Source organism: Schistocerca piceifrons, chromosome 2, assembly GCF_021461385.2.
Source record: "Schistocerca piceifrons isolate TAMUIC-IGC-003096 chromosome 2, iqSchPice1.1, whole genome shotgun sequence".
NCBI lineage: Eukaryota > Metazoa > Arthropoda > Insecta > Orthoptera > Acrididae > Schistocerca > Schistocerca piceifrons.
This window is the reverse complement of record NC_060139.1, coordinates 465,922,255-466,066,433: the sequence shown is the minus strand read 5'-3', so window position 1 is coordinate 466,066,433 and position 144,179 is coordinate 465,922,255. Positions and strand designations below refer to the sequence as shown.

General features: G+C 39.6%; 1 protein-coding gene across 2 annotated transcripts; it reads left to right on the top strand.

Annotated features, from left to right (window-relative positions):
- Nucleotides 1–27,586: 27,586 nt before the first annotated feature.
- Nucleotides 27,587–130,598, top strand: LOC124776709 (telomerase Cajal body protein 1). 2 transcript variants are annotated; one of them, XM_047251821.1, is made up of 8 exons: nt 27,587–28,040; nt 34,824–35,033; nt 66,832–66,918; nt 74,918–75,054; nt 95,705–95,809; nt 122,201–122,443; nt 122,813–122,936; nt 130,085–130,598. In XM_047251821.1, exons 1-8 carry the CDS (start codon nt 27,745–27,747, stop codon nt 130,272–130,274), a joined length of 1,392 nt encoding a protein of 463 aa, XP_047107777.1. In that variant the 5' UTR covers nt 27,587–27,744; the 3' UTR covers nt 130,275–130,598. The 2 variants fall into 2 exon arrangements, with proteins under 2 accessions (XP_047107777.1, XP_047107778.1); XM_047251822.1 differs by having other exon boundaries at nt 27,903–28,156.
- The last annotated feature ends 13,581 nt before the right edge of the window (nt 130,599–144,179 follow it).

Genomic DNA, 144,179 nt, shown 5'->3' with positions numbered 1-144,179 from the left:
GTTGATGACTCGAAACATCTTGCCTGGTCGCACAGTTCTCGTTTCAAATTGTATAGAGCGGATCGAAGTGTATGAGTATGGCGACAACTTCATGAATCCGTGTACTCTGTGTGTCAGCAGGGGACTGTTTAAGATGGTGGAGGCTCTGTAATGGTGTGGAGTGTGTGCAAGTGGAGTGATATGGGACCCCTGATATGCGTAGATAAGCATCCTGTCTGATCACCTGCATCCATTCATGTCGATTGTGCATTCTGATGGACTTGGGAAATTCCAGCAGGACAATGCGACACCCCACATGCCCAGAATTGCCACAGAGTGGCTCCAGGAACACTCTTCTAAGTTTATACACTTCCGCTGCCCACCAAACTCCCCAGACATGAACATTATTAAGCATATCTGGGATACCTTGGAATTTGCTGTTCAGAAGAGATCTCCACCCCCTCGTACTCTTACGGATTTATGGATAGCCCTGGATGATTCATGGTGTCAGTTCCCTCCAGCATTACTTCAGACATTAGACGAGTCCATGCCATGTTGTGTTATGGCACTTCTGTGTGCTCGCCTACACCATATTGGGCAAGTTTGCCAGCTTCTTTGGCTTATCATTGTATAAGGTCCCAATCTTATCATATTCGCTGGGTATGTTCGGTGTTTTCATGTAAAGAAATCTACAGAAAATTTTGATTGTGACAAATTAACACCATTCCTCAGTAATCATTCAACAGTAGATCACTGGCATTATTCATCCACGAGCAAAGCAGTTCCAAATGGATGGATACTGTATACATGCAGATATCATCTGCATATAGTAGCACATGAATAGTGGGGCCAAATATGTTTTTCAAATCAGTTACAAATAAGGCATATAAAAGGGGACATAGAATAGAACAGTCCATATAAACCGTTGTATTGCTTTCTAATGTTAACATTTCTACAGTGTAAGTAATTTTGAAGAAAATGAAGCAAGTGTGTAGGACACCTAAGTGGTCTAACTTCTGCATCATTAAGACAACGTCGCCGGCCGGTGTGGGCGAGTGGTTCTAGGCGCTTCAGTCTGGAACCACGGGACCGCTACAGTCTCAGGTTCGAATCCAACCTCTGGCATGGATGTGTGTGATGTCCTTAGGTTAGTTAGGTTTAAGTAGTTCTAAGTTCTAGGGGACTGATGACCTCAGATGTTAAGACCCATTGTGCTCAGAGCCATTTGAACCATTTGAAGATATCAACAGAGTCTTATGCTCCCAATATGTCCCAGAATAAAGCTACATGATAGCCTTTCTTGTTGAATGCTTTTTCAATGTCCATCATGAGGATACATAAACAGTCCCTTTCTGAGCCTTATTGTGACACTTGCAAAATTCTATTTTGCTCTAAGCACTACTCAAAAAGTAATTTGAAAAAGCATTCAAAATTCTATCCTAAGCGTGATGACAGTGCAATTGAATGATATGAATCTGCTCTTGAAGGATCCTTACAGGATTTTAGTATGGATACAATAATTTGTGTGGTCAATTCGTGAGGGACATTGCTTTCTTCCCTTATTTTATTAAAAATCTGCAACAGTGTGTTTTTTGTTGCTGTTGATGAGTTGTATATCACAGTGTAATTTATTTGCCCATTTCCTGGTGCTGTGGATGTAGAATATTTAACTACCATTTCTGACTCTTGGATTGTAAAAGGTTTTGTAAATAATTCGCTAGATTCTGTGCTTCTTTGCGGACGCTCTTTTCAAACTGTAATGTTTTTCTTTATGCTGATGGGGGTGCAATAATGTCTTTGAAGACTTCAACCTAATTATTCATAGATTTTGGTATGAAAGGTTAATTGTTAATTCTTCTTATCAAATGGTTCAAATGGCTCTGATCACAATGAGACTTAACATCTGAGGTCATCAGTCCCCTAGAACTTAGAACTACTTAAACCTAACTAACTGTTGAGTGGTACTTAAGTAAATAAATTAGTGAAATCAAAGTGAACTAGAAATTAGAATATAAATGGAAAACTTGGTTTAGTTTGGAGAGTTACATACTGGCACACAGCGGGCACAACAGCAGAGCAGAAGAGACAATGACCGCGAAGTCAGCAAGTTCCACATAAGCGGGCACTGTCGATTCAGCCGTCAGGGCATCGCCCGACTGGCTCACGTGTTTCTCAGTTGTCGCATGTGAGCAAAGGCCCTCGCCTACATTCCAAGAGCCAATGACCGACGTTAAGAAGATTCTTCGAGAAGCTTTTCAACGTGACGGAAGAGGCAATGACCGGCTCACGTGTTTCTCAGTCGTCACATGCGATCAGAGGCCCCTGCCTACATTCCAAGAGCCAATGACCGACGGTAAGAAGATTCTTCGAGAAGCTTTTCAACGTGACAGAAGAGGCAATGGCCGTGAAGTCGTTCACCTCCAGAGTACTGACGTGAATAAATACGCGAGACGCGGTGGGCCCGACGGATGAAGACGGGGACGAAGACGAAGACGGAGACGGGGACGGAGACGAAGATGAGAGACGACGGAAGAAAAGAAGAGTAGCAGTAGTTTTCAGTCAGTTTCGGTGCTGAAGACCGTCATGCAAGAAGAGACTGCATCATGCACAGACGCACCAAGTCCGCCGCTGTAATGGAATAGCAAGCAGCAGCCGCGGCGCCAGAAGACAGAAGTTAAAAGGTATTTGAAGTCTGATTTTTACGTACCCGGGTGACTCGTGAGGACGGGAAGGAGACGGCCTCACCTCAGCAGTCACCTGTGAGCTGGGATGAAGACCTGACAGCCGAAGACTGCCAAGCGGGAGTCCGTGGTTCGAGTTCGGAACTGTGGCCTTGCCCCGCCGCGCCGCTCCGCTGGTCGACGCACAACACACGCGGCCACTTAGAGAAGAGAAACACTGGGACGCCACATCCAAGGTATCACCATCCGATGCACGACTTTGCTCGCAATAATTAAACGGGCCACCTCGCGCTGCGCGTCTCCAGTCAACTGGGCGAGACAGCGACACGAGATACACAGCGCTATGCGTAATCAGACGCCGCCTCCGCCGCCGCCGCCGCCGCCGCCGCTGCCGCAGCAGAAGACTTCACAAACGACACAGCTGCCGCTCTCCGAACCAGAACATCCCGTAAGATACAGTTGTACAAATCTTCAATAAAAGTTATCTTATGTAAAAATGATGTTTCATTCGACCTCATACCCGAGCCAAGGAAGAACCCACCCTGCCCACATGTTGTTAAGAGAGAAAAGTTAATTTATTTAATATTTTCACCCTGACAGAATGCTTTAGAATGCTCATCCTGACAATTGACAGCATCAAAAGAGAAAACCCAGTTACATTGAGTTACAGAAGTGTCACATTTAGTAACACAACTTTTACATTTGGTGTCAGAGAAAAAACCCTTGGCTCAATATGAGGTGTGAATGACAATCACTAAAGGTCCCCAGTTAGTATTTTTTAATGTGTGGAGGGATAGAGGTTTGCATAGCAGTCGTAATATTTTCTTCATTTAGAAGTGTATTTTCTCTCATGATTTTAAGAGTTTGTCAGAAATATTTAAACATCTTTTAAATTCAGTATAGGAAGATTGTGTAACTAACAGTTTGTAAAATGATGACACGAAATCGTACAAAGTCAGAGTCAGCACCACAAGCGGTTTCTACTGATGAAGCTATTCAGAGCTTAGTTAATCAAATAGCACAGCTTAAAAATGATAATAATGCATTATTTAAGCAGTTGTGTGAGGTTAGGCAAACCAGTTCAATCCCTCCCACCCTAGATTCCTCAGCAGCAGGCTTAGTAACTCCTTTTTCAGGTAAACCTGGCGAGGACATAACAGCCTTTTTTGATGATTTAGTAGCAGCTGCAAAGTTAGGATCATGGTCAGATGAACAGCTCTTACAAATGACAAAGTTAAGATTGACAGGAGAGGCTAAAGCACACGTCTTATACCATGAAGAATTACAGAATGCTCCAACATTTGAGGAATTGAAGAAAGGATTGCTTAAACGTTTTCAAAAACAGAACAGCTGTAGATTTTATAGGGAACAGCTAAACACTATCACTCAGAGGCAAAACGAGTCGTTAGAAAGCTCTGTAGATAGGATTAGAAAAGTTAATATTAACACCTATCAGTTGACAACTAGTGATGAAGCAAATAAAGTTATTTTACAAGAGGCAGAAAATAGAGCTCTGGATACATTTTTACGTGGGTTGCCTCCTGAAACGTCCCGTCGTGTCAGGGCAGAGTTTCCTAAAAATTTAGCAGAAGCTGTATCTGTGGCGACAGCTTTTGAAGAAATTGACATTGCCACCAGATACAAGGAGAAGCGAAATATATTTTCAGCAGGAGTACGATGTTTTAGGTGCGATCGACACAGACATATAGCAAAAAACTGCAGACAACCTCAATGCACTAATTGTTAAAGAATAGGTCACACATTCAAGGAATGCAGGTCTAAGAAAGTTTTTGGAAATAGAAATCAGTTAAACTCAAACGGGAATGTCGGAGCCGCCGCCAGGCGTTCCCAATAAAATTTCATGCCATTAAGGCGAATGTGAAGGCGGAATGCTGGTTATCTGCTACCATACAGGATAAAGAGGCAAGGATACTGGTGGATACAGGCGCAAACGTATCAATAGTAAGTAATGAATGTATTGGAGAAAAGAAATATGACCCTCCAAGGTATAGATTGAATGGAGTAGGAGGAGGTACAGTTAAGTCATTAGGATGTACATCATTGATTTTCTATATTCACGGTGTACACTTTCAAGAAGATGTAGAAGTGGTAACAAAGGTAACTGTCGGGTACGACGTGATCCTAGGGTTGGATTTCCTGAATAAACATCACGCTAAAATCGACCTCAGACAGCAAACTGTAGAACTTAGCCGAATAGTGTTTCAGCTAGGTGACACCGCTGCAAAGGGCCCTCTGCCGCAAGATTTCCATAACCGGAAGGCGAAATCAACTATACTGCGTGCAACGTCCTTGAAGGTTGATTCGCGGGATCAGATACCATCTGGCTCAGGAAAACTTTTCTGGATGACCGTTGACCCCGAAGTACCTACAGATACAGTGTGTCTAATAGAGCCTTTAGAGGAAAATGAGGAATTAGAGGTATCACATTGTTTTGTACGTAGGAGTGTTGTACAGGTTCAAGACGTTGAGCGAGAAAGAAAAGTACCGGTACATATCGACAATTTCGAAGTGGAGGACAAAGAGTTGCATAAGGGAATATTAGTAGCTTGTAACCTCCCCACCGTAATTTTAAAGAAAAAATGACATAAATGACAATACTTAATACAAATGGGAGCCGAGTGTAACCGTCCCACCGAAATTTTAAAGTAATGACAATATTATTTAAGAATGCTAATGCACATTGCGCTAAGCGTAACCTGCCCACAATGAAATGTACTGACAATGGCAACAAAATGTGAAATTCGCAATCTGACTCAAATATAAGTTTTTCATAAAAAAATTAAAGTCCGTTCAGTGACAAGAAAATACAATTAAACCGAAATATCGGTCTTTGGCCCTGTGCAAAACAATCAGAATTTAAGTCTTACCTCAGAATAAATGGATGTCACATTTCTGCTCTTGTTGTTGCGCACCGCTTGGAGGAACTGCATTGCTAATAATAATATTCTCTTTTTTTGTGATTCTAGTGAAATTTTTCTTCAAAAGAAGTGGAATGAAATGGGAAGTGCAACGAAATCTTTAGTTCAATAAAAAATTAAATTTTTGAAAAAATGCTTTTGAAATAAAAATTATTATTGGGGGACTTGTTGGAGAATAATTACAATAAATAAAATTTTTCATTATCTAATGATTATATTAATTAACAGTATACCTTATTCACCATCTTGACCAGTGTTGCCGACCGCCTACATCACACAACCGCACTGGGCTGCTACTACTGACCGACCGCTCTGCATGACGACTATTAGCGTACTGCACGCGACGACTACTGACAGAGTACTGCTCTCAACTAGACAGAGCTACAGACTCGCAACGACTACTGACCGACTGAGAACCGCTCGCAACACTCGCGCGGTCAAGCGCATACTCTCTGGCCACAGATGCTACAATGCCTCGCCATCGCTGCTGCGTTACATACGTGTTTCATAACCCTCCACTGGGGGGGCAAAAATTTGGCAGCGATGGTGAGTCATTTGGACTTGCCAATCGCGGCAAAATTTTTAATTAACTAATAAACTTCTACAATTTACAGAATAATTAGATGTAGTACATAAAGTAAATGTTGTGCACACGCACTAAGTACAAGATATATCAGACAAAGACAAAATGTGAGTACAAAACATAGTAGCAAAACAGAAAAATGTATATACAAATTATTTGACAGAAAACAAAGTGCAGAGGCACTGAAAAAATTCATTGGCATATTTAGAACAAATAAACAGACTGGCAAAAAATATTATGTTGACAAGTGACATGAGTGCACATGCACTGCAGTTGAGAACATATCAGTAATTGATGAAATGTATGTACAATTAGTAACAAATGGCATAAGTGCATTCGCATTAAAGTATTGAATATACAGAATAGTAGAAAACATATAAACATATTGAAAAATGAGATAAGTGTACAGGCACTGAAGTTCAGTAGAAAACATATTAACACCTAACAGAAGTGCACATGCACTGTAGTTCAGAACATATCATTACAATAAAAATGTATATACAATATAAAAGACAAGAGTGTACATATACTGTACTTCAGAACAAATCAAAAAAAAATGTCTTTAGTATTTTTGCAATAAATAAACATAATGGCAAAACATCATGTCCAAAGTGCACACGCACTGAAAAAATGTCTTTAGCATTTTCACAACAAATAAACATAATGGCAAAACATCATGTCGACCAGTGACATAAGTGTACTCGCACTGAAGTTCAGCGAATCGAAAAAAATGTATAACCTACGAACAGAAATGATTTTCATTATGTGACAAGAATTAGAATAGGAAAGGGAAGGATTGCATCATGGTTGTAGCACTTTAGATTGCACACAGCTGTTCTGAAAGTCCATATCTTTCCACAGTAGTACAACACCAAGTGACACAACTTGAAGTTCTTTTCCCATCAGAATTTATCAGCGTAGCCAACACACTGAACTGTCGTAGTAATGTTCCATGTTTTCATTTTGGCAGTACATTAGGTACACCAAACAGTGGGACCATAATAACGTCTTCATCGCTCACGGTGGTGGACAGCATGTCGTGTCAACACCACTCTCTTACAAGGCACACCCACGTAGAATTAGTGCAAAACCAAATATAGTGCTCCATGATCACTAGGATAAACAGGACAAATGGACATTGCAATAATTCAGGGTAGTCAGCTTATGAGGTGAAGGACATCAAGTCACATAATATTGACAATTAGAGACTTAATTAGTTTGTGGCATTCATAGCCCAGTTATTGAACATTTCTGTACCAAGTATGTAGTATTACAGAAAAATGTTCATTAATTGTTTTACATGGAATCAGTAGCCTTCTTTTCCTGGTTACAAAGCATTATTAAATAATCGCATTCTTTTCAGTTACAGAGTGTAATTAAGAATCATTAACCTTCTCCTAATTACAGTTAATTAATCATTTGTCGTTAATTAATCATTTGTCTAATTACAGTTAATTAATCATTTGTCGTTAATTAATCATTTGTCATTCCAATAGTAAGAATTATTAGTCTTCTTCTAATTACAAAGCATTATTAAACAGTACCATAGTTAATTAATTATGTGTCATTCCAATCTATTAAGAATCACTAGCTGGCATCATGGGTAATCGTATTACAATAAACAGTGGCGGTCCTTGGCCAGTTACAAAGTATATTTAGTATGACAGAATAATGTTCATCAGAAGTCTTAGTTGAAAAGGAGAGTCAATTATTGGCCTAGCATTAACATAATACATTGAGTGATACAAATTATTGGCACTCATTGGCCATTAACCAAAACATGAAAACTCAACATGGAAAAAAAAGGGCTAATTAATGGCATAATTAATAACAATTCTTCAAGTGACATTAATTATTGGCACTCAGTGGCCAGCAAGTATTGAATAGAATCATCATTCAGTATTATTCAGATTATTACGAAGTCATTATTAAAAATCAGTTAATTACAGTCATAGCATTAATAATCACAGGCATTATAAGTAGTCTCATTACAATAAACAGTGTTTCTCCTTCAGTAGTATTCAGATCATTACAAAGTCATTATTAAAATCAGTTAATTACAGTCAAAGCATTAATAATCACAGGCATTATAAGTAGTCTCATTACAATAAACAGTGGCAGTTATTAGCTAGTGACAAAGCATTATTTTATATATATATATATATATATATTTTTTTTGTCTCATTAGGAAGTCATTACTCAAGTGACATACGATTCAGAGCTAATCAGTATTATTCAGAATTTTCTCAAACTGGTATCACTACTTGGGACTGGTAATACATTTTTTTTTTTGTTAGCAATGCATTGCGTTGGGATCGTTAATTAATTGCTGAGGCATAACACTATTTGCTTTTGACCTATTGCTGCAAATGAGGATAGGTAATGTCATTCGTCATGAGTCAGCTGTAGCAAGGTTATGTAACAAGGCAGTATATGTGATCACATTTATAAATGATAAACACAAATGGGTAAAAAATGAAAATGCAAGTACTAGAACAGGTATAATAAGTAACAGGTTTAGTATGTATCATGAAAAATTTCTCCTGAAAAAAATACAAAATGGATTATTGGCCTGAAAGAAGAATCGCACACTATGCTGAAAAGTAGTGAACTTCGAATTAACAGGTAGTGAAATGTGTATAAATTGTGTTCCATAGCTGTCCTTTCCAAAACCTTCTGTCATCCTACTATGCAATGTAACACCTGCTGTCAAAGCAAACTGCAACAAATACTTAAATAACTACGTAGCATAAATACATAACTTCAACACTATCCTCATCTGTAAAGAAAAAACTTCATTATCCATCACTTCATTATCCATATTACCTTAACTTCATTATTATCATCACCTGTAAAGAAAAAACTTCATTATTCATAATACCATATCCTTCATCATTATTCATCAGTATTCATTATCATCTGCAAAAAATCACTTCATTACTCATTATACAACTATTCCTTATCTCTAGCATTTTTCATCACTAAAACTAAGATGTGTAGTTCAGTCTGACAGCCTGCATCAATCACCTTGTATTCTGAAAGAAAAATTAGTTAAGACTGCTATTCTACGATGAGTATAGTATATTCTTGTTAATGCTTGTTAATCCTGATCCATTTACTCTTCCTCATAAAGTTATTGCATCTCCTTTCGTTTATTCCGTAGGTGAAATTCCCATTTCTGTTGAATTTATCTCTTACACGCATCATTTCTTTCTGAAATTGATGAACAAAGATTAATGTCTTGCATTTAAATCCTATACCCACTAAATAATGACTGGTTTATGGTGACACAATTAACCATACAGCATAACATGACAGAAAACGTAATATGTCAAAGACATTGACAGTGTTCAGATGCAAAAATGTACACAGAATAATACGATGCAGCAGCAAAAAATGTAAAACAGTCACGATCTTGAGATGTCATAAAGCAAAAAAGTCAAAGTCAACTGGTGTGTGTTATATCCTAACTATTTCACAATGCATACAAATAAAACATGTAAACAATCGTACATAAAAAGACAAAAATGTGACGTTCGTTGTGTTCAGCTTGTATGTAGTGTAATTAATCAAGGCGAGAATTAAAGACTTTAATAAAAAAAATGTAATGAAATTAACATGTCATTAGCTAACATTGCATAATTAGTCATAAAATACGTAAGTGTGTCTGAAAAAATATGCACGGTCTGATGTGTAACGACAAGAAAAGCGATCTGCTAACCTTACCTTGCCGGGCACTTGCCAAGAAAAAATACAATAATCATCAGTAATTAGTCAGGTGAAATAATTGCATTAGTAAATGGCATCATAGTGTGTTGAATCATACAGTGGTTTCACTCAATAAACGGTTTAATGTTTGAGACATGGTGATTGCCTTTCGATTTTCTGGTTCTCAAAGTTTCGACGTGTACAACATTGGGGTGAGGGATGCTGCGAATCCGATATGGACCTGCGTATAGAAGTTCAAATTTACTGCACTTACCTTTTAATTTACTGGATAAATAGTGTGTACGTACTAGTATCTTCTGTCCAACGTGAAAGTCACGGCGTGTACAAACCTGTTTTTGCTGTCTTCTCCGGCGCTCTGCGGCACGTTTGATGTTGTTCAGCGCAATGTCAATTATTTCGTGGTGTCGTAATCGACGAGATGTAGGAAATGTTATTAATTCTTTAATTTTGTTCGGTGGTTCAGCATTTTTCAGTATAACAGACGGAGATAGCATAGTGGATTCATTTGGAATGGAATTAATTACATCTTGGAATGAGAGTATGTATGTATCCCAATCAATATGTCTTTTGTGGCAGTATATTCGGCACAGCTTACCAATTTCTTTCATTAATCGTTCACAGGGGTTCGAAGAAGCGTGGTACTTGGATATATAAATCGGAGAAATGTTTCTGGCTCGTAACATGCGTGTCCATACGCTACTACGAAATTGAGATCCATTGTCAGAAATTACTTTCATTACATGCCCTACATCAGATAGAAAATGTTTTACAAATGCTTTCGAAACAGTTTTAGCAGTAGCTTTGCGTAATGGAATGAAAGTAACAAATTTTGAAGTGAGCTCAACAGCGACAAATATGTAGCAAAAACCTCTGTTAGTTCTGGGAATCGGACCAAAAATGTCTACTGCGGCCATGTGTCTTAACTTAACAGGTATAATGGGATACAATGGAGGAATATGTGAAGTGGTGTCTGATTTAGCTTTCTGGCAAATTTTACAAGACGCTAAAACTCGTCGTATACGTTTCTCCATGTTGGTAAAATAACAGTTCTGTCTCAGTATAAGAAAACATTTTCGTGCTCCGTAATGTGCGTAACTTAAATGAGTGTACCAAATTAATTTGTTAACCAGTTCGTCAGGAATGCATAATAACCAATTGTTGCTGTCAGGATGAGAGCGGCGAAACAGAATGTCATTGCGTACAGTGTAGTGGTTTCTAATCGTAACATTATTCCTATCTTGCCAAAGGTGTTTAATTTCTTTCCACACGTTGTCTTTATTTTGCTCCTTTGCTATGTCCTGTAATGACGATGAAATAAAGTTTTCAAATGCAACTTGCTGAATGTACATGACACTGAAATTTGCTTTGCAGAAGTTGGTTGCTACGTCTTGCTGATTGTTGCCAAGAGAACGCGATAGTGCGTCTGCTATAACATTTTGTGTACCGGGAATGTGAACTATTGTAAAATTAAATTCTTGTAAATATAGTTTCCATCTACTTAACCTGTCGTGAGTAAACTTAGCCGAAAGTAAAAATTGTATAGCTCTATGATCTGTGTAAACAGTGGTATGTCTGCCATAAAGAAAATGCCGAAATCTCGTAAAAGCCCATACAACACATAATGTTTCATGTTCTGTAACGGAATAATTTCGTTCAGCGGGTGACAAAATGCGGCTTGCAAATGCAATGTTTTTAATTACTGTAGAACCATCTTCTTCGATTTCCTGGAAAATGTGTACGCCTAAAGCGGTGTTGGAACTGTCGGTAGCAATGGAAAAATTTCTAGTAAGATCTGGGTGCGATAAAAGTGGAGCATTCAACAGAGCATGTTTCAGGTTCATGAATTCAGAGTGTGCTTGTTTATCCCAAGACCAAATAGTGTTTTTACCTGTTAATTGGCACAATCTGGGTGTGTCTAAAGCAGAGTGATGAATAAATTTACGAAAAAAGTTAATTAAGCCCAAAAAACTGCGTAATTCCTTCTTTGTCGTAGGAACGGTAATGTCACGTAGAGCTTGAAGTTTTTCCGGATCAGGTGCAATGCCTTCTGCTGAAATTACGTGTCCAAGAAATTTTATAGAAGTTTTGCCAAAGTGCGATTTACTGAGATTAACTGTAAGTCCTTGTGCATGAAAAGTTTGTAACAGTTGTTCAAGAATCATATTGTGTTCGGACCAGTTAGCTTCTGCGATAAGAATGTTGTCTACATACGTCGTAATTCTGTCTTTAAGTTCTGTCGGAAGTATAGTGTTCAAACCGCGAATAAAAGCTGCAGAAGAAATAGTTAAGCCGAACGGTAGTTTGCAAAATTGATAACAGTCGCCGAAACAGAGAAAAGCTGTATATTTTCTGCAATTTGGATGAAGTTGAATTTGCCAAAATCCCGATTTCAAATCTAGTGTAGAATAAATAGCTGTACCGTGAAATTTCTGTAGAAGTTCCTCTAATGTCTGTGGTCGATCTGTTTCATTAATAATAATGTCATTAATGTGACGTGAATCAAGTACAAGGCGAAGTGAGCCATCTTTTTTCTTAACAATATGCAGCGGGTTTATGTACGGACTAACTGCTGGTTCAATAATTCCTTGATCGAGCATATGCTGCAATTCTTTTTTAACTTGTTCTCTATGAATATACGGAATAGGATAATGCTTAGCTTTAAATGTATCGTGCTGCTTGACTTGAAATTCATACATAAATCCGGACATAGTACCAGGAATGTTGTCACAAACTGGAGCTTGCTGTAAAAGAATCTTGTGTAACTGCGTTCGTTCGTCGTCTGTAGTTGCACTGCTTTGTCTAACTTTATCGGAAATCATTTGTATTACGTCGTAGTCCACTTCGTCTGGAGTATTATAGTTGTGTACGTACGTATCCGTGAACAATGTGGGATTACAGTCTATGTCACGTGTTGCGGAAATGACCTCTGTACGGTTAATTGTTTGTTCTTCCGCAGATAAAGAGTGCTGAAATTCTAAAGCCAATTGCACATTTTCATCCTTTAACATTAAATAAGAATTTTGAAAATCGATAACTGCGTCGTGTTGTACCAGAAAATTCGTGCCTAAAATAATGTCTGTTGTCAATAAAGGAACAATCCAAAAATTAGAGTGGAAAGTATGACCTCCAATACAAAATGATAAATGCGTCTGTAATTTAACGTCTACTCCTTTACTCGGTACTGCTCCTTTCACTTTTGTTTTGCCTAAAGGTAATGTCGGATAGGTATTCTCTTTGTTGCACTCATTAAAAGTCTCCTCATTTATTACTGATATAGGTGAGCCGGAATCAATTACTGCTGAGAATTTCGATGAACCAATTTTAATTTCGATAACAGGATGTGAAATGGTTTTCTGAATAACTGGTCTTTCCTGTAAAAGAGTGTCTCTGATGTCGTCAAAAGTAATTACATTTTCGTGAACAACATTTTGCGTGTCTAAGGTAGTGCTTGTATTATTGGAAGATGCGTCCTGTACATTATCTAGTCAGATTCTATCTGACGTGTTATTATTATTAGGAGGATTCTGTGGCATTTCGACTATTTGAACCGTTCTATTACTTCTTCCAGACGTATTACGTTCTGGATGGTATCTACTGTCGGGTTCATTCATGAGAATATGTTCTTGTGAATAATTTTGCTGTTGGTGAGACCGACTGTTATTATATGTACGCTGATAATTGTGCTCGTCGTTTTTACGTCTGTCGTAATAGTCATTCCTATACGGTGCATTACGATAGGAACTGAAATACTGTCTTCTTTGTACATAGTTGTTTCTCTGCTCCCGTGCGTTACTATTTGTTGGACCAGGGGCTATACGTCCACGCGGCGAAACATTAAAGCCTGGTTGACCTTGTGTATTCCATTGTTGGTTAGGTATGCTAACCGTCTGACTTTCATGCTGTTGCGGTGGAAAACTTCTATTATTACCAAAATGTGGTTCCTGTTGCTAATAATTTTACACATACGGATGATTACGATTTTATCCGTTATTAAAATTACGCTGGTTCTGAAGTGCCTACTGAAAATTGTCACATTCGGTAAAATATTTGTCATATCCGGTTTTCATTACATATGTTTCTTAATACTACAAAGAGCAATAGTTAAAGAGCAGTTTTGATAGATATAAAGGATAGTAGAAGAAAAGGCAGCAGTGCAGAAAACTAAAGATGAAACAGCACTACTACAGCTCGGGGCCCTATGCTCGCTACGGCACATATTCATTAAAGCATAATGAATCCCCTGAGGTCTATTACGCACTGCAAATCAATTTTAGCTTTTGCGTTACAGGCAATAGCGGTATAAATTCAAAAGCAAATAGTTGTATCCATGTTAATTCAAGTTTCTGCATTACAGGCAATACTGGTGAAAATGCAATAGCAAATTGTCGCATCTGGTTCAAAGCTAGTTTCTGCATTACACGCAATAGCGGTGAATGTACAAAGATAAATTGTCGTATACAGTGCAAAGCGTGTACCTGTACGCTGTCATTATTAAATTCCTTACATTTTCTTACAAATACAAATTGCTTATTATCAACGTTCTCGTCACTGAATTTGATAACATGCTCAGGCTTGTGTGTGAATCTGTTTGTCTGTGTCATTTCGGATTTCAAGTTGCGTACCTTTTCAGATTTTAAGTCGCGTGGCTTTTCGGATTTTACGTCTCGTAGTCTCTGTAAATTGTTCACATTATACACGCTGCGTGAGTCAGACAAATGCTCGTGACGTGGCGGATTCTGTGACGTATTGGTGACTGAAATAATTGTTAATTCTGTTACTTTAATACTTTCGTCAATCTGGTTGTTGTGTCGTGCAAATTTCTCGTCATCTTCCGTATTCGGAGTGTGTGAAACTTCCACTGACTCTAAATTAATTTCGTCGCGAATCTGTACTTCGTTTTTAGAACATTCTTCAGTGACTGCATTAATTTCATGTATCTGTGTTTCGTTCGCTGAACATTGTTCAGTGATTGCATTAGTCTTGTCTTTATGTGATTCTGTTGTACCTACACGTGTACTATTTAATTCTTGTGCAACAGTGCCAACCTTTTCATTACTGTTATTAGCACAAGTCTTAGTATTCACACGTAATTGTTCTTTAACGTCCTGGCATTGCACGGTAACAGCTGTATTCTGTTCACTAACTTGTCTGTTCCGTTCGTTAAGGTTGTCTTGTTTTTCGTTCGTCAGTTTGAAACTTTCATTAATTGTTTCGCTAAGTTGTTTGAACTGTTCATTAAGTTGTTTGAAATTTTGTACCAAAAATGCCATAAATTGACCCCTAGTAACATTACTTACTCCATTATCAGTGCTGTTTGATTGTGTACCTGCAATTGTCGCGTTAAATGAATCCGTCGAATTTTCAGTACACTGACCATTTTTGTTCGAAAAATTTGTCTGTACGTTACTTGAATCTTCCAAACCGGTTGTGTTCCGCTGGGCAGCGCTCATTACTATAGAGCGTCCCGCGTCATCAATTGTCGTCAAATTAACACAGGAGACAATTGAGTTCGCTTGTTCATTATTAAGATAAATATCATCATTAGTGGTTGGAATGCATTGATTGTCAGTGAACGCAGGATTGTCATCATTACACTGCGTGTCACAATTACTATCGGTCACGCTGTTTAAGTCGGTAATTTCATTCATAATACCTCGCGATACACTATTCTCTGTCTTTCGCGGCATTTTTACAATAGTCACAAATATTCACAAAATAAATAAGCACAATGCAAAAGTAACACACAAATACAATAGAGCAAACGAATTGTCGTTGATCTGTGGAAAGAAAGTCACAAGTTAATAAAAGCGTAGCGCCAAAACCTAATTATACTTAAGCAAATAAGAGCAGATATCTGACTGTTGTTCAAAAGACTCTCAACGAAATACGATCCTGGACTGGGTGTCGCCAAGTGTAACCTCCCCACCGTAATTTTAAAGAAAAAATGACATAAATGACAATACTTAATACAAATGGGAGCCGAGTGTAACCGTCCCACCGAAATTTTAAAGTAATGGCAATATTATTTAAGAATGCTAATGCACATTGCGCTAAGCGTAACCTGCCCACAATGAAATGTACTGACAATGGCAACAAAATGTGAAATTCGCAATCTGACTCAAATATAAGTTTTTCATAAAAAAATTAAAGTCCGTTCAGTGACAAGAAAATACAATTAAACCGAAATATCGGTCTTTGGCCCTGTGCTAAACAATCAGAATTAAAGTCTTACCTCAGAATAAATGGATGTCACATTTCTGCTCTTGTTGTTGCGCACCGCTTGGAGGAACTGCATTGCTAATAATAATATTCTCTTTTTTTGTGATTCTAGTGAAATTTTTCTTCAAAAGAAGTGGAATGAAATGGGAAGTGCAACGAAATCTTTAGTTCAATAAAAAATTAAATTTTTGAAAAAATGCTTTTGAAATAAAAATTATTATTGGGGGACTTGTTGGAGAATAATTACAATAAATAAAATTTTTCATTATCTAATGATTATATTAATTAACAGTATACCTTATTCACCATCTTGACCAGTGTTGCCGACCGCCTACATCACACAACCGCACTGGGCTGCTACTACTGACCGACCGCTCTGCATGACGACTATTAGCGTACTGCACGCGACGACTACTGACAGAGTACTGCTCTCAACTAGACAGAGCTACAGACTCGCAACGACTACTGACCGACTGAGAACCGCTCGCAACACTCGCGCGGTCAAGCGCATACTCTCTGGTCACAGATGCTACAATGCCTCGCCATCGCTGCTGCGTTACATACGTGTTTCAAGCTACAGTCAGTACTTTTGAAGAAGAAGATTTCATTTGGTCAGATATTAATGATGGTCAGAAACCAGACGCCTATAAAATCGCATTGCGCCAGAAGATTGAGCATTTGAAAGGAAAGGATAGAGACACGATAGAAGCAGTTTTAGTTGAGTTCCAAGATTTATTTAATGCAGAAGGTCCATTGCCAGCAACAGACATCACACAGCATAGGATCCCAACAGAAAATAGCCCCCCAGTTTATAGGAAGCCTTATAGAGTTCCGCATCAGTTACAGCCAGTACTGGATGAATTTTTGGAACAGCATCTAAAAGATGGAATTATAGAATATTCTGATTCGCCTTATAATTCAAATATTGTAATTATTCCAAAGAAGTCTCCCGACGGTACGAAACGATATAGATTTTGTTGTGACTACAGACACCTTAACAAACAAACTATCTCAAATGTTTATCCTCTTCCAAACATTACAGATATCATTGACAGTTTGGGTAACAGTAAATACTTTTCAACAATCGATTTACGTAGCGGATATCATCAATTGGAAGTTGCACCTGAAGATAGGCATAAAACAGCATTTTCCACCCCTGGAGGCCACTGGTAATTTAAAAGAATGCCTTTCGGTTTGAAAAATGCACCAGCAACTTTTCAAAGACTACTCGATGGAGTACTGCGAGGACTCAAAACTCAGCAATGTTGTGTATATCTAGACGATATTATTGTATTCTCCAGAGACATTAATGAACATGCTGTGCGTCTGCATAATGTTTTTCAGAGACTTAGAAAAGCTAAATTAACATTAAATATGGAAAAATGTACTTTTGCATTGACAGAGGTTACATACCTAGGGCATGTCATTAGTGAAAAAGGAATTAAAACAGATCCTCGATTAATTTCGGCAGTTAAGGACTTCCCAACAAAAAAATGGCTCTGAGCACTATGGGACTCAACTGCTGAGGTCATTAGTCCCCTAGAACTTAGAACTAGTTAAACCTAACTAACCTAAGGACATCACAAACATCCATGCCCGAGGCAGGATTCGAACCTGCGACCGTAGCGGTCTTGCGGTTCCAGACTGCAGCGCCTATAACCGCACGGCCACTTCGGCCGGCCTTCCCAACACCACAACGCATTAAGGAGGTACAAAGTTTCATTGGTCTCGCATCTTATTAGCGAAAATATGTTCAAAATTTTGCTGACATTGCCCGACCCTTAACCCGATTATTGAAAAAGGGTGCAAAATTTCATTGGTCTGAAGATTGTGAATCAGCATTTCAAACCCTTAAAGATAAGTTAACACACAGTCCAGTATTAGCCCACCCAGATTATAACAAAGAATTTATTTTATCCTGTGATGCAAGTGGTCATTCAGTAGGAGTTGTTTTGAGTCAGAATATTAATGGCGCGGAACACCCCATAGCCTATGCTTCGAGACAACTAACAACGGCAGAAAGAAATTATTCCACAATGGGGAAAGAATTGTTAAGTGTTATTTATGGTATCAAATACTTTAAATGCTACTTGTATGGTAGGAAATTCAAGGTCATTACAGACCACGCAGCTTTAAAATGGTTGCTTGGATTAAAGGATCCATCTAGTCGTCTTACCCGTTGGGCCCTATGTCTTTCCGAAATGGATTTCGAAGTTATCCATAAACCAGGCAAAAAACAGACGAATGCAGATTGCCTAAGTCGGAAAATAGCACTTTTGGAAGCAACAGGCCGAGATACTGAGGACTGGAGAAAGGCACAAGATGAGGATACAGAATGTAAAAAATACGCAACTCAAAAACAATTTTGCTTTGAAGATGGTGAATTATGCCGTAAAACAAAACTTGGACCGCGAATTGTTGTTCCCCAACACCTTAGACAAGAAATATTGGCAGAGGCCCACGATCATATCCTTGCAGGACACGGTGGACAGCGGACAACCGAAAGACGAGTAGCAGAGCGATTTTGGTGGCAAACCAGAAAGCAGGATGTTGCGCAGCACGTTCGTCATTGCATTGCGTGCGCACAAAGAGCTGAACTTTCTCGTTCAAAACTACCCTTACAGAGGCTCCCCGAGGCTTCATGTCCATTTCAAATCTGCGGAGTGGATCTCTACGGGCCATTTCATAAAACACCTGCTGGTAATAAGTATGTTCTTACAATTATCGATCACTTTTCACGCTATCTAGCTATGGTGAGTCTCCCAGATCAGCAAGCAAATACAGTTGCACAAGCTTTATTTAACAACTGGATACTTAAATTTGGAGTACCTGAAGCTATTACCACAGATCAGGGATCTAATTTTATGTCTGAATTAATGAAACAGCTATGCCACTTATTAAAAATACGCAAATTACGCACAACTCCGTTACACCCTCAGTGCAACGGGCGCACAGAAAGAGTTCATCGGACAATTGGCAAGATGCTTAGTTATTATATTAACGAACAACATTCTAATTGGGATACGTATTTACCAATAATCGTGTCGGTATACAACGCCAAAACGCATGAAGCAACTGGCATGTCACCTTATGAAGTGGTCTATGGGAAAAAAATGCCGTCCCTTTTTGATGTAATCAGGCAGAAAAACGGAAAAGTCGGAGAAACAGTAAGAGATTTCAGTCGAATGATGAAGGATGTATGGAAAAAGGTTCAAAAATCTAATACAAAGGCTTTGGAATGACAGGAAGGATTAGGTAATACCCAAGCTAAATATCCAAATTACAAAATCGGTCAGTGGGTTATGCTTTCAACTCCTTACATAGCGAAAGGAAAAACGAAGAAATTTGTAACAAACTACAGAGGTCCTTATCAAATTATTGAGATCACATCACCAGTCAACGTTAAATTGCAACTGCCCACCCGAACTACCATTGTCCATGCAAGTCGTTTAAAACCTTTTGAGGGCGCTCCAGATGTAATTCCTTCAACAATGGTGTCTGCTTTTCCGGAGGGTGGAGGAAGTTCCCGTAAAGGAAAAGAGTGGCCACGCCAGCACAACATACAGACATGGCAGCATACATTCTTCGTTCAAGGGTGCGAATGTCCTAGTTGAATCTTAGTAGACTGTGGACAGTATACAAATGTAAATAATTAATAAATTAAAAATGGTTTATTTTTTAAGAAAGCAAAGTTGAACGTAGAAACATGTAGATCTTGCAGTTAACAATGTATTCCTTCTTTTCATTGTTTTTGTTTTTACTAGGTTGGTAGGTTCATAACCATGTTGTTTGCTTTCTTCAGAAAACGCCATGCAAGCATTTCCTACACAAAACCTGTCCTACCTCAATGACTCCCTTGACAGTTCCCTTCTGAAGTCATTAGATATGTTCATAAACTCACAGCAAGGCAAAATTGATGCCAATGTTATGATGCAACATGTCTTAAAATTAAAAGGTGAACACAAAACTAAAATTATAATGCTAGGAACGGGTATATCTGGAACCTTTGTGTTGGTGTTTCTGCTTTGTACAGTTTTCTTTTATTTAAGACGAAAAAATAAGCCAAATAATAATATACCACTTCATCAAATCCCTGTTAACTGGATACCACACTCTTAACTGGTGTACTTCAGTAGTTACTTTTGAGCATTAGTGTATTAATTTTGTTTATTGTACTTCATTCTATATTAAACAGACTCTTGTTAAAATAAACAATACTGTATAATAGATATTCTTGCATTAGTATAGGGTAGATTAAACAGCTATTGCTATGTAATTTTCTAAGTGCAAAATCTATTTTTTGTTTATTCATTGTCATCAAGATTTGTTACACTTATTCCAACCATTTATGTAAGAACTATGTGATTCATGACCGTACAGTGCATTTGTAAAGTGATAAGGTATTTTCCACATACTTAATGTGAAGCGTGTGTAATCTTCTAGGTCGAGAGTTTTCATTGCTTGTGCTTTTTTCTGTGTGAAGAGTGGAGGAATGTTGAGTGGTAAATTCGAGCCCGAATTTCTCCGAAGGGTGGAGGAATGTTGAGTGGTACTTAAGTAAATAAATTAGTGAAATCAAAGTGAACTAGAAATTAGAATATAAATGGAAAACTTGGTTTAGTTTGGAGAGTTACATACTGGCACACAGCGGGCACAACAGCAGAGCAGAAGAGACAATGACCATGAAGTCAGCAAGTTCCACATAAGCGGGCGCTGTCGATTCAGCCGTCAGGGCATCGCCCGACCGGCTCACGTGTTTCTCAGTTGTCGCATGTGAGCAAAGGCCCTCGCCTACATTCCAAGAGCCAATGACCGACGTTAAGAAGATTCTTCGAGAAGCTTTTCAACGTGACAGAAGAGGCAATGGCCGTGAAGTCGTTCACCTCCAGAGAACTGAAGTGAATAAATACGCGAGACGCGGTGGGCCCGACGGATGAAGACGGGGACGAAGACGAAGATGGAGACGGGGATGGAGACGGAGAGACGAAGAAAGAAAAGAAGAGTAGCAGTAGTTTTCAGTCAGTTTCGCTGCTGAAGACCGTCATGCAAGAAGAGACTGCATCATGCACAGACGCACCAAGTCCGCCGCTGTAATGGAATAGCGAGCAGCAGCCGCGGCGCCAGAAGACAGAAGTTAAAAGGTATTTGAAGTCTGATTTTTACGTACCCGGGTGACTCGTGAGGACGGGAAGGAGACGGCCTCACCTCAGCAGTCACCTGTGAGCTGGGATGAAGACCTGACAACCGAAGACTGGCAAGCGGGAATCCGTGGTTCGAGTTCGGAACTCTGGCCTTGCCCCGCCGCGCCGCTCCGCTGGTCGACGCACAACACACGCGGCCGCTTAGAGAAGAGAAACACTGGGACGCCACATCCAAGGTATCACCATCCGATGCACGACTTTGCTCGCAATAATTAAACGGGCCACCTCGCGCTGCGCGTCTCCAGTCAACTGGGCGAGACGGCGACACGAGATACACAGCGCTACGCGTAATCAGACGCCGCCGCCGCCGCCGCCGCTGCCGCAGCAAAAGACTTCACAAACGACACAGCTGCCGCTCTCCGAACCAGAACATCCCGTAAGATACAGTTGTACAAATCTTCAATAAAGCCGCTGTGCACCACAGTTGGCTTTAGAAGTTGAAACCTTACTTCACAAAGCAAGAAAATACAGAGCGATGTAAGTACCAAATCCTACATACGTTGCTAAGTCGCAGATGGAAAGCGTCTGTTGATTGTTGTTTGATTTTTTGATTTCTATTAGACACCATTCAGTTACTGATGCGTAATAATACTATCTTTGTTCTCTCAGTATCCATTTCTTCTAGTGTAGCTTAACTTTTCCGTTCCTGATAGTTTACTACTAAACTTTATATCTTTATCTGACCAATGCATATAAATTCGATTATCTTCTTGTAAGTTTTAATGTTTGATTCAGATATCAAGGACCTGACTGACATTGGTTGTTGGATTTTATTCTTGATAACAAATGCTAAAAACTTGTTCCTCACTTCACTATATTTTCGGCACTGAAATAATGTATGGTTCACGCCTTCTTGTATAGTATCATCACAATCACAGGCTGATGTTTGGTTTACATGCAGTCATTATAAATGCTCTGGAAATATCCCATGATTGAGACTTATTCTACTTAATGTGGCTGTTTGCTTGTCAGTGTCCACAAACGTACTCAAACCAGTGTCTTTTCGGAATTTGCGGTTGTATTTTCACTTAGTCGCCTCCTTTGGGTCGTGAGCTCTTTGTCCATTCTTTCTGCCAGGATTGGAATGTCCTTTTTCAAATAAGTTGTCTCTATTCCGTATAGGAAAGCTTTATGTCTAGTAGTGTCTCATTGTTCGTGGCCTGCTCTGCCAACTGATCTGGTTTTTCATTGTCTGGGATTTCACAGGAAATTTTTTCTGCCTTCCGAGACATTCATAATACCAGTAATATAGTTGGAATAGGTACTCATTGGTGGTTTTTGAGATCTTTATATTTGATGTCGCCTAAAGGACACTTTTCGAGTCTGATAATGTTACATAGGATGAGTATTTCTCATTCGGACATCACTATATCGCCTTTAATATAACTGTTGTTTCAACCAGATAGGTCGAAGTATTTGCTGGTAATTTATATCTTTGGGCCATCTGCAGTTGTGGACTAAATGCAGCACATCCTGTGTTGTCCTCTCCCGCTATCTATCTACGTACATGTGGATTACCCATTGTCTTGTTTCCTCTATTTGTCTTTACAGTGCTGCAACTCTACCCAAGAAACCAGACTTTCCTTCTATCATTTGGAACGAGGTGCTGATTATGAAATTGTCATATTGGTAAATAGGCTACAGTGTACTTGTGGGAATATCTTTGCGCTCATCTGCCAAATCATTATATGCCAGAATGAAATCAAAGGCTTTCCTTCCCAATTTCCTGGAAACAGATGGTACAGTCGTAAAATCTGATGAATTTGATGCTATGAGCATGGTAATTTCTCTACTATGTATCGTTCCATGAGCATCTTCCTCGTTATATAGACGAGCTTCTCTTGCACTTCTACCAGGAGTGCATTTGTTGGGGTGGATTTCATTACTCCTAAGCAAGTGCATATACAGTGGTGCTGCAATCTATCCAACTCCTATAACAGCCATAACCCAATTTCTGTGTGATGAAGGAGCTATATAAGAGCAACAGCACTGAAGGATTTGGTCCCCATTACGTTGTAATAAGTGATCGAATATTATTAAACATTTGCTCAACGTTTCGATTAAGGTATTAATATGTGCCATCAAAAGTAAGCTTGCCATTCAGTGTTATTCCTAAGAACCGAATAAGATCTACATATATTAAGTAATTTCTTGGTATATTACTTTTCCCAGTGAATATGACTAATGAAGATTTCTCCTGTGTCATCATCAGGTCATTTCCCCAAAGCCACCAAGTCAGGTTCTTAATCGATGACATAAGAGTGTTCATCACGTCCTGTAATAATATGTGGGGAGCAAATACACATAGGTCATCTGCAAATTGTATTGTTCTAACTGGATGAGTTACTACCCTTTCCACATCATAGGTACATATTGTATATTGTAGTGGGCTGAGTACTGATCCTTGTGGTATGCCATTTTCCATCAACTTATCTAATAGTACATTTGTCTGAACATCATCACATGCTTTTGCAATATCCGAAAACAGGCTGCTGTATATTTGCTCTCACTAAAGCCAGCTAACACAGAGGAAACTAATACGGAAATGTCCATGCAGCGTCTACCTTTACGGAACCCGAATTGCAATCCAACTAGTAAGGATGAAGAGTCTACCCATCATTCCAATTGTCTTTTTATTGGTTTTTCCAATGTTTTAGCAGTAAATTACGACAATGCAATTGGTCTGTAAGAAATGGATAATAATGGATCTTTCCCTTTCTTATGTATGGAGACTGTGATCTAAATCTTCCATTTTCTGATCAGTTCTTCAGGCATCAAAATTCCATTATAGATTTGAAGAAGTAATTCTAAAGCATTGTTAGGCATGTTTTGTATCATGGAATATGTGATGCGATCCATACCTTGGGCTGTATTAGGGCTCTCTTTGGTGTCTGTTTTCTACTCATTAACACTGAACTATATAGTCAGCATATGTTGAGATGCTAGAGTTTCATTTTGTCTCCCAAGTAGCTTATTGCAAATACTTGGGGTGACAATAAGATCACAGAATTACTCTATCCACTCATATGATTGTGTATTATTGACTGCATAAGTGATATTCATAAATCTGTTGAACTTGTGCCATATCTCTGATGATTTGGTATTCTTGGTCAAACTATTGCAATATTTTATTCAACTACTCTTCTTGATGGTTTTTCGTATTTTCTTGGTTCTAGCTGCTGTTTGCTTATACAGTGAAAATCTGTTCATGTTAGATTGTTTAACATGTTCACATAATGCGGCCCTTTATTGCAGTGTTCATTCCACCATGGATCACACAGTCATCTTACTTCTGTTGATAAAGGTCGTTTCGGGATGGATTCTTTTGCTGCATGATATATTACATTCTACAGTTGCATACAGGGCCTCTGTGGAGGTTTTTTTTCTATTGATTTTACCTCTGGTTGAAGAGTTTCGCGATTTTTATACCAATCTCCTTTGTTCATGTTCCAAGTCAGTTTGTTAGCAATATGTGCTTGCTTACTTTTCTTGCACTGTATATTCATAGTTTTAGGGAAATGATCGGATCCCATGGTATCCTGCAGAACTGACCATGCTGTGATTTGGTTCAAACAGGGAGGACCTAATGTTATATCCACTGTAGCTGGTCTTATCCATGTTCCTTGGTTTAATGTTACAGATCCATCATTGTATGTGTTCATGCTATAACCATCAATGCAAGACATTATGTACTTCTCTGCCTTATCAATCACATGACGTCCACATGCTGTGTGGTGGGCTTTGAAGTGACCACAGATTAGGAAGGCCTTTGGTATGTGTTGCAACAGTATATGCATGTGTTGTTTGAAATTCCTTTATTTTGGGGGACAATATACAGATGCAATGGAGAATCGTCATTTATTTGTACTTACTTCTATTGCGATTGCTTGAAAACGAAATTTAGGTAGTAGCATGGTAACTGGTTTACAGTTGAGGTTTGTACTAATCAATATGGCTACTCCATCTTTCCCATCCTCTAGTTCTGATCTTATTACTTGATATCCTTGATATCTAATAGACATGTTCGGTTTAATCCAAGTTTCACTTATAACAGTGATAGAGTAGTCATTAGCATAAAGCTCGTGAACGAATGACTATCTATTAGAATATAAGGATCTGGCATTGTGTTGGAGAACTTTAATATCAGTTATTCTGATCACATGAATAAAGTGTAAATATGGCCTATTTATGTAACCATGTTTATTGTTTTACTGAGCAAGGTGGCACAGTAGTTAGCACACTGGACTCGCATTCGGGAGGACGACAATTCAAACCCATGTCTGGCCATCCTGATTTCAGTTATCCATGATTTCCCTAAATCACTTCAGGCAAATGCCAGGATTGTTCCTCTGGAAGGGCATGGCCCACTTCCTTCCCCATCCTTTCCTAATCCAATGGGACTGATGACATCACTGTTTGGTCCCTTCTTCCAAATCAATCAACCAACCATATTTATTGTTTTGATACTATCAAAGCAACCATAGTGTACATATTAGCTTCATCCAAACCATCTTTGTTTAATAAAGTAAACTGTGTTATTAAATTTGTTATTCCAGACACCAATTATTCGAGTATCACCATATTTTTATCCTCTCCTCCTGAAATAATTGCCAGTTGCAGTTTAGGAGTATGTGGCTGTGGTGCAAATGGATTCTCTTTAACAGGAGATATTGGTAAATCTATATTTGCAAACATGGGACTTATAGCTGGTATAGGCCTTATTTGTTTTGGCCTTGTGTGGTGAACAGCTGTCATGTATATGTGCTGAATACTTTTTATGGGGGGGGGGGGGGGCGGAATTCTTTCTCCCATTCCGATTTACTCCTATCAAGATTCCCTGTCACAGCAATATAAGGTCTTTGGTTTACATATTCTTCAGTTTCCTTAAAGGATAAATTGATGAAGCTGACACTTTCTTAATCCCTTGTTGTTTGAGATATACTGGCAAGACGTATCTCCGCATTTATGGATCCCTATACAGTGGATGCAGCACATTACTTCACTTGTGCACTGAGCTATCTCATGGCTCCCTCCACTCTGATTGCATCAAGTCTCTAACTGACATTGTCTACTAAGATGGTCATATCGAAGGCATTTAAAATACTGCCTCACTAGAGGTATGTATGGTCTAACATTACCTTTCATGCCATGTATTGTCACATGTTCTGGTAGAAACTGTGACCATGCACATTTGCTGGTTTATGTAGTTCGTCATTTCTAAATTACTTATTTTCTTCATCATTCTGGATATGTGAGTGACTAAAATTGTAAACTGAGTAGTGTCTTCAGTTCTAACTCTGTTAATTCAGGATCTACATTTCTGATAACTCCTTGCCTATGTGTTCTGTGGTTTCATATGTATGCTACCATCTGTTTATGATGTAATGGGTTGTCCTCCACAAACTTGTTTGCAGCATCCCTTGTTGATAAATCAATACGACTTCTGTTTCTCCTCAAAACCTTGAGATTTCTGATTTTATGCTTGTACTTAGAATCTGAGGTAATGGTATCTTCCCCCAACCCATGGGATGGTATTTACCTATATTACCGTGAAGGCCTTCAACAAATATATAAAATGGATCTATTGCATCACTATGATATCTGCTACCTTAGTTTTGATCATATATTAGCTGTACATTTATTTGCAAAGGATTTTCCCTTGGTGTGTTACCATTTTCTTATGTTAGTTGTGCACTAAATGATTTACCACCCAGTGACGTCCTCAAAGCCCCCTGTGGGTAAGAGAATTTGATCCGTCATTTAAATTAAAATTTTCAGACATATTTGTGTTGAGCATTGTCGAATTCTTTACCTCCTTTGTTACTTGTTGCTGGTGTTGCAGAATGGTGACTGCTTATCTCTTCTCTTTTAATTCTTCCTTCCGCTCCAGTGCGCATTTTACTGCAGAACTCGTCGTTTGTTAGAAATCCATACTCATGTTCAGGAGAGCTTCAGCTCCCTGTAATTCTCGACTGTTTAGTCCCATGTCAGGAAGGGAGGCCTCCTGTCTTCCCGAATGGGCCACCGTGCAAATTTATTGTACTATTATTTGTTCTGATTATGCAGAGTTATGGCCGTACTTTATTTATTTAATACACTGGACTTGTATGTGTCCTAATAACATTTCCGGCTTTTGTCCCAAAAAAATTGGGAAAATAACTATTGCAATCATATTGCTCGGTTGGTAACCAAAGAGCCAGACTACCCGTGAAAAGCATGTGAATGGACGAGACTGTTTCAGTCAGTAATCTTTGATTTAAGCGGATTGTTTACAAATGGTCTCAGAGTATTGTTGTGTGTGTTTCGTGTGTGATAATGTTGTGTGTATGTGGTTTCAGTCTGATTGTGCAGACATTCTTATGGTGAAAAACAATTGTTTTAGGCAGCTGGTGCATAGTCGTTAACAAATAAGAATGGCTGAGAACCGAGATGACTGTCACAATGATATCTGTCAGGATACGCAAATAGGCGGGGACAGGGGTACAGATCTGCTTAGCGGTACTGCCGATAGCGAGGATAAGAGAGGGGATGTTTCTAATGTTGACACTCCTAGTGATATGACAAAGGACGAGACACACAAGCCTGAAGAAACTCCAGTAACAGACAGTGTGTCAAGCATATCTTATTCTATTGAGGAGGTTGTGTGCATTACTGGAGCATGGAACGATTTCAGATCGCGCGAGGAGTGCTACACAAAAGGATGTAAATGGTAGCTACTATGTTCTGATTTGCTTAAACTGGACTGAAGTGTACAATTCGCCCTGGAAATCGTGATACAGCAATACTGTTAAATCTCTATTTTTGTAGTGGTTTTTAATGTCAGAGGTGTGTTTCTACCTAACGTATGTGCTTATTTCAGTGGCATGAACTCTTTTGTTCTGTCAAAAAATTGGTGCTTATGTTATCAGAAGAGCTGTTTCTTTTTTTTCAGTTTTAATATTTTACTTGCGATTACATACTAAGAGGTTACTTAGTAATTATTAATATTATAATATAATGAATATTATAGTAGTAGTAGTAGTAGTAGTAGTAGTAGTAGTAGTAGGTGTGGTTGGTCGTCTTTGGATTATTTTACAAAATGGCATTCAATTGTACACAAACGTATCACCAGCAGCATCGTGTATCCACTGCTGGATAAGGACTTCCTCATGCATTACTCTCTTCAGATAAATGTATTATGTTGTTCCTGTGTGTTTTCTAATACATCCATCTTTCACTAGGTTGTTTTCTCATCCTTTTCTATTCCTTGGTATGTGGGAAAGAACATGTTACATTCATCTACCATTCACACGCCATTCCCTGATTTGCCCACATCCAGTTCTTTGTTACTTTCGGAATTATGTCTGTCTCTCCAGTCTGTTCCAGGGGCCATTTGCTTGTTTTCCTGGCTCTCATTATAATTCCCAACATTAGTCTGTACACTGGTCAGAGAGCAATCCTGAGTTTTGAGTATTTTTCCTATCAAGGACCATTGTTGACTGACACTACTTGTCAAAAGTGATAATAGGCTACAAACTTTTTTTCGTATGGGAAGCTTTGTTTTGGCACTCGAGGCTGATTGATCACCTTCAGTAATACACTGCAGCAGGCAGTCATTTGTGTCTATAGCAATTTTGTTTCATGGGCATGAGGCCATGATCCAAGCAGTTCTACCTGCAAAAACTCATAAATTAGATCAGTGATTCTAATGTTGATGTGTACATTTCTTTTAGTGTGTTGATAATGTGTGGTTTTAGCCTAACTGTACGCAGATGACAAGGCCATCATATGTGAGAAAACTACATTGGCAAGCAGCAAAAGATGTTGCTTGTGGTAGAAAGGTAAAGTAAAAAGAAAATATCAAGTGGAACAAGACAACTTGGCAGGAAATGATATTAGAAGCATGATAAAATATGGGTAACGAAACAAAACTTGTCTTAAATGTCTTAGAAAGAATATGAGAAGTTTCAGTAAAAATTTCATTAAAGAGATAGTATTCATTATGTTTTGCTGTACCTGCGAACAAACATAATTTAAACAAATCTTTCATTAGAGATCATTCTTTCATGTGAGCAAATAAAATTCTTCTTTAAAAAACATTATGTTTTAATGATGAGTAACAAATCAACATTTTCTTTTCACATTGGTTCTTGTGAAAACATGTACTAAGGAGAATTTATTTTTGTTGATTCTAATTACTCCCTGTTAAAGACAAATGGGATTTATGCCCGATGGCTCTTATAGACATTGGGTTTTGTGTATCAGTTTGAAGATTTTGACCATATTAAACCAATAAATCTGTAGTATGTGATGTAAATGTGTTAGAGACATAATCACTATATAGCATAATTAAGACATTGTAACCTACACTCAAAAAACACAGAGAAATATTTTTATAGTACCTAACTTACCCATCGCATATTTCATTCCTCTGTCTGTGTTACTTGTAAGTCACTTAGACAAACTGAGAAATTTAGCAAAAAATTGCATCATTTATGCAGAGTACAGTTCATCCCAAAATGACCTTTATTTGATGATGATCTCCTTGGTGGAAGTTGTCACATGGACTTTCGTCTCAGTATCAGTAACACACTAAGTAAGAGGAATAGGCCTTGGCATAACAACTCAGAAGATTTTATCATTTGTAACAAGACTGGTTAGGTCAGACATGAAGTTGCATGTTGCTTAATTGGAGGCAGATGCAAGGAATGCAGCACCATCTGAGTAGTCTAGCTACTTTGCTTTCCATGGACTGCCATTCAAAGATATGCTGCTTGGTACTAGTATGCAGTTGTCAGTGTTATCACCCATGATCAACAGTTTATGTATGACTGTGGAAGCCATCAACTACAGGCACATATAGCACTGGACTGTAGGGCAATATATTGTTAAATCATACTGAACTGAAGCCCACATATGAAAGCAGGGTCATCAGTGAAACACAACACTTAGCACTGAAAACACATTTATTACAAGCACCAAAATGAAACCAGGACAGAACTGAACTCCTGCGTGGAGAGTGCTGCTATTTATACAGACATCAAATATTCTATAATATACAAGCATTACAAAAAAGATATTTTGGGAACCTTGCAGAAATGATAAATACTAGGCCTAAATAACAAATAAATACTGGTAGTCGGGTTTGAACTGGCAACCCACAGCACATGATTCAGCAACGCTAACAACTGTGCCAACTCACATGCACGACAGCTCGCAGGATTGCTTTTCCTCCTGGAGAAACAGCTATCCGCTGTTTCAGAAGTTCTTATTTGAACCAACTACAGCATTCTGGATCTAGATCTTGTCAGTGGTCCTCTGTGACAGTACTGGTAGACATCTCATTCTAGCCATATTGTCACATCCTCTTTTTCATCAGGAGCATCGAAAGTAGTGCCTCCCAACAAAGTGTAACAATCATTGTGCTTATCTACAGTTCCCTTGAACAAGAAGCCTCCATCCTTGATCTGCACCTTGAGACTGTAGTCGAACTTCATATGGAGGACATGAATGATGTCTCTGCCCTTTTGTTTTCTTGATCAAGGATTGTAGTCCTGGACTTTGTCTGTGATGAATGGCAAGCAATAGAGAATACAATATGCCCAAAATATTGATATTATAGCACTTTCGGTCTTCTCCTGGGCAATCAGGGTCCGTATGTGAGCCAACTATTTTGCTTATTCAGTCATGGTTATTAAGTGTTTCATGTATAGCCATCTTGAGTGTCATCCAGTTGAAATGGAAAAAGTTTTGTCCATTGTTGTTTTGGCCTCACAACCATGGAACAGAGATAGCAATGTAAAGGCTGTAACATCTTGCTTTGCTGTGTTCCACACAAATGTCACGATAGGTAGTATTGTGTCCCAATTTCTCTGATCAACATCAACATACATTGAGAGCATATCTTCAAGGTCTTATTAAAGTGTTTTGTGGGGCCATTCGTCTGTGAGTGGTTGGCAGTTGTCATCTTGTGAGTGATGTCGCAATATGAAATTATCTCTGATACTATTCTCAACTGTATCTTGACACTGGAAGCTCCATTCTCCAGAATGATGTCTTCTACAAGGTACATTGCAATTTTCGGAGCTTAAGCAGTCAGCACAACTTTGGTGACAGCATGGCATGTGAGATAGTCAGTACAAACTATTATCCATCAAGTCCTGTTTATGACTTTGCGAGCCTCCCCAAGAGGTCAAGTCAAATTCAGTGGAATGGTGGTCTTGCAGGACCAGATGCCCCAGAGTTAATCACAGCATATGCTTCTGTTATTGGCTTTCCTTACAGTGGCCCACATAGTGTCTTAATGGATTGGTAGAGACCTGGCCAATGATATGTGTATTTGATTCTGTCTACAGTCTTTACAAATTCCTGGTGACCAGATGTTGGAGTTTGTGCAAATACTTCAGGATCATTGTTCGTAGAATAGCTGGGATGCCCAGCAACCAGTACTGCTCCATGGATCATAGTTCCTCTTAGACAGTGTTCCGATTATTAATTGGAATTTTCATTTGATCATTTCCACGTCCTCCAAGACTTCTATGGTTTTCTGCATTGCTGGATCTTTCCTGTGTTCGGCAATAGTATCATTTAATGCAGTGATAACTGATATTTCATCTACGCTGCTGTGTTTTGTCAAAGGATTCCATGAAAGGCGGTTGGTGTCTTTGCAATTGCATCCACTTTTGTGTATCACTGTCACTTCATAGTCCTGAAGTCTCAGTGCCTATCTTACCAGTTGACCCTGTGGATCATTCAGACTAGCCAGCAGAGAGATCGGTGGTTCATCACAGTGGTGAATGATTTGTATGTTAGTGCCTCCTTAAGAACAAGGGAGACCTTTCCTGCACCTTGTTCCAGGAAAATTTGACTTATCTGCAGCAGTTCTTGCAAGGAATGAGTATTGGTACAGAAGTCCTTTATGAATCGCTGGTAGTATGAGGACATTTTGAGAAAACTTCTCCCATCACAGATGTTCTGAAGAGCTGAAAAATATTTGACTACTCATATTTTCTCATGATTGATGTGTACTCCATTGCCATGCCCCAAGATTTTTATTTCTTGGGCAGCAGTCACTTTTTCGACCTGCTGACTGAATACACTTCAGCAGATTTGTCTGGAGGCATAGATGATCTCCAGATGACTTATAAAAAATGAGTGTCACACTGTTAGCAAAGACAGTTCGTCGATTTACAGTGTTGGAGCAGGCGGTCCATCATATTTTTAAAGGTGTGTGGAGTTTTATACAGTCCAACTGGTAAAACTTTCAACTCGTAGAGGCTTTCAGCAGCTGTGAAAGCAGTGTTTCCCCAGTTGGTCTTGTCAGTGTCAATTTGCCTGTAATCTGTCTGCATGCATATGGTTGAGAAATATTTTGCTCTTGTTAAACAGCCTAGGGTATTATCAATGCATGGCAATGGGTAGATAGGCTCAGCGATGTCATCTTGCAGTATCTTCTCCCCTGCCTCCTAGATTATCTGTCACACCACCGGCAACAGCCTATATGAGCAATGGCTAATACGTGGATGATTCCCAGTGTTGGTATTCTATTTTACTATGGTCCACTTGGTCTTTGTTTTCTCTTTCTGGATTTGAAATCGCCTGAAATTGGGGTGGAACAGTTAATGCTTGCCGATGTTCCTCAGCAGGCAAGATTCTATTGGTAATTCAGTAGTAGCTTCCTCACCTGCTCTGTCTGTAGGACTGTTGTGATGGTTGACACCTTGTGACATAACAGTCATCTAACACTCGTCTTCTTTCTCTGGAGTAGCATACAGTGTGTCCAGGGCATCCACAGTGAGAACAGACCTGTGTGTTGACTTCCACCTTCCAGATGTCTTGTTACTCTGCAGAGGAGATGGTTGGATCTGCACCGGTCAGGTTTTGGGTTGTCATTTGATGGCGGCGCTTAAATCCAAGTTGGTCGAGTCCATTCTTCATGGTGTGTTCGGCTGGAAGTGGTTCAGATTGGTGCCAAAGATTGATACACTTCTTCTTCAACATTCTCTATTACCATGTGCTGTATAGGGCTGCTGTCTCTTGTGTACTTGATCTGGTAGTTTTAACTACCACAAAATGCTGTATCCCATAGTTCGTTTTCTTACAACCTGGAGTATGAGAGGTGATGAGGTCATGGCGGCCTTCCACAATTGCCATGAGACCTGCATTTGGGAGTCAGTCCTACCTCTATTACCCTACTCTTTTTTGTTGCATTTCCTCGATATACTGGCAGCACTTGATGAATTCTTCTGTTGTGACATTCTTTACTATAAGAGCTTGGTACATGTCTTTTGTAGCTCCATTCATTAAACATGAGATTTTGTTGGCTTCTGTCACATTTGGATTTACGTTTTATGACTATGTCATTTTGCCATAATGTTGGGCACTGTTCTTCAGTTGTTCTTCTGCTAAGCAGAATTGCTGTTGATTATTGCTGAATGTTTTCTTCGGCTTGCCCTAAAATTTAACCCAGCTATTGAGTTTTTCTTTGTTGTTATCAAACGATTGTTTGGCTGTGCTGTCCAAGTAAAAATATACATTTGAGAAACACACAGTGTCATCCCACCTGTTGTATTTGGTGACTCAGCCAAATTATTTCAAACATTTTGTAGGATCCTGAACAGCGTTTCTGGAAAATGCTGATGCATGCCTCATATGCAGCTGACTTATGGCTGGCTTGAGATATGTTGCTCTCCTGAATATACAAACCTTTGGATCAATATACTGTTTGTATTCCTGTGAAATGAACATTTAAATTTCAAATCTGTATATCAGCAGTTCCTGTCATCCCCATTCCCAACCATATGTTATTATTGGTGCTGCCTGTTATGAAACTATGATTCCAAAGTTTACGATGTGGTATTGGTGGGACTGAAAGGTCATGACTGTAACTTTTTTCTTAATCTCATGGTTTTATCGTGTCCTTTTGTCCTTGCCATGAGTGTATTGATACAAACACTTATTATTACAACATTGTTGTGGGTGTTTACAGCAAGCAATATTTTATGCCCGTACAAAACTTGGTACAAACACCTGGAATAAATTTAGCATCCAGGTCTTGGTAATAGGTTAGTTCATCACTGGCTAAAGCAGGCAGGTCATGAAAAGAAAACATAGCATATTCCAAGTCCAAGCACTAGTCTAGTGGCAGCAGATACAGGCCAAGTTCGGAGAGCAAAACAAACACAGTGCTAAAGATAGCAGAATCCAGTGTGAATGTCACACTGGTGTCAGTATTAGAAGCTGACACATGTAAATACAAAAGTAGCTTCAACAGGCTGTAGCTGGCCTTTTATTTGCCCAGGCAGCCAGCTAACAAGGTACACTGCCACAGGCCTCATGCACTAGTTGAGGTGATTGCCGAGATATTTTCCATATTGATGTCCTGTGGGGCTACTAACTCTAGGGTTTATGTTTCACGTGAAGATAATGCTCAGTGAAAATCTTAAACATAATTTTCTGTGAACATAAAAAGTGCAGCTGAAATTATTTGAAGGTGATGTTTTCTTCGTTTCAGGGCCCCTGATGGAACCTGTGTTGTTACAAACAGTGTAGACAACGTATTACGCGTATATGACTTGCCACCAGAACTTCATTGTCAAGAGACGTGGGATAAAGACCGCAATCTCTCAGAACTGAAGTCAGTCCTTGCAATTTCTGTGGGGCGCCAAGTGTATGATTACAGTTGGTATCCCTTAATGTCTTCAGGAAACCCTCTTTCATGCTGGTAAGATTTGTTTGAGTGCTCTCTCTCATTCTTTTTCTCCCTCCCCCTCCTCTCTCCTCTTCCCCCCCTCCCTCCCATCCCCCCTCCTCCTCCTCCTCTCCTCTCCTCTCCTCTCCTCTCCTCTCCTCTCCCCTCCCCTCCCCCCATCCCCTCTTCCTCTTCCCTTGCTTGTGGAAGCATTTTTTAAAACTGATTAAGTAATACTTGTTCTTGGCTATGGAGAGCTATTTCAAAGTGTCCCACCATATGAAAGTATGGATTACTTCTTCTCAAAATTTTATCAAAATTTGCTGTATGTACAGTAATAATAGAAATTCCTGGATGCAGCAATACATAAAATAAAGGAAAGGCAACCACTCACCTATAGCAGATTGATGCATGGAGCACAGTAACACGTAACAGAAAAGAGCATTCACACTAGCTTTAAGCACTAGCTCCTTTTCCAGAAATAGTACACACACGCACGCGCGTGTGAGAAGGCTATCCAGAGAAAAGCCTATTGATGCTTTATAAACTTTGTAGTGAGTTTTGGGTCTTCTTTAATAAAGACCGCGAAGTTTTATTTAATTTTTTAAAAATCCTATGTTGTTCTTGAAACTCACATATTGGCCCAACATTTTAACAAAGTGCAACGAAATTAACATGTCATTGCAAGGAAAAGAGTGAGCCATCAGCCTTCGTGGATGAAGCACTAGGAGACTAGTAAGTCACTTATTTAACTTTCTGTATTTGTTTTCAAAGTTTAACTCACAAGTTGCGAGTAGTAAAATGGATAGGGTGTGCGCGTGCTATATGCAGACACAGGAGGAACTGGCTGCAGTTCGTTTGTAGCCATGGTCAGCCATCTACAGGCTGCTGCCTCCGGCTGTGGCAGCAGCCAAGAAACTGGTGCATTGCATGGGACATGTCAGGTGTCACTAGTTTCTCTCATGGGCCCTGCTGTCTGGCCACCTTCCAGCGTACCCGATGTGGGGACTCCACCTTTACTGCAGCTTGAGTGGTGGCTTGTTATACAGTCGCTTCACTCAACACAAAGCGCCAAAATAGAGGCCTTGCTCATTCATCCTGTGACTGGACAAGTGGCCACTCCTTCAGCAGAGTGTGATCAGGCACACGAAAGGGAGAAGTGTACTAGTTATCAGGAACTCCAATGTTAGGCATGTTATGGAGCTCCTTAGGGAAGTAATGTCTAGGTCTGGAAAGAATGCTAATGTGCACTCGGTGTGTCTGCCAGGGGCCTCATCTGAGATGTGGAGGAGGTCCTGCCCATGGCCATTGAGGATACAGGGTGCAGTAATCTGCAAGTTGTTGCTCATGTCATTACTAACAAGGCCTGTTGCTTAGGTTCTGAGGGCATACTCAGTTCCTATGGGCAGCTGGCAGAAGTGCTAAAGACTACTGGCCTAGCACAAGGGGTGCAAGCAGAGCTCACAATTTTCAGCATTGCACCCTGAGTCATTGGGGTCTTTTGGTTTGGAGCTGAGTGGAGGGTCTCAACCAGAGGCTCCGTCAGTTCTGTGGTGGTCGTGGCTGCAGATTTCTGGACATGCATTACAGGGTGTGGAGTTGTAAGACTCCCCTTCATAGGTCAACAGTGCATTACAGAAAAGCCACTACTTGGGGTAGCGGAGTACTTTTTTTAGGCTAGGTGGTAGTTCGAGATTGTCTGATGTACACTTGTTTGTCTATACGCAGAGGCCATAATCATCGTGTACAAAGTAGACACATTTCGACTTTAAAAATTTTATCAGTAAATTTTCAGAGTATTCATAATGGAATTCCCGAATATACTGGTCTTCAGGAAATTTTTCACGCTCAAGTTACCTCACAACTGAGAGTTGGCTGAAACCTGAAGTAGAGAGCTCTAGGAGGGGGCATGTTTATTGCAGTTGACAAAAAGATTGTGTCTATTGAGGTGGAGTTTGAGTGTGACAGTATAATTATCTGGATGAATATAACAGTTCTAGGTGAAATCAAGTCAATTGTTGGATGTTTTTAGCAGCTACCTGGTTCTGCTTAGCCAGTTTTAGAAGGCATAATCCGTATCACTTCAGGTGGGGGGGGTTACCTTCATAGTCTTGGATTTTATTGAATTTAGCATATGTTAAAATCAGGGGTAAGTAAGAAACACGTATTTTTTGTTTCCTCCAAAAAAATTCGTGCCCCGAGATACAGGCCTCCAAAGGTGACATGGTGAACACCATTTTGAAGATAATTTCGGAAATTCTTTTTAAATGCTGTATTTCTGTAACAGTTCTAGATATTTTGTTAGAGGTTTTTGTATTTGAAAGATAATTACTTTATGATTACAATGGTGTCCTCCATTTGGACTTATATGTCAAAGTTCTTTTACTGTTGCCTTTTTAGTTTTTCTTTATAATTTACAGAATTTTTTTCTGTTGATTAGTACCATGTAGTACTATATTCTCTGTAAAGTAGAGCTCCCACTTTTAAGTTAGACAGGTTTTATTTTTAAAAAAATCATTTCTTTTTAACTTTTGAAGGGTAATGTATGTCTTTGCTGAAGTTGTTTCTAACTGATTTCTTTGTTACAATGTTTATTTCTATTGTCTTTGTTGCAGTTATTTCTTATCACTTTCTTTGTTGCACTTATTTCTTTTCACTTTCATTGTTGCTGATAATTCTTACACTTCGTTGTTGTTTCTTGTCAGTTTCTTTGTTGTGGTTGTTCATTGCAGGTTTCTGTATTGTAGTTGTTCAGTGCTAATTCGTGTACTGAAGAGGCTTCTAAGAAATCTGAGACCATCCAGTGTGTTCTGTGTTTTTGGAGGAATTTGCCTGTTGACACAGTTGCAGTGTGTTTTGTGAAAAGGACTGTTTTAAATGTCTTCTGACTGGGGCCACAGGAGAGTGAAGTGTGCTTACTATTTGCATGTCCATAAAATAGTGATATGTAAGAGGCCCCCCATGAAGATGTTTCCAATGGTGTCTTTTTGAGTTCTAAATGTTTTGACGGAATAACAACAATGACAGTATCTGAACAAGCCGAAGCCTCCTATGGTGCAGATGATGCAGATTTTGCATCAATAGAGGAAGAATTAAATACCCTGAATCAGTCAACTACAGAGGTAGGTGTTAGTCCTGTTAAGAAACCGTGGTCAGTGAAGTCGAGTTATAAGCTCTATGCATCAAGAAAGTGTAGAGAAATTACTAAAGCTATGGATGAATACACTGCAGCAAAACTGATCACACTCTTCAAAGTAGAAATTCAATCTTCACAAGGAAATGAACCTCTTGCTAGGAATTTTCTACAAATATCAATTCAGCTGTTGAATACAAAGGTCAACTGAAGGAGAAGATATTTACACCATTTTCAGATTGCTGCTGCCGACGTGTGCTTTGCAGTGCTTCTTTATAATGTCAGCTGTAATTGAAAATGCCTCCTCCACATGTGAAATCAGATTTGTGATTTCCATAGTAAATGCAAAGAAAATTAAACCAAAGGAAATTCATTGGCAAATCTGCGAAGTTTACGGACAAAATGCTATGAGTGATTCAGTGGGTAGAAGATGGGTCAGACCGTTCAATGAAGGACGTGATCAAGTGCACGATAAAGAATGAAGTGGACACCCGTCTGTGGTTACTGATGAACTGGTTCACACAATTGAAGAGAAGGTTAAGCACAACCGTAAGTTTACACTTAGTGCCCATGCTATGGAAGTTCTACAAATCTCACGATCACTAATTCATGAAATTGTTACTGATAAACTGAAATTTTGAAAACTTTGCCCGCATTGGGTACCCAAAATTCTTACTGAACAACACAAAAAACAACGGATGGGCAGTGCACTTCAGTTTTTGACATGCTACAATGAAGAAGGCGATGGTTTTCTTTGTCTGATAGTCAGGGGGGATGAAAATTGGGTATCATACGACACCCCTGAAACAAAATGGCAATCAATGGAATGGAGGCACACTTCATCCCCAATGAAAGTTAAGCCTAAGCAAATCTTGACACCTCGAAAAGTCATGTGCACCATTTTCTGGGACAGAAAAGGCATTTTGCTGATTGATTTCTTACCTCGAGGCCAAACAATCAATGTATATGATTACTGCGAGACCATTAAGAACTTGTGCTGTGCGGCGGCATTTTCGATTACGCCTGACATCATAAAGAAGCACTACAGAGCACACGTCAGCAGCAGTGATCTGAAAATGGCGTTTATGTCTTCCCTTTGCGTCAGAGTAACTGCTGCAAATGCTCAGAACTGCGATTGTAGCATTGCTGTAGATAGAAATAGAAGCGGAACTTACTTTGTGGATGACCCTCGTATTATTCATCCTACAGTGAAAAGGTGCGGGTTTTACCGATTATTCCAGAGACATTTCAAAGAAAACAGTTTTAAACCACATTCCGTCAACATCAGAGTAATGGTAGACAAATAAAAAAATGAGGGGTCTGTAAAATGAGTCTTTGGAAGGCCAGATCACTATTATGGTCATCCTGTAGAAGGAGCTCAAGTTCAAATAGTGCAGTCATTTTATCTGAAACATAAGTGGCAACAAAAAAGACACTATAACTGTGACATTTGAAGGTCAAAAAGTTGTGAAAGTGAAGAGGTACATGACTCGCAGTATTAAAGAAGCTTTTGCAATTTATAAGAGCAACTATACAACTTCACATATTGGAGGATCAAAATGTCTGTTTACATGTGTACTGTGTGAATTTTGATCTTTGTGTGGTAAATTTGAAGAACTTACTGGAGCACATTACATATGACACCCTGGTTGGGCCTGTGAAGTCATTAGAAGTCTTTGACGTAAAGCAAGAGATTTGTTTGTTTCAAGAATGTGGTGACTGTCCTGGAAAGGGAGGGCAGTCTTCACAGACACGTAACAGATAACTCTGCAGAACGTACATATGCGACATGGGAGGAAATAAACTAATTAAGAAAACTGTTGCCTTTAACAGTTTCATTGATGAATTTGGTAAATTATCAATGAAAGCAGTAACACACCAGCATCTGAATAAATTGCAACAACAACACATTGCAGAAGTGAAAGGGTGTGTACAGGCTGAAGAGCTATGTTTATGCTTCTCTGTGATTTTGCTGAGAACTGGTCTGTAATTCTCCCACAAGGTGTACAAGGATATCATTGGAGTGAATACCAGGTTTCAATTTTACAGGAGTGACATGTTGTCAGAAAAAGACTACAAGTGTTGCAGTTATAAATGATGACACAGGACATTGCAGTTATAAGTGATGACACAGGACATGACTCGACACATTCTTTGCTAACAATGTGCAACATTCTTCAACTGCAAACAGGGGCAGAGAAGATCATCATTATTTCTGATGGTGCTCCTAGTCATTTTAAAAATCGTTACCAGCTGTTTGAATTGAGTAAGTCGCTTGTGCCAGCTGACAGGTTTATACAGTGCTACTGGTCGTGGGAAGGGGCCTTTTGATGGCGGAGGAGGCCTGCTGAAGCACCATACTACAAAACATAATCTTTCCAGACCAAATACAGCTGTAATTCAGAATGCTGAGGATTTTACTAAAGTCATGAAATCTTACGCATCCACAGCCCTCATTCTTTTATCCAAAGAGGAAATCGAAGAATTCTGTGAGCAGAAAAAAGAAGAATGGTCCAAACAAACTACTCCTGTGAGAGGAATTCAGAAGACAAATTTTTGGATTCAAAGTGATGTGCAAACTCATATTGCACGCACTTTAAAGAGCAAGAAAGAAGAAATTTCATTCGTTCAATCAACACCTCAGAAACAGCAGGATAATATTCAGATTCACAACCTGAGAAGGGGAATGTTCGCTGCGCGCGTGTATGACTTTGACTAGTGGATTGTAGAGATTATGAGTTAAACAAAATTGTAGTGAACTTTGTGCTACCACATGGACCAGCTGCTGGATATAGGTTTCCAGCTTAAGGACAGCAACAATGCCATCAGTGCTCACTTCCTGTTTAGTGTTTTGAAGATTGTAAGTGCTCCAGTTCCTATTGGTTCAACAGGAAGGCATCACTCTATATGAAAGTAAGATACTGAAGCAGTGGAACACATTTTTAGTTCATTGACTGGCTGATTTCAGCACAAAACAATGTGTACAGAAGTTGTATAAATTAAAACCTTCAAGTCTTTCGACCTTTCACATACATTTTGGAACCATTTAAAATTCTTGAAAAATGAGTCTCTTACTCATCTTTCAAAACTAAAATTATGTTAAATAAGGCTAGGTTTTGATTTTTATGAGCCTGTTTTGTGATGATAAAACAGGTTTTATGTATGGCAAAAATTTCAGTTGTTTATAAAACGTGTCCAACCTAAAAGTGGAAGCTCTCCTTTTCAGGGAATTCAGAACTATATGGCACTAATCAAAAGAAAAAAAAATTGAATTGGTATGGATTAGCATTTCTGAAAAAAAAAAATTTTTCCGTAAATTATAAAAAAGTTCTGAATGCTATAGTGAAAGAACTTTGACAGATAAGTCCAAATGGAGGATTTATTTGAAATCAGAAAGCAATTACCTTTGAAATAAAAAAAAACCAACAAAATATCTAGAACTCTTCGAGAGATACAGCATTGTAAAATTTTTTCTAAAATTCGCATCTTCATAATGGTATGCACAGTGTCATCTTTGGAGGGCTATATCTCGGAGCAGAAATGTTTTTGGAGAAAACAAAAAGATGTGTGTTCCTTACTTAGTTATTCATTTTAACATGTGCTAAATTCAATAACATCCAAGACTATGAAGGTAAGATTTTTTCCTAGCCTGCCTGAATTGATATGGACTATGACAGAATCATTCAAGGATAAGCTATGATCAGTATCGTGTAAATACTCAAATCATGCAGTATTAATTGGAGGTGATTTTAACCTACTGGTTGTGAGTAGAGACTGGAACGTCTATTGACTCATTCCATGTGGTACAGGCGGGCAGCCATGTGAAGTAATTGTGAACACATTTTCCAAAAACTGCCATGAATGACTAGTTAGACAACCCACACATCATGGAGATACACTGTAAGTGTGTGTGTGTGTGTGTGTGTGTGTGGTGGGGGGGGGGGGGGGACACCATGAAGAAATTATCCAAATGGGATGGAAATTGGTAGATATGTTGTAAATGTACAGACAAACAGATGATTACAATTGCAGAAAAAATTGGATTCTTTATTCAAGAGAAAGAGCTTCACAAATTGTTCACGTCAGTAATGTGTTGGGCCACCTCTGACCCTTATGCAAGCAGCTTGGTGTTGATTGGTAGAGTTGTTGGATACTCCTGAGGGATATTGTGCCGTATTATGTTCGAGTGGCGTGTTATATTGTCAAAATCCCGAGCTGGGGCGGGGTCCTGCGCATAATGATCTCAATGTTATCAATAGGGGAGAGATCCAGTGACCTTGCTGGCCAAGCTAGGGTTTGACAAGCACTATGACAAGCAGTGGAAACTTTCACCATGTGTAGGCCGGTATTACCTTGATGAAATGCTAGCCCACAATGGTTTGTCATGAAAGGCAATGAAATGGGGCATAGAATATCACTGACGTGCTGTAAGGGTGTTGCGGATAATAACCAAAGGAGTCCTGCTATTAAATGAAATGACATCCCAGATCTTCACTCCCGGATGTTGGCTCATACAGCAACTGACAGTCAGGTTGGAATCCCATTACTGTCCAGGGCATCTCCAAAAACATCTTCACTAGTCATCGGGGCTCAGTTTTAAGCAGGACTTATCGCTGAAGACAGTTTTACTCCCCTTATTTATCGTGCATTTATTGCAAAACTCTCACCCAGTGAAAAACACCAAGCAAATGGAATAAAGCACAGGTGGCTTATGTGTATGAGAAAGATAAAACTGACCCGCATAATTACAGACCAATATCCTTAACATCGGTTTGCTACAGAATTCTTGAACATATTCTGAGTTGAATATAATAAATTTCACTGAGAGAGAAAAGCTTCTGTCCGCAAATCAACGTAGATTGAGAAAGCATCACTCGTGCAAAACTCAGATTGTCCTTCTCTCACATGATATCATAGAAACTTGGATAGAGGGCAACACGCAGATTCCTTATTCCTAGATTTCCGGAAAGCATTTGACATGGTGCCCCAGTGCAGATAGCTGACAAAGATCTGAGCATCTGTTTAGTTCCCAGACACAAGTAGCTTGAAGACTTTTTAAGTAATAGAACCCAGTAAGCGATCCTCTGCGGTGAGTCTGATAGGACTGCTTTTATTTTCTGTATATATAAATGACCTGACAGAAAGGATGAGCACCAGTTTGTTTGTTTGCTGCCGGGGCTGTGGTTATGGAATGGTGTCATTTTTGAGTGACTGTGGGACTGTTCAGGATGACTTAGACAAAACTTTTAGTTGGTGTGATGGATTGGCAGCTTGCTCTAATTGCAGTGTGGACAAGCAGGATAAACAGTCTTGTAACATTGGAATACAGCACTAGTAGGGTCCATCTTAATGCAATAACTTCAATTAAGTATGTAGCTGTAATATTGCAAAGAGATATGAAGTGGAATAAGCATGTCAAGTTTGTAGTAGGGAAGGCAAATGCTCGACTGTGTTTTATTGGGAGAATTTTGGGACTGTGTAGCTCATCCATAAAGGAGATGGCTCATAGAACGTGATTGTGGACCCATTCTTGAGTACTGTTTGAGTGTTTGGGATTCCCAGCAGTTCATATTAAAGGAGGACATTGAAGCAGTTGAGAGGTGGGCTGCTAGATTTATTATTGATAGGTTCGATCGGTACACAAGTATTATGGAGATGCATCGTGAACACAGTGGAAATCCCTAGAAGGAAGACGATGCTCATCGTGCAAGGCACTATTGTGCAAATTTGAAAACCAGCATTTGAGGCTAACCGCAGAGCATGTTTACATAAGGACAATGAAGATAAGACATGAGAAATTTTTCCCTTGTTATTTGTGAGTGGAACAGGAGAGGAAGCAACTAGTAATGGTACAAGATACCTTCCGTCATGCACCAAACTGTGGTTTGTGGAGTATGTATGTACATGTGGATGTAGAAAAAATGTCACAGTTTTTAATAGAAGAGACAAAATTGCATATTTTGAGATAAAATTAGAGTTTTGGACTCCTTCAGGTCAAGAAAACACTTTTAATTGCTTTCACACTTTTTATGATGTTTAACTGAAAACAATTTTAAAATAGATGAAGTTTCTTAGCTATTAAAGAGCAATTCCACGAATTGGAAAAAACTCTCCTGCAATAGCTAGTGAGGATAATTCCTGCATTCAAAATCCATTGTTCATAACAGCTAAGCCAGCAGGCTTAAGTGCAAGAGAGTATGAAAAACGAATTGACTTAATAAGTGACTCTGTTTTAAAATAAAAGCAAAAAAGAATAATCATTATGTAACTTCTAGGTGAATTTGTCAGAAGAATATTCAAGTTTATCAAAACAAGCTATTATTATTTTACTTCCATTTACCACTGTATTTATGTCGAGCAGGATTTTTTAATTACACTGCAATGAAGACAGTGTTTAGGAGCAGGCTTGACGCCATACCAGATATTAGAATTCAACTTTCTACTGTTGCATCTGATATCAAGATCTGTAATTTAAGGACCTAAAATCACCCAAGCCATTGAAAACTTTATTCCTCATTGTTGTTATCTATTAAGGGACAAAATAAAATTATTATTAAATACATTTGAAATAAATAATTAGATTCTTTTCTTATTTATTAAAATTTTTATCGTGATTTTGGTGTTTTAGTTGTGATTTAAAATTATCAAAGAAAACATATTTTTCTCTTTTTTTAAAATTTTATTGAATTTCATTAAGCTTCAAAATAAACAAGCTGTTCTATCAAAATACCAGGCTTCTCAAAATGGTCCATAAGAAGAAAAGTTCGGGAAACCTTGGTTTATGGAACAAGTCTTGCACCTGGGCCAGATACAAGGGAACAAACCATGGAGTGCAGGATTGGGGGTAGGACTGGAATAGGGATGGGCAAGGATATTCTGTTGCTGAATGGGTGGTATAACACTATTTTGGGGGGTGTTGGTAGTTCTTGCATCTCTGGACATGACGAGAGATAGTAGAGAATGTGATTGAGCTTTTCAAGGCCACGGTGATACTGGGTGATCAGAGGAGTGCTAGTAAGTGGCTTGTTTTCTAGTGTCAGATGAGCATATGGCGCGGGAGACTTGTTATGGATGAGCTAAGGCTCTGGTGAGGTTATCAGTATATTTTACCAAGTCCAACTTTCCACTGCAGATGCGGCATTCATGCATGCTGAGGCTGTAAGGAAGAGACCATCTGGAGAAATTGATCCTAACCAGTCATCATGTAAAACCTCTTGTCTGTTTCAGATTCATTGATGACATTTTCGTTATCTGGACTCATCGCAAGTGCAACCTATTCCCTTTCTTCCATAATCTCAACACCTATCCCGAAATCTGCTTCACCTGGTCCTTCTCAGTGCATCGAGCCACCTTCCTAGATGTCTGTCACCCCTGTGGTGACTCCATAAATTGGTCTGACCATATGAACCGCTCCAACCACCAACAGTATCTAAAAAAGTCTCTTCCATACAGCCGACCCAACCTTATCGAGCCTTTACTAACAGACAATATCCTATCCTGCTCATCCATAAACAAGTCCCCCTGAGCCATCTGCTCGTCTGATACCAATAAACCTGTTAACTAGCCACCGACCAGCACTCCTCTATCACCCAGTATCACCATGGCCTCGAAAGGCTTAATCACATCCTTCACTAGGGCCTCTATTACCTTGCATTGTGCTCTGAGATGAGGGATATCCTATCCAAAATCCTACCCACATCTCCAAAAGCATTGTTCCGCTGCCAGTCCAACCTAAAGAAGATCCTGTCCATCCGTATTCCATTCCTACTCCCAATCCTGCACCCCTTGGGTCGTTCCTTTGGAGTCAGCCCAGGTGCAAGACCTGTCCCATACACCAACCCTCTATCTCCTACCATAGTCCAGTCACAGGCATTTCCCACCCAATAAAAAGTAGGACAGGTGTGGAAGCAGCCATGTCATGTTTCAGCTGTGCTGTTATTGCCGTATAGCAATCTTTCTGGGCAGGACAAGTACCGTCTGACTGCTCGCATGAATGAACACCACTGAACTATGGCAAACTGTAAACTTGACTATCCAGTTGCCGAACACTTGTCCTCCACAACACAAATGACTTAAACTGCTGCTTTGCTACAAGGGCTGTTTGGATACTCCCTTACAGCACAAGTTTCTTCTGAACTATGCAGATGGGAATTCTATCTACAACATATCTTGTGCTCTCACAATACCCTGGGCCTAAATTTCCACTAACATGTTCCCATTGCCTTACCTCCCCCCCCCCACCCCCCCACCCCCATTTGTCCATACCACTCCTCTTCCATCCAGATCAAGAACTGCCTCCTCCAACAACTCTTCCTCCATGTGGGTTTTCTCCCTCTCATCTCCCCCCTTTTCAATCCTCTCCCCTCTCTCTCCCTCACCTCTCCCCCTCTTCTTTACCTTCACATCTCTCTCCTTTCCCACCCACCTCCCGTCCGAACCCCACCCCCCACTCCCCCTCCCCACCACTCCCCCCTCCCCCCTCCCTGTACCCCATCCTCGTCTCCTTTGTCCTACATCTCTTTGTATTGTACACACTGTGCTTTTTTTGTCTTGTCATGCGGCTGCGAAGTCATCTCTCCAGAGAGCTGCCACATTCCCACAACCCTTCCCCCTTGCATCCTTGCGTACCCCCTTCCCGCCTCAGTCAGCTGCTTTCAATAATGGAGTATCAATAATTAGTCTTGCTTATGCCACAGGAGTGTGTATTTGGGTGCCAGGACATCTATATCTATGGGTAAGGGGGGACCATGCCCCTCCCCGCCCCCTCCTAGCTCTCAAGGAAAAGAAAAAAAAATAGGTATATTTAGGTGTTTACCCTTCAAGAAAAGATTTGTTGTTGTTGTTGTTGTTGTGGTGGTCTTCAGTCCTGAGACTGGTTTGATGCAGCTCTCCATGCTACTCTATCCGGTGCAAGCTTCTTCATTTCCCAGTACCTACTGCAACCTACATCCTTCTGTATCTGTTTAGTGTATTGATCTCTTCGTCTCCCTCTACGATTTTTACCCTCCACGCTTCCCTCCAATGCTAAATTTGTGCTCCCTTGATGCCTCAGGACATGTCCTACCAACCGATCCCTTCTTCTAGTCAAGTTGTGCCACAAACTTCTCTTCTCCCCAATCCTATTCAATACCTCCTCATTAGTTACGTGATCTACCCACCTTATCTTCAGCATTCTTCTGTAGCACCACATTTCGAAAGCTTCTATTCTCTTCTTGTCCAAACTGGTTATCGTCCATGTTTCACTTCCATACATGGCTACACTCCATACAAATACTTTCAGAAACGACTTCCTGACACTTAAATCTATACTCGATGTTAACAAATTTCTCTTCTTCAGAAATGATTTCCTTGCCATTGCCAGTCTACATTTTATATCCTCTCTACTTCAACCATCATCAGTTATTTTACTCCCTAAATAGCAAAACTCCTTTACTACTTTAAGTGTCTCATTTCCTAATCGAATCCCCTCAGCATCACCCGATTTAATTTGACTACATTCCATTATCCTCGTTTTGCTTTTGTTGATGTTCATCTTATATCCTCCTTTCAAGACACTGTCCATTCTGTTCAACTGCTCTTCCAAGTCCTTTGCTGTCTCTGACAGAATTACAATGTCATCGGCGAACCTCAAAGTTTTTACTTCTTCTCCATGAAGTTTAATACCTACTCCGAATTTTTCTTTTGTTTCCTTTACTGCTTGCTCAATATACAGATTGAATAACATCGGGGAAAGGCTACAACCCTGTCTCACTCCTTTCCCAACCACTGCTTCCCTTTCATGCCCCTCGACTCTTATAACTGCCATCTGGTTTCTGTACAAATTGTAAATAGCCTTTCGCTCCCTGTATTTTACCCCTGCCACCTTCAGAATTTGAAAGAGAGTATTCCAGTTAATGTTGTCAAAAGCTTTCTCTAAGTCTACAAATGCTAGAAACGTAGGTTTGCCTTTTCTTAATCTTTCTTCTAAGATTAGTCGTAAGGTTAGTATTGCCTCACGTGTTCCAACATTTCTACGGAATCGAAACTGATCTTCCCCGAGGTCCACTTCTACCAGTTTTTCCATTCGTCTGTAAAGAATTCGCATTAGTATTTTACAGCTGTGACTTATTAAACTAATAGTTTGGTAATTTTCACGTCTGTCAACACCTGCTTTCTTTGGGATTGGAATTATTATATTCTTCTTGAAGTCTGTGGGTATTTCGCCTGTCTCATAAATCTTGCTCACCAGATGGTAGAGTTTTGTCATGACTGGCTCTCCCCATGCCATCAGTAGTTCTAATGGAATGTTGTCTACTCCCGGGGCCTTGTTTCGACTCAGGTCTTTCAGTGCTCTGTCAAACTCTTCACGCAGTATCTTATCTCCCATTTCATCTTCATCTACATCCTCTTCCATTTCCATAATATTGTCCTCAAGTACATCGCCCTTGTATAAACCCTCTATATACTCCTTCCACCTTTCTGCCTTCCCTTCTTTGCTTAGAACTGGGTTGCCATCTGAGCTCTTGATATTCATACAAAAAGATTTAAAAGTCATTATTACACATTTTCAATGTGGTCAGATCCAAAAAAAATTTATGGCCCCTTACAAGTCACTGTTCTTCCAAAATATTAAAATTATGCCATACCAGCAGGTGTAACCCCCCCCCCCCCCCCCCCCCCTCCCGCCACTCCCTCCAGCAAATTATCCTACGGGAACTCTTAATTGGGTGTCTATGTGCCTGTGAGGTTGTATGTGTGAATGTGTGCATTGTTTCTGGAAAATGAGTTAGTGCTTGGAAGCTAGTGAGAATGCTGTTTTCTGTTATTCCTTACCCTGCTCCATGTGTTGATCTACTACAGGCGAGTGGTTGCCTTTCCCTTATTTTACCTATTTAACCTTTTTGTACTACCTTCAAAATTATTAGTGTCGTGCCCAAAGACAGTTTTTCACCTGGTAACTCTCCAAGCACTCCTGTCTTTTGCAATCCTCCTCAGGTCTGCATAATTTCCACTTTCCTTTATGTCATCTATGATCTTGCATCTCCTCCTTTCTTTCAACTCCTCCCCCAGACTAGTTGTTCCAAAGCACCTGTTAACAAGCACTCATTTATAACTTGGAGCAGTCTTCTCCTTTTACCAACCCTTTCCAACACTCTTTTGTTACTCGCTCCAGCTTATTCTCTCCTTCTACTCCACATATATGCCTCAAATACTTGTAACCTTTTTCATCCTCTCATCTCACTGTCCTTGTTCCTGTCCCATGTCCAAACTCCAAACAAAACAATTGCCAAGCCTTTCCTGGAGACTTGTATCCAGTTTGCCACATATTAATCTCCTCTTTCTCTTGAATGCCTTCTTTGCTATAGCAATGAGAGTTTTCACTTCCTGATGATATTTCAAGTTTTAGTGATCAAGATATTTAAATGCTCATACTAATAATAAGTTTTGCTATCTTAATATTTGCCAGTCTCCTTTCTTTGCTGATCACCATACTCTTTGTTTTTGCTGTATTGATTCTCATCCAATACCCCAAACAAGCTTTATTAAGATATTTCAGCATTTTATTTACAGTTCATTCACTTCCTGCCTCTAATACCATGTCGTCAGCAAACCTTATACATTCTATTTTGCTTCCACAAATAAGTTCTCTTTTTCCATCTAAGCACTTCATAATAATTTCTCCCAGGTATAAGATGAACAACAAAGGGGAGAGGCAACAACCTTGTCTAATGTCCTTGCTGGTGCTGCTTCCTTCTAGCATTTAATTTCCAATCATTATTCTTACTTTTTGTTGTAAATATAGATTCTGTACCAGTCATTTCACCTTTCTGTTTACACCTTTCCTTTTCAAAATATCCACCAGCTTGTTCCACTGAGCTCTGTAGGAAGATTTCCAAAATAATAATAATTTAAAAAAAAGCTTAAATTTCTCTATATCTTTCTAAATATATTTCTTCCCTATGTTTCTTCCTCTAAATGCAAACTGTTTCTCCCCAATCCATGTGCCTAACTTGCCAAACAGCCTTCTATTCAGCCCTATCAACAATACTTTAGCTGTATGAGAAACTGGGCTGATAGTACAATGATCTTCACATATTTTGGTATTTCTCTTTTCTCTGTTGGTATCATTACCACTGTAAGAAAGTTGTCAGGTCATTCCCCTTTGTCCTATTCCTCTCCTGTTTCCCAAACTCTTCAACACTTCTTCTGATAAGTTTTCAGTTCCACATGCCTTACAATTCTTCATCTCCTTCAGTGCCTTTTGTACCTCTGCTTCCAAGGTGCTGTACTCTTTCTGTCTTCTGGCACATATTCCTCCTTGTCAACCTGGATTTCATTTGATATACAGACATGCTATATATTCCTGCCATCTGCCCAAAACCTCCTTTGGTTCTTTGGCTTTGCCATCCGCTCTCTCTATTACCATATTAGTCTTCCTTCTTTTAACTTCAAAAAATATCACACTAGCCAATCTGTACATGATTTCGTACTCCCCCCCCCCCCTCTTCTCTCTCTTCTCTCTCTCTCTCTCTCTCTCTCTCTCTCTCTCTCTCTCTCTCTCTCTCTCTCTCCCCCCCTCTCTCTCACATTCACACTCTCTCTCACTCTCTCCCTCCCCCGTCCCCCTCCCCCTCCCCCTCCCTCCCTCCTTCCATTTTATGTATTTCCTCACATTTTTCTTTCTTCCATCTTTCTCTTTCTTCATCATGTTCTCTTTTTACTTCATTATTCAGTTTCCCATAGCCCTTTTTACCATCTTCATTTTTGACATTTTTCCACTTTCTGCTTTCTTCTATTTTTTTCAACATGTTTTCCATTATCCATTCTTTCCTGATACTCTTGGACACACTAATTCCTAATACTTCTTTGACAAAGTTCATGAGTCCTTACCTCATTTTTATCAATTTGTCAGTTACATATTCTTCCACTCTACCACTTTCCCATTTTTCCAATAATCTTTCCTCTGACTGTGGAGCCATACCTACCTCCTTGAGTGTCTCCAAGTTTAATCTTTCTTAACTTTACCTCTCCATACTTTCTTCAACTTCACTTGTATCTCTCACTATGAGGTTGTAATTGGTAAGCTTTGGTATTTTCAGATAGTTCTTAAAACTTCTGTGTGTCAAGTCTCTATATGCCCATCTTTTCACAAATGGTTGCAGGGCTTTGGGTGTTCAATACAGAATGTCAAATCAAACACATTTCAGCTGTCTAAATTTCCAAATTGTTGTTTTATTGGGCTACCAGTTTCAGAAATATGTTATACCATCTTCAGGCCCACTGACTGATGTGTTGAAAGATTCCCACCTTTGGTTCAATTAAAATAGGGGCCAGCATTGAAACACTGGATTCGTAGATTTCTAATTGAGACAACAATCACTTCAAACATCACTTCGCAAGAGTCGGCAGGCGATGTTTGAAGTAGTCGTTGTCTAAAGTAGAAATGTGCAGATAACATTCTTTGAATGCTGGCCCCTATTTTGACTGGACCAAAGGTGGGAATCTTACTACACGTTGGTCAGGGGGCCTGAAGATGTCAGGATATATGGCTGAAATTGATATCCCAATAAAATAATAATTTGGAAATGTAGACAGCTGAAAGGTATTTGACTTGACATTCTTCTCTGTGTCAGGATGTAGTCTAACTAACATCTTTCTCTATTCAAATTTGAGATCCATGAATGACAAAAGTCTTCTTTTGTGATTTTCAAATAAGAAGTTACCCACCTCTAGTGAGGTTTCTGTGCAAAATACACTGTAGTTAGCCATTCACCTCTCTCATTTCTTATCCCTACTCCAAATTTCCCTACTGTATCTTCATCTCTTCCTTCATCCACAATTACATACCAGTTCCCCATAGTGATAATTCAGGCATTAATATTTTCCTTCGTGATAACTTCTTGAATCTTGTCTTAATATTCTTCCACATTCTCTGTGCTGTCTCGTTGGCATGTATAAGTGTATTAATACCATGTTTTTCAAACTACCCTGCAGTCGTATCGTCATTAATCTTCCATCAGTATATCATGCCTTCATCACCTTGTTTTTCAATTTCCGTCCCATCTGCAGTATCTGAATACACTTTAATATGGTGATGAAAGGTCAGTTTTGATGGAAAAAGATAGGAAGTTCTTGCCAGTGTGAACGTTCGTAGTCAAATGTACGTGGTGTTATTATTTACGTAAGTGAGAGATTATTTTAATAAGACATGTCCTTGGGAAACCAAACTGTCATAAAATATTCGAGAAAGTTATACTCACCATAATTCTAGACAAGACTGCACAAACTAATGTTAACGGCCTCCCCCCCCCCCCCCATATTAATCTTGTGATGAATAGTTTGACAGGGGCCTCCAAAACTCCCATATTCATGTGTCTGATGTGCTTGTATATCGAGATCTGCAACTTCTGATGGTTCTGCTATTGCCACTCCCACTTACTTCACACACCCGGTATTTCTCTGCATTGAGACATCCCACTCTACATCTGTCCTACATGTATTGTGTTAGGTTATGCATTCTTTAATGCATTTGCTCAAACCTTGCAGCTCCAAGAGGTAATAATATTTGATGATAGTATAAGTAATTGTAAAATGATGGGTTCCACATTATACTGTGACGCCATAGCTATGATACACAATACATCTAAATAATTAACTATGTACACTGAAGTGCCAAAGAAACTGGTATAGGTGCGTGTATTCAAATACAGAGATGTGTAAACAGGCAGAATACGGCGCTGTGGTCAGCAATGCCTATATAAGATAACAAGATTCTGGCACAGTTGTTAGATCAGTTACTGCTGCTACAATGGCATGTTATCAAGATTTAAGTGAGTTTGAATGTGGTGTTATAGTTGGTGCACAAATGATGGCACATAACATCTCCGAGGTAGCAATGAAGTGGGGATTTTCCCCGTACGACCATTTCATGGGTTTATCGTGAATATCAGGAATCAGGTAAACCTTGAAATCTATGACATCACTGCGGCTGGAAAACGACCATGCAAGAATGGGAGCAACCACGACTGAAGAGAATTGTTCATCATGACATAAGTGCACTCTCCTGCACATTGCTAAATATTCCGGAATTCGAATCGAGAACAGCTGCCAACATAAGTAGCGTAGAAGTAAATATCCTTGGAGTAGTGAAACAACTCAAATCACTTAATAAAAGCAAGTCTTCTGGCCCAGACTGTATACCAATTAGGTTCCTTTCCGAGTACGCTGATACATTAACTCCATACTTAACAATCATATACAATTGTTCGCTCGATGAAAGATCCGTATTCAAAGACTGGAAAGTTACACAGGTCACACCAATATTCAAGAAAGGTAGTAGGGGTAATCCACTAAATTACAGGCCCATATCATTAACATGCAGCAGGATTTTATAACATACATTGTGTTCGAACATTATGAATTACCTCGAAGGAAGTGGTCTATTGGCACACAGTCAACATGGGTGTAGAAAACATCGTTCCTGTGAAACACAGCTAGCTCTTTATTCACATGAAGTGCTATTGACAAGGGATTTCAGATCGATTCCATGTTCCTGGATTTTCAGAAGGCTTTTGACATTGTACCTTACAAGCGGCTCATAGTGAAATTGCGTGCTTATGGAATATCATCTCAGTATGTGTCTGGATTTGCGATTTCCTGTCAGAGAGGTCACAGTTAATAATAACTGATGGAAAGTCATCGAGTAAAACAGAAGTGATTTCATGCGTTCCCCAAGGTAGTGTTATAGGCACTTTGCTGTTCCTTATCTACACAAATGATTTGGGAGACAATCTGAGCAGCCGTCTTCAGTTGTTTGCAGATAACGCTGTCGTTTATCGACTAATAAAGTCATCAGAAGGTCAAAACAAACTGCAAAACGATTTTTAAAAAAATATCTGAATGGTGCGAAAAGTGTCATTTGACCTTAAATACCGAAAAGTGTGACGTCATCCACATGAGTGCTAAAAGGAACTCGTTAAACTTTGGTTACACGACAAATCAGTCTAATCTAAAAGCCGTAAATTCAACTAAATACCTAGGTATTACAATTACGAACAACTTAAATTGGATAGATCACACAGAAAATGTTGTGGGGAAGGCTAACCAAAGGCTGTGTTTAATTGGCAGGACACTTAGAAAATGTAACAGACCTACTAAGGAGACTGCCTACACTATGCTTGTCCGTCCTCTTTTAGAATACTGCTGCGCAGTGTGGGATCCTTACCAGATAGGACTGATGGACTACATCGAAAAAGTTCAGAGAAAGGCAGCACGTTATGTATTAACGCGAAATGTGGGAGAGAGTGTCACAGAAATGATGCAGGATTTGGGCTGGAAATCATGAAAAGAAAGGCTTTTTTCATTGTGATGGAATCTTCTCACGAAATTTCAATCACCAACTTTCTCCTCCAAATGCGAAAATATTTTGTTGACACCGATCTACATAGGGAGGAATGATCACCACGACAAAATAAGGGAAATCAGAGCTCGTACGGAAAGATATAGATGTTCATTCTTTCCCCGCACTATACCAGATTGGAATAATAGAGAATTGTGAAGGTGGTTCAATGAACCCTCTGCCAGGCACTTAAATGTGATTTGCAGAGTATCGATGTAGATGTAGATTGCTGCAGATTTCATTGCTGAGCCATCAGCAAGTGTCACTGTGCGAACCATTCAATGAAACATCATCGATTTGGGCTTTTGGAGCCAAAGGCCCACTCGTGTACCCACGATGACTGCACAACACAAAGCCTTAGGCCTCGCCTGCGTCTGTCAACCCCGACATTGGACTGTTGATGACTGGAAACATGTTGCCTGGTCAGATGAGTCTCGTTTCAAATTATATTGAGTGGATAGATGTGTACAGGTACGGAGACAATCTCATGAATCTGTGGACCCTGCATATCAGCAGGGGACTGTTCAAGCTGGTGGAGGCTCTGTAATGGTGTGGGGCCGTGCAGTTGGAGTGATGTGGGACCCCTGATCCGTCTAGATACGATTCTGATAGGTGATTACCTATCTGGTTACCTGCATCCATTCATGTCCATTGTGCTTTCCAGCAGACTTTGGCAATTCCAGCAGGACAATGCGACACCCAACATGTCCAGAATTGCTACAGAGTGGTTCCAGGAACACTCTTCTGAGTTTAAAGACTTCTGCTGACCACCAAACTCCCTGGACATGAACATTATTGATCATATCTGGGATGCCTTGCAACATGCTGTTCAGAAGAGATCTCCATCCCCTCTTACTCTTACAGATTTATGGACAGCCCTGAAGGATTAAAGGAGTCAGTTCCCTCCAGCATTACTTCAGACATAAGTAGAGTCCATGCCACGTACCAGTTTCTTTGGCTCTTCGGTGTATTGAGGAAAGTTAGTGCAGTGTCTTGGCCATGTGGTGTACTGGAACCTGTGGTTTGGTAAGTCGTTGATGAGATAGAAAACATTTCAGTTCAACATGGCGTAACAGTTTGTGGACTTGCTTCCAAACAATTAGACATTTTTAAAGATGATTAGGGTATAAATTGTGAGTAATTACAACCAGAAACCATTATTAACATTGCTCGCAGCCCATGACAGAATGACTCAGCTACAGGGAAACTTGCAAATAACAACAGAATGAAGAATATTAACCAAAGTGTGTCTGCAGTGTTTTCATGCATATGGCATGCATCCCACTTAGAACACAACACTATAGTACTCATTGTCTGTATATGGAGGATCTTTGCAATGGAATAAACTGAAAGAACCAGTTTTGTTCCCAAATGTGTCAAGCTTGACATGCAAAACCTGGCATCTGGAGAGAATTTTAAATGCAAAATAACTGAATATATCCATGTGAAACATTCCATTATCATGGTTTTAGATGCAAGGTATGAGCAGGAGCCAGCATAGGTGGGAGTGCAGACGTCTATGTCACCTGAAAGTGTTCTTTGTCAGCTTGGAAACATATGAGTACAGCATCTATCTATAGGATTCATAATTGTTTATGGAGAACAATAATTGTTCCTGTTGAGTTCAGTTATTGACAGACTGATTGTATAACTTGATTTGTATGTGCAGCATGCTCCTTCAATACATGTCTTATTGAATGTGTTTGGAGATGGAAGCAAAAAACAGAATTTAGTTCTCCATCTACATCTAAGCCATTAGTGGTGGAGCACAAGCTTGCATTGCTCAAGGATGGGGATTGAAATTGGCTGTGTCCACTTGATAAGAACCATTTTGACATTTACCTTGAGTGATTTAGTGAAACCACAAGGAATCTAAGTCTGGATTAACTTGATCCTAACAAATGAGAGTTAGGGCCATTATCACTGTGCCATCTTGCTCAGTGAACATGTTTGTGATTCATTTTGAAGAAATACTGTAGCAAGTATAGCTCTTTCCCAAATGTTTCTGCAGGGAGGTTGCTCATTGAGAAGTGATAATATATGCTTCAGAAATTGTTGAGATGTCTCACTGAGTCTGTTTCATGATAGTGCTAAACACTTTTAACTTTTCACAGTAACCACTCATCTCTTAGGGACGCAAATTTTTTGTGTTTCACTTTTTCTAACATACTACAACGTTGGTAAAATGGTTATGCTCTCTTGTCTTAAGGACATAAAACACAAATTAAGAAAGGAGTTACATGAGTTTTTCTAGTATCTGACACTGTGAAAATGTGTTTTTTCTCTGCATAAAAACGTAAGCCAAAAGCTTAACTTCACACAATTGGTAACTTCTTTTATGCACTAAGGTACATCCTAGATCAAGATGTTTTCACTTACGCTCTTCTTACTGTTGAGTCTAACTTCCTTGGAGGTAACAGTTCCTTAAAATATTTCTGGCAGAGTAAAATTGTGTCTTAAATCTGTGGTTTTCACTAGAGCAATCCCTGTGCGTGCGGTGTACCAGTCCAAAGTTCTCTGTCTCCCACTTGCAGTGTAACAATTCCTTTCTGTACCTTCATCTGATATTTGTCATTCATTATTAGTCACCTTGTACTGTGTAAAAATGTTTTACAAAAACAATGATAGTTTGAGAGTGTGCAGAGAGGGTTCTCAGCCTTTGGGCTCATGGTAGAGTCCCCTTGAAACACATGATGAAAACTTGGGATAAAATTTTTTGAAGAGTGTAGATCTGCTCTAAAAAACAAAATGATGGGACATCCAAGAAGTGCTCTTGCTTCACAGAATGTTGAAGCTGTATGTGTTTCAGTCTTTTGGAGCCCACAGAATTCAGTTTATGAGCAAGTTGCTGCAGGCAGAGTGTCCTGAGAGTGTGTTCACCATGTTCTCCATTATGATTTAAAATTTCATATGTGAAAACTACAGATCATGCAACAGCTGGAGGAGAATGATTGTCAGTTGTAGATAGAATTCTGTCATCAAATTATGACAAGCGTGAATAAGGCCAATTGATTTCTGAACAAGCTGTGGATGACAGATGAGGATCATTTTCATCTCACAGGTTATGTAAGTCATTTGAGTAAGCAGAACTACTGTTGCTGGGCAGATGGCAACCCTACTGAAGTTTATGAATACCCTCTCCTTGTCAGCAGGATGACAGTATGATGTGTAGTTTCATCACAAGGGGTCATCGGACATTACTTTTTCAAAACTGAAAAGTAGATCACAGTGACTGTAACTTTGGATCAGTATGTTGAGATATTGAAATCTTTTGTTGCACCTGCATTGAACGATATTCCTCAATTTCGCAAAACCTGGTTTCAGCAGGATGGTTCACCATTGCACAATGCAAGGCAATCAGTGGCAGCTGTCCGAAAATTGTTCGGTAACCATGTCATCTCAAGATTCGGTGACATTTCCTGACCCCCAAGATCATCGGATTTGTCTGTTAGTGATTTGTTGTTGCGGGGCTACGAGACTCAGCCAGGGACACTGGATGAGTTGAAACAAAGAATTCAAGATCAAATTTGTGTTATCTGAGCTGAGATGTTGCACTGGTCAGTGAGGATCATCAAGAGCGGATGGGAAGAAAGCATGTGCAAAGGAGGATGCCAAGTATGAGATGTAATTTTCAAACACTGATTATTTGGATTACTGTCTCTTAAAAGGCAGTTTGTTGTGGTTCAGTTGCTGCCAGCACAAATTTTTTTGATGGATTTTTTCTATTTTTATTGGGTGTTTCAAAAGGTACCTTCTTTCTGTGTCATCTTGCATATCTTTACCTTTCACACACTTCTGAATGTTTGTTCACGCTGCTCAAAAAAGATTAAGTAGATTATGAGACAGACTGGCTGGCCAGTATGTCACTTCACAAAGTAAAATATGTACTATTACTGACAGATACATATAAAATTACAGGTCAAACACTTCCAAGCTTTTGGAACAGATAGTTCCTTTCTTGGGGAGAGGAGAGGAATTGCTCAAGGAAAGCCTAAATGCTAGGCCAGACTCGAAGATTAGAGGGACCTACCTGTAGTAAGGACAAGAGTAGATGAAGAGTGGAGGCCGTGAGAGCCCGTCATTGTGTATCGGTGTTGTTTTTGTGGAATATTCCACCATGTTGCCTTTATCTCTACATGGATCATAACAAAATAAAAGGTGCATGGTGCAGTTGTATATTTGCTACTGTCCACACTGAACATGGTACAGTTTACATCAGTTGCTTACCTTTTGGTTGTACATAGGCTACAATCACCCACAGTCCACGCTGCAAAATCCGTACCTGAAAGGTGTGAATGACGTAGGTTGAGAGATGAGTTTCAGATAACATCCCACAAACTCAGAAGTACACTTGCATAATTTCTGAGAAGTCCTTTACATACTGGGCCAGCTGAGCACTTTAACACACCTCTTTCAGGATTCAGGGAGGTGAACCTGCCCCAGATCAAATCCACTTTCCAAATTTATGATGAAGGCAGGTGACCTGATGAGCCTGGATGTGGTTTTTGGGCAGTTTCCCACATCCAATTAGGTGAATAGTCGGCTGGTATCCATGTTCGGCTTCATATACACACTGAGGGGGGTGGGGTTACAACAACAACAACTTAAGTCAAATTACTTGTAACATTAGCAGAAACATTATGGTGTTCCATGTAACGTGATTTAGATTACAATACCATACCATCTTGCTACAGGCATGGACCCTGGCACATGTTGCACAACTCCAGCCCGTGCTGGCAGCAAAGCTCAACTCTGACAACAGTGCCTCAGTTCAGATTACTAGTGCAAGTACACCACTTAAATATTCAATTACTGAATAAGGTGAAAAGATTGTGCACTTACAAGACATCCTGAGAAGTAGGTCAGGAATGGTACTTTGGTAAGCACTGTGCCAACTGCAGTGCAGAGATAAGGGCAGAGTGAGAAGTAAAGATACACTTATGTAAACACCCCCCCCCCCCCCACCCCCCCCACCCACCCACACACACACACACACACACACACTCAAAAAAATCTTAATTCCTCATTAAATTCTTCATTTATCTTCTCCCTAAGCTCTCTTTATTTCTCAGTGTTGTGACTTACGTAATTTGTGTTTTTGTGATTGGAAACTTCATTCTTAATGTTATTTTGACCACAGAAAATCCCTCTATGTGCAGCCTATTTGTGTAGTGGCGATAAAGGTAAACCTACACTCTGTGTCACTGAGTAGAATGCACTATTGTCAAGTCATGAATGGGACACTGTGGCTTGTATAAAGTGTTCAGGCTGTGGGCATGCCTTGCAGTATCACTTCAGCTGAGATCATGTGCGCATTGTTACTTTGCAGAAATGGAGGGTTTCAGCATGAGAAGCTGCCATTGAATTGGTGTACACAACAAAAATGCCATTAGAACATTCAGCCACTAGTGAGAAGTACAAAATATTGAAAATATGCCTCATAGTGGCTGTCCGTGATCAGCAACAATAGCTGATGGTCTGTAGCTACAAATTTGGCTTGCGGGTAACCCAAGAAAAATGCAGCAGAACTGTGCGTTTCCTTTTGGCGGCAACAGGGAGAGCAATGTTAACTCAGACACTTGCAATCATCTCCATAGAATCAACTTGACTAGTAGATGTCCATTTCAAACAAAATACAAATGTCGCAGCACCATAGTGCATAAAGACGATGGGCAGGGGAACAAACTATATGAATGGTATCGATTTCTCTTCATTGACAAGAGCAGTAGTTGTCTGACATCTGATGACCATCACAGACTGGTATGGAGACAGCCAGGTATCAATGAACATCTAGGGGATAAAAACCCATCAGTTCATCAGGGAGACAGTTTAATCACGTATGTAGTGGCATAATTTATTGATGATGTCAGACACCTGTAATTATTACTAAGAGTAATTCTGAGGGCTGTACAGTATTGGGACAGGATTCTCCAACCTTCTGGTTAATACTACACTCAACTTTTTTGGCAGTGGGTTTGTATTTCAGGATGATACAGCAAGAGCATACTGAGCCCAGCTTATGGCAACCTTCCTCCAGGAGGCAGGAGATACCAAATTGAATGGTCATTGCTATCAATTGACGTTAACCTGATTGAGCATATTTGGGACCAGTTGAGTCTTACATTGTATAATCAAAGGAAACTTCCTCACATGTTAATGACCACAGGAGGTTTACCATCAAAAGGTGGGACGTCATTGTGCAGTAACATCCCGACCACCTTGTTGAGAGCATGTCAAGGACTATCTGACTATGTTAAAATGCATGAGGTGTAGCAAAGTGGCATTGAACGCTACCCAGAAGAAAATTTTAATTTCACAGAAGATCACTTTCAAACTCAGTTTTAATTTTTTGATTTCATTGTAAGTCTTTCATTATTTATGTTAAAGTTTCATAAGGTTTATTGAATCAGTCCCTGACTCCTTTCAGTTTAATCTGACACACATTCATAGATATGCTGATGGTGCAATACTCATTTTGAACAATTTATATTCCCATTTTTGTTGATGTTTTCTCTGATATATCTGCTTTTTCTCTAACACCCCTACTCACCTCTACTTTTCTGTTCTTATGCCTTTGCCCCTGATGTATATGTGCCTGTTTAGTTTACCCTTTGCTGCCTCTTCTGTTATCTTTTCAACACTAAACTTTTTTCCTCCAGTGACCTGTCAAATTAGGCTGTTCCATTTTGTTGAAGTGCTTGTTTTCCTTTTGCCTTTACCTCCTGCGTTTTTCTTGCATATTGTCCTTGTTCCAACTTTAATTTTTTTTATTATAAGTTGTTTACCTTTCCATTTCTCATCTTACTTTTTTGAAAGCTTTACCATCTTTACACCACAGCTTTCAGAGAATAGGTATGTAAGGTTCCCCTACACTGACAAATATCACAAATGAAAAAGTACAGAATATTTTACTTGTGTTTTGTGTACCTGTCTTTAATTCAAACTGTTCTTTTGAAGGTCTTATAGGTGTTATTTGCTGCAAATATAAAATTGTAGTTATTCCTGTCACCAAATTTACAGATTTGCTTTTTCTTTTGTTTGTATATCATTTCTTCTGGACAACTTATATTCTGCAGTTGCATACTTATTTAAACATTATATATTTAATACCAGATGTTTACTTTATTGTTAAAGTTGTGTTTCATTTGCAACATGAGTAATGAAACTGTGCTATTTAGTAATCTACTTGTGTTTGGTCAAACTGCTGGAGAATGATTACCAACTTATGTAATGGATGAACTAAGAACATTTCGTTCAGATCTGGCAAACAAAGAACAGTTGTGCTTAAAGCTGAAAAATGTTATAAACTGTGTACTGGGTAAATATGTTCTAGGTAAAATAATAAGACTGCAATGGCCTGCCTTGTTTTAATGGCACTATTCATAGAATATTGCAAAAACAGACTACTGCACTCTTGATACAATAGAGACTGCAGGGATGCTGATAGCAAACTTGTGCATCTGTAAGAAGCGTTGTGCATGAAGCGTACAATAATTTGCACACGGTTGGGTCCTGGAGAACGTTTATTAGAAAATCGTAGAACATTCAGGTCATATGTAATGTCAATCAGCAAATCTAAACCTTCCAATCTTTTTCGTGTATCCATCTGGTGGTGACACTGAATGTAGACATACAGCAGAAATTTAAAATTCCACATTTAAAAATGTAGTTATAAATGAGGATACTTCTGTGTCAATGTTTGGATGCTGCACAAAATCACAAATAAGAGATATCGATATTAGCACCACTGGTGCTGAAAATCAATTAACACTGCTTAAAGCAAAAATGGCACCGGCACCTGATAGACTTATGGTTGGAAAGTAACATTGGATGTGCCCAACGAAACATAATATGTGCTCTAATGTATTCAGTATACATAAATAATTTATGAGATAGGTTCGACAGCACTATAAGATTGGTTGATGATGATGCTGTTGTGTACAGGAAAATATAATTGTTGGATGATCGTGAAGAATTGCAGAAAGACTTGGACAAAATTTGCACTTGGTGCAGTGAAAGACAGCTCTCTTTAAATGTTGATAAATGCAAGGTAATGCATACAAAAAAAGAGAAAGAATCACATAATATCTCATTATAAGATTATTGATGAACACCTTGGACATGTCACATTGTATAAGCATTGTGGATGCTTTCATATCACTTCTTAGTGATATGAAATGGAACTATCATACAAAATCAGTATTAGGGAAGTGGAATGAAAGACTTAGATTGTCAGAAGTGTTCTGGTAAAAAGCAGTGTATGACAAAACAAATTTTGGAGTCCTTATCAAATAGGTATGACAACAGACACCTAAAAAATTCGGAGACACACTGTTAAGATTGTAACAGGGCTGTGTAGCCCATATAAAAGTGTTAACAGAAGTGGTCAGGGAGCTTAGATGGGAATTCTTGGAAGAAAGATGATATATTTCTTGCAAAACCTGTTGGGTAAATTTAGAGAATGTTTATTCGAAGAAGACTGTGTCAGTTATGCTGCCACCAATGTAAATGTCATGTAAGGGTCATGAGAATAAGTTAAGAGACATTAAAGTATTTACAGTCATTTTTTCCTTACTCAGAATGCAAATCAAATAGGAAAGAAAATTGATAATATCAGTTCAGTATATCCTCCACCACGCACTGTACAATGGCTTGTGGTATATATGTACCTTTATACAGGGTTAATAAAAATGATGTAGACAGTTTAAACTGACTGACAAAAATAGTTGTATTGAGGTAAGGTATTAAATGATTATATATGTCTGCTTGTGTCTGTATGTGTGGATGGATATGTGCGTGTGTGCGAGTGTATACCTGTCCTTTTTTCCCCCTAAGGTAAGTCTTTCCGCTCCCGGGATTGGAATGACTCCTTACCCTCTCCTTTAAAACCCACTTCCTTTCGTCTTCCCTTCTCCTTCCCTCTTTCCTGATGAGGCAACAATTTGTTGCGAAAGCTTGAATTTTGTGTGTATGTTTGTGTTTGTTTGTGTGTCTATCGACCTGCCAGCGTTTTTGTTCGGTAAGTCACCTCATCTTTGTATTTATATATAATTTTTCCCACGTGGAATGTTTCCTTCCATTATATGTATGGAAACAGCAACTCAAGAAGTTCTTTTTGTGAGAGTGATCGCCAGCAACATGGCTGCCATAACAGTGGAGAAGGTTTTTTGCATGATGCATGAGTGGGTCTGCAAGCACAGTTTGTTGGAAATTCAGGGCCACATTTAACATTGTTCCACCTGCCAGAAAATCCCCTTATGGTTAGGTACAGAAGTTCAAGGAAACAAGATGTGTGTGAAGCCAAAGCAGTGGGCTGCCATTGACTTCTGAGGAACAGATGAATGGATCAGGGAAGTAATTTTTCACAATTCCACAAAAAATCAGCTTCTTGTGGCAGCTGAGAGCTAGGAATTCCACAACCACCTATTTGGAGAGTGCTGAGAAACCACCTTCAAAGGAAACAGTATTGGATTCCGTTGCTAAAAGCCATTATGTATGGCGACAAATGTTTGCGGAAACAGTTTTACATTGATCTGCAGCACTTAATGGATGGCAATATCACTCGCAGGTTGATCTTCAGCTAAGACTGCCCTTCAGCTGAAAGGTGCTGTAAACTGGCACGATATACGAATCTGGGGAGCAAAGAATTACAATAGTGTTGTAGAACATGTCTGTAGATCCCCAAAACTTAATGTGTTCTGTACTTTGTCAGGGCAAAAAGTGTATCAACACTTCATCTTTGTTACACAGGTGACAATCAATGGACACACTCAGTGGGGCATGCTTTAGCTGTGTCTTATGCTGCAGTTGTGAGAGGACAGTGATAATTTCATTTGCCAACATGACCGTTGCACATTGTAGTTTCCCAACAATGTTTTTGAGTCCTCAGATACTGAGCTACTGCACTTGTGGGCTTATGTGAAAGACACTATTTAAAAAAGAAAAAAAAAGTCCCCACACCCCCGATAACATTGCTGACTTACAAGGAACTATCAGTGCTGTTTTGATTGCCATTGTCGTGTGCAATTCGTGGTGAATGTGGGCTGAATTGGACTATAGACTGGACGTGTGCCATATAATTAATGATTCGCACATTGAGCAGTTTTAAACATAACCAAACTTTTTAAGTTGATGTTTCTATAAATATAAGCATATAATATCTTAGCTCAATACAGACATTTTTTACGATCACTTGAAACTGTCTAGATCTTTTGGAATAATCCTGGACACACAAAAATGCACAATGTCTGTGAGATGATTGACTACATATCATTTCAATAAAAATTTTGCACGGTTCAAGAAACATGTAATTAGCCATCTGACTTGCATGTTCAGTGCTAAAAATGCGAAATGTTTTCTACAAAAATTGTCATAGTATTTTCCACATAATATGAATAGGCAGCATATATCACATTCAGAGGCATAATTATATTTATTTCACATCTAATAAGAAATAAATGAAGAAAAGCAACAGTGCACAATTTGGAAGCTGAGAAAACAAAGTAATATCATAATATTGGATATCTTTTGAACACATCTGTAGACTTAAGGGCTGCTTATCCACAGTTGAAGTCTACATTTTTACAGAAATTTATACTGTTGTTACCAGTTCTCCATATTTTGCCATCTCATCTTTACTTATTTCATATATACAGTGGCGGTCAAAATAATAGAGCCACCTGGCAAAGGTTTGGAATAAAGTGCACATTTATTACTAGACATGTTTGAACTATGATGGAAACCATTACAACCGAGTCACATTGTACTATAGTCAGTTATATCGATAACACAACACAAACTAATCAGTAATAATCAATAATATTCAAAAGAATACCAGACCACAGGGTCAAAAAAATAGAGCCAATTGAAACAAATATATTGTACTTGATCTCAGTCTTATGAAACGTACAGGAACAGTCTTTTTTGCATAGGACTGCATTAGTACTTAGTGGGGTAACCCTTATTTTTGAGGATTGCCCTGCACCTCTTACCCATAGAGTCTACTAAACGCCTGCATTCGTCACTACTGATCGCATACCAGGCTCTCTGGATTTCTTCCCACAGTTTTTCTGAAGATGTAGCTTTTGAGCGGTCAATTCTCTTGTCTAAGATCTCCCATAAGTTCTCAATGGGTGATGCGTCAGGGGACTGAGGTGGCCACTCTAATACTTCGATATTGTGCTCTTGAACAAACTGCCTTATGATCCTTGCAGTATGCTTTGGATCGTTATCGTGCTGAAATTTCCATTTCAGCGGCATTTCCTCTTCAGCATAAGGCAGCATCACATTTGCCAAGATGTCTTTGTACATTTCTGCGTTCATTATGCCGTTGATACGGTGTATTGGACCAATGCCGTACCACGAAAAACATCCCCATACCATAACACTTCCGCCACCGTATTTCACAGTTTTTAAAGTGTACTTGGGATTAAATTCCTGGTTTGGTGGGCGGCGCACATAGACTTTTCCGTCTGAGGCAAACCTATTAAACTTGGATTCATCGGACCAAAGGATGTTCCTCCACCAAGTATTAGGTTTTTGTTCATTTCTCCGGGCAAAGGCTAACCTTTTCCGAACATTAGCTTGTGAAACATGTGGCTTCTTTCTTGCAATGCGCCCATTCAATTTTGCAGATCTCAGTCGTCTTTGAATCGTTGAGGTTGATGGTTGAACATCATGTTCGTCGCTAAACAAAATGGCTTTCAGTCGTGGTGTTGACAAAAATGGGTCTTTCTTCACTTTCCTAGTGATGAGTCTGTCTACGCGAGGAGTAGTTACACGAGGTCGCCCCCTGTTCTCCACCTGCGGCTTTGTTTGTTTTGACCGTCTCATGGCGTTCTGGACTCGTTTTCGCGAAATGTGCAAGACATTGGCTATTTTATTCATGGACATCCCACTTTTGAACATCCGGAACATTACTATACGCTCATCTTCACTGGTATGCTTTGCTCTGCCCATCTAGACGAATGTAAACAAAACCACACGTCAATTTACATACAAAACAACTGCATAAAAACCAATTTAAAGGCACATGTGTAAAGCGGCTCTATTATTTTGACCCATAAGATTCTTACCTTTATGCCTCTTTTCACACGTCTAGCTCAAACGCTTCCTTTCGGACGACTAAAGATAGCAGCAACGTCTTCCCTGATGTTGTCTACAAGGGACTGACAACACGGCACTCGTGGCGATTTCGCGAACTAATAGATATCCTAGTTCTTAATCTCGTCAATAGAGGTGGCTCTATTATTTCGACCGCCACTGTATATTCCAGTGTATGCTTGTATTTTAAGTGTTTGCATGACATACTCTGATTCCAGCCTGGTGAGCACAAGTAAAGACAATCCAGTTCATATGTGGGATGCCTTCACTGGTAAATTAAGGTGCTCGTATCGATGTTTTAATCAGTAAGTATTATTTTTCTTTTCTTTTCTTTTTTTTTCAATTGAAACATTCTTTGTACCAAATTGCAGTAGGGAGTTGGTAGATTTCAGAACCAGGGGTTCCTTGATTTGGCAAAAGAGGCAAAGGCAGTGATCACCAAAACTTCAGTTGTAAGCAGGGACATTTTCACTAGATCACAGTGATGTTCAGATTGGCTAATGTGGACTGCTCCACTGAGCTCATGTCCCACTCATGACAACAACTCGTTCTTTCACTCCTGCAACTGCCATTGTTACTCAAGAATACTACATCGTCAGCCTCATAGTTAATTGTATACAATTGAAGTTGTGCATGTTATGTTTTTTGTGTGTATGAGACATTTGCTAACATGGATAGTTTGATTTATGCATTGATGCTAAGCTAGGTTTGTTGAAATGATGATGTGTTCAAGCAATAAAGCAAGAAAACTTATGAAGAGAGTGAATTAATTGAAACTGAATTTTTAGAAGCTACAGATCTACACTCCTGGAAATGGAAAATAGAACACATTGACACCGGTGTGTCAGACCCACCATACTTGATCCGGACACTGCAAGAGGTCTGTACAAGCAATGATCACACGCACGGCACAGCGGACACACCAGGAACCGCGGTGTTGGCCGTCGAATGGCGCTAGCTGCGCAGCATTTGTGCACCGCCGCCGTCAGTGTCAGCCAGTTTGCCGTGGCATACGGAGCTCCATCGCAGTCTTTAACACTGGTAGCATGCCGCGACAGCGTGGACGTGAACCATATGTGCAGTTGACGGACTTTGAGCGAGGGCGTATAGTGGGCATGCGGGAGGCCGGGTGGACGTACCGCCGAATTGCTCAACACGTGGGGCGTGAAGTCTCCACAGTACATCGATGTTGTCGCCAGTGGTCGGCGGAAGGTGCACGTGCCCGTCGACCTGGGACCGGACCGCAGCGTTGCACGGATGCACGCCAAGACCGTAGCATCCTACGCAGTGCCGTAGGGGACCGCACCACCACTTCCCAGCAAATTAGGGGCACTGTTGCTCCTGGGGTATCGGCGAGGACCATTCGCAACCATCTCCATGAAGCTGGGCTACGGTCCCGCACACCGTTAGGCCGTCTTCCGCTCACGCCCCAACATCGTGCAGCCCGCCTACAGTGGTGTCGCGACAGGCGTGAATGGAGGGACGAATGGAGACATGTCGTCTTCAGCGATGAGAGTCGCTTCTGCCTTGGTGCCAATGATGGTCGTATGCGTGTTTGGCGCCGTGCAGGTGAGCGCCACAATCAGGACTGCATACGACCGAGGCACACAGGGCCAACACCCGGCATCATGGTGTGGGGAGCGATCTCCTACACTGGCCGTACACCACTGGTGATCGTCGAGGGGACACTGAATAGTGCACGGTACATCCAAACCGTCATCGAACCCATCGTTCTACCATTCCTAGACCGGCAAGGGAACTTGCTGTTCCAACAGGACAATGCACGTCCGCATGTATCCCGTGCCACCCAACGTGCTCTAGAAGGTGTAAGTCAACTACCCTGGCCAGCAAGATCTCCGGATCTGTCCCCCATTGAGCATGTTTGGGACTAGATGAAGCGTCGTCTCACGCGGTCTGCACGTCCAGCACGAACGCTGGTCCAACAGAGGCGCCAGGTGGAAATGGCATGGCAAGCCGTTCCACAGGACTACATCCAGCATCTCTACGATCGTCTCCATGGGAGAATAGCAGCCTGCATTGCTGCGAAAGGTGGATATACACTGTACTAGTGCTGACATTGTGCATGCTCTGTTGCCTGTGTCTACGTGCCTGTGGTTCTGTCAGTGTGATCATGTGATGTATCTGACCCCAGGAATGTGTCAATAAAGTTTCCCCTTCCTGGGACAATGAATTCACGGTGTTCTTATTTCAATTTCCAGGAGTGTATTAAGTGATAATTTCAAAAATAAAAGTGAGATAATGTCTGTTATTAACTCTGTACAGCTTCCTGTAAGTACAATAATGAGGATGTTTGAGGTTATGAGTTCTCATCTTACTTCACAATTTAAAAAGGACTTTGATCATGGCAGCTATTTTCCTCTACAGCTTGACAAACTGACTGATACAGTTCATACAATGCAGTTGGCTGTTTTTGCAAAAATTGCTTTTGTTGGTTTTGAAATAAGAGCGGAACTGGTCAACATTATACCAGTAACAGGACAGGAAATGTTTTAGCATTTAATGATCTTATCAGCTCTGGAAATATTCCTCTAAAGAAGTTGGTTGGGAAAACAGCTGATAGAGCTCTTGCAATGGTAGGCAGTAAGAAGGGATTCAAAGCCTTGTGTCATAAAGACCACAGCTTTCTTAAATTTCTGTCTTACCATTGTGTAAAACACCAGCAGTCACTGTGTAGAAAATATTGAAGTGCAATGCAGTGCAATGAAAACAGTCATAAAAGTAGTGAACAAAGTTGAGAGTATAAGCAATTCAGAGATTTATGTTCAGAGCACCGACTGATAAACTGGTTTGCCAGTACAGTGATTTTTTGCTTCATACGGAAGTTCAGCGTTTTAATAGAGGAAGAGTTTATATTTTTTAAAGAGGTCCTGCTTGCCTCAGTAAAATTTTTGAAAGAGTGAGGCGAATCATTCCATGAACTAGAGGACCTGGTTTGATAGCAGGATTTTGATTTTCTCACAGACATCCCTGAAAAGTCATATATCCTTAACCTATAGCTTGAAGGTAGAGGTAAAGAAATTGGTGGGAAAGTTTCAGATGTTGCTTTATTCTCAAAAAAGGTGGAACTGTGGGGAAAAAATCTCATCCAAGATGAATACCAACACATTGAGTGTTTGGAAGAAACCCGTGAAAAATAGTTCTCTTCAACACCTCCTTCCTACAGCAAATTCTTTCAGATTTAAGAAGTGAATTCAACAAATGCTTCCAAATGATCAAAAGCATCAATTTGCCTTTATAGAGACAGATGCTGAAGAGTTCTCTGCTAGCCATGGAACATTTTGATTTTCAAGAAGACAGTGCTGCAGTGGAGTTGGAACTGATTGATTTTCAAAATAGTTTATCTTTAAATTCACTTTTTTAAAGCTCTGAAAATATTAGACCTCTTGTTCCTAAAGAAAAATTCCACTTTTAGTCCAGGTTGTTCTTTAAGTGAAGGAAATGTTCAGCTCAGTATATCTGTGAGCTTTCTTTTTCTAGTTTGAAATTTAAAAACAAGTACAGAAATAGATTAACCGAGGTACACTTGGACAACTATATTCGAATGGCAGTCAGTATCTATAACCTCCCAACGTTAAAAGTTGTTGATGTAAAAAAGAATGCCATCCTTCTCATTAAAGAAAATAACCCAGATAAAAAATCTGTTCTTGTATTTGTAATTTAGTACTACTACACAAGGGCGTACCCAGAATCTGAACTGGGAGGGGGGGGGGGGGGGGGGGGGCGGCAGGTCATACTAGTCTCAGGAAACGAGGACTCGAGACAACATACAGCACTTCTTATTAAATAAAACAGTAAACCCGTGAAAAACTGCTTTTAATAAACATTTTAAATACAAGAACGCACTTGTACAATCCGAGAAAACATGCAGCATTTCTTATTAAATAAAACTGTAAACTACCGCCCATTTCAATAAAAATCATTCAAATAATGTGTTGAAAGTATGTGAGATGTTTGTCCATAGTTGAGAACGACATTCCTCAGAAATTTATAATGTTGTTGCCAATTCTCCATCTTTTGCTGTCACAACTTCTTGGTGTACTAATTTAATGGCTAGCAGTGCACATTCAATGATTTGTACTTAACTGTGCCCAGCCTCTCTCTCTCTCTCTCCCACTTCTCCTCCCACCCCCCTTCCCACTCCCCTCCCTCCCTCCCTCCCTTCCCATTTCTATCCCTACCAAGTATGTGCACCCACCCATGTGTGTGTGTGCGCGCGCGCGCGCGCGCACACACACACACACACACACACACACACACACACACACACACACCCTGTATTACATCATATTATATTATTACACGTACAGAAATGTTTGTGTGGAGTAGTGAAAGTTATCAAGAATGCATGGTTCCTGTTTCTGTTTGAAGTTAATTTTATTATCTATTAAATTCTTTACATCACTGAATAGGTGGTCAAAGATTTTTATGGTGGAATATCTAATTGCTATTTGTGCCACACAGTGGCTGCATGAAGGAGAGTGTAAGTCATTTCTCCTTCTAATGTTTATGACCTTCACTGTTTTCAAATTGTGTGTTGGCAGCAATCCTCATGAGGGAGTGAATGTGCTATTAGGCTGTTGTCAGTATGCCCCGTTATCTGCAGAGTTCACTACAGACATTTTCTGCCTTGAGAAAAACTTTCTTCGTAGTGCTTTAGTGAATGAACATGAGCGAAGTAAGAGTATTTTGTTTCATTTTTGTCTCCAAAATCTGATATTATCCAGTTGTTTAAGAAGTTATGTAACATGTGACTCTGAGTTCAGATTTTTATCAGTATAAACACTGAAGAATTTAGAATACTCTATTTAGTGCTATTAGAGAAAGTTGTGGTTTGAGCAAATTAATGTCTCATTCACTGTAACAAATCGGAGCACAAAATCTGTTAGATTTTTTAATTTGTCCAGGCATGCATGAGAATTTCATTTTCATGGAGACTGTTGGTCAGTGTTTGATAAATGTGGCACCCATTATGGACAAAGCTTTTTCACAGTTAGGCAACAGCCTTGCCGCAGTGGAGACACTGGGTCCCGTGAGATCACCGAAGTTAAGTGCTGTCAGGCGTGGCCGGCACTTGGATGGGTGACCATCCGGGCCACCATACGCTGTTGCCCTTTTTCGGGGTCCACTCAGCCTCATGATGCCAATTGAGGAGCTACTCGACCGAATAGTAGCGGCTCCGGTCAAAGAAAACCATCATAACGACCGGGAGAGAGGTGTGCTGACCACACGCCCCTCCTATCCGCATTCTCAACTGAGGATGACATGGGGTTCGGATGGTCCCAATGGGCCACTTGTGGCCTGACGATGGAGTGCTGCTGCTTTTTTTCACAGTTACTTCCTTATACAAAATTTAGTGTACTCTTTCTCTCTGAAAACATCGATTATGTGAAATCAACTCTCACTTTTTTCACTTGACATACTGAAAGCCCTGGATCAAGGCAGTCAGGTAGAAGCAGTACTTTATATCTGCCAATTTTCCAACTAGCAAATTGCTTTTGTGAGCATCTGCATTGTTATATATTTTAATTTTGCATTCCAGGCCTCTTATCACGCATTACCTCATCCAGTTAGTGCAGAAGACTTCGTACAATCTGCCAGTTATTGTAACTGGTACAAAGAAACCTTTTTGCAGTCCAGAAAATGACGACGGACTTCACCTCTTTAGGTATAGGTCCGCTGGACTCCACTCACTACTTTCATTGAAGTTTTCTTTCAGGCATAAAGCAGCTGACCCGCATTTCATCCACAGTACGAAATCAGATGAGAGAATAAATTGGCATCTCTTTAAAATGATGCAAATATTGGCGTTAAATTTGTTTTTGCATGTACTCTTTGTCAGTATTCATCAAATGTGGCACCTATCCTTCACAAAAGTCCCTCATAGTTAATTTGTTGTGCAAAATTTAATGTACTGTTTCTTCTCATGTGCCTTTGGCATAAGATATTTTGTAAATCTTTAATCATTGACTGTTCTATACATATTGTGGACTTTTCAGGGTTTTCATTTTTTTTGTTGCAGTTTTGTGATATCTTTCACGTGACCATCTTCAAGAAAAATATAAACCCATCTGTTAACTGTTGAAAATAAGGAAGCAGATTCCTATTAAAAAAACTTTGACCATCTATGAAGCAATTTCAATTGGTGACATTTCCAGAACAAAGAATTTTGTAATTGCAGAGTATTCCATTTGATCAGTATTTAACAAAACATGTACAATACTATTAATACTGTTGACCATTGCATTTTATCAGTATTTAATGAGAAAAACACAATACTTCTACTGTTGATCAAGTTGATATTTGACTTGATTATTTTGCAACATGTGCCAGAAAAAGAAAAACAAAATTTCATTGATATTGTTACCATCTCTATGCTAGGCTGACAGTGTTCCACTTTGCGCTTGTAGCATTCAGAAGTACATTGTAAGCATTCTGTACGATCCAGTGATACGTACTTAGGTCATCCTTCATGGTCAGTGTCAGAATACTTCAGTTCAGGTGTGTAATAATCAAGAAATGTATATTCCCACACCATATCTGACCTAATTGTTTGGAAAATGAGAGTTCTTTGCATTCTGTTTACAAATAAGGGCTGGTGTAACCTTTTGTTCCAATGTTTCTTTAACAAGTTTACATTATGCTGATATTAAACAAGTTAAATGTTATTAAAAATGGTCTGTGCTTTCCACCATTGGTAAATTTTATGTTATCCTTCTGAGGTGAACTATCAGTGTGGCAACTCTATTTTAATTTTTTACTTAATGGGTATTATTTATTTTTGGCTTAATTATCTTCACTTTCACAAAAAGTCTGGCCACAATGGTCAAAGACAGTGATTTTGTGTGTGTGTGTGTGTGTGTGTGTGTGTGTACTAATTTAAAAAAAACATTTTTTGGCCAAAAGTTAAAATGTTGTAGCAGGCTTTTCACTGAGCCTGCCTGTGACAGTGTCACTTCTACTGGGTGAGCAGCAGTCTGTCCTGTTCACAATATTCTTTTTAACTTTACTTTTAAATGTTTTTAAGATTTAACACCAACACCTTAACATTTCATATGGGCGTGATCATTAGCCAGCTGGCTACCTGTTTGAATAGCCTCTGTCAGACTGTTATAAAGAGCAATTTGACAATACAATTGCAGACAGTTCCTTTCAGCACAGCTCATTCAACTTCAGTGGCTTTTTCTGAACTCAAGCCATATGGATTCCTCCATTCCCCCTCCCCCTCCCCAACTTTCCTCATCCTTCAGTCCCTCCCCACTCACAACTATTGAAACAGTAATTCCTTTATTTTAAAAAATTGGGTGAAGGTAACAACTTACTGTATAGGAGATGTATTGAATCACCATCAAGCACTTATACTTGACTGTAAATTTCACTGGCTTTCGGAAAAATCCTTATTTGAGCTGAGGTACATGTACATGTGCACTCACACATGCGTATCTCCCTACATTATGCTTGCTGAATGACCTGCAGTGTGCATTCATCCGGCACAGCGCAGGTGGGAGATGTGTGGGAGTGCACATGTATGTGGGTGCACGTGTACTCTTAACTCAGAAAAGGCCTTGTGTGAAAGTTAGCAAAGTTTTCAGTCTTGTCCATGCGGCTGCCAATGACTCAATGCTTCTACTATTTGGTGAGTTGCTATCTTTACTCCAGTTTTTTCCCCACTTTCTACCTAGACTTTACGTTACCACACTAGCTTATCATAATTACTGGTATATAAGTAGGGCAGATCCTCCAACATGGTGTTTGGTTATGTAGTCCTTCTGCCCTCAGTCTCTATTTACTTGTTCCTGGCTTATTTGTATTTATGCCAATGTTAATAATCTTATTTTCTCCACCTGCACACCCAATTTCCTATTTCTCTTTCTGTGGGTATCATCTTCTCATGTTACTGGCCTCTGTATCTTCTTACAGCCAGCTTTACTTTCTCCATCCATCTAGTTCCTCCCACTCTAGATACCAACTTCCCTGTGTTCCAGTGTACAGCATATAACTATCACTGGTACCCCTTGGACAAGTTGTCTGTTGCACTCGTATTCCTGTCCTACACACTCTCTCTCTCTCTCTCTCTCTCTCTCTCTCTATGGTTGCCATTTTTCATATAACTGTCTGTTCTCCGCCCATGTTTTTTTTCTCTTATTGTGCAAGGAACATATTCTTGAGACAACATTTAACTAGGTGATATTGATCTGAATTGAAATAATTGTTTGTATGATGTTTTGACAATCACATTGTGAAAACTCAACAGTCATTTGATATTGGTTCTGTCACTTCTTTCAGAATGGATGAAATTGTGACTCCACATTGTGTTTCCTTTGACACTACTGGTGAAAAGTTATACTGTGGTCTCAAGAATATGATAAAAATATTCAACACTGCCTACCCTGGACGTGATTGTGACACTAGGAATTTGAAATGTAAGTACAGATACAGTTAATGATGCTCCTTATTTTTATACTTTTATACAATATTTGTAGTATAATAGTAGTAACTGCATGATGAATATTATACATTTTTTCCTTATATTGTGGTGTGCAAACTTCCATTATGGGTGCTGTATATGTAATCTCAAGTAAGGTGTACATTTGAGCAAGTCTTCATAATTATAAAGAAATGTTATATTGGGTGAAAGGCATTCCACTTAATGATATATGTGTGTCATTTTTGCTACTTATTTATGCAGGAATTTTCTCATTTGGTCTCATGAGGCTGAATGGATGCCTCTCTGAATCTTCCCACCACGGAGAAATCTGAATAGGTAACTGGGACTGGAGCCAGGACTCCCTTGTTGATAGCCAAAGGTGCTAACCACTTCACCATGAGGCATGTTTATAACAAATGATATTATATTTTCTAATGGTGTGCCATATTCTGAAGTCTGTTAAGGATAGCCAGGCATAAATTATTGTAGAGGTATGTGCATGTGGTAGTGATGGTGCTAGCAGTGTCTCGAGTGCTATCACTATATACAAATGGCTCATATATGCCAATACTAAGAAAACTGTTGTGACTCGCCAATCTTTCAAATTGCCGCCACGCAGTTACGCGCGTCCTCTACATGCGGCGCTGTCTGCCAGCCATGCAGCAGCAGCGCCACCCAAGCGGCCGGCCAGCCAGCGGCCGCTAGACTCGGACTCAGTTATGATTTGACTGTTAAAGTGTACACACGTCTTACTCTGTTTACTTGATCTGTGACTTTCATGTATTGCGTCTTCCTTGAAATATATTTGTTCAACTTGAAGTTATAACAATTGGCGACGAGATAGTGATTTTTCTTTTCCATCGTTGACCCACATGTTTCCATGGCCACTTTAGAGCAACTATTGCAAGGTCTCATAGAACAGCAAACGCTTCTCACAAATGCGATTTGTGATTTCGTCGCGGCATCAAATGCGGGGCGTCTCTTGTCGTTGTCTCTACCTCCTTTACCTCCTTACGACGAGATGGCGGAAGACTGGTCTGATTACGAAAAACATCTTCGACAGCACTTCTTCGCATTTCATGTCGCAGGCGAACAAACATGTAAGTCTCTGTTCCTTTCTTGGATTTCACCTCAAATGTATCGGTTGTTGTCTCAATTGGCTCCTTTGAAAGATCTTGCGTCTTTGTCCTTTGCTGAAATGTGCTCACTTCTGTCCGTCTATTTTCAAAAGCAAACGCATGTGGTAGCCTCTCGTGTTGCCTTTTATTGTTGTCAAAAACAACCGAATCAGTATCGTGCTTTGGCTGCTGAACTTCACGGCCTCAGTAGAAAGTGTCAATTTGTTACTGAAGTTCACAAAGAATCCTACAATGATTTCATGGTACGGGATGCTGTTATCCGATTGGCGCCCGACAAAGAAGTTAGGCAATGTGCCCTTCAGTTGGCAAATTCGACTCTAGGTGAAATCCTATCCATCGCTCAGTCTTTTGAAATTTCTCGCGCCGCTGGAACGCAAATAGAGGCATGGGGCAATGTCAGGGAAATACAACCTCTGTGCGATGTTGACGAAGCGTGTGGGGTGTCCCCGCCGGCCGACATGGCCGCAGTACACTCCCAAGCGCAGCCTCGGCCTAACCGTAAACAAACCTCTAAGAAACTCCAACTTCCTTCATGTCCATGGTGTTTTACGAAACATTCACGAGAAGATTGTCCACAACGTTGGGCCGTGTGTCACAAATGCAAAAAAAAAAGGGTCACGTGTCATCCGTTTGCAAATCCGACCGCATACATGATGTTCATGAACGTGACACTGATTCTGATTCTGTGTTGTCTGTCAATTGTACTTCTTCCCTTTCAGGGAAGTTATTCCTCACTGTCCAAATACTTGGTTTAGATGTTCGCATGCTGGTGGATACTGGTTCTGCTGCCACTATCATCAATTCTCAGATTTATCTTCAGTTGGGTTCTCCAATCCTGTCACCTGTCACTAGACAATTACGGACTTACAATAAACAGAAGATTTCTCTCTTGGAACAATTTGATGCTGAGGTATCTTACAAATCTGTCATTCGCACTGTTCCCATATTTGTGGTCGACCATAGTAACGTAGAGAATCTTTTTGGTTTCGATGCCTTTCGCGTTTTTGGGTTCTCCATAGATGACTCTGTCAATATCATCTCTGATGCTATGCCTTATGCTGAATTGGATTCCTTGTTGACGATATTTTCGTCCCTTTTTTCTCCTGGGTTAGGCCGCGCAAACGACTTTGAAGCTCATATCACGCTCAAACCCACTGCTCGGCCTAAGTTTTTTCGGGCTCGGCCCATTCCTATGGCCCTTCGTGATGAGGTCAAACGGGAGCTGGATCGTCTCACTGCTTCAGGGGTCTTGCTTCCTGTCACTTCCAGTGAGTGGTCCTCTCCTGTTGTTGTCGTTGCTAAGCCAAATGGTGATATTTGTCTCTGTGGCGATTTCAAAGCTACTGTAAATGCTCTATGCCTTATCGACACTTACCCTATGCCTCGGCCTGAAGAATTGTTCACTAAATTTGCTGGAGGCCAGTATTTTTCTAAACTTGACCTGTCAGAAGCTTATCATCAACTTCCTCTCGATGCTGCTTCCCAGAAGTTTCTGGTTCTTAACACGCCTTTCGGCCTCTATCAATACCAACGATTGCCATTTGGGGCTGCCAGCGCCCCTGCTCTCTTTCAACCATTCTTGGAACAATTATTGCTCACTGTCCCTGGGTGTATAAATTACCTGGACGACATTGTTGTCACTGGCTCCATCACTGACGAACATCTTCAAAGTTTCCGCACTCTTTTTCATGTCTTACAGACTGCCGGTCTTAAGTGTAACCTTCAGAAATCAAAATTTTTTCAGGCATCTACCATGTACTTGGGGTTTCAACTCTCTCGGGATGGTATTCGTCCGCTTCAGCAAACTGTCGCTGCGATCGATGCCCTTCCTCGCCCTACATCTGTTAAGGAACTGCAGGCCTTCTTGGGGAAAATAGCATACTACCAGAAGTTTTTACCGTCTGCTGCTTCGGTGGCTCAGCCGTTGCATCACCTGTTGCATAAAAACGTGCCTTTTCACTGGACCGCGTCATGCGATGCGGCTTTCCAGAATTTGAAGACTATGCTGAAACAGGCCCCGTGCCTGGCTACTTATCGACCTGGCCATCTTGTTCTTGCCACGGACGCCTCTCAATATGGGGTCAGTGCAGTCCTTGTGCACCATTTGTCTGACGGTTCTGAACAACCCATTGCTTATGCCTCCAAAATTGCCAAAATTGAAAAAGAAGCTTTGGCCATTATTTATGCTCTTCATAAGTTTGGTGTTTTTCTCTACAGATCCAAATTTCATCTTGTTACGGATCACAAACCACTTGTTTCCTTGTTTCATCCATCAACGTCACTTCCCGACAAGGCTGCACACCACCTCCAGCGTTGGGCTCTCCACTTGTCTTGTTTCAATTATGAGATTCATTTCTGGCCGACGGCTCAACATGCAAATGCTGATGCACTGTCTCGCCTTCCCATGGGTCCTGATCTATCATTCGATAGGGACGAACTTTTGTGTTTCCACCTGGATGTTGCCGAGCAGCGGGTTGTGGATGGGTTCCCCATCACCGGGGACCAGCTGGCGGCTGCTACGGGTTCTGACCCTACCCTCTCCCGGGCTTTACGCTGTATTCAGAAGGGTTGGCTAGATCGTCTGTCCACTCTAACTTCTGATCCGTTGCGGAACTACTACGCTTTGCGTTACCGCCTCATGGCTAGGGATGGTGTTATCCTCCTTTCCACCGAAAATGCTTCGCCGTATGTTGTGGTACCTGCGTCTTGTGTGCTTTGGTCTTGCGCCTCCTTCACCAAGGGCACTGGGGTGTCTCTTGCGCAAAATCTCTGGCGCGCCGTCATGTGTACTGGCCCAGTAACGACTCTGAAATCACACACATGGTCGCTGCCTGCGGCCCTTGTGCGTCACAGGTCACTGCCCCAAAGTCATCTTTGTCACGGTGGCCTTCGCCTGAGAAGCCCTGGGAGAGTATTCATGCTGACTTCGCGAGACCTTTTTTAGGTACTTATTGGCTTCTCGTTATTGACGCCTTCTCTAACTTTCCTTTCATTGTCCGTTGCACGTGTCTACCACCGCGGCAAGCACCAACTCTCTAGCTCGAATTTTCTCTTTGGAAGGCCTTCCCTCTACTCTTGTTACTGATAATGGTCCGCAATTTGCCTCTTCCGATTATGCGGATTTTTGTGCCCGTCACGGCGTCATGCATGTCACGGCCCCTCCGTTCCATCCACAGTCAAATGGTGACGCTGAACGACTGGTCCGCACATTTAAAGCTCAGATGAGGAAACTCCTGACTTCTTTTGCTGCTGATGATGCGCTTCTCCAATTTCTGGCTTGTTCCTGTTTCACCCCTACGGGCGACCACAGCTCGGCTGAGCTCTTAGATGGCCGACAGCCCCACACGCTACTTCATCTTGTGCGGCCTTCCACCTCACGGTCACGGGTGCCTTCGCTTGGCCGGTTCACCGCCGACGACCTTGTATGGGTACGGGGATATGGCAGGCGGCCAAAATGGAGTCCTGGCCGTATCTTATGACACCGTGGCCAACACCTGTATGAAATCCAGACGGACACGGGTGTTGCAGTGCGTCATTCGGACCAGCTTCGGCCTCGTGTGCCAGCAATGCCTGTTCCAGATACCGCTACACCACCTTCGGCTCTACCTGGCGCTCGGGATACTGGAATCACTCATTACTCACAACACAGTCCTCTCACCATCATATCGGTGCCAGCACAAGAACTGACGGCACCAGATGTGCCCATGCAGGAAACAGATGACCATCATCTGTCGGAGCAACTCTACTCACCTCCTTCTCCTACGGACGCAGACACATCGCCCATGTCTCCTGTTATAACAACCGGACTTGCCGCAACAGGCAGATTGGTGCATGGGGCCCCAGCAGATTCGACCCCCACGTCTCCTGTCATCTCGGCCTGTTATCATCGGGGATACTTCCGTCCGTACGGGAAGCCTCCTCCTCGAGACTTTACGGCCAGTCAACAACACCTATGGACGTTAGCAATCTACAGGCCACCTCCATCAAGACCTGTGCAAAAAACTGCAAAGGGGGGAAAAGTGTTGTGACTCGCCAATTTTTCAAAGTGCCGCCACGCAGTTACGTGCTTCCTCTACATGCAGTCCTGTCTGCCAGCCATGCAGCAGCAGTGCCACCTAAGCAGCCAGCCAGCCAGCGGCCGCTAGACTCGGACTCAGTTATGATTTGACTGTTAAAGTGACACACGTCTTACTCTGTTTACTTGATCTGTGGCTTTCATGTATTGCGTCTTCCTTGAAATATATTTGTTCAACTTGAAGTTATAACAAAAACGATGTCTGACTCAGTTTACATACTTGTTATATGGAACTTTTGGTTGAAACAATCACAGTTTTGCACTTGGTGAAACTGCTTTTGTGGGTAGGGCAGGCAGGATGAACAGAAATCTGCAGCCTTTTGCTGATGATGCTGTGGTGGATGGGAAGTTGTCATTATTAGTGAGTGTAGAAGGATGCAACATGACTTACATGGAGACGGCACAACCGTGGGCTCGTGGATTTGTATGAAATTTTGTGTGGTGAAAGAGGACCCCTAACACCTCATGTGGTTAAAATATTATGACACACTACTCGGAAAATCCTGAGAAAAATCGATCCAAAGTTTCTTAGGTACCTTATGAGTGTAAAATGTTTGTCCACTGCCGAGCCGCCGTCTGGCCTAGATGGTTGGGGCTTGGACTCTTACGCCAGAGGTCTCGGGTTCGATTCCTCCTCTGGCACTTTTCTTTTCTTCTTCTGTTTCATTTTCTTTTGTTGTTCCAACAATTATTTAGAAAGTTTCCGAAACGTACATTGTCTTTAACAAATTAGTTACATTATTGAATAAAAATTATTTTCTTTTTGTCCAACAACACAGTTCATGGCAGTGGGTTTTCCATTTTTCATTGTAAAGTATATGAGGAGAAATATCAGAATAACAAAGTTGATTGGGGAACATTCAATTTATATACATATAATAATTGTAAACAAGAACCGCAGTGGTAATTATCATAAAAACAAACAAAGCAATAATTTTTGCGACATCTTGCACAGCATGTAAAAGTGGATTTTTTACAATCACATGGCGTTTGCAATAAATCTGTACAAAAACATGCCCCATTAACATTTACGAAAGTGTTTTGAGTTTCTGATAATTTTGAGCCAAACTAGGCATATTGAATCATGTCTCGAAATATTGGAGACAGTAATTGATGGTGAATTATAGAATGAACTTTTATACGATCTTCCCGGGAATTAATTTCACAATTCTCCTGTAACAATGCAGTGCAATTTTGCGAGCACTTTATGAAATTTTTAACTTGCCTGTAAATGTAAACATCACAAGGTTGCATCAAAGTAGTGCATTTTGGAAGTATGACTTTTACAGACTAAGTTGGCATATTTTCGTCAGCTTGAAAAATTTCATCATATATCTCCGGATTCGTTTGACCTCCCCAAGAGTTAATGAAAAGTAAATATTTGTTCTCCCTGACGTAAGATTTTAAACATTTCCGGAGAAAATCAATGTATAAAATGATTGTTAATTTTCCGGACTTTGATGATGTTATGATGACGTTCGTATAAGTATTGGCATAGCCATAAATTAATTTGTGAATACGATGTCCGAAATGACTGGTCGCTTCTTGTAAGCATATGAAGACATGTGGGAGCAGTTTTCCGAATAATGTTATTGAATACTGTGCAGTGTATAATTCGTCACTTTACTCAAATCCGACTTTTTCATGAAAACTGTTTTACTCCCTTTTTTAGTGAGAGTCCTGTTGAAAACAGATTGATATTGGCATCCTGAAACAATATTATTTTTAATATTAAACAATATTCAAATGTGTATGCAAATATATTTTTCTGTAATTAAATTTAAATTGATATATTTTACATCGGTAAACATTTTGTATGCAGAAAACATGTATTTACCTGTTTGGTCAGTATTTATCACATAATCCTCATGGTATTGAGGGATTAAACAGCACATCTGCCAACAAAAGGTCTCCACAAACTCCTGGATGTCCTCCATTGATGCCGCTTCTTTTTTTGAAACCAGTTTTGTGATCTTGTGTTGTGAAATTGTGTGCTTCTGTTTAAATGCTGTGACCCATCGATCAGACGCCTTGAATTTGAAATCGATGAATTGTGCAGCTGCAGCCAATGCCCATTGCTGTAAATTTCTTGTCGTGACTTGCTGATATTGCTGTCTTGCTTCCACAAAACGGTCGTAGGTCCACGAACCTATCGCCTCAAATTTATCCATTTGCGTATCACCACTTTTAATATCTTTCTCCCATTGTGAAAGATATTCTTTTCTCTTCAATTGGCGGCATCCTTTTTTTTGCAATGTCACCAAGGACCATGTGACGTGCGCTTTAGCAATATTCATGACTTTGACTTTTGAGGCAATGGGAATCATGTCACTTTTAAATCTTTTCGGTGACGGTTTATATTCGTCCGGAGACGAATCACTTTGTGGCACTTCGAACTGTTTGTCGTTCTCCTCACATTCTTTACAATCCTCATGAGCGTGAATTAATTCCTCGTCAGTTATGAATGTTGTTTCACCCAAAAGTTCCAGTGTATTATTATAAAGTTCTCCAGCCAATAACATAGCATCGTGAGAGATTTCTTCTGAAATTATTTTCTGTCAACAGCTTTTCATAATACACCACTGCGTCCTTCAATCATAATTTTGATAGATCAGTATGAATGGATTCTTCAGGAATTTCTCCTCCTATTCCAGATGAACCAGCAACTTCTTCAGTCAACATGTTTAACCTCGGATCAGAATAACACGTTGAAATTTGAAACAGGCACGTCTGTTCACAATGAAATAAAAAAACTGCCATTTGCTTCTCACAGCTCGTGCAGTCCTATGCACAGATGACCGTTATAATCCCAAGGGGACCCTTACAAAGCCCCTTTAAATCTTGAAATCCCATAAAACAAAATAGAACAATGAGCATGAATATTTTTCAGTGAATGAAAAACTTTACATTCTTGAGCTAAAATAATGTTTTAAAAATAATGTAGGTTTGAGAAACTTTTTGAATAATTGGTGGAATAACAAAAGAAAACGAAACAGAAGAAAAAAAAAGTGCCGGAGGAGGAATTGAACCCGAGACCTGTGGCATAAGAGTCCGAGCCCTGACCATCTATGCCAGACAGCGGCTCGGCAATGGACTAACATTTTATACTCGTAAGGCACCTAAGAAATTTGGATCAATTTTTCTCAGGATTTTCTGAGTAGTGCGTCCTAATATTTTAACCACGTGAGGTGTTAGGGGTCCTCTTTCACCACACAATATTTCGGACAAATCCCCGACCCCACGGTTGTGCCGTCTCCTTGTTAGACAAAATTACGATGAATGGCAACCTGCACTAAATGTAAAAAAATGTAAGCTAATGCAAATGAGTAGGGAAAAAAATCCCATAATATTTGAATACAGCATTAGTAAAGTACTGTTTGACACAGTCGTGTTGATTAAATATCTGGCCATAACATTGCAAAGTGATATGAAATGGAACAAGCACTTTAAGGATGATAGCAGGAAAGATGAATGCTAGACTTCAGTTTATTCAGAGAATTTTAGAAAAGTGTGATTCATTTGTAAGTATAGAACACTAGTATGACCTATTCTTGAGTACTGCTCGAATGTTTGGGATCCGCACTAGGTCAGATTGAAGAAAGATGTGGAAGCAATTCAGAGGCAGGCTGCTAGATTTGTTACTGTTAGGGTTTACAACATGCGGATATTACAGAGGTGCTTCGTGAACTCAAGTGGGAATCTGTGGAGGTAAGATGATGATTCTTTTGTAGACACCTATTGAGAAAATTTAGAGAACCATCATTTGAAGCTGTCTGCCAATGTACATTTTGTGTAAGGATAACAAAGATAAGATAAGAGAAAGTGGGACAGAGATGTATGGGCAGTGGTTTTTCCCTTGCTCTGTTTGTGAGTGGGAAAAGAAAGGAAACGACTATTGGTGGTACAAAATACCCACTACCACACACCATATTGTGGCTTGTGGAGTGTCTATGTAGATGTAATTGTAGAGGGAATGCTACCTGAAGCCAGGATGGCATACCCCCCTTCCAAATTTTTTATGGCAACAATGACTAATGTCTGGAAAGTGTGCTTTATTCCCAGAGTGATGACAACAGAATGATGTATAAAGAATCTGTGCAAACAGCTGCAGTTTTCTTCATTCTGCCTGGATGTTAGTGCAAATACCAGATTTTATTATGAAAAGGATAGATTGCTAATCACCATATACTGGAAATGCAGAGTCACAGACATGCACAATTAAAAGACTGCTAAAAAAGTAGGCTTTTGGCCAAAAGACTTTCTTCTAAATTAGATAACACACACACTCACACACACACACACACACACACACACACACACACACACACACACACAAAATTCTCACACACGTAACCACTGTCTTTGGCTGGATACAGGTGGGGGACGGTAAAGTGCTGCTTCTGTGAGTGTATGGGGATGTACTGGGGAGAGGGGAGAGCATTTATGTACAGCTGGGAGGTTAGACAGCAATTGGGGGTTGGGGGGGGGGGGGGGGAGTAGGAAAGGAGAGAAGTTAGAAGACTGCGGGTGTGTTGGTGAGATAGAAAGCTGTGCAGTGCTGGACTGGGAACAGGTAAGGGGATAAAAGGGTGAAGGACAGCGATTAATCTCAGGAAGAACCCGGGAACATAGGATACATTTGAGGGAGAGTTCCCCCACCTGTGCACCAGAAAAGTTGATGTTGGTAGGAAAGATCAAGATGGCACAGGCTGTGAAGAAATCATTGAAATGAAGAACATTGTATTGGACATTGCACTCAGCAGCTGGGTGCTCCAGCTGTTTCTTGGCCACAGTTTGTTAGTGGTCATTCATGCCGACAGATAGCTTGTTGGTTGTCTTGCCAATGTAGGATGCAGCACAGTAGTTGCAGCTTAGCTCGTAGATCATATGACCGGTTTCACAAGTAGTACGTTTTATGGGATAGGTGATGCCTGTGACCAGACTGGGCTAGGTGGTGGTGAGAGGATGTGTGGGATCTGTCTGTGATTTAGACTCTCCACAATATGGTGAGTAGCAATCTATTCTTTTCATAATATTGTCATCAATACATTATGAATTTTCCATTGTTTTATCAGATTTTGTTTGTTACTCTGGTGCCAGTTAGTCTGGCTAAGTTGTGATTATTGACAGCTGAGGTTCAGATAATACAGCTTTCAAAATAATTTTATTTGTAATGAACAGTCTGCATTGATTAGGTATGTTCCCTAGAAGTGTCGTCGTAACTGCCGTCTGCATCACGTCTGCTGTGCAGCGAGCTACATTAATTAAAGTATTAACTGTATTTTTCTTACTTGTAACTTCTTCTTCCGTGTGTTTTTGCTTTTAAGAAGCTTTAATTGCCGAGTGCTAGTAATAGTGTTCCATAGATTTCGTGTTTGTTTTGAATACAGTCAGAGAGAGTCCCTTTAGTCAGCCATAGTGCCAGTAGTGCTAGTGTTTGTTTTGAATACAGTCCAGAGACAGGTAGTGCTGTTTTCATTGTTTTCCACAAGAAGTGTCTAGTAACCACAGTTTAGTCAACGAACGATTTGAAGTGGAATGATCATATAAAATTAATTGTTGGTAAGGCGGGTACCAGGTTGAGATTCATTGGGAGAGTGCTTAGAAAATGTAGTCCATCAACAAAGGAGGTGGCTTACAAAACACTCGTTCGACCTATACTTGAGTATTGCTCATCAGTGTGGGATCCGTACCAGATCGGTCTGACGAAGGAGATAGAGAAGATCCAAAGAAGAGCGGCGCGTTTCGTCACAGGGTTATTTGGTAATCGTGATAGCGTTACGGAGATGTTTAATAAACTCAAGTGGCAGACTCTGCAAGAGAGGCGCTCTGCATCGCGGTGTAGCTTGCTCGCCAGGTTTCGAGAGGGTGCGTTTCTGGATGAGGTATCGAATATATTGCTTCCCCCTACTTATACCTCCCGAGGAGATCACGAATGTAAAATTAGAGAGATTAGAGCGCGCACGGAGGCTTTCAGACAGTCGTTCTTCCCGCGAACCATACGCGACTGGAACAGGAAAGGGAGGTAATGACAGTGGCACGTAAAGTGCCCTCCGCCACACACCGTTGGGTGGCTTGCGGAGTATCAATGTAGATGTAGATGTAGATGTAGAACAGCCACCTTTAGTGAATTAGCAGTCTAGTTAAAAGTTGATTAACTCTGTACAGTAAATTGGTTTCTTAGGATGGATAGGATGTGTGACTGCTGTGTACGGACGCAGGAGGAGCTGGCCACTGTTTGCGAATAGCTGAACGTGTTGATGGCTGCGGTCAGCCGTCTTCAGGCTGCTGCCTCGGAGTGTAGCGGTAGTGGGGAGGCTGGTGCGTCGCATGGTACACCCCAGGTGTTACATGCTTCACCCACTGTCCCTGCTGTCGAGACATCTACGCGGGTACCGGGTGCGGTTGGGCCACCCTCCCCCCAAGGGGAGTGGCGGGTTCAGAGGCGTTCACGGTGCATGAGGCATAGGGTCAATGTGGAGGCTGGCTGTGTGGCATCGCCCGCTCTGCCTGTGAGTGGACATGTGGCCGCTCCTTCAGCAAGGTCCGAGCAGGCACACGGGGGGAGGGGTTTATTAGTGATTGGGAGCCCTAACATTAGGCGGGTGATGGAGCCCCTTAGGGAAATAGCAGAAAGGTTGGGGAAGAAGGCCAGTGTTCACTCTGTCTGCTTGCCAGGGGGTCTCATCCGAGATGTGGAGGAGGCCCTGCCGGCGGCGATAGAAAGCACTGGGTGCACCTGACTGCAAATTTTTGCTCATGTCAGCACCAATGACTCCTGCCGTCTGGGTTCAGAGGTCATCCTCAGTTCATACAGGCGTTTGGCGGAGTTGGTGAAGGCGGAAAGCCTCGCTTGTGGGGTGGAATCTGAGCTAACTATTTGTAGTATCGTTCCCAGAACCAATTGCGGTCCTCTGGTTTGGAGCTGAGTGGAAGGCTTAAACCAGAGGCTCAGACGATTCTGCGGAGATCTGGGGTGCAAATTTCTCGACCTCTCTTTATCGGGTGGAGAAATGTAGGGTCCCCCTGAATAGGTCAGGTGTGCACTACACGCAGGAAGTGGCTACAAGGGTAGCGGAGTACGTGTGGAGTGCACATGTGGGTTTTTTAGGTTAGAGAATTCCCTCCCTAGGCTTGAAAAGACGCCTCCTGAGACATGGCAAGGTAGGAGCAGGCAAAATGCAGCAGGGAATAATAATATTAATGTGCTAATAGTAAACTGCAAGAGTGTCTATAGAAAGGTCCCAGAACTGCTCTCATTAATAAACGGTCACAATGCCCACATAGTACTAGGGACAGAAAGTTAGCTGAAACCAGATGTAAACAGTAATGAAATTCTAAACTCAGGTTGGAATGTATACCGCAGAGACAGGCTGGACAGTGAAGCGGGAGGCATGTTTATACCGATAAGAAGTACAATAGTATGGAAGGAAATTGACCGAGATCCGAAATGTGAAATAATTTGGGTGAAGGTCACGGTTAAAGCAGGCTCAGACATGGCAATTGAATGTCTCTATAGGCCCCCTGGCTCAGCAGCTGTTGTGGCTGAGCACCTGAAGGATAATTTGGAAAATATTTCGAGTAGATTTCCCCACCATGTTATAGTTCTGGGTGGAGATTTTAATTTGCCGGATATAGATGGGAGACTCAAACGTTCATAACGAGTGGCAGGGACAAAGAATCCAGTGAAACTTTCTGAGTGCTTTATCTGAAAACTACCTTGAGCAGTTAAACAGTGAACCGACTCGTGGCGATAACGTATTAGACCTTCTGGTGACAAATAAACCCAAACTATTTGAAACAGTTAACGCAGAACAGGGAATCAGCGATCATAAAGCGGTTACTGCATCGATGATTTCAGCCGTAAATAGAAATATTAAAAAAGGTAGGAAGATTTTTCTGTTTAGCAAAAGTGACAAAAAGCAGATTTCAGAGTACCTGACGTCTCAACACAAAAGTTTTGTCTCAAGTACAGATAGTGTTGAGGATCAGTGGACAAAGTTCAAAACCATCGTACAATATGGGTTAGATGAGTATGTGCCAAGCAAGATCATAAGATATGGAAAAGAGCCAGCGTGGTGCAACAACCGAGTTAAAAAACTGCTGCGGAAGCAAAGGAAACTTCACAGCAAACATAAACATAGCCAACGCCTTGCAGACAAACAAAAATTACGTGAAGCGAAATGTAGTGTGAGGAGGGCTATGCGAGAGGTGTTCAATGAATTCGAAAGTAAAGTTCTATGTACTGACTTGGCAGGAAATCCTAAGAAATGTTGGTCTTATGTCAAAGTGGTAGGCGGATCAAAACAAAATGTCCAGACACTCTTGACCAAAATGGTACTGAAACAGAGGATGACAGACTAAAGGCCGAAATACTAAGTGTCTTTTTCCAAAGCTGTTTCACAGAGGAATACTGCACTGTAGTTCCTTCTCTAGGTTGTCGCACAGATGACAAAATGGTAGATATCGAAATAAACGACAGAGGGATAGAGAAACAATTAAAATCACTCAAAAGAGGAAGGGCCACTGTACCTGATGGGATACCAGTTCGGTTTTACACAGAGTATGTGAAGGAACTTGCCCCCTTCTTGCAGCGGTGTACCGTAGGTCTCTAGAAGAGCGTAGCGTTCCAAAGGATTGGAAAAGGGCACAGGTCATCCCCGTTTTCAAGGAGGGACGTCGAACAGATGTGCAGAACTATAGACCTATATCTCTAACGTCGATCAGTTGTAGAATTTTGGAACATGTATTATGTTCAAGTATAATGACTTTTTCTGGAGATTAGAAATCTACTCTGTAGGAATCAGCATGGGTTTCGAAAAAGACGATTGTGTGAAACCCAGCTCGCGCTATTTGTCCACGAGACTCTGAGGGCCATAGACACGGGTTCCCAGGTAGATGCTGTGTTTCTTGACTTCTGCAAGGCGTTCAATACAGTTCCCCACAGTCATTCAATGAACAAAGTAAGAGCATATGGACTATCAGAACAATTGTGTGATTGGATTGAAGAGTTCCTAGATAACAGAACACAGCATGTCATTCTCAGTGGAGAGAAGTCTTCTGAAGTAAGAGTGATTTCAGGTGTGCCGCAGGGGAGTGTCGTAGGACCGTTGCTATTCACAATATACATAAATGACCTTGTGGATGAGACCGGAAGTTCACTGAGGCTTTTTGTGGATGATGCTGTAGTATATTGAGAGGTAGTAACAATGGAAAATTGTACTGAAATGCAGGAGGATCTGCAGCGAATTGACGCATGGTGCATGGTGCAGGGAATGGCAATTGAATCTCAATGTAGACAAGTGTAATATGCTGCAAATACATAGAAAGAAAGATCCCTTATCATTTAGCTACAAAATAGCAGGTCAGCAACTGGAAGCAGTTCATTCCATAAATTATCAGGGAGTACGCATTAGGAGTGAATTAAAATGGAATGATCATATAAAGTTGATCGTTGGTAAAGCAGATGCCAGACTGAGATTCATTGGAAGAATCCTAAGGAAATGCAATCCAAAAACAAAGGAAGTAGGTTACAGTACGCTTGTTCTCCCACTGCTTGAATACTGCTCAGTAGTGTGGGATCTGTACCAGATAGGGTTGATAGAAGGGATAGAGAAGATCCAACAGAGAACAGCGCGCTTCGTTACGGAATCGTGTAGTAATTGTGAAAGCATTACGGAGATGATAGATAAAGTGGAAGACTCTGCAGGAGAGACGCTCAGTAGCTCGGTACGGGCTTTTGTTGAAGTTTCGAGAACATACCTTCACCGAGGAGTCAAGCAGTATATTGCTCCCTCCTACGTATATCTTGCGAAGAGACCATGAGGATAAAATCAGAGAGATTAGAGCCCACACAGAGGCATACCGACAATCCTTCTTTCCACGAACAATACGAGACTGGAATAGAAGGGAGAACCGATAGAGGTACTCAAGGTACCCTCCGCCACACACCGTCAGGTGGCTTGCGAAGTATGGATGTAGATGTAGCTGTAGATGTAGATATTAATTGCTATGCATAACTGCTGCTGGAGCTCAGTACTAATATCCCAGGAAAAAACCCAAAGAAAAGTGTCATGAGGATTAGATACTAGATTTGTATTTTGAAGGAGCCTGTCCCCCCAAATAACTTCAGGTGAATGATGGGGTAACTTCTTCAAATATTCTGCCTGAGAAAACTGCCAGTGTGTAATTTGACTGTATTCAGTCTGGGAACTGAAGGTAGCACTTGTTACTTCTGGAATAAGGCATGTGATAAAAGAGGATGAATAGAAATGGTTGCCTTCACTTTAAGTCTATGTTTCTAGGAGATGTCCGAAAGACGAGCCTGTAGGAACTAACACCATTTTGATCCTGCGGCTGCTATGAATCAAGATACAAAGGAATTAATGACATTAGCTGCCAGTGGACATTGATTTAAATCAATGGGGAAAGTTGAAAATTTATGCCAGGTCAGGATATGAACACGAAGCTCTTGCTTACTAGGCAGATGCACTGACCACTGTGCCATGCAGACACAGCAATCATTGCGATTGCACGAATTACCCTAGTACGCCTCCCGTCAGTGCCAACTGGCAGCAAATATCATTAATTCCTTTGTGCTTTGATTCATGGTGGCTGCAGGATCCAAATGGTGTCTGTTCCTTTGGACATGTCCGAAAGAATATGTCCAAAGGAACAGACGCCATTTGAATGCCTGAAAGAACAGACCATTCTTTTTTGACAAAATGTTTTCACAAACATATCTTGCACATTTCTTTCCACTAGTGGTGTTACATGCAATTGTTTAAATTATTTAATACTGTTTTTATATAATATAAAATTTTAAAAATAAAAAAAATGTTAAATTTTCTTACGTCAAGGCTACTATAAGTTTTTCCTCTGGTGGTACAATTGAATGGAACTTTATGCAGGGTACTCTCAAGCACTGATCTTTTTCAAAATGTAATAAAATGTAGCACAGACATTCTCTGCATTCATGAAATTTATCAGGCTCTAATCATAATCTCTTATACAATGTATTAAACTCTCCAAATAACACTCTCTGTTTATCCACCATGCTGCAATCTGGCCATAGTCTACGGGTTTATTTTAGAAAGCAATTTATCTGAGCTAGAACATAAAATGTGCTCAGGTCAGGGTGAATTCAGGAATCTGCGTTGCATAAATGTTACTCTCATAATATTTCACTGGTAATTAGGATCAACTTTGATTAGCAAAGTAACACAGGCCAAATCAGTTCCAGTTGTGGTCATCACCTTATGATGTAGTGTTACTACAAAAGAACATATTTTGTTTTGTTCAGATAAAAATTGAAAAGAAGTAAATAATAACAAAGTTAACACTCCCATACTGCTGAAGTTTGAAATGTTTTTTTCAATAATAAGTTTAGATTAAGGACAATATTGGCCATTTGAGAAATGAGTGTAGGTAGTAATTACTCTAATAAGAAGTCTATCCGATGAGTCATAATTAATGTGAAAAAGTTTAAAGGTATTTCATAAATTCTGCCAGCAGAATGAGAAGGTAAATTTGAAATACAAGGACATGGTGAAATATAATACCTCCAGATTTTTTCTGTGAAAACTCTTAAAGCTTTTTAAGTAAAACAAATGCTGTTAACATTCTACAGTTTTATTCTCTATCACAAGAGGGCTCCAAATTGTAGCATTTAACATAGTTGTGTGTATTGTAACTCTGTCATTGGGTGAAAAATACTGTGCTTTGATCGTGTTTTGAGTTGAAAGAGTTCATCCACACATGGAGCACTCTCTCCTTCAGTATGACAATGCCAGATTATGCAGGAGCACAGTGATGGTGCCATCTTATTTCCATGTATTTCCAAAACTTAAAGAACACCTTTGAGGACTGCACTTTGATAGTGATGAAGTGGTGGAAGCAGAGGTGAGCTTGTGGCTCTGCCAACAAAATGAAATGTTCTACAGTGACAGTGTCAACAAACTCTTCTCTTGTTGGGAGAAATGTGTTCGTAACCACGGTGTTGACTATTAAATACGGAGACATGAAGAATAAAAATATAGAATGTTAATAACATTTGTTTTATTTAATTCTTTAGGAGTTTTCTTTTAAAAAATTTGGAGGCATTACTTTTCAGCACACTCTCGTATTTGCATTGAATGGTTAAGTATATGGAGTTTGACAGCAGCCAGTAATGATTGAACATCACTCACAAAAATGCTCCTTTACTCCTTGAACAGCAGTAATTATACAGTCTGTACTAAATTTTGGGGTGCTGAACATGTGCTTAAATATTGTATCTACTAATGTATCTCTTACGCTTGTGACACACTTCCTAAAAGACTTGCAATGTTTTCTGTAATAAGCTATTACAGATGGCTCTTGATTATTGTCTAAGTACTGATGCTATTCCTGATTTCTTTGATGTGAGGTTCCTCGTAATATCCACACTGGCTATGTGCTGCTATTGTTATTGTGTTACAGTACAGTATTTGTAATCAAGGCTAACTAAGTTCCCAACTTTATTGTGTCTCCTTATTGCATATCAGTTTTGCAAGCCTCCACTGCTAGGTCATGTGTCTGTAATTTATTATCTAGTAGTCACATTTTTGTCCTGCATAAACACTTACATTTCCTCCATTCACTCTCCCACGATATGACAACTGTTGACTTCATTCTATCTGCCTCTTCCCGTATCATTTCTCTTTATATTTGATTAAGGAAAAAATAAACTTTTTCATGTTTATTTTTACATAATTATCACTTGCATCATTTCTTGTGTGTGCCTCACATTGCCTAGGTCTTATGCAGAAGAGGCATGCGATGTCAGATATTACCAGGAAGTATTCGACTGTATCGGGTCCATTAGTATCCTTTAGATATTGACATTAACACTTATTTAAAGTCACAGTTAGTAATAAGCAACTTGTTATCTAATTTATTTAACCTCATCAGATTGGGGTCATCTCATTCATTGGATCAGGATCTTACACATTCACTATTTTTGTATTTTACATCACAGTTACTTTAGTAATAACAACAATTTTAATATGACAACTTGTAATAAAATAGTATTAATAGAATTAAAAATGATTCGAATGTATGTAGAGACAGTGTGAATAAATAGTACTGTCTAAAAACCAATAAGGTTAATACTAGCAGTGGTACTGCTAATGGTGCTGCTGCTGCTAAATAGTAAGAGCATTGGGAAATGAGGAGAATCTGGTTGGAACGAAGGATGTAATGAGGTAACCAGTATGTACAGGGCAAAAGTAGACATTATTGCTTCAGTAAATGCATCGTTAACCACCCTTTTGAAGATGGAGATGTTGTTCAGTTCTCTCATATGATTATGAAGGCTACTTCAAACTCAGGCTCCTATTACTGGAAAAAGACTTTGAGAAAGTATCTGAGTGATGGAGTGGGACAGAAAGGATTGTGTTCTGATAGGAACGAGTGTTTCTGTTATGTTGTTCAGGCAAGACAGTTAAGGTCAAGGATAGATATGAAAAGCAGTCAATGTGAATAAGCAATAGAGGAGACAGTGTGTGGAAATCTCTGCACTTGTAAGCATAATAAGCATTACGAAAGGATAAAGATACATAGACGCACTTATGTACGCAAACAGAAAAAACCTAGTTTTACCCACATTTTGCAGATGTGGATATAACTGTATGGAACACAGTTAATTAAGGATGGTAACACATTCAGCCACTATTTTTCCATGGTTTATTGAATTATACAATGCATTTAGACCCTGTGTACCCATCATCAGATGAAAATAATTTTAATATATAATTTACTTCCATTCTTGAGTGATGCAAAATATATGTTCTTTTTGTGGAGAGGTTAGATATTAAGTTGCAAAACGCACAGATCAAACAATGAAGTTGTGAGACACTGTGAAAAATTTACCAAAGCATCCAAGAAGAATATTTCTAACACTGAAATGTCAGCTGATGTATGCTGCATTAAAATGTTAAAAATGTTCTTCCTATATTTTTCGGTAAGTTTTTCACTTTTTCTTACCATATTTTCACTTTTTCTTGCCATATTTTCACTTTTTATTAACAGAATTGTCTATTATTTGCTACATGAGTTTCAAAACCTAACACCTGATCTCTTTATAACAGCAACATACATTTTGCATCACCTCACTCAAGAGCAGAAATGAATAATGCATGAAAACAATTTGTGCCTTATGATGACTTACGAGGTCTGTAATGTATTGTGTGATTAAGTAAAACACAAAAAAATCGTGACTGAAGGTGTTGTAGTTCACACTTGCTGCATAGAAGAAAAGCTGATTTCAATTTTAGAGCAGCACGAACTATAGCTCTAACCAATACTCAAATGAAAAAAGGCAAGGATGCTACTCTCCCATATCCCTTTTCAATTACCTCACTAACACGTTGAATCACAGACAAGAACAACAAAAAGACTGCTGTACATCTGAGCTGTCGGCCAAAAGACCTTGTTCTAAAGTAGAAAACACACATTGACACAAACACAATTCACACACACATGACCACTGTCTGTGGCCATTGAGGCCTCAGTGGCCGCATGGCCAAAAGCTGAAATGTACAGCAGTCTTTTTGTTGCACCTGTCTGCGACTCAGTGTCTGCTCTGAGTGATGAGTTGCAATCTATCCTTTTCATAGTGTTGTTGTGATTCCATCCTGGATTTTCTATTTTTTAATATTTGGAGATGGTTCTTACCTGCAGCATACCATTTCTGAATATGGATATAACTTCCCTGTCAGCAAACACCAGAGCAATTGGTGAACAGAAGTTGTCAGATAGGTAAAATCAGCTTTGTAAGTATATAGAAGTCTACAAATCAAAACTGTGGGGTATGGTAAGGATGGTGTCAGAGATCCAACAGAAAGATCAGTTTTCAGTTCATTGAAACTGGAGAATAAAACAGTTAGTGGTATTACTGTGGGGAGGTGGGGGGAGGGGGGGGGGGGGTGGCTCAAATGGCTCTGAGCACTATGGGACTTAACATCTGAGGTCATCAGTCCGGGGGGGGGGGGGGGGGGGGAGGAATCTTCAGTGATAATTTTATGTGGATAAATTGAATCAAAATAACTTGCACAGTGCCAGATATGTAGATTTTTTTTACAGAACAGTTTTGTAAGGAAACAATGGAAGATGGGGGCTTCAAGTAAATTGGGGCAATAATTAAATCTGTGAAGTGTGAGGACTGATGGGGTTATGACTAGATATCTCCTAGAATGGTGAAGATTTGTGGAGTGTGCATATTAGGAGTATAATTTATTGTTTCAATAAAGGTAGTTTTTCAGACAGAATATTCATGGGGATGCCTCTTAACATTTGCATTAATTATTGATGGTGTGAAAGTATGCAGTTTGTTGCTTTGAGCTTCTACTTTCATTGATTTAATTCCAAAATTTTGCGGAAAGTGCATTATTCTGTGTGTCCATCTGTTTCAGTGCCAATGTACCAGAATGAAACTAAAATTGGAATTGTGTCATGTGTAGCTGTGAACCCAAATCTTAGTAGTGTCTATGCTGTTGGCACTTACCTTAAGACTGTTGGTAAGTAAATGACATTCTAATGACACAAAACAAATTACCTTCTAGAGCTACAATAATAACAGTAGAAAACTGTACTGCAATTTATATGTTTGGAGGGAAAGATCACCAGCTGTTTTTGAAGAGGATTGGAAAGCTGTAACCATAATACAATCTCTGACATTAAAGTTTGGTTAATATCCCTGCAACATTAACGTAGATGAACTATGAACTACAGTTAGCTTACTGTCCTTCGAAATATGGTGGATGTTCAAGTTGAACCACCTCCTTTTTTGCCAGGAACTGTTTAACCGATATTGGCTGTGTGTGGGCGAGTGTTGTCGTGAACAAAAAACCAGGACCTTGTGCATATTGGGGTCATACCCTGTGTAGACGTTGCATGAAACAGGTCAAAATTTCAGCGTACCGTGCAGTGTTCAGCATCATTCCATCAGGTAGAAAGTCCTTGTGGATAATGCCTTGACTGTCAAAAAAGGTGATGAGCATTATTTTGATGCATGATTTTTCAGCTCTGACCTTTTTCTGATGAGGTGATGTCAGAGAACGCCATTCCATGCTTTGCCATTTCGTTTCAGGGTTGTAACGGAGGTACCAGGTTTCATCCTCAGTGACAATACAGTTCAAGAAATTGGGTCTCGCACCCAACGTTTCAACAAATTCCTGTGAAGCCTCTAAACGTGTGTGCTTCTGATTGTCAGTCAAGCAGTGTGGCACAAGACGAAAACACATTTTCCTCTTCCCTAACTCCTGGATAAGGATTTGTTGTATGGATTCACGGTTCATCTGCAGTTCATCCGCTATCATGCGCACAGTTAATCAGCAGTCGTTCGTGATTAATGTCTTCACTTTCTCAATGTTTTCATCACTCGTGGCAGTCACCAGTTGTCCGCTACGGGGATTGTCAGAAACACTTTCCCGGCCACCTAAAAAACTGGCGAATCATTCGTACACACACTTCATGGACTGTGCTTGATCCCCATAAACCTGTAACAGCATTGCATGCGTTTCATTTGGTGTCTTGCCAAGCTTAAAGCAAAACTTTAAATAGGTCCTTTGCATGTTCATTGTCTTGTTCTCAGTTCAGAACCAACACACTAAACAAGCCCTTTGTCCAACAGGTCTAACACAGAACACACACGATGCTCAACTGAACTATGTTGGGGGCAGGTTGTCAACACTGGCCGCTAAGCAGGTGCAGCATTGTGAGTCGCCAGTGTTGCCTGATCGACGGTTCTGACTTCATTCACTGCACTTTATTGTCAGAGGTTGTAATAGTTGAGGTACTAAGCCTCTGTTGAATTCTAAGTGACTGATATGATTGAGATGGAAAACACACTTTCCTTGCTATGTAAATGCACACAACTCATTATTATTTGTCTCCTGTGGGGATAAAAGTCAAAATATCTTTGATATAAATCACTATAACTGTTTTTGTTGTTCAGTAATAAGTATTTTAATGACAGTATAATAGTAAATGAAAAGCACTAGTTTGCTTTTGTTTTACAGTATTAATTTTACTGTTTTAATTGATTTTTGGCTTACAAGGCCATCTTCAAACATTTACTGACCACAGTCAGTAAATGGCCATCTTCAGATATTTACTGAATATTGTCAGTAATTTCCGAAGGTGGCATTGTAAGCCAAAAACCCATTATCACAATAAAATTAATACTGTAGGCAATAGCAAACTAATGCTTTTCGTTTATTATAATGTTTTACTAAGAACCAATGGAGACTCAGTTAACCATATTACTGTATTCTCTGAAAGGTGTCACATTCCAGTTTGAACTTCAGTTTTATCTCAAAGGGCCATAGATCATTATTGGTGCAGCAGCTGTTGTGAAAGATGACATTATTCAGTGTGAAATGTTTTCTTTGGTCAGATAACACTGTTATTGCTGTAACTACCAATCTTGTGTGTGCGCTGCTTCATATTTTGTGCTTGATTTGGCCACTAGAGGCCACCCAGGCTGCTAATACGACAGCAGTTGCGTGCACAGCCTTGTGGCTGTGTCCCCTGTTGGAACTTAAGTCTATGTAGACCAGAGTGCAAGGCTCCGCCAGCCACTTGTGTGTTACTACAGTAATTGTATTCTACCTTGGCTTCCATATGTGTGTGTGTGTGTGTGTGTGTGTGTGTGTGTATGTAGTAGTGTTTGAGCAATGAATTACAATGTTCTTGGGATAGAACATTCATTTGGTGACAAGTACGGTATTCAACTCCACATGTTCATCTTCAGTCATTGGTCCTTTGAGTTTGATTTCCATGGACAGAATGCTGAAATCGTTTCTCGAGCAACAGCAGGCACTGACAGTTGCTATTTCCAGTTTAATGACTACATTGAGACAACATGCGGCCCCAACAACAACATGTCTGCCACTGTTACCTGCATTATGACGATGCAGCAGAAGACTGGGACACTTATGAAAATATATGTGGCAACATTTCCAGGCGTTTGGGGTAATAGAAGTAAATTTGTGAAAGACCCCTTTTTTGTTGTGGATTTCACCTTGCCTGTATCAGTTATTGCCCTGGCTTATTTCCTTACAAGAACCTTCAAGTCCATATTTCGATTAGATGTGTGAATTACTTTCTACCTATCACTGTAAATGTTCTCTTGGTATTGCTGCTCGTGTGGAATTTTACCGCTGCCAGAAGTGGCCAAAGCAGTCATTTAGAGCATGGGCAGCAGAACTGTATGGACTTAGTTGTCGTAATTTTGTGACAAATGTTCAAAACGAATCCTATGCAGATCAATGACTTGTGATGCAATCACACGTTTTGTTCCTTATGGGGAAGTTCAAGAGTGAGCTCTACAGTGTGAAAATCCTAAACTTACAGAAGTATTGAACATAGTGCAGGCATTTGAAGTTTCACGGGCTGCATGTAGTCAGGTTGAAGCCTGGTTTCAAGTTCCAGAAAGATGTAATTGCAGCAGTCCAACAGACGTCTCAGCATTGTATGGGTAATCATTGTTTGTGACACCACCACCTTGTGTCTCAGTAGCGACAGCCTCGTGCTCTGGTGCCTTCATGCCCATACTGCTTCATTCAACACAAATGAACCGCATGTCCCAAGTGCTGGGTGACATTTAATATGTGCTATTAGTAAGGACAAATTGCTTCTTTATTTAACTCCTTTCCAAACTTGAGTGAGGATGAAACAAACATGAATGTGAATAGTGTGTCAGCAGTGATGGTGTCTGAAAGCAAGTTATACGTTGAAGTGCATGTGCTTAACAAACCATTGAGAATGCATGTGGACACAGGTGCATCAACAGCATTAGTGAATACTCAAGACTTACGTGGATTTGGTTTCTCCCCTTCTGACTCCAGTGTCATGGAGGCTGGTGAGTGATAACAAATGACAGATCCTCATTCTTGGACTGTTTCCTGCACCTGTGGCTTACAAGGCTATGGTTTTTTTCATTAACATTCTTAGTTGTGTACAATGCTTACACTGAAAATCTGTTTGAGTTGTCTGGTACCGCACTTCGTGGAATTTGAATCCTCGCCAGACGTCATGGATGTCGAAGACCCCTAGAGGTCTCTGCACCATCGCACCATAAGCTGTGGCGGTGCGCACCTCCTGGCCCGCTTTTAGTGTGAGGGTGCCACAGTGGAACACATGGTTCCAGTGGGCAATAGCAGCACCCCTGATAGAGTACTTAAGCTCCTGCCTCTCGCACAGCCAGCCAGTCTAATCTCGTGTATGTCTGTGGACACATCGCCTCGCGGTAGACAGCTTACTTACTTTTTTGTTCTGTGTACGAGTGGACATGGTTGTTAGGTTTCCTTGTGACTCCGTTGTTCGATCTTGTTGTTGTTCATTCTGTCCTTTGTTGGTCGTGTCCGTCCTCTCACGTTGTGTTGTTGTTCACGGGCCTCTCCGTGGGTCCCGCTGTACTTTCCGTCATTTCAACTCCGCAACTGTCCCGGTCGCAGTTACAACAGGTTGGACACTTAAACTTTTTGGAGACTCCATCAATGATGAAGTGAATTTGGTTTCTAATTAAGTTCCTTATCAACAGTTTAGATGCTATCTGTGCCGACTTTCCTCCAGAATTTCAGGCTCATATTACACTGAAACAGTCTGCCTGCCCTTGATTTTTCTGCCAGTAACTTTACACGATCAAGCAAAAGCAGAATTACATTGTCTTCAATCCCTTGATGTTATTTGAGCTACTTCTTCCAGTGTATTGTCAACACCACTGGTGATTGTCAGAAAGCCTTTTGGTAAATTATGCCTCTGTGGTGATATTAAAAAATTTGTTAAGACTCAGTCAATCATAGATACCTATCCATTGCCATGCCCTGATGAGCTGTTAGCAAAATTATCAGGAGGCTATTATTTTACAAAGATTGACTTGGCAGAGGCATTTTTACAGCTGCCTTTCCACGAGGAATCTAAATGCCTTCTAGTTATCAGTACCCCATTTCGGCTGTATCAATATCAGTGTTTGTCTTTTGGCATCACGAACACACCAGCTATCTTTCAGTGCTTTTTAGAGCAGCTTATTGCATCAGTTCCAGGCTGTGTCAACTATTTAGATGACATAGTAATGATTGGTGCTTCTACAGAGGAACATTTCCAGAACCTCCATGCTGTATTTTCTGTTTCTCAGTCTGCAGTATTAAAGTACAATTTTGAAGTGTTGCATGCTGGCATTAAACCATTGTACCAGTATATTGGTGCTATTGTGGTATTGCCACACCCCAAGTCTGTCAAGAAATTACAGGCATTTTTAGGCAAACTTGCACACTTCCACAAATTCATACCAAATGCTGTTACTGTGGCACAACTGCTCCATGCATTATTAATTAGAGATGTTCCTTTACAATGCTTCCCAGCTTGTGACCAGGCATTCAGGTTGTTGAAAACTAAGCTGCAGTCGGCCACTTTTCAGCCAGACCAGCACCTTGTGTTATCCACAGACGCATCTCTGTTCAGCCTTGGCGCTGTCCTTGCTCATAAGTTTGTGGACAGATGGAAACACCCTTTTACATATGCCTCTAAAACCTTAGTTCAGCACAACAGCATTATTCTCAGGTAGAAAAAGAAACTTTAGTAATCATGTATGCTCATATTTTTCTATACGGGTCTACCAGGTTTCACCTAATCACAGACCACCACTGTCTGTCTTTTTAATCCTTTGGTGGCCTTGCTGGCCAAAACTGCACATCGCTTACAGCAGTGGGTTCTTTTCCTTTCGCGATAGAATTATGAGATACGTTTTCGACCTACAGTGCAACATGCAAACAGTGACACCTTATTGTGTTTGCTGACTGATCTGTATCCAAATGGCCGGCCGCGGTGGCCGAGCGGTTCTTGCCGCTTCAGTCCGGAACCGCGCGACTGCTACGGTCGCAGGTTCGAATCCTGCCTCGGGCATGGATGTGTGTGATGTCCTTAGGTTTAAGTAGTTCTAAGTCTAGGGGACTGATGACCTCTGATGTTAAGTCCCATAGTGCTCAGAGCCATTTGAACCATTTTGTATCCAAATTTTGATAAAGAGGAATTCCTTTGTTTTCTGTTAGATGCGGAAGCTCAAAATGTTGTTGATGATTTTCTTGTTTTCATATTATCAGCACTAAAATTGTAGCTGTGATAGTCGCTGAACTATTTCAGGTTGGCTTGTGCTGCGTAGTGGTTTCCTATACTTCACCTCACTTAAATAAGTTGCCACTTGAATACAATTTTTATATACGAGGAGCGTTACTTACTGAATATTCGGTCACTGTTAAGTATTATCAACCATGGTCCAGCTAGTCTGTTCCTGAATCCCTGTGCCTTCTTTCTCTGACGTGGCTCAGACTTCGCCTCCTTAAAGGCTGCATGCAGATAAAGCTACTGAAAATTAACTTCTCATTATCATTAACTCCACCACATAAATAAGAAGTGAGATTCTGTTCACCTTCTTATATCCTACCCCTAGTGATATATGCCTCTACAGCCTTACATTTGTTTTCTAGCCATCACTGCTTAGCCATTTTTCACTTCCTGTCGATCTCATTTTTGAAACGTTTGTATTCATTTTTGCCTGCCTCATTTACTGCATTTTTATATTTTCTCCTTTTGTCAATTAAATTAAGTATCTCTTCTGTTACCCAAGGATTTCTACTGACCCTCGTCTTTTTCCCTACTTGATCCTCTGCTGCTTTCACTGTTTCATCGTTCAAAGCTACCCATTCTTCTTCTACTGTATTTCTTTCTCCCATTCTTGTCAATCATTCCCTAATGCTGTCTCTGGAGCTCACTACAACTTCGGTTCTTTCTGTTTATCCAGGTCCCATCTCCTTAAATTCTTACCTGTCTGCAGTTTCTTCAGTTTTAGTCTACAGTTCATAACCAGTAACTTGTGGTCAGGGTCAACTTCTGCCCCTGGAAATGCCTTACAATTTAAAACCTGGTTCCTAAATCTCTGTCTTACCATTATATAATCTGTCTGAAACCTTACAGTGTTTCCAGGCCTCTTCCACATATACAATGTTCTTTCATGATTCTTAAACCAAGGACTGATGACCATAGATGTTAAGTCCCATAGTGCTCAGAGTCTTAAACCAAGTGTCAGCTGTGATTAAATTGTGCTCGGTGCGAAATTCTACCAGTTGGCTTCCTCTTTCATTCCTTTTCCCCATTCCATATTCATCTACTACTTTTCCTTGTCTTCCTTTACCTACTATTGAATTCCAGTCCTCCATGACTATTAAATTTCTGTCTCTCTTCACTATCTGAATGATTTGTTTTATCTCATCATACACACATTTCTTCAATCTCTTCATCATCTGCGGAGCTAGTTTGCATATAAACTTGTACTACTGTGGTAGGCATGGGCTTTGTGTCAATCTTGGCTGCAATAATGCGTTCACTATGCTGTTTGTAGTAGCTTACCCGCACCCCTATTTTTTTATTCATTATTAAGCCTACTCCTGCATTATCCCTATTTGAGATTGTATCTATAACCCTGTATTCACCAAAAGTGTTTTTCCTCCTGCCACCAAACTTCACTACTTCCCACTATCCATTTCTCTTTTTAAATTTTCTAACCTACCTGCCCGTTTAAGGGATTTGACATTCTACGCTCTGATCTGTAGAATGCCAGTTTTGTTTCTCCTGATAACAATGTCCTTCTGAGTAGTCCCCGCCCGGAGATCTGAATGGGGGACTATTTTACCTCCGGAAAATTTTACCCAAGAGGACGCCATCATCATTTAACCATACAGTAAAGCTGCATGCCCTCGGGAAAAATTACTGCTGTAGTTTCCCTTTGCTGTCAGCCATTCACAGAACCAGCACAGCAAGGCAGTTTTGGTTAATGTTACAAGGCCAGATCAGTCAATTATCCAGACTGAAAAGGTTGCTGCCCGTCTTCATGAACCACATGTTTGTCTGACCTCTCAACAGATACCCCTCCGTTGTGGATGCACCTATGGTGTGTGTATCTGTATCACTGGGGCACGCAAGCCTCCCCACCAACGGCAAGGCCCATGGTTCATTGGGGCAGGGGGGAGCTACATACATACATACATAGATAACAGATCTGATATTGAACATGAAAATTAACAATTACAATACAATTATTATCTTTGACATTTCACGTTCTTAGATTTCATGGAGCTCTTTTTTCTGCACTGCCCGCTCAATTGAACTCCAGTTTCCACCTCAGCAGATAGAGTTGTCTGACTGCTACCCACTTCCACACATTCAACTTTAATTATTATACAAGTGTTGCATAAATAGACACGATAGCTTCACTATCACTTTCAGTGTTTCATTAAGTTTATCATTGTGGTAAATTTTTCTTTAGGTTTGGTTTTACTGTTAACACACATTACATTATATCTTATCACACAAATCTCTTCCTTTCTCGGAGAAGGTCAATATTATCTATAATTCTAGGATCAAACATCAGAGCACTATGAGGTTACATTGTGTCCTCAGAAATTACTTAACTTAAATCATTTTATTTAATCAATTTGGAGGAAATGTTCTCTTATCCAGGGACTCTACCCTTGTGCAAATAATAATACTTGTAAACATTTCTTAACACAGCCCTTCCAGGGATTAAGTACTCTTTCCTCTTGTCTTCATACCCTTGCTAAGGTGATATAATTTTCTTCCCATAATGTAGTTGGGGTCCTCCTTTCCTTGGGTTCACCCAAATCTGGTATAAATTCCCTTCTCTGGAGCAACTTACCCATAAACTCCTACAAAGTGGTTGTGGTCCTCCCTCCCTTGCATCCATATGATCCTGGTATAAGTTAGATTCTCTGGGGTAACTTTTTCTTTTTCTATCTCTGCATCCACCCCCCACCCCCACCCCCCACCCCCAGACTTCTGCATACTCCTGATTTGCTCCGGACAGTTCTCCTGCGTGTGTTCCTCTTATCGCTACTCTCCTCTAAAGCCCTTTTCCTTCTGCATTACCTTGTCACTCTTATCTTTGGGTTATTCTGACACCTGGCCCCATTGTTCTTCGCATCGAAAAAATGGCAAGACGTAACATCTAAAAAAAAAAAAAATTTTTTTTTGTTCCTGTAATGTTTCCTACTTCTGCTTGAGATCATGTGCATGATCGTACATTGTTTGTGCTTGTTTCTTGGCCAGCTCACTAAAGTAAACTTCATAATCACAACATGATGATTGCCACTATTGACATGGAAAACAGGATAGGGTCTCAATGATACACAAATATGAATATGGAAAGAGGTTGGTCCTCAAAGTTGAGAAGTAAGAAAGTGAAAAAATAGAATCAGAGTGCTGCACCTGAAGGAGGAAAGAAGATAGACCCCAAAGACAGAATCCCTTCCCACCTCCCGACCCCAGGACACACTCCCTGCCAGGAATGCCTGTAGAGATTAAACCATACACGATGTTAACTGGGTGAGTGTGACCTGTAGTATCTGAGAATCTCATATCTCTCCTATAAAATGCGTGCAAACCCACCCACAATACAATCATTAAATATATAAGGTAAAAAAATTACATAATTCACATTGTTCAGACTAGAAAACAATGCTTGTCTGAGTTTCCAGTCAGATACCGTATCATTTATATCTCTTTACCATCTCTACATTGTATAGCCCTTTTTCTTTTCCCGTAATTACTTCTATTAGAAATAACGCTTTTGGATGGGGAACTCCCTCTGTGTTGTCCAACATACATAGGAAAACAATTACTGGTCTTTGTTACTATCTAAGCTCATGTAATGATCATTGATTAACACTGGGTCTCTAATATTAAAGTGTGGTACTCACTTGATCATTGTACAATTGGACTAGTAGATCCATGCTGCCTATTACGTATTTTTTGTTACTTGTCATTGTGTTTGTAAGGTATCATGTTTTGGCCGAGTAAAGAATGTTAACAAAGTTTCTCCTGTAAACTGTTTGTCCATTATTTGTATGTGTGATAGGCCTGTAATTAGATGTGCAGGGTGTATACGACCCGGGACATCCGGGAGATCCGGGAAAAACCCGGGAATTTTTTCATCCGGGAGAAAATCGGGAAAAACCCGGGATTTTTTTAGAATTCCGGCAATTTTTCATTGTTTTAGTTTTCAGTTAATTTTTTGTAATTTTGACTGGTAAGAACCGATACTCTAACGATGTCGATTTCTGTATCCCGCTACTGCAGAATAATACTGCAGCAACAAAACATGAATGAGAAAATAAAACTTAATTTGCAAAGGAGGTGCTCCATATTAATACTCATAGAGCTCATACAAGCGTCTGCCAACAGCAGAATGTGTGAAATGCTTTAGGAAGACTATGCAATGCTCCTTAACAACAAATTACCTACGATGAGCGTGACGTCACAATTGTTTACATTAGATTCATTATGCAGTTACGAGCGAGCTCATGTGCATGCACAGTTGAGTTGTGTACGAGTAGTACCTTCTCCCGCTTCTGGCTGCAGAAATGCTGTTGGCTGTGTAAGCAGCAAACCCGGGTATCTGAACCGGGCGGCAATTTCTGGGGGGCTGGGGGCAAATTCATATTCTTGAGGAAAAAAAAAAAAACTTATTTCACAAAGCGCCTACCTTCTAGCGCACGTTGGTCTATCGATTATTTAGATGATTTCGAAACGCATCCCTATTGGATTTTGAACACATTCCAGGTTGATTTCTGAACAAATTATAAGTTGATATTTGAATGCGTGCATATTGTACGTGATGTTTCTGAGGGGAATCCATCTAGAAATAAAAACGTTCCTTCAGACAAAAGGGAACAGGGCTATTCGAGCTGAGCGGAATAAAGCTGAACGGCTGAATGCCAACTGCTGTTTGTTTATGTGATTCATTGGGTATGCGAATGACCAGCATTGTTATAATTACTAACGAAGTTCATAGATTCAGACAACCACAGTGGAAATAAACGACTAACAGGAATAACAGGTAAGAAAGATTACATATTATCTTCTCGGTGTATGCAAGAAAATGAAATTTTGACAGAAAATTTTTGGCCAGATCGCTACCTAGAAAGGGCAAGTGGTTCAGTCTCCGGCTAGCAGCCGGTTAAGTTCTATTCTGGGAGTAGCGCGGAAAAAGAACTGTATGAACACGTAATAACGCCTAACCGGAGAATAATCGCTGGATAACTAAATCGGTGATTCTGTCAGGGTTAATAGAGTTAACCGGAGAATGAGTTTTGTCAGAATTAATGATGACAAGATTGTTTGTTAGAACGAGGAAGGAGAAGAAATGGGGACAGTTACGGAACAATATGACGATTCCAAATTTATACAAAAATTTTGCACTACTATTTTTTGATCTCATGCTTGAGAAATAGGAGCATACGAATGGAATGTGAAACTATTTCCAAACATAAACTGTTTGTCTTGTAGGAGGCTAAATAGGCATTTCATAGTGGTACTTCGCGAATTATAAAAACGACCATTATTACCAAAGCAGCCTCACTCATTTGGTGTGTCACAATTGCTGTAATATTACGAAGGCATGTTTTCTTTTATCTAGTAGGCAGTGACAAAATAGACGTAATCAGATCGAGAAACCACACCAGTCTTGGGTACTGTTTGTATTAACAGCTTTTTCAGTATTAGACAACGACATTTCGATTTTTCGTGTAGCAAAACGTTTGACTAATTTTGGTGAGGTAATAGATTCTTTCGCAGAAAGGAAAGCACGCCATGTAAAGCTGTAGCAAGATTAGACAGAAAAAAATGCTGGGAGCTAAGGACTGTTTTGCTTGTCTCTTGTCTATACTGATTTTATGTATCATATATTTAATTTTATGTCACACAGAACACCAAGTTATTAGCTAATAGGCCAATAAAGAGTCCAAATTTTGTAGAGTTTTTGTTCTTCCGGTTACAAATAATCCTATCCAGTATTAATTGCGAGGGTCTTTTTTTTTACGCATTTGAGTTCCACAGTGCGAAATACAGTGACGTGCGATAGAAGAATGCTGTGTGAAGAAGTGTGGCGCTGCACTTTGGTACACTTAAGACCAAGTATCACTTCTTACACTTCCTCGAAGTTGTATGTTTTATGCATCAGACTCTTCAGAGAGATGTGCGCCACAAAAGGAACATATTTTTGAAAAGTATTTTTATTTTAATTGCTGGCCGGAGTAGCCGAGCAGTTCTAGGCGCTACAGTCTGGAGCCGCGCGGCCACTACGGCTGGAGGTTCGAATCCTACCTCAGGCATGGATGTGTGTGATGTCCTTAGGTTAGTTAGGTTTAAGTAGTTCTAAGTTCTAGGGGACTGATGATCACAGCAGTTAAGTCCCATAGTGCTGAGAGCCATTTGAACCTTACTTAACAGTGATGTTGCTATTGACTGACTACATCACGTGCCTTATGCTCTGAATATCCGCTTTTATCGGCTGGCGAGATCACGTAACATGAGCTATGACTGGCTTAAAAAAGCACATCGCAATCTCGATTTCATTGCTTCGGAAAGTAACATGCGGGGTTCAGTGGAATGCGGATTTATACTTTAGTAATACGAAAATATGCAGTGTACATGTTGCTGCACATCAAAGAACATTCCAAAACAAGTTTTTTCCCCTGTGTTTCGTTTTCTAAAGTGCCGGGAAATTATAAACCGCTGTATAAAACCACAAACATTCAAGTGATTGACAAATTTTGCAGCTCCGAGGAAAAGTATACTGTCACTTAACATGCAAAAAGTGCATTTTCACCTGGGAGAAAATGTATTTTTAACCGGGAGATCTGGGAAAAATCCGGGAATTTCTTTTCCTTGTCCACGTATACATCCTGGATGTGACAGCTCGTTAATAATCTTTTGAAACTCTGGAATCAGATGTGCCCAACCTGTATGTTGCTTTGAACAATAAGTTCTACAAAGTCAAGCAATTTCCTTCATTATCCACTCACAAGGGTTACTTTGCAGGTGGTATTTTGAAATAGCAATGTGTTTAATGTTTTCCCATGCTAAAAACTCTTGAGAGGCTTGACTGGTAAACTGCGGTCCATTGTCTGTCTGTACCCTACGATGTTTTCCCATATCATTGACATATTCCTTTAAGTGCCTAATTACTGTTTCAGTGTCAGTGTGTTTGATTGGATAGTGTTTACCATACCATGACCAACACTCTAGTAGTACAAATATGAGTCACTCCTCACCTATTGGTGGATAATTGACAAAAATTCACTGCTTTGAAGTTGTGCAATCCCATGGGTATTATCGGGTACAACTTATACAACACTGCTTGATTATTGTCTTTCATCCTTTGATGTACTTCACAAAATCTTATTATTGATAGTACTTTTTAACCTAAGTTTTTAAAATAGTAAAATTTAATCATGTGTTTTATGCATTTGCATATTCCAAAATGTTCATACCTTCTGTGAATAAAATTAAGTAAATCGAACTCCAATATTTGTGGTACATACAATCTCCATTTTAGTCTAGCTTTCATGACTCTTCAAAATAACGCTTTCTTTGGTCTATTCCAGTCTGACACATTGTCATGTATTGTTCTTTTGTGGTTCAATGTTGTGCATTTATCACCAAAATATGGATTATTAATTATTTCTTGCTTAATCTCTCTAGCTTTAACTCCTGTAATGACTACTGCATATGCACCAGTTACAGGAAGTATGGGTAAACTTTCTTCTGTCTTAAAAAATCAAATTGTGATTCTGATATAATGGAAATTCCACTTCCTGAGTCTATGTATACATTTACTTTACAATTGTTTACCATAGCTACAACTACTGGTTTTGAATTTGTTACGTCTCTCTCGTTCAACTTCTGCTAACAGCCAATTTTGTAACATTGTGATTTCGCTAAGAGCCTATAAATTTTTTCCTATATGGGCCTATATTCTATTTGATACGTCCTGGGTCACGACACTTTGACCAGGACGTTGATCGTTTTCCATCCCTAAAATTGTTTGGTTTGACATGGATGGTTGTACATTCTTAGCCCATTTTTTGTTGTCATTATTACTTTTAAACATTTGTATGTCTGCATTTATTAAGTCATGTTGTTGTTGTTTCGATTTTCCTCCTGGATATTTGGTCACTTGGCAAAAATTTACTTCTCATTTATTTTGAAAATTTTGGTTAAACTTACTATTTTCATGACCTGTATCTTCCTGATTTAGATCAGTCTTTTCATTGTTCATTGTATATAGATTTTCCACAAATGATAACTCATTTACAGTGGCCCAACCCAGGTACAAAATTAATTTATGTACATAATAGGGTAGTTGTCTCACTAATACTTTTGCTAAAAGAACCTTGTCCAGTGTGTTGTCTAAATATTTTGATTGAGTTAAATGCCACTCAACATACTTTTTAAAACTTTCCCATGAACTATTGTAGTGCATTGGATTGAATAATTCTAAAGTTAATTTTTCTTGTATCGTTTGTGACCAGTATTTACATCTAAATTTCTCTTGAATATTGTCCTGTGAAGTAATTTCTTCCAAGTGAGCATTCCCCTACTCAGCAGCATCCTGTACTAGATAACTTAATGCAAAATCTGTTTTCTGAGAATCCTCGCATTGTTAGGTAAAAAAGTGGGTGTACATCTCTGTCAGATTCAAACTTTGGGGAATGCCTGTGTGGGTTCATGCTACTACCTAATTGTAGTACTTCTAATAAAGTATTCGTATCTCAAGATTTCCCTCTACACTGACTTTCTGCGAGTTCTTGTCTTGTTTTAGCTAACTCGTCTCACAATCATTTAAATTCGTTATATGAGTGAGTTACTTCATCCTCAAAAAAGTGTATATAGTTTAAAGTTCATGCACTTTCTTGAAATTTTTGATCTACTAAGGCCTGTACGTTTTCCCCCAAAACTGTAAAAGAATCGTGAAGAAACGGCATCTCCGTTCTCACTCCTTTGGGCTAAAGATTTAATATGATTTTGTGTATCTGAGATCTGATCCTTTACAAGGTTGACACTCCTTTACTGCAAATTCTTGCAAACTTTCTTCATCAGTATGAATTTCCCTAATACATTCTCGAATCTGGTTATGTATCAGGTCGCATTGTTGAAGCATTTCAGTATGAATTTTATTTTTTAAAGCATTTAATTTATGATCTACTGTGTTCGTGAAATGCTCCTCCAAGTGCTCAAGTTTCCGATAAAATCGAGCAAATCTGTCATTACTGTTAAGAACCTACCTACTTCTATACAGTCACTGAATTGTTAGCTCTGGTATCCGTACCTATAATTTAAAACAGTTCCCAACAGTAGGGTGCTCACCACTTATCGATTACTCTGTCATGAACATCTTTTCTCTGACATGTGTATTTAAGGATGTGATACTTCTCATTCAAGGAATGGGATTTATAACTACACTTTTGTTTCATTTGTGCAACATGGCTGGCCAGACAAAACTCTAGACCTTGCATCTGATCCTTTGCGTAATTACTTTGCGTTACAAATTCGTCTTTCTGTTTGGGATGGAGTGCTGCTGCTGTCTACAGAGGACACTGCCCCCAGGGTTGTAGTCCTGTCTGCCCTTTAGCTCCAGGTTATGCATTTATTACATGTAGATCATTAGGTGGGGGGTCACATACAAAAGTGTTAGCACTCAGACATGTTTTTTGCCGGGCATTGATAGTGAAGTAGTGCGAGTTGTTGCAGCCTGTCCACAGTGTGCCACACAACAGGCAGCTCCCCATGCTTCTTTGTCCCCATGGCTGGATGCACAGCAGCCCTGGGAACGAATCAAATACATGTACAGTTTGTGGGCGTGACCTTTTTTGAATTTCTACTGACTCGTTATAATCGATGCTTATGCTAAGTTTCCATATGTGGTGCATTGTCTGTCTGTTTATGCAGTGGCAACAACTTCAGCTTTGACAAAAATTTTTGCAGTGGGTCTTCCATATATGTTAGTTACATGCAGTGGCCCCCAGTTCATATCTCAGGAATTTGAAGATTTTTGTAACAAAACTGGTGTTTGCCATGTCACAGTCACTCCTTTCCACCCTTAATTGAATGACTAGTGCGAGCACTTAAGACTCAGATGACAAAATACATTTTGGATGTGTCACCGGAAGTTGCTCTTGATCAGTTCCTCATTTCTTAGATGCTCACCCCTGTTGGTGATAAAGAGTTGTTGCATGGTCATCACCCCTGGACTCTGTTACAGCTCTTATCTGTTTTGGATGATTCCAGGCCATCCAATGGCACAATGTTGCGACACTTCCATCCTGGCACAACTGTTTGGCTGCTGGCTAAAATGGGTGCCGGCGGTAATTGAGAGTAACTGTGACTGATGCCTCTGCATCGTTCACCTGCTTGAGTGGAACATGCCACAAACATTGACCAGCTACGACCCGGCATGGGCAGCTGCACACTGGGTACACTTCTGTTACTCCCGCATCCTCCGTCTGCCCAACTGACTCGCACATTGCTGCCGGTGCCGTAACCTTTTCCGCCTTGGCTGCTGACATTTTCACAACATTTCCTCTGCTGTGGTGCCGCCTTCAGCTGCCTGTGGCTATGGCGGGACACCGGCTCCCACATCATCGCAGACAATGCCTCTGCCATTGCTGCTCCCTTACAGCTGGCACTGCCACCACCTCCTTCCCTGGGGTTGAACTCAGACATCGAAATGAAAGCTGTGCCAACGTCACATGTCCTACTTTTGTCACAAGGGGGCGGGTGCTGCACCTATCTGTGCTTGTACCACTTCCAACCCTAAGCACCAGTGGCAGTGCTTCACATGACTCAACAACCTATGTCAATCAGTTCTCACTTCTTCGCGAAGGAAGAGGAGTGGTGTAAGTACCAATTTTGTGTGTGCGCTGCTTCGTAGTTCGTGCGTGAAGTTTGCGGTTGCTTTGGCCACTAGAGGCCACCTGGTCTGCTGATGTGGCAGCAGCTGCATGTGTAACATGCTGGCTGCACTCCCTGTTGGGACTGATGGCTATGTAGGCTGGAGCACAAAGCTCTGCCAGCCACTTGTGTGCTACTAATTGTATTGTAGCTTGCTTCCATGTGTATGGAGTTTGAGCAATAAATTACAGTGTTCTTGGGTTAGAACGCTTATTTTGTTTCGAAACAATGTGATGTCAGAAAACATTGCATTGTACTTAGCACTAATAGGGTGGGCAGTAGCACTTCTATTTGGACACAATTCTGCTGGTGATTTAACAAGGGAGCAATGCGCAATATTGCAGTGTGACATGTGCAATAATCACCGCATATGTGAAAACGAGATGGTTCAGATTGTTTGGCATTTATGCTGCACTGACATTGAGATGTGTACCATTCACAGTATTCAACATACACAACTTAATACACCGAATGCTGAATCTCCTACTGGGAACCAGAGCACATACCTGTCAGAATTATCATCTTATAAAATTCTAACCTCAGGTGAAACCAGTGAGTTGGCTGTTAAAAATGTAGATAATTGGCAAAACCTTAAACCATCATGGTGGTAGTGTTTGTAGTTTATGTCATCAGAAGATTGGTATCTGTGACATGTATTTTCCATGATATGACACTAACTGGAATATGTTAAGCACCTCCTGCCCCAATGACACATAACAGAACTGCACCTGTCTCAACAATATGCACAAATCAGTCAATATTGTGTGACATAAAGTTTCTAGTGCTCTCAGAGATTTTTAATGCCATGCAAATCTGGAAACTTTAAGCGCTGACCAGCTGTTCCTGAATGTTCCTCTTGTCATATAGCCACAGTTTTAACCAATGGACTGAGAATTATCTACCAGCTAGGCAGAGCCATTACATTTACCATCCTTATTAAGCTGATGGGCTAATGCTAAAGTTTGGTTTTCCAGCACCTTGAAATAGTTGTTCTGATTCAAAGTATCTGTCATCTCAACAAAAGGACATGCTCTGATGAACCAGAGCATTATGACCACCTACCTAATAGTCGGTATGTCCACCTTCGGCATGGATAACAGTGGCGACACTTCATGGCAAGGAAGCATTGAGGCCTTGGTAGGTCACTGGAGGATGTTGGCACCACATCTGCACACACAAGTCAACTAATTCCTGTATATTCTGGGGAGCAAGCCAATGAGATCTGCTGCCACATTCCATCATATCCCAGATGTGTTTGATGAGGTTCAGATCTGGTGAGTTGAGGGGCAAGCACATCAATTGGAAGTCACCGCTATGTTTGTTGAACCACTCCATCACACTCCTGGGCTTGTGACATGGTGCATTATCTTGTTGAAAAATACAACTGCCATTGGGAAACATGATTGTTATGAAGAAGTGTATGTGGTCTGCAACCAGTGTATGATACTTCTTGACCTTCAGGGTCCCTTGCACAAACTCCACTGGACTCATGGGTGCTCACATGAATGTCCCCCACAGCACAATGGAGCCACCGCCATGAGCTTGTCTCCATCCCGCACTACAGAGTCAAGGGACTGTTTCCCTGGAAGATGTCAGATTTGTGCCCTCCCATTAGTATAAAGAAGAAGGTATCAGAATTCATCAGACCATGCAATACTCTGCCCCATGCCGATTTCAGTCGTAGTTGCCGATGTCGTGCTAACATTTGCACATGCAAAGGTCATCTGCTGCAGAGGTCCATCATTAGGAGTGTTTGGTGCACTGTGTGAACAGACGCTCTTGTACTCTGCCCAACAATTAAAGTCTGATTTTAATTTGGCCATAGTTTGCCACCTATCCTGTTTAACCAGTCTGTCCAGCTTACAATGTCCAACACAATCTGGCCTTGGTAAAACTCAGAAAGATCGAGTGCCTCCCCATTTTACACACAGACAGCACACTCTCTGATACTACATGTGCCAGTAGTAATCCCTCACCAGGTGATGCTGCTGTCGCCTGGACAAGTTTATATTGATAGTAGGTCTGTGGTCATAATGTTCTGGCTGGTCAGTGTACAGGAGAACTATATAGTGTAATTAAAAAATGTCCCCAGAACATTACAAAGCATCCTCCAATTTGCATGATCACTTGTATGAAATTCTTTTAGAAGATTTCTTGAGGTCTACAGTGAAGATGATACAGTGTATTACTTGCTTACAGATAGAAAATCCAGGATGGACTGTAACAGTATGGCAGTGTGGTTTCAGCTCTCTCAGACTGCAGACGTGTGTGCAAGTTGCGTTTACGTGTGTGTGTGTGTGTGTGTGTGTGTGTGTGTGTGTGTGTGTGTGTGTGTGTGTGTGTGTGTCTACTGCTGACAAAGGCCTTAATGGCCAAAAGCTTTAATTGTGTCAATCTTTTTCTTGTGCCTATCGTGACTCAGCATCTCTGCATTATTGCTTACAGATAGGATTGTTATTAACTTGAAGGTATAAACAGTGTACAGTCCTCAAGAGTTTATCATAAGTACTTCTTAGCCAATAGTATCTGTGTAACTTTATAGACAAGAGTGAGTATGGATCTCTTGCATGCAACTCTGCTCCAAATGTCCACGTAATGCAAGTCCTTCATGAATTTTTGTTCAAAAGTAGGTCAGGGAGGACCATAATTTAGCTGTGGAGCAATTCTGGCCTCGTAGCAAAGTAATTCTAGCCCTAGCTGGGGCTCAAACTAACAATCTTGTTTCGTAATGATCATCTTTCCACTGCCATTCTGATGTGAATGTTTTGTAGACCAGGATGTCACCATCTAATAGTTTTGACGACAAGAGAAGCGGTGCAAAACTGGATTGTGAACTTCACACTTCTCTTACTACAGTTGACTTACTCGAAACGTTTAGCCAGTCCTCTTCTCTGGATACGCGGCTGCGTCTATCTCCACAACTTATTCTCCGAAGAAATAATGCTGGTTAGAGGAATTAAAAAAGACACACACACACACACTCACACACACACACACACACACACACACACTCTCTCTCTCTCTCTCTCTCTCTCTCTCTCTCTCTCTCTTTCAGTTCAGTTCAGGTATATTTTCATTTCCACAAGTTTCACATAAGCATACAAACTCTTGCAAGTCATCTGCGTCATTAACCATTAGATACTATTAAATATAATTACAATGTTGTGGGTTTAATAACCACCAGAAATACAAAGGCAGGTCTTGCTTCTAGCAAGTCTTAACACCAAGATTAAGTAAGAGTCTCTAGACAAATCATGTTTCAATTTTCTATAACAATTACAATTTTTCGACCACCAAGGAGTAACACGTAATTACTCCTTGTACTTTCCATACAGGTTCTACGGCGCGAGCAGCAAACACTTATCAGTGTCGTTCGTCTGACGCAGCTCCTGTTCTCCCATGACCAATGTCCATCCTGCACACACAGACGTCTGTTGCGCAGTAAATAGGCTCTTTCTCACACTTATCTTTAAAACATCACATGTTCGAGGCGGAAGAAGCTCGAGTGGTTCCAGATTTACGTGGAAATTCTCGAATCACTACATATCCCCCTCCTTAGATCAAACACTTGATATTTTATACACAATCATTATGTACATTATAACATCGTACCTATTAACAATACACATCTTAAAAGTAATCATTTACTACATAAGTTTATACACACATTTTTTCCTCATAAATCCTTGTACTTCATAGAGCAGGCTTCTGATTTTTGTTTTTCCATTGACTCGTTACTCTCTCTCTCTCTCTCTCTCTCTCTCTCTCTCTCTCTCTCTCTCTCTCTCTCTCTCTCTTTCTATATATATATTAGAACATAAGCCTCTATTTATGATTTCATTTTGCATTACCCTTACTTATGAACGATGTGAACTCTTCAGCTCCGGTCGTAAACTCCACGTGTCATGGACCCTTGAATATTTCATCCTTTATTCTAATTCTCTGTACTACCTCTTTAGTTCGTAATGGCCTCATTACTTATAGAATTCTGTAGTCTGGAGGAGCTCTGGGCAAAATAAAAGTGTTCCTATTGACACTCATAAAACATAATAATGCTAGTGAAATATAGAATTAAAACTTACCAGAATAATTCCTATAAAATATGTGACTTCCGTCATTATATTGACCTTTTCCCCTCGGATCAGCATCTTTACCTTACACGTGGGTTGACCCTATGAGTGCCCTTCCTCCTTCCATTTCTGTAGGTACGCCCCTTTAAATTCCTATTCTCCTATGGTACAGTTCAATCCCCTTCTTGGTGCCCCTGTCCACACAGTATAGGTCAGCCTTTCTTAGGTCTGCCTATATGCCCTTTATATCCAGTAAATGCTGTGTGCGCCCTCATTATCCTTTATGAGTAGGCTTCTAGGTTCATTACCTGAGTACACTATAATTAAATATCCTCTTCACTCGGTTTTTAGTACTTTGTTTAGTACCATAGAGTCTTCCTCTACTTTTCAACTTTTATACTCTTGGTATATACTCTACTTCTATACACTATTCATACCAAATGTGTTTACTTGTGTCATAAGAGTCCCACTATCCTACCAGTCGTCAGAATATTTGTCAGACTGACCTCCCTTAACAATTATCACAAACCCTTCCTCTCTGGCTTACGCTCTCCTTAATTACTAACACTTCCTACTTAGGTATACTCGTAAAATTATACTTCTTCTATACTTATGCACATAGGCAATATGGAATGATCATTGTTCTTATGTATTTATATACATGTGTGTGTGATGTAGAATCATCACAATAAACAACAATGTGTACGTATTTCATGATGTACCCGTACCTCTTCCCCCACTGTACTTGACGGTTTTTACATCATTTCAGTCTGTCCTTTCATTGTTTGTGTTTCATTGTGTGTATATGTAAGTGTGTCTGTGTATCCTGATTCTTCGGTCTACTTATAAGAAATAAGTTGAAGGTTATTGGAAACCACGGAAAATAAGGACTTCAGTGATAAAAGTATATGAATACGTAAAGAGGGGAAGATAGACAGGTACTGAAATGACAAGTAAGTAAGGAAAAAGTATAAATGATTGCTATGATCGAACATGTATCCATTGCTGAAAGACAGACAGAAGGACAAAAGCTTTCGCCAGAACATGGATACATTGCCGCAAAATGACGCTGATGAATCATCAAAATGGAAGGTAGTACACAACAAGCATCAAACATTCGGCTCTAAAACGTCATCTACAGCAAATGTTTCAAAGTTCAAGAATGTAAAAAATTTTGATGTACTTTGTTCTAGTAATAGTCTCACAGAAAGTGAAAACAATCGTAAGAAGAGTGTGCCGATAAACTATCGGAAAAAGGTTAGGTTTGATCTTTCAAAGCCACAATGTTCAGTTAACAGCAATGAAAGTGGCAGTGGCGTGATCCAGTCTGCTGTGAGTGAGACATCAACAAATTGTCTTCACATTTTCGCTGATAGTCATGGTAGAGGCATTGCTGATATAGTGAAAAACAGTTTTAATGCTGCCAATATTTGTGGAATGGTGAAACCAGGTGCTAAACTTCAAGAAGTTGTAGATTAGTATGATCCTGAAAAAGTAAAAAATGAGTGTGTAATCTTAATAGGTGGCTCAAACAATGTTGCCTGCAACGAAGGGAATGATGTCATACAGTTGCTCAGGAAGAAAATATTGGCGTTTCATCACTCTAAGGTATTTGTTGTGAACATTCCAAAGAGACATGACTTAATCCCACAGCCCTGTGTAAATGAGGCTATCTCACAAACGAACTCTAAGTTAGCAAAGTTGCGTAAGTATTTTAACAATACTTGTGTTGTAGATATAAGCAGTTTTGGACGAGAATTATTTACGAGACACGGTATGCACCTGAACAGATCAGGAAAAAAAGCATTAGGTACCCTTTTAAAAACAAAAATATTGGAAGAAGTCCACAAATGTACCCCAAAGTTGGAACCAATCACACTTAAATGTCACCAGCCATCAAGTCAGACTCAGTTCCAAACTCAAATATTTCAGGAAATTGTTAGTAATGAACGTACTGCTTCTATAGCTTCAGATAATTTTTTAGGCAAAAGTTTACTTCTGTCTCTAATTCCAAAGCAATGACAATTTTTCACCAAAATGTGGGAGGACTCGGTAATAAAGTAATTGACATTACTGTTCTGTTAGAGGAACCACAAGGAATAAAAGATACTGATGTATTATGTTTTAGTGAACATCATGTGAAAGATATTGAAAGGTTGCAGCTAAGTGGTTACTGTCAGGCAGCACATTACGCTAGAACCATCATGGAAAAAGGTGGAGTGGTAATTTATGTAAAAAACAACATATCTTACAATGCATTAGATTTAAAGAGCCATTGTATAGAGCAACAAATTGAAGTATGTGGCGTTGAGATTACTGTAAATGACTTCACGGCTATAGTGTTAGCACTGTATAGATCAGCACTGTATAGCTCTCCCTCAGGGAATTTGAATGTATTTCTTAAGCACTTAGATTCTTTAGTATCCAAACTGTACTCAAAGTCCAAAAACTTGATAATTACTGGTGACTTTAATGTTGATTTCGTAAATGAGAGCAATAGTAAAACTGATTTAGTACATTTAATGGAGTCTTATAATCTGATAGCAATAGTAGATTTCCCAACTAGGGTTACTGTTAACAGTAAAAGTCTGATTGATAATATATTTATAGATAAGTCTAAATGCAATGAGATCACTGTACATCCAATCATTGGCCTTTCTGATCGTGTTGGTCAATTGCTTAGGATCAATTACATCAGTGTGTGCAACAGTTCCGAGCATTCTTGGAAATCTTTTAGGATAATAAATGAAGAGGGCCTTAAAAAATTATATGACAGCCTCAAAGAGATAGATTGGAGTCCAGTTTATAGGGAAACAGATGTAAACAAAAAGTACAATTCATTTTTAAATGAATTCATGTCTTTATTTGAGTCCATCTTTCCCATAAAAGTAGTTAGAAATAGTCATATAGGCAATGCCAAGAAGTCTTGGACAACTACAGGGATAATAACATCTTATAGAAGAAAGAGGTTGTTATACAGTTCTCTCAGGACTTGTAATGATCCAAAGAAACGACAACACTACAAACTTTACTGTAGCGTTCTCAAGAAGGATATAAATAAATCTAAAGATATGTGCGTAAAATCAGAAATTGAAAGCTCAGAAAATAAAATTAAAACTATATGGAATGTAATAAAGAGGGAAACTGGCAGGAAAACAGGGAACATGTCTCAGGTAGAGATTAAAACAGGGGACAGTATCATAAAGAAACCTGAGTTGGTTGCAGAAATATTTGATAACCTCTTTCTGAGAGCAGCAGAGAAGAGGCTGTAATGGTTCTATGGAAGAATCATTGTCCCTCCTACAGAAAGCTATTAGCAACAGAATCCCACAGCTATCTTTACCTCCAATTACTGTAAGCAAAATCATAAGAGGAATTAGATCATTAAAAAATAAAAATTCTGCTGCTGTGGACAATATTCCTAGTAAAATACTGAAACACTGTTATAAATTTCTTAGTCCCTTCTTATGCAACATATACAATACATCCCTACAAGAAGGGATTGTCCCTGACAGACTAAAATTGGCTGTTGTGATTCCTCTCCTTAAAAAAAGTGATAAAAACAATGTTACAAACTATCGCCCAATATCCCTATTAACTACCTTCTCGAAAATTCTTGAAAAACTCATGCGCAGGAGAATTGTAGACCATCTCAACTTCCACAGTATCTTAAGCAAAAATCAGTTTGTTTTTCGTAAGCAAAAATCAGTTTGTTTTTCGTGCTGGTCTTTGTACTGAACAGGCAATATTCTCTTTCAGAAACCAAGGTTTGGAAGCCATTAACAAAAAAAATGTCTCCAGTGGGTATTTTTTGTGATCTTACAAAAGCCTTTGACTGTGTAAACCACCAAATTCTTTTCAAAAAGGCAGAATACTGTGGTTTAGGTGGTACTGTTGGCTTGTGGCTACAATCTTATCAAAAGGATTGGAAACTGACTGTAATGCTAAATGGCTCTTCTAGAGAACCTGCATCGTCTGAATGGGGCACGGTAACGTGTGGTGTGCCTCAAGGCTCTGTTTTGGGCCCACTGCTTTTCCTCATCTTCATTAATGATCTTCCTCTTTGTTCCGAGACAAACAGCAAATTTACCCTGTTCTCTGATGGTACCACAATTCTAATTGATGATTTGATAGATCACAATCTTGAACAAACTACAAATACTGTTTTTAATGACATCTTAAATTGTTTCTCCTCAAATGGTCTCTCACTCAATGCATATAAAACTCATTATATGAGGTTCCATTCATCACAAATTAATCTCGATGAAATTAACATAAAATGTATACCAATACAGAAAGTTGAAGATACAAAATTCCTGGGTGCTTATATAAACAGCAAATGTAGTTGGTCAGTTCACAGTCTTCATCTGTGTAAAAAACTTAGCTGGGCAACATTTGCGTTGCGGGTAATTTCTTTGGTGGCTGAAGTTGACACCATTAAGGTTGCCTACTTTGGCTACTTCCACTCATTGATGTCATATGCTATCATATTCTGGGGGAACCAACCACTTGCAAAAAACGTTTTCACCCTCCAAAAAAAAGCAATCAGAATAATGTGTACGGTCCATCAAAGACACTCTTGCAGGCACTTGTTTCGAAAGATAGGTATCCTAACAACTGCCTCACAGCATATTTTTTCCTTGCTGACCTTTGTTTGCAAAAATTATTCTATCTACCAAGACAACAGTAAATTCCATGGCTATAACACCAGAAACAAAAACAATCTACATTTCGAAATGAAACGTCTCACTTGGTACAAAAAGGAGTTTACTACTCCAGCATTAAGCTGTTCAATGCTCTCCCACTACATATCAAATGTGTTCATACAGAACTGCCAAAATTTAAACAAGTTCTCAAAGATTACCTGATAGAGAAATCTTTTTATACTGTGGATGAATATTTGAAAGAAAATGTATACCATTACTAAACTTATTGTGTCTAGAACTAGTTCAAGTGATTTTATTGAGCATTTGAGCATTATCACACTTTTTGTAACAACAGATTGCTGTACCTGTATTTAATCTTGTAGGCCTAATATCTGATTTTATTTTGTGGTCTTATTTTTACCCTTTATTTGTAACTCCTTTTTCTGTTAAATGGTTGTTATGTTATCTAGCTGACATTGTATCTATTACTGTATTTATAGTATGTCTTACTTAAACTATGTACAATTTGGCATTGAATTGCCCTTGTATTTATTGTTAGTTTAAATTGAAACCTGTACAATTTGACATGTTCCATATCCTTGTGATTGACTCACTAACTGGGTCTACGGAACATGAAATAAATAAATAAATAAATGAACCAAGGAAAATATCAGCATGTGATTGGTCTAGGTGAAGAAAGCTTTTTTTTGTATTCCTGGCACGAAATATTGATATCAAGTTGAGGAAGAAATGTTTGAACGTGTCTGTCGGAAACAGAATGTTGTCTTGAAGCAAAACATGGGCATGAGAAATATGGACCAGAAGGAACTGGAGTAATTGAAATGCAATTCTGTAGCAGAATGTTAAAAATTAGATGGTCACACAAAGTATAAAATGAAATGAAGAGGTATTAAAAATAATAAATGATGGTTGAACACTGTTGAGAATTTGTACCAGAAGGGGAGAGAGCTTAGTGGTTCAGCTGTTGAAGTATGGTAAAATTGGTGCTAGAAGAGATGGAGGGGAGTGTAATTGTAAGGGTAAACAAAAATTAGACTATGCTGAACAGATTATAGATAATGTTGGGTGCGATAGCAAAATAAAATACTAAACACAAGTTAAAAAGAAATTGAACATGGAACAGCATTAAAGTAATCAAAAGGCTCATGACTTAAATAAATAACTACAAAATTAAGATTTTCATATTTTAAAATTTTTGTTTGTGTTTGTGTATATTATGATAACTCTGCTGTACAGAGTTACAGCTCCCAACGAAGGATAACAATTTTGATAGATTTCTTATGTTTACTGCATAAATGTCACTAAAAGTTTATATTTTTAAAATAGAGGAAATGGGGAACAGTATTGAAAACAATCTTTGTTTTAGGTCTGTATTCTGAACCAGATGGACAGTTACTTTGTTTTTTGAAAGGGCAGAAAGGTGGTGTAACACACATTGCCTTCTCACCAGATGGCACAAAACTTCTAAGTGGTGGTCGCAAAGATTCAGAAATAATTTGCTGGGATTTACGAAATCCTGGTACTGTTCTCTTTGTTCTCCAGCGAGAAGTTACAACAAATCAAAGAATATATTTTGACATCAGCCCTAATGGATGTTATGTCATGTCAGGTAAGTAATTGCTCTGTAAAATTCTTGTTTATGAAACCATGTTAATTTTCTCAATCCATACATGGTAATTTCTAATAGTGTCTCGGTCTGTATTTATATGAGCATAGGTAACTTGTGAAGAAATTTGGCACTAAATTTTTTTCCTATTTTTCTTAGTCAGCATTACGCCAAATTCCATCTTTTTAAATTATTTTCTTGCATTCATGAAATTTTACATGGGTGATTTTTTATGTTCTTTTGAACAACTCTTGATCAGTTCCTCATGTTTCATAATATCTTCTGAAACCATTTTAATAGTTTCCAAATTTCAAAACAGAGTGTATATACAATAAAGTTGAAATATGTAACTTCAGATTATTACATTTATAGGTGGCACTAATGGTATTGTAAAAATTTGGGATATTCAGCGACCACCAGACACCTCGCTTGGCGATCCTGTACTACATCCTCTAAAAACCTTTGTGGCACACAATGACTGTGTTAATGGTTTAAGGTAATATTCTGTCTTTCATTTTAGAGATAAAGCAAGAGACTGAATTATTAGGGAGCATGTCTTGTGCTGTGAGTGTAACAATAACAATAAAAAATACTGTCTCGGTCACTCATAGTACTTTTTATTTAACTGTTCCCAAACTGGTGCAAATATCATCTTCAGATACAAAACCAATATTGCAGCAGTAAACTACCGATAGTGAGTGACTCAGATGGTTCTTTTTCTTGTTGTATCTAGGTAATATCTGACAGCATTTACGAAATCAGGTAGGCCTACAAGTTACAATTCACAACAGTGGAATTTTAATGAATTCCTTCATATCAGAAACTGCAAGTCTTGGGTGGAGCTTAGAAAATTACATGCACATGTGTTGTAAAGACATTCTATTGTGTTCATCTGTATGTGTATCTACTGCTCATTGTTTACATTATTTCTTTGTGCATCAGTAGATTGTCTTTCCCTACACCATTAGTTTGTAGATCTGCTAGTGAGCGTAACATTGTTCAGTTTACTATCCTCTAGTATGCTATTTGTTCTGTGTATGTGTTGAAATACAATTTGTTGTGGCAATAACAGACCATCCAGAAACATGAAAAATCATACTAAGCTTCTGACTACTTCTTTGAATTAGCTTCTGACTTCTTCTTTGAACTGAAGCCACTGTGCTTAGTTTCTTTGTGTGTGCCAAGTGCATTGCTTCTTTATGTTTAATCTTACTGAGTAATGACTTGACAGCAATACTGTAACAACTGAGTGGGCTCCATAAAAAATTTCCACTTTGTTTGTAGCACAATAACATCCTTAACAATGTTGTGTTGTTGTGGTTGTCAGTCCAAAGACTGGTTTGATGCAGCTCTCCATGCTACTCTATCCTGTGCAAGCCTCTTCTTCCCTGAGTAGCTACTGGAACCTACGTCCTTCTAATCTGCTTAGTGTATTCATCTCTTGGTCTCCCTCTATGATTTTTACCCTCCACACTTTCTTCCCTTGATGCCTCAGTAGGTGTCCTACTAACACATCCCTTCTTTTAGTTAAGTTGTGCTACAGACTCCTATTCTCTCCACGACTTCCTTTTTTATTCAGTACCTCATTAGTTACGTGATCTACCCATCTAATCTTCGGCATTCTTCTATAGCATCACATTTCAAAATCTTCTCTAACCTTCTTGTCTAAACTGTTTGTTGTCCGGCTACACTCAGTACAAATACTTTCAGCAAAGACTTCCTGACACTTAAATCTATGCTTGATGTTAACAAATTTCTCTTCTTCAGAAATGCTTTCCTTGCCGTCGCCAGTCTACATTTTATATCCTCTCTACTTTGACCATCCTCAGTTTTTTGCTGCACAAATAGCAAAAGTCATCTATTACTTTAAGTATCTCATATCCTAATCTGTCCCTTAGCATCACCTGATTTAATTCGACTACATTCCGTTACCCTCGTTTTGCTATTGTTGATGTTCATCTTATATCCTTCTTTCAAGACACTGTCCATTCTGTGCAACTGTTCTTCCAAGTCCTTTGCTGCTCTGACAGAATTACAATGTCATCAGCAAACCTCAAGGTTTTTATTTTTTCTACCTCGATTTTAATTCCTACTCCAAATTTTTCTTTGGTTTCCTTTACTGCCTGTTCAGTGTACAGACTGAATAACATTGGGAATAGGTTACAACCTTGTCTCACTCCCTTCTCAAACATTGCTTCCCTTTCGTGCCCACCAACTCTTATAACTGCCATCTTGTTTCTGTACAAATTGTAAATGGCTTTTCGATCCCTGTATTTTACCCTTGCCACCTTCAGAATTTGAAAGGGAGTATTCCAGTCAACACTGTCAAAAGCTTTAAGTCTACAAATGCTATAAACATAGGTTTGCCTTTCCTTAATCTAGCTTCCATTCATCTGTAAAGAATTCATGTTAGTATTTGTCAACCTTGACGTATTAAACTGATAGTTCGGTAAATTTTCACCCCTGTCAACACCTGCTTTCTTTGGAATTGTAATTATTATATTCTTCTTGAAGTCTGAGGGTATTTAGGCTGTCTCATACATCTTGCCCACAAGATGCAAGTGTTTAGTTATGGCTGGCTGTCCCAGAACAGAATGTTATCTATTCCAGAGACCTTGTTTGTGCTTATGTCTTTCAGTGCTCTGTCAAATTCTTCATGCAGTATCATGTCTCCCATCTCATCTTCATCTACGTCCTCTTCCATTTCCATAATATTGCCCTCAAGCCTACATTGCCCTTGTATAGATCGTCTATATATTCGTTCCACCTTTCTGCTTTCCTTTCTTTGTTTAAGGCAGGTTTTCCACTTGAGTTCTTGATACTCGTACAGGTGGTTCTCTTTTCTCCAAAGGTCTCTTTAATTTTTCTGTAGGCGGCATCTATCTTACTCCTTGTGATATATGCTTCTACATCCTTACATTTGTCCCCTAGTCATCCCCCCTTAACGGTTTTGCACTAACTGTCAATCTTATTTTTGAGATGTCTGTATTCCTTTTCGCCTGCTTGAATTTACTGCACTTTATTAACTTCTCCTTTCATCAATTAAATTCAATATCTCTTCTGTTAACCAAGGATTTATACCAACCCTCATCTTTTTACCTACTTGATCCTCTGCTGCCTTCACTATTTCATCTCTCAAAGCTACCCATTCTTCTTCTACTCTATTTATTTCCCCTGTTGTTGCCAGTCGTTCCCTAATACTCTCTCTGAAACTCTCTACAACTTCTGGTTCTTTCAGTTTATCCAGGTCCAAACTCCTTAAATTCCTACCTGTCTGCAGTTTATTCAGTTTAAACCTACAGTTCATAACCAATAAATTTTGGTCAGAGTCCACATCTATCCCTGAAAATGTCTTACATTTTAAAACCTGGTTCCTAAATCTCTGTCTTACCATTATATAATCTATCTGAAACCTTACAGTGTCTCTAGGCCTCTTCCACAATTACAGTGTTCTTTCATAATCCTTAAACCAAGTGTTAGCTATGATTAAGTTATGCTCTGTGCAAAATTCTACCAGGCAGCTTCGTCTTTCATTCCTTTCCCCCAGTCCATATTCATCTACTACTTTTCCTTCTCTTCCTTTACCTACTATCGAATTCCAGTCCCCCATGACTATTAAATTTTTGTCTCCCTTAACTGTTTGAGTAATTTCTTTTATTTCACCATACATTTCTTCAATCTCTTCATCATCTGCAGAGCTAGTTGGCATATTAACTTGTACTACCGTGGTAGGCGTGGGCTTCATGTCTATTTGGCTACAATAATGCATTCACTATGCTGTTTGTAGTAGCTTATGTGCGTTCCTGTTTTTTTTTTTTTTTTTTTTTTTTTTTTTTTTTTTTTTTTTTTTTTTTTTTTTTTAAGCCTACTCCTGCATTACCCCTATATGATTTTGTATTTATAACACTGTATTCACCTGACCAGAAGTCCTGTTCCTCCTACCACTGAAATTCACTAATTCCCACTTTATCTAACTTTAACCTATCCATTACCCTTTTTAAATTTTCTAACCTAATTGCCCATTATGGGATCTGACATTCCAAGCTCCGATCCATGGAATGCCAGTTTTGTTTCTTCTGATAATGACGCCTTTCTGAGTAGTCTGCACCTGTAGATCCGAATGGGGGACTATTTTACTTCCGGAATATTTTACCCAAGAGGACCATCATCATCTTACAGTAAACCTGCATGCCCTCCGGAAAAATTTCAGCTTGAGTTTCCCCTTGCTTTCAGCCATTCACAGTACCAGCACAGCAATGCTGCTTTGGTTAATGTTACAAGGCCAGGTCAGTCAATCATCCAAACTGTTGCCCCTGCAACTACTGAAAAGGCTGCTGCCCCTCTTCAGGAACCACATGTTTGTCTGGCCTCTCCACGGATACCCCTCCGTTGTGGTGGCACCTATGCTATGGCTATCTGTATCGCTGAAGCACGCAAGCCTCCCCACCAATGGTTCATGGGGGAGGGGTCCTTAAGGGGAGCCGGAATGATCCAGCTCCTCCATGTTAATTTTAGCAAATAGAAGGAACATTTTTTTCTAAAACCATTAAACATATTGTTCTGAAATTTGGACTATATGTTCAGTGAATATTTCTCTACAAAGTTATATTGCCATGTTAAGAAATATGTATTGGTTTTTATTTTACAATTTTTTTAAACAGATGCTTATTTTTTTCTCTATTTTTGCACTTTTTCTTGTATAACTCTTGAATTATACAATATTTTTTTACAATTTGTTATAAAAATGAAGGAAACTAAATAAACAATATTGTGTATAAATTTCATTGATATACTGTTACCAGTTTTTGAGAAAATGTTCTAAAGAGATACAAATTTTAAAGTTACGGGAAATGGCTCCCAAAGTTTTTTAATACATTCCTGCCCCATAAAAGGATTATCAGCATCCTCTTCTTTTTCCAGTGTTAGTTTCCATTTGACTGGTCTTTTCTTCCCTTTTGCTGCATGTTGTAGGCTTTTGTCTCTTTCCTGCACCTCTTAGACTTTCTTAATCAATTAGGTGCATTGTGGAAATGGTGTTGTGTCCTGGTTGGAAACCTAAAAGTTTCAGAACATCACATTTGATAATGTTTCCTTCATTGTATGTTGCCACTGCATCATACACTCCAAAATGCAATGTTTTTATCTGTACAAACACTCTTTTGGGGATCCTAATCCAAATGAAATTATTTACACTTTCATTTGGATTTTGTGTTTTCCCATGTAAACACTTTTCCAATATACTTGGCTATGATAAATCTCTGAATATTGGCTTAATTACATCAATTACAGCATTTGGAAAACTATTTTTATGGGCATATTCCTTTCCTGATTGGTACTTACACCATGAGTCATCACATGTGGGGCACAGTGCATGTTGTGGGTGCTCATTTGTTGATGCAGTATGAAAAAATAATGCCCATACTGCTCTCCTCATGTATTTTGCCTAATTGTACACCCATAATACCTCTGCAATCTATCAGTTGCTTCATCTGTTAATCTTCCTCTTCCTCCAAGGCTCTTACCATCACTAAGCTTCTGGTATCCTAATATCTGTTTTAGTTTGTGCAAGTGAGCCCCCATGCGCGTCTGCACATGGCCAATGCACTCCTGTTTTTTAATGTGAATTTCATTGCCATAAGATTTGAGTTCCCCTACAGCTTTATATCCCTTAGAGTCACCATCTCATAGATAGTTTGTGTATCATACATTATACCACTCCTGTGATCTGGAAAAAATTGCTTCCACTCCCTCTACTTCCATCGCTCCACTCGTGCCATGAAAATTTGCTTCACAACTTTCACTATGTTCGTCCTTGGTATTGCCCTACATCTACAATGCTTTGAGAGAATAGCAACATCAATTACTTTGCAACTGTCTCCACTGGTAGCTGTCACAACTCCATTTAGAGATTTATGACCTCTATGTTGCCATGATCCATCTAAAGCAACAGTTAAATCTCTACAATTCCCATTATCTGTCACAGCTTCTTCAACTGCATTCTTCATTGTTGCTTGAGCAATATCTTCAGCAGAAAATCCCACCAATTCATTATAAAATCCAAACTTAGTTTGTGGTTTTGGAAAGTTCATAATTCCACATAACATTGTCCCTTGCCAATGCAACGCAAGCCATACACTAACCTAACATTAACACACCTAACATTTATATCACACACCTTCTTTCCACTATTACCACTGTGAGGAATGCTGTTAGAATTAGAAAACGAAACTTCTGCAGCACATTTATTACACTTCAATAACATTTTACATGCCAAACCAGTGTGTGACATTATTTTCAATTCCAGTCCTCTTTCTATGCAAACTTGGCACAATACGAAATGTTTCAAAATATTAGAGGGCAAGGAAATGTTAATTATTTCATTCACATCATTACTGTCACTTTCATAGGTTTCAAATTTTTCTTTGCTGTCACAAAGTTTCTTGCTGGAATAAGTTCTATCACATTATTTTGGAGTAGTAGGTGAAGCAGTCTGAGCAGCATCTCCCTTCGAAACAACAAAAGATTTCTTCTTCCAATCACTGTGCCTTTTCTTAAACACTCGATTGGTGAAACGGGGCATATTGATATCCACAAACCAAATACGTAAAACAGGTATGAGCAAAATTCGTCAAATACGCAAAATTGAACAGCTAAACAACACAAAGCAAACTCCACAAGTCAACACACACGGTATAGCGTTTATGTTTGCCTATGTAAATAGTCACTTGTCACAGGGATAATGCCATACAACGTTTGAAAACAAAATACTGTCTAATTCTGTAAAGATACCCTGCTTGTAGCCAGCGAGTGGCGCTGTCAGAGATGACACACCAAGTCGCTACAACCGTTTACGCGGCGCTTCAACTTTGCAGTGATAAAAAACACACTTAGAAGGGTGGAACTTGATTTGTTTTATTCAGAAAACTCCAAATAAATTGATAATGAAAAAAAATTGTTAATTTTGTCATTTTCATTGTTCGAGCTCCCCTGAATAATATTGAACTAAAATAAAATTATAATGTGATGTTAAATAACAGCATTTATTTATTTTTCTTGCATCTCTTCACACTCTTGATATAGGGTGTGTTTTATGTAAAAAAAAAAAAAGTAAAAGGAAAGAGCTGTTGTACACATTTCTGCTCATGATACAGAATGTGCCTAACATACAAAAAGAAAGAGAGTAAAAAGGGTTGTACACATTTACAGCACTGACAGTTACTCCCACTGTGGTGGGATTGACGCAAGAGATGGGTTGGAAAGCAATCCCACCACATTCATAATGTTAAGGAGTGTTGAACTCAGAAAAAGAGAACAGTACCATGTTAGCAGTTGATGTAAGAGAAAAGAAAATTATTTATTAAAATTTTACTGGAGAATTACGATCTTTACCACAGAATATTAAAAGGTTGTAACCAGGTTTTGTACGACATTGTCAGCCAACTTCAGTGGCGAGAGAAATCAGCACACCGTGGAAAAAGAACTGTTCTGTAGTACTGCTATGTTTACACACTCTGAATTATTCAAGTAATTTTTTGTTATTGGCATCAGCATTAAATGTCAAGTACTTTCAAATAATTTCATATTAGTTTAAATACATTTAATAATGGTCATCAAAAGATTAATACATTTTGTTCTTTCTTACAGCATACATAAGCAGTATCCAGTTCTTGCAACTTGCTCAGGGCAGAGGCATTTTGAGGATCTCTTTTCTGACAGCAGTTCAGATACAGATCAGTCTCCTACAGAATATGATTCAGACTGCCATATTACAAAAGTCAAAACAAAAAGTGAAAACAGTCTAAAACTGTGGTGGGTAGGGCCAAAGAAACAATGAATACATTACAACCAACTTCATATTGTATGTAATGTTAGAGTCAGGAAAGGACAGTAAAGTACAAAGTTAATGATAATTTGGCTACTCTAACTGTTGCAGAAGATTATTCTGTCAGTGATAGACTTTAACGTGAATGTCATAAATGAAAAAAATTATATTCATTAATTTCCATTGTTGACTTTCATGATTAGATTTTATAGCTTTAATTTTTTTATATTGAGGTTGACCAAAACTACTGTCATGGGAAAGATAGACTGAAATAATCTCAGACTGTGATAATTTATGTTAAAAAGACATTTAATACCATTAAATGTATTTATTGTGGTTTGGTAGTTACTCATTGGCTCTGCATACACAGTATTATATTATAACACATTTATGTGAGTTTCATGAATGTTGTTTATTGTTTAAAACTCATGTTAAAAAGAACGCAATATTAACAGTGGAGACACAGAAGTTGTTAAGTATTGTTCTCTCTCTCTCTCTCTCTCTCTCTCTCTCTCTCTCTCTCTCTCTCTCTCTCTCTCTCTCACACACACACACGCACACACAGTTCAAATTACATTGTGGAGAAAACCATTTTTGTAACCCCATGTAATCTTTTTTTTCCATTGGAAAATAATGAAAAGGCTTTAGTAGCATAGTTCATACCTTTCTGATTCAAAAGACTAAGTTTATAAAGGAAAGTACCTGCATTTTCCTTGTAGCATGGTCTGAAGCATTATGTGTGAAAATTGCTTCACACTGAAGGAATCGTTATAAACCAGTGAAATTCAGTCTGTCTATCAGATATATTAATGGAAACAAACAGTTAACAAAACTGAGCAGTAAAACAACATTACTTCCCCAAATTCTGTATAAGTGAAGACAATTCCCATTGAAATAAGACACTCTGTATGCTACGCAGTTAGACACTGATGACTTCATGAGAAAAGGGATCGTAAATAGGTTCTACTTGTCCAAAGTCTGCATGTATTGGATGCTTCAAATGTGTGTAGATTGTGTTTAATTGACAAGTTCCACATTATAACATACATTGCGAGTGTGATCTGTGGAACACTAACTAACTAAAATAAATTAAATGTGTTTAAATATTGGACTCATATTCAAGATGAGTAAGATTCAAATCTCTGTTCAGTAATCCACATTTTCCATAGTTCCCCTAAATTATTTAATGGTAAATGCTGATGTATTTCCTCTAACAAGTATCTGACTGATTTCCTTCCTCATTGTTTCCTAGCTTAAGCTTGTTTTTTCTCCTTAATGACCTTGTCAGTGTGGGACTCTTTAAATCCTAGTCTTCTTCCTAAACTAAACATGATTAATGTCATGCACAAGTTGACAACTTGACACTGTTTTCTTAGATATGCTGAGATGTATGACAGAGTGAAATAAGATGCAGAGAACAAATTTTGAAAAGGCATAGACTGTAGAGTGCAGCTGTCTGTTATGTACGAATAATAATTTCAGGACTGTGCAGAAGTGTTCCATAACTTTCCAGATCTGCTGATCACTGATGATGGTATCCAACATTGAAAGTAACTATACTGTTATGATACTTGGTGATGCCTTAGACCATCATATAAGGCCTTCATGTTATATAAGTCTGGATAATGCACTCCAAGGAGGTTGTGCACCTGTAAGCGTATCATCCATATATGGCTGTCACCACAGCCTATACCGAAGTAAAACTAAAAAGAAAATAGGGCAGATGTGTGTAGGACTCACACTCTGAGGGTTCCATACAAACTCAATTATGTACATATGCAGTTCATTCATCATGGGAATTGAAAATCTCGATGATTTTTATCTGTTATTGCCATTGACACAGGCAAGAAATGGGTCCCAAGAATTCCAAGATTTTTGAGACTCTTTTAATTTACGATTACAAATTAGCGATGTTCTAATTTTTTCCCTTTACTTATACTCTGACACTTGCTTCTTGCCAAATTTCATTATTCTAAGTCAGTGGGAAGTACCTTATATATTTTAATGAGTGAGTTTGCAAGTATTCAAGTACGTGACATACATTGCCATACATTTTGACGGAATTGACTTTGATGCTTAACTTTTTTACAGCATCAAGCGACCATAGACCTTAAACATGTGACATAAGTTTCAACTTAATGTGTGTACTTGTTCCTGAGAAAAATTATTTTTAACAGTTGCACAGGTGGAAAGACAGACAAGAAAGAAATTCTATAAGGGTTCCTTTTTACCAACAGAGGTGTGGTACACTAAAAATGTAACTGCTTAACACAGTCCTGTCTTTATTAACTAGTCTCGTGTAATTAGAAATATATCATGTGTAAAAGGAATAAGTGCACTAAATTGACGACACAGTAGATACTGACAAACTGTTGGAACGGACTACAGAATAGTGGTAAATGTGCTCAAGTGACATGCAAACACTTGAGATGAAATGTTGTGGTCTATCACTCTCATGTAGATGAAGGAAAAAGATCTTATATGTTGGCAACACTACACATTAAGCAATGTCACATTTCAAGCATGGGTTTTGCAGGAGATTGAGCAACAGGGGTGAGTACTAAAGGGAATTCAACCATTTTGCAAGGGAATTCAACCATTTTGCAAAAGTGAGGAGGAGTCTTGCACTTAATGAACTTACAATCCTTTGAAATTTACCTATCCGTGATGATGAGCAAGGATAAAAGGAGACTCAGATGAATTGCAACTTCAGAAATAAAAGTTTTATTCTGTGTTTATTTCATGAAACTCTTCACACAAGTGGAATTTCTGCCTGAACAGAATCTCACCTTCACAAGATTGCCAAGCTCTAACACAGAGGTGATGACAACCTCTCATCATTCTGTCAACCTACTGGAATCACATCCTCCAACCTCCAGACCGAATATGAACTTAGCAGCAGGACTGCTCCTGTGTCTTCTCCAGCTTACCGAATCTCAACTGCAAGACTTTTATGCTGGATCGATAGGCATTGACTGAACATAGTCTCTACTTTAAAACTCCTTACTGAGGCTACTTGATAGACTCTTGCCTGACTCCTCTGCATGAGCACCCAGGAACTGCAAATCTCTCAACTACAAATCGTCCTCGACTGCTCTGACTGGCCCTGACTGCAATTCTGAGGACCCTTTGTCATGCTTCCTTGTCAAACTTCCTCCTTTGACCGCACTTGTCCCTCACGTGACTTAATGTCAAAGGGATTTTCATTGTCTTATTGGCAACCATATGTGGTATTTTTGAGGCTTTTTTCAGTGGTTAAGTGGAGGAGTAGAGTTGCCTCTCGGTACATGGGCTCAAACTGTATCCTGAGCCCTTCACTGGCTTCTTGTGCCATCGTGTCACATATTTAGCAGGCATACTTGATTTCCCAAAAATTATTCCTCGCTGTCTCTTGACATCCTTTGAATAGAATCATATCTTACCACATCCATGTTTGGACACTGATTTGCTGAAGTGTTTCTAACACATATTTTCTCCACAGCAGGCGTCACCCATCATCTTGAGCACAAATTTAAAACAGTCTTGACAACAAAGTATCTACAAAGACACCATATAATTGTTATGCCAGAGTCCATGTAACTCTACAAGGAGAAATTATTTAGCTGGTAATTGCTGAAGAAACTTCTTTCCCGATACTTGGTTTCATTCTTTAGTTCATAAAGTTTGTCCTGAAGCTGTTAGATCTCCAACTGGCCTAACCACATTCTGTTCTGGTAAGTCCAGATTAAGTTCACTAATATTCTTTCTTCCATTATTTCATATGTAGCAGTTTTTTTCCATGGTTAAAGTACCCACAGTGCCAATACTGGTGGCGTTTGTTCAGTTTACCTGCTCAGATTGGAAGACTTGTGTACTCATGACGTTTCCCTAGACTGTATTATCAATAGGTTTACTTCCGTTGTCTTTGTCCTTTAGGACAACAAACAGCCATTTTTTAGGACTCATTGGTGTTCACACACTTTAATTTAATACAATTAATTTCTGAACACAGTGCTTTTGAACTTTAGGACTGCTTGCAGCACCTTGTCTCTCACATTTTGTGATCATAAATGATCGCGAGCAATATTTGGTTAAGATTCCAACATTTTGACCTACAGTTTTGCACTGTAATTGCTTACTACTTGACTTTGCTTACAGTGGCTTTACGTAATTAATTAGCAGTAACTCCTTTTCAGCTGCGATGTACGAATGTAACTGTTTGGTTCTGTATGCCTGTGATGGTAATGCTTATGCTTTGTGCACATTAAACATGTTATCTTCTACGAGCTGGATGTTTAATGCATAGCTTAAGATGTTATGGCTAAGAAAACATCTAAATCGATAATGCTGAGAAATTGGTAACCATTGTCTGACCTAAGGGCGACAGAGAGTCTCTCGTGCATGATGTCATTCTTGATCAGTTCTAGATACTTTACAATTTGATCTGGAATGGTCAGTTGCGATCTAAAATACCCATGTGAGTGTCTACAATTTCCAGTATTAGTAATTCATATGCTCACTCTAAATTAATTAAAGATGTCTTTTAGCTGTATAAGTTGTTCACTTACAGAGAAACTACCATTATTTACAATCGTATTTGTGCTCTACAAAGTGTTGGCTCACTGTTTTTGATTCCTTGCATGATAATTTCTTCACTTTTAACTATGGAGATTTTTGTTCAATTGAAACTAGTTAAAGTTGCTTTAACTATGGTTACTTCACGTGTGATTCATGTCATGGTAGTGGTCCACTTAAACTGTCATTTTTTTTTAACTTCGCCGTGTGTGCCAATTTGGGGTGTCTTCACCATCTTCAGTTTCTGCTGAACTCATGTTAAGACAAGCCAGTCTTCATGTATAAAATTCGACTGAACTTGCTCAAAGTTTCCTACAGCTCTAGTAGATTGAAATAGTTTACTATCTTCTGGGTTATACTATAAATTTTTACTTTCCACATAGTACAGTCTCAGTGACAACTGGAATTTCTTTAACTCAGTGTATGGGTCTCGTCCAGTGGATTCAACTTTGTTAGGAAAGTGATGCCAAAGATGCTGTTGCGTATTTGTGTATTGGCTTATTACTGTATTGGGTCCCTTTGTTTGTGGTTCTTTGTCCAGTCCTTGGTATTGGGTATCTAATTTTTGTGATCTGCCTCATCATACACTTACATTAAATGACATATTTTTATCACCAAAGTAGAATTTCATTGGATTTCTTGTTTTATTGTAATACTCTTTTGTTCTTTGCATTACATTGAGCTTTTGGTTCACTCACACATTGGTGCATCTCTTGCGTATACACTTTTAGTTCTGCCACGTAGTCATCAGATTTATACAACAGTCTGGCTAGATATTTGTGTAATATCCCTAGAATGTTACATCCTCATCCAAAGAACATTTCATGTGGAGTGTATCAATTTTCACTGTGCAGTGTTGTATTTTACTGCGTTATGGAACCTAAATGTCGTAATCTGTGCTGTGTTTACATAATGTCGCAGAACCTCTGTTAACATATGACATGACCTCTCCAGCACTCTGTTCGTTTGAGGATGTTAGCTAGTAGACTATTTCTTTCAGTTTCAACAGTTCACACACTTTGCCATGGTATCACCAACTGAGATGGTGCAGTGGTTAGCACACTGGACATGCATTAGCAAGGAAAGTGGTTCAAGCCCCTGTTTGAACATCTAATTTTATGTTTTTCATAATTTCCATAAATCATTTACAGCAAATGCTGGGATGGTTCTTTTGAAAACCCTGGCAACTTCCTTCCCGATCTGAGCTTTTGCTTCATCTCTGATGATCTCATTATGGACGGGATGTTAAACCCAAATTTTCCTTTCTTCCTTCTTCTTCATGGTACCACTTATTCCTTCCCATGTCACGTAAAGGTACTGAGAGTATTCCATACCTGAGTACAATTTTCTCAGTTGGTACTGAGGCCACCACATGAGCATCTTGCCTTTTATATGTTCCACTAATGTACACTTTGTCAGAGCATCCTGAAGTGTAAGAATGTATTCATTTCCTCAGTCCATTTGGTTCAGAGGACTGACCTAATCAATATCATTTCTCTTGAATATATGTTCAGGAGTTTTTCGATATAAAAATTCTTCTATGTTTTTTTATACCACTCCACATTTGATGCCTTTTTAATGCACTCATATGTCCCGTCCCATCCCATATTGAATAGGATTGGGGAGAAGAGAAATTTGTGGAACAACTTGACTAGAAGAAGGGATCGGTTGGTAGGACATGTTCTGAGGCATCAAAGGATCACCAATTTGGGTTTGGAGGACAGTGTGGAGGGTAAAAGTCATAGAGGGAGACCAAGAGATGAATACACTAAACAGATACAGAAGGATTTAGGTTGCAGTAGGTACTGGGAGATGAAGATGCTTACACAGGATAGAGTAGCATGGAGAGCTGCGTCAAACCAGTCTCAGGACTGAAGACCATGACGACGACGATGTTCTCCCAGTGCCAAGGTGGTTAACAATAGTGGTACTGTTTTAGTATCAGTGCCTTTTCATCCGCATCTTATTTTTTCACTGGTTCTGGATCAACTGTCATCTTTCCTGTGGCTACAGACACAGGTCCTGCTACTTGCTTTATCTGACTGGCTAGAAAGATACATCTTGCTCAGGGACACAGCTATAAGATACCTCCTTCTTTAACAAATAATGTAGTGGTTTGACAGTTTTGCTAAAATTACTAAAAATATTATAATTGCTAAAAATAGTATTCAACAAAACATAGGGCAGCTTTTAGTTGCTTGGTGGTTGTAGATCATGGATATTCTTTTATCATTTTGATCTTCTTTAGATCTGACTTTAAGGCTGTGGCAGACAAGAGACAACCTGAACAGGACACTCCTTTTCACAAAAGCTCATATTTGTTGACCTATAGTTTTAAATTATGGAGTCTAAGCCTTACAAACGCTTTCATTAGCCACACATTTTGTTCTTCTAAGGAGGAGCCAAATATCATCACATCATCCGAGTAAATGAACAGTTTGGTGCCTTGTAGTGTCAGCAAAGCAAAATTCATCAGCTTCTGAAAAGTGATTGGAGTTATCCTAACACTTGCAAACATCTGTTTATATTCACAATGACCAAACATCATTTTGATAGCTGTCTTTTCTTGAAATTCTTCATCTAGTAAGGTCTGGGAATAGCCTTTTGTTAAATCGAGGGCCGAGGATTATTTTGCCTTTCTTAGATCATCAAGTAATTCATCTATGTTGGCAGTAGACAGACTGAATTTAAGGAGCTTTCGTTTGTGCACATACAGTCGGCAACTTACACTTTTGCTACTGACTGGCATCAGTTGTTCTCAGAATCATTATCAACAGAAAGCTCCATCCACTTTTACTGCATGCTGTTATATAACAACATTATCTCATTTTCCTGTTGCAGCACTTCTCTTGTGATTCTGGTATTCTGTAGGGTGGTGAAATAAATCACGTACTTTCCTCTTCAGATAGCAGTTTTATTTCCTGCTTTATGTCCTCAGTATAACTTATCTTCAGGCAAGTGAAAAACATTGCTGTACATTGTTCGTAGTTAAGTAATGGCTACTTTTTCTTCCCCATTTAAATGACCAACACAGATATTCTCTTTTAGTGTAATTTTTTAGCTGTGGTTTGGTATTACTGAACTGGCACACACTGTAGTGCCTCAAGAATTTCAGGGTAAATTCTAGACACCCTCGTATTTCCACCGCCTCAACCACGCGTTATTTTAGAGATGAGTGTGGTAAAGTAGAACTGTGTCTACTACACCACAATTATGTGTGTGCAGGATGGACGTGTATCGGACGGATGATCACGTGAGCAGGTAGTCGCCAAGCCCGCCTAGAAGTTACACGTCCAGTTCAAGGAATAAACACACCATACTCCGTGCGACATCAAACATTATTGTGTGAACATTTGAATGTTGTTGAATCAAGAGAAAAGACAATTACTTATTCATTCTTTCACTTACTTTCGTAAGGTCCGGTCAGTTGTCTTGTTAAACTTGGAGAGATTTGAAGACTGTAATTATGGAAAAATGAATGTGATAGTTTGATGATAGTGTGATGAAAATACAATGAAATTGAGTTCAAAGTATTCTCAAGTGTACGGGGTTATTTTAAAAATATAAAAAATTCCTCCAAAGCAGCATCTTATCTTCGGAGAAGAAGTTGTGCAGGACATTGCAGCCGGCTATCCTGAAAAGAAGATCGGGAAAGCAACTCCAGATAAGTTTGACAGCTAAGGGGGAGTGTGAGTCTGGCACACCAGTACCACACTGCCACCCTTAATTACCGGGAACTGCCAGAACACTGAATGTTGTCTTATTTGGTACAGCCTCCATGACCAGCAGTGGGAATTTTACTGATACACACTAATCGTTAGTGTTCAGTATACTCATTATGCACATTCCTAATTCAATTTTTACCAGTTTATCAGCTATATACCAGTCCCTTATTATTTTTGTTGTGGGTGACAACCTCTCTCATTCCATTTACTTCTGTTCTTATCCTGTACACTTGTACCTTGCATGACCCTGGCGTTAATCTTCTTTTGACTTACATGTGTTTCTCAGCACCACTTTTTAATTGCTTTTCAGGAACTTCTTCTGCCTGCTTTGCTGTGTGCCTACGTTTTGCATCTGCTCTCTGATAGCCGTTGGATCCAACTGTGCTTTGAAAGAACGTCTCTTTCCTGCACTTGCACCATGTGAAGGGGATGCCTGTTTTCCAATCCCTTTATTGTTTGCGGTTTGAGGGCTACAGTTCTCTCTGTCATCACAACATTATTAGCTATTCCTCAAATCCTAATATCTTCAGCTGGATTATACTTTCCATCATCTCTGGAACTAGTGTTCTTCACCCAGCCTATCTGTGCCCCACTATCAATAAGAAATTTCATGCTGTTCTACCTTTCTGGAGCTCCAACTCTACAAACTTATTTTTGTTTTTGCAGTTGACTGCCAGTATTTTACCATGCAAGGCACAATACAATTGCTTTCTTATGCCCCTTGTAAACGGTGCAGCTGGAATAATGTTAACTTAATTTTATCCATTGCTGTCAGTGTTTTTTCTGTGACTGAATGACTTTCGTAAAATAAAAATAAAGAACAACTGCGTTCGGTCACAATAGTGATTTTATTTCAATGCATGATGCATTTTGAGCCCTGAGGACTCATCTTCAGGTGTTTTGACAGTCTACATCAATTTTTTTAGAGTTGGGTTAATTCTGGTCCTGGTAAGATTACAGTGATATATTACAAAGTGGCATATTGTGGGTATAAGTTAACAAAACTAAGACAAATAATAATAAAAAAACTTAACTGTTTCCAGTAGTAGATACATGGTTTTGAACCATAGTAAGAGTAAACATGTTGATGTAAATATATACACTTTACAAGCTACTGCACATTTGCAAACATTATTCAAAACAAGTCAAAGAATTTCAAATATAAAGACACTGCATGTCTGCAAATACACACGTGTTGTTATGACAAAGAAGATACAAAGCTATTACATTAATAATTATGCAGGATAATATTTACAAAAGAAATATTTATGAATATGTCAAACGAGGGTGAATTGAACAATGGAAACTCCAGGATGGAATGTAACAGTATTATGAAATTTTTTTAAACATAATTTTACGGTATTTGCATATTTTTACATTTTTTTTCCACCAACATGGATTCTTGCTCCTTCCATGTGCATCAATATGAAGAAGTTTCTTTATCCTTTGTCAGAACTCAGTCATGTTCCTGTATCGTTTCTTGGCTCATGAAATCCCTGCAAAATGGCCCACCCTCAAATTTCCCATCTCCAGCTGCCATCCTTCCTTCCACAATGACCGCCATCTGTTCAGATTCTGCCGATCCTTAGCCCTCACCAACATAGTCCAGCAAAACCATATCAGTCATGCGCAAACCCCCTTGCAATACCTTCTTTCCATCTAAAATTCTCCTGCTATGCAATTCCAAATTCCTGGATCCCATAACACACATTGAAACTCTTGCCCTCTAGGAACTAGAGCAACATGCGCTACATTGCCTCAAAAAACTCTCCAACCTCCTCACTTCCTACTCCCGCCTTGGACTACCACTGTACACCACCTCTACAACAACCTCCAAACCTCCGTTACGTTCCCTCATAGCTGACAAACCCGGTTTCAAAGACCTACTACATTTATCCCACTCTCCACACTCCCTCCCACCATCACACAGAATCCAGAACCTAAACAGACCCAAAACACAGTCATGAACCTTTCCTCCAAAGCCTTAGCCCCACAGAAATACCAGCCCTTTCCAAAAGCTTCACCTTTTGCCCCACCCCAAGTTTATTCGTGCAAGACTTGTTAAAGACCTTCTCTCCTTCTCCCAGTCCCTACAGTGGAAAAACTTTTTCACCACCAACCCTACCAATCAGACTCAACCGAAGACCAATGTTGAACCCTGCCTGACTCAGATCACTCCACCATCCAACTGTGATCCACCCCTACTGTCCCCTAATCACTCCCTTTTAACTTTAGAATTTCTTAACCTCGAACCTTACCTCACCACCATTCCTCAAATCCCTCAACATGCAGACTAACCTTACATCCAAAGAAAAATCCACACTCCACCACCTAAAAACTGGTCCCAACCTTATAATCCTGTCTGTTGACAGAGGCTCCACCACTGTTATTTTGAGCCACAAGGACTACCTGGCAGAAGGACTCCGCCAGCTATCAGATTCATCCACTTACAAAACCCTGTCACAGTGACCCATTTTCAGAAATCTTCAGGATTTCCAGTCTCTCCCCAAATCCTTAGGCCCCTCCCAGAACCTCTCCCTGGAGTCCATCTCTTTCCTCACCCCTACTACTCCCCACACTCCTACCTTCTATATGCTTCCTAAAGTCCACAAACCCAACCACCCAAGATGCTCCATTGTGGCTGGTTACTGTGCCCCCACAGAGAGAATCTCAGCTCTTGTAGACCAACACCTTCAGCAATTACCAGTAACCTACCCTCCTAAATAAGAGGTACCAACCATTTCCTCCATCAACTCTCCACAGTTCCTGTTCCTGTTCCTTTACCACAAGGTACCCTGCTCATCACTATTGATGCTACATCCCTTTGCACTAATGTCCCTACTACCCATGGCTTACCCAATGCCCAGTGCCCAAAGCCCTATGCATTCCAAACCAACCACCTCCTTCATAGTCACCATGACCAACTATATCCTCACCTACGATTACTTCTCTTTTGAGGAAAAAGAAAGGGGAGGTCACTGCTCTCAAACACAGTTGCTGGAGCCGTATGTCATTGACAGCCACTGTGCTGACTGCTGAATTCTGTAGCAGCATTTAACTCTGTGTTGCAGCAGTGTGCTCCAAAAAGAGAAGACAAACAGCATCCCGTAAGTGACTGATCTACCTTAAAACCCAATACAAAAGATACGACATCTGTCTTGCTTGGTTATCCTTGTATTAGTAGCTATACCAAAGAATGTGAAAGTAAAGAGACTAACATCCTAACAAAGTATAATGGCAGTCATGAAATTTATGTGGTTGATCCATTGTCTGCTGTACAATAACAACATATAACCTATAAGATTAGAGAAAGTATACATATTAGTATAAATCAAGCTCAGTTACTGCATAACACGGCAATCACATTGATGTTTTGCTACAACAAAGCAAGACAAAATCCAAAGTTTGTGAATCTCAATATGAGACAAACATTTTACGCGAAAGTACAAAACTCATATTATAAAAGACAAAGGATATTTGTTAATACTCTTTATAGAAAAAAATTGTTAGAAGTTTAAGTTCAGTTCACATTGTACACAAGGGCACCATTTCACGTAATACAGGGAATGTTATTGTTACATATACTAAACCTTCCTATTTAGCAAATACAAATATGTTTCCTTATGTCAATCATCCTTATGATATGGCTTAATATTCTGAACATGGTGCTTCCATTCATAACTGCCCAGTTTATCAGCTTTTAGCTCTCTTGTATTTGAGCATTCAGTATGGTCCGCTGTACTCTAAATTGAATTCATGTATTTCGTGATTCATCTTATAGGATTTTGTGTGCATCTTGACGCAATGCATCACCTAACTCATATTTTATGGGACGAATGCTTCTGTTGTGTCCTTTCTTTCGTATCATTTCCACTGCTAATTGCATCTTTCCTTCCAATGCCTAATTTGTATTCAGAACATCCTTGATGAGTTCAGTAAATATATTTTCTGGCTGTTTGTTTAGTAAGTCGTTGCAGGGTGTGAAGCCAATAGTGTGAACATGTCTTCAAAGTTCTCTACATATTCCATCAGCTGGCTACACTTGTGAGGACATATATGCCACATATGATTGCCTTCCTTCATTACTTTTCCTGCAGGACTTGAGGCAGGCCTGTTCTTTGCTATCAAAATTTGTTCTATATTGTGATGTCATAGCACCTCTTCTTATTCTTTGAAACAAATTGTGGAACATCGTTAGTAATTGATTTTTTTCCATTCCCCTGCCTCAGTTATGCCTGGTTCACTTGAGAAAACTTGACTGAGCTTCCATAGTACATTGATGAGGACTTTAATTTTTTCAGGATTAGCTTGCTCTAATAAAGTCATGTTCTTCTTAGTTGCCAGTTCAGGGTCCTCAACTTTAACCTAATCTTCCTATCTCAACTGCTTCTTGATCAGTACTGTAGTATCTGTGATTCCATAGCACAGCACAGTGTAGCATAATCTTGTTGTTCCTATTAATCATCATTCCACCACAGCACCCTTAAATGTGATAACTACTTCTTCTTCTCTTTCATTTAAACTTCCATTAGAAAAATTTAAGAGAGTTTGCTGCTTCGCTAATCATTCCACAGCTGAAATCATTGGCAAGCCCAGTCCAGGCACAGCTGATGCCGAAACATTAAAACTCTCTCTTTAATTCTCATAGCAATCATAATTTACCCTTTCACAGCATTACTCTTGATGCATACAACACTAATGATGCAGACTTCATTCTTTGAAAGACTTGGTACTTATGTCCTTATTCCAACCACTTTGTATACAACTTTTTGATAGTTGATTAACACTACACTCATTTTTAGCTGCAATTGGATGAGTCAAAGGGGTAGCATTTACATCAGATGCATAGACAGCTACTGAATTTTACCTTGAGCCTAATCTGACTTACACAGTGCTTCCTGTGTACATAGGAATCTATCTTAAATGACAGTACTAGAATGATAAACGGCACTCAATTTTAATATAGTTTACATATCCTTGAAACAAGCATATAGTCCATAGTCAGTGTCACACAATCTCACATCACTCATTCTGTCTCACCACAACAAAAAGAGTCACCATGTAACATATGTTCAGAAAATTTTAACTGCCTTTCTAGCTCCCTCAAAAGGTTATATAAATTCTTCTGGTATCCAACTATGTAGACAGTCGCGTTTCTTATATTCAAACAGCCATGCGGCATCAATGGCTGCCACTCACCTAGCACTCTACAATCATCATTTATTACTTATAACTTTTGGTGCCTCATTTACAAATCCACAAAACTTCATCCACATGTGCATAAACACATCCTCTATTCATGGTACTTGTCATAATTTCAATTGAACTAATTTTTCCTCAACAGTATTAACTTTTTCTACCTCTGAGCCACACCCCAACTGCCACCTTTGACAACCCATAACTTACTGAATTGCCTCTCCAGCATCATCCAAGCACTCCCTGACTGTTGGCACAAAACTGGCCCATCTGGAACCATCTAGAAAGCCAATGAAAGAGCAGTCCCAGAAAGTAAGTGGTTGTTGTCTGTTACTAGTAAGGATATTGATAATGCTTCTCTTACAACCTCTCGCACTCTGTGCCCAGCATTCTAGTGAACAAAACCACCGCCTCTGTCTCTGTACCTGTTATATCTTTCTCG

Bases quoted from the DNA above. Each gene is read 5' to 3' on its own strand.
- LOC124776709 (XM_047251821.1), top strand. From the start codon at position 27,745: ATGGCTGAGAACCGAGATGACTGTCACAATGATATCTGTCAGGATACG. The intron at 28,041-34,823 runs GTAGCTACTATG...TCTTCGTTTCAG, and splicing joins TACACAAAAGGATGTAAATG to GGCCCCTGATGGAACCTGTG. The intron at 122,937-130,084 runs GTAATATTCTGT...TCTTTCTTACAG, and splicing joins GACTGTGTTAATGGTTTAAG to CATACATAAGCAGTATCCAG.